The 133,688-nt window shown below is 54.3% G+C and overlaps 15 protein-coding genes across 19 annotated transcripts in view; 10 read left to right on the top strand and 5 right to left on the bottom strand.

Annotated features, from left to right (window-relative positions):
- Nucleotides 1-334: 334 nt before the first annotated feature.
- NEK8 (NIMA related kinase 8) lies at nt 335-10,564 on the bottom strand (the record flags this gene model as incomplete). The annotated part of the gene is made up of 15 exons (XM_080357122.1): nt 335-382; nt 1,995-2,153; nt 2,326-2,484; nt 2,711-2,874; nt 3,079-3,229; nt 3,517-3,634; nt 4,798-4,874; nt 5,898-6,048; nt 6,273-6,454; nt 6,896-6,975; nt 7,387-7,595; nt 7,785-7,916; nt 8,649-8,881; nt 9,910-10,115; nt 10,518-10,564. The coding sequence occupies 15 exons, from the start codon at nt 10,562-10,564 to the stop codon at nt 354-356; spliced, it is 2,097 nt and encodes a 698-aa protein (XP_080213248.1). The 3' UTR covers nt 335-353.
- Nucleotides 10,565-11,906: 1,342 nt separating this feature from the next.
- Nucleotides 11,907-13,957, top strand: TLCD1 (TLC domain containing 1). 2 transcript variants are annotated; one of them, XM_080357124.1, is made up of 5 exons: nt 11,907-12,136; nt 12,303-12,385; nt 12,711-12,793; nt 13,203-13,277; nt 13,404-13,957. In XM_080357124.1, exons 1-5 carry the CDS (start codon nt 11,940-11,942, stop codon nt 13,596-13,598), a joined length of 633 nt encoding a protein of 210 aa, XP_080213250.1. In that variant the 5' UTR covers nt 11,907-11,939; the 3' UTR covers nt 13,599-13,957. The 2 variants fall into 2 exon arrangements, with proteins under 2 accessions (XP_080213250.1, XP_080213249.1); XM_080357123.1 differs by having other exon boundaries at nt 13,203-13,957.
- A 2,781-nt stretch (nt 13,958-16,738) lies between these two features.
- On the bottom strand, nt 16,739-19,181 carry RPL23A (ribosomal protein L23a). The gene is made up of 5 exons (XM_080357125.1): nt 19,058-19,181; nt 18,406-18,586; nt 17,923-18,099; nt 17,485-17,554; nt 16,739-16,804 (listed from the first exon to the last, which is right to left on the bottom strand). The coding sequence occupies exons 1-5, from the start codon at nt 19,080-19,082 to the stop codon at nt 16,790-16,792; spliced, it is 468 nt and encodes a 155-aa protein (XP_080213251.1). The 5' UTR covers nt 19,083-19,181; the 3' UTR covers nt 16,739-16,789.
- Nucleotides 19,182-19,382: 201 nt separating this feature from the next.
- On the top strand, nt 19,383-22,549 carry RAB34 (RAB34, member RAS oncogene family). Of its 2 annotated transcripts, XM_080357172.1 has the most exons (11): nt 19,383-19,490; nt 20,389-20,458; nt 20,545-20,636; nt 21,004-21,069; nt 21,271-21,372; nt 21,438-21,502; nt 21,578-21,629; nt 21,802-21,883; nt 21,976-22,066; nt 22,152-22,259; nt 22,333-22,549. In XM_080357172.1, the coding sequence occupies exons 2-11, from the start codon at nt 20,405-20,407 to the stop codon at nt 22,398-22,400; spliced, it is 780 nt and encodes a 259-aa protein (XP_080213298.1). In that variant the 5' UTR covers nt 19,383-19,490; nt 20,389-20,404; the 3' UTR covers nt 22,401-22,549. The 2 variants fall into 2 exon arrangements, with proteins under 2 accessions (XP_080213298.1, XP_080213299.1); XM_080357173.1 differs by having other exon boundaries at nt 21,438-21,629.
- A 319-nt stretch (nt 22,550-22,868) lies between these two features.
- On the bottom strand, nt 22,869-23,888 carry LOC308048213 (adenine phosphoribosyltransferase-like; the record flags this gene model as incomplete). The annotated part of the gene is made up of 5 exons (XM_080357195.1): nt 22,869-22,996; nt 23,102-23,197; nt 23,285-23,431; nt 23,511-23,604; nt 23,766-23,888. 5 exons carry the CDS (start codon nt 23,886-23,888, stop codon nt 22,869-22,871), a joined length of 588 nt encoding a protein of 195 aa, XP_080213321.1.
- Nucleotides 23,889-25,273: 1,385 nt separating this feature from the next.
- PROCA1 (protein interacting with cyclin A1) lies at nt 25,274-27,144 on the top strand (the record flags this gene model as incomplete). The annotated part of the gene is made up of 4 exons (XM_080356838.1): nt 25,274-25,454; nt 26,183-26,315; nt 26,417-26,551; nt 26,625-27,144. The coding sequence occupies 4 exons, from the start codon at nt 25,274-25,276 to the stop codon at nt 27,142-27,144; spliced, it is 969 nt and encodes a 322-aa protein (XP_080212964.1).
- Nucleotides 27,145-28,272: 1,128 nt separating this feature from the next.
- SUPT6H (SPT6 homolog, histone chaperone and transcription elongation factor) lies at nt 28,273-54,433 on the bottom strand. The gene is made up of 37 exons (XM_080357237.1): nt 54,385-54,433; nt 49,840-49,980; nt 49,201-49,359; nt 48,970-49,040; nt 48,678-48,873; nt 48,122-48,206; nt 47,460-47,733; nt 46,943-47,044; nt 46,327-46,443; nt 45,740-45,829; nt 45,436-45,578; nt 45,019-45,170; nt 44,402-44,500; nt 44,138-44,267; nt 43,882-44,032; nt 43,343-43,497; nt 42,548-42,743; nt 42,080-42,219; nt 41,884-42,001; nt 41,178-41,254; nt 40,868-41,003; nt 40,316-40,453; nt 39,823-39,990; nt 39,164-39,291; nt 38,222-38,429; nt 37,861-38,008; nt 37,454-37,596; nt 36,546-36,686; nt 35,270-35,465; nt 34,899-35,137; nt 34,514-34,627; nt 33,901-34,025; nt 33,336-33,448; nt 32,930-33,007; nt 32,675-32,841; nt 31,150-31,325; nt 28,273-30,277 (listed from the first exon to the last, which is right to left on the bottom strand). Exons 2-37 carry the CDS (start codon nt 49,946-49,948, stop codon nt 30,091-30,093), a joined length of 5,169 nt encoding a protein of 1,722 aa, XP_080213363.1. The 5' UTR covers nt 49,949-49,980; nt 54,385-54,433; the 3' UTR covers nt 28,273-30,090.
- SDF2 (stromal cell derived factor 2) lies at nt 54,403-56,521 on the top strand (the record flags this gene model as incomplete). The annotated part of the gene is given in 5 exon segments (XM_080357238.1): nt 54,403-54,430; nt 54,433-54,473; nt 54,476-54,659; nt 54,738-54,934; nt 55,518-56,521. Coding segments are annotated over 5 exon segments (738 nt in total). The 3' UTR covers nt 55,806-56,521.
- A 256-nt stretch (nt 56,522-56,777) lies between these two features.
- BLTP2 (bridge-like lipid transfer protein family member 2) lies at nt 56,778-71,106 on the top strand. 2 transcript variants are annotated; one of them, XM_080356882.1, is made up of 39 exons: nt 56,778-56,890; nt 57,534-57,663; nt 57,934-57,980; nt 58,264-58,426; nt 58,504-58,622; nt 58,980-59,040; nt 59,204-59,396; nt 59,486-59,609; nt 59,971-60,095; nt 60,174-60,241; nt 60,344-60,492; nt 60,704-60,822; nt 60,969-61,132; nt 61,274-61,538; nt 61,660-61,865; nt 62,026-63,121; nt 63,801-63,992; nt 64,076-64,278; nt 64,357-64,475; nt 64,550-64,770; nt 64,882-65,072; nt 65,159-65,258; nt 65,333-65,535; nt 66,302-66,596; nt 66,693-66,850; nt 66,943-67,149; nt 67,251-67,350; nt 67,464-67,646; nt 67,941-68,062; nt 68,140-68,295; nt 68,378-68,499; nt 68,584-68,764; nt 68,844-68,930; nt 69,020-69,130; nt 69,217-69,352; nt 69,573-69,697; nt 70,041-70,142; nt 70,217-70,351; nt 70,556-71,106. In XM_080356882.1, the coding sequence occupies exons 1-39, from the start codon at nt 56,820-56,822 to the stop codon at nt 70,736-70,738; spliced, it is 6,732 nt and encodes a 2,243-aa protein (XP_080213008.1). In that variant the 5' UTR covers nt 56,778-56,819; the 3' UTR covers nt 70,739-71,106. The 2 variants fall into 2 exon arrangements, with proteins under 2 accessions (XP_080213008.1, XP_080213009.1); XM_080356883.1 differs by lacking the exons at nt 56,778-56,890; nt 57,534-57,663; nt 57,934-57,980; nt 58,264-58,426; nt 59,204-59,396 and having other exon boundaries at nt 58,614-58,622.
- Nucleotides 71,107-71,653: 547 nt separating this feature from the next.
- On the top strand, nt 71,654-75,135 carry RSKR (ribosomal protein S6 kinase related; the record flags this gene model as incomplete). Its single annotated transcript, XM_080356956.1, has 12 exons — nt 71,654-71,704; nt 71,810-72,007; nt 72,679-72,762; nt 72,839-72,907; nt 73,066-73,135; nt 73,860-73,967; nt 74,129-74,169; nt 74,266-74,293; nt 74,380-74,469; nt 74,540-74,628; nt 74,701-74,811; nt 74,914-75,135. 12 exons carry the CDS (start codon nt 71,654-71,656, stop codon nt 75,133-75,135), a joined length of 1,161 nt encoding a protein of 386 aa, XP_080213082.1.
- Nucleotides 75,136-75,735: 600 nt separating this feature from the next.
- SPAG5 (sperm associated antigen 5) lies at nt 75,736-85,630 on the top strand (the record flags this gene model as incomplete). The annotated part of the gene is made up of 26 exons (XM_080357009.1): nt 75,736-75,759; nt 75,991-76,092; nt 76,323-76,750; nt 76,874-77,600; nt 77,889-78,052; nt 78,133-78,325; nt 78,661-78,780; nt 78,912-79,004; nt 79,127-79,261; nt 79,561-79,680; nt 80,261-80,353; nt 80,541-80,675; nt 80,830-80,923; nt 81,457-81,550; nt 81,644-81,725; nt 82,524-82,657; nt 82,930-83,095; nt 83,261-83,444; nt 83,764-83,835; nt 83,972-84,095; nt 84,340-84,451; nt 84,678-84,758; nt 84,843-84,986; nt 85,160-85,234; nt 85,318-85,398; nt 85,490-85,630. The coding sequence occupies 26 exons, from the start codon at nt 75,736-75,738 to the stop codon at nt 85,601-85,603; spliced, it is 3,891 nt and encodes a 1,296-aa protein (XP_080213135.1). The 3' UTR covers nt 85,604-85,630.
- A 1,825-nt stretch (nt 85,631-87,455) lies between these two features.
- Nucleotides 87,456-91,335, top strand: ALDOC (aldolase, fructose-bisphosphate C). Its single transcript, XM_080357047.1, has 9 exons — nt 87,456-87,517; nt 88,330-88,452; nt 88,531-88,742; nt 88,834-88,888; nt 88,959-89,119; nt 89,609-89,692; nt 89,780-89,954; nt 90,035-90,234; nt 90,845-91,335. The coding sequence occupies exons 2-9, from the start codon at nt 88,341-88,343 to the stop codon at nt 90,938-90,940; spliced, it is 1,095 nt and encodes a 364-aa protein (XP_080213173.1). The 5' UTR covers nt 87,456-87,517; nt 88,330-88,340; the 3' UTR covers nt 90,941-91,335.
- Nucleotides 91,336-91,811: 476 nt separating this feature from the next.
- On the top strand, nt 91,812-95,924 carry PIGS (phosphatidylinositol glycan anchor biosynthesis class S). 2 transcript variants are annotated; one of them, XM_080357068.1, is made up of 12 exons: nt 91,812-91,873; nt 91,965-92,104; nt 92,178-92,289; nt 92,648-92,737; nt 92,900-92,991; nt 93,142-93,340; nt 93,699-93,841; nt 93,939-94,053; nt 94,236-94,381; nt 94,484-94,584; nt 94,932-95,142; nt 95,302-95,924. In XM_080357068.1, the coding sequence occupies exons 1-12, from the start codon at nt 91,837-91,839 to the stop codon at nt 95,575-95,577; spliced, it is 1,662 nt and encodes a 553-aa protein (XP_080213194.1). In that variant the 5' UTR covers nt 91,812-91,836; the 3' UTR covers nt 95,578-95,924. The 2 variants fall into 2 exon arrangements, with proteins under 2 accessions (XP_080213194.1, XP_080213193.1); XM_080357067.1 differs by having other exon boundaries at nt 91,842-92,104.
- A 565-nt stretch (nt 95,925-96,489) lies between these two features.
- Nucleotides 96,490-110,033, top strand: UNC119 (unc-119 lipid binding chaperone). Its single transcript, XM_080357126.1, has 5 exons — nt 96,490-96,625; nt 106,711-106,824; nt 107,739-107,841; nt 108,769-108,941; nt 109,805-110,033. Exons 1-5 carry the CDS (start codon nt 96,502-96,504, stop codon nt 109,915-109,917), a joined length of 627 nt encoding a protein of 208 aa, XP_080213252.1. The 5' UTR covers nt 96,490-96,501; the 3' UTR covers nt 109,918-110,033.
- Nucleotides 110,034-122,483: 12,450 nt separating this feature from the next.
- Nucleotides 122,484-133,688, bottom strand: part of FOXN1 (forkhead box N1) — a gene marked incomplete at both ends in the record, with an annotated part of 16,692 nt that continues 5,487 nt past the window's right edge. The window contains 5 exons of the mRNA XM_080356957.1: nt 122,484-122,752; nt 123,560-124,087; nt 124,452-124,659; nt 129,351-129,447; nt 130,228-130,355. Coding sequence (XP_080213083.1) covers nt 122,484-122,752; nt 123,560-124,087; nt 124,452-124,659; nt 129,351-129,447; nt 130,228-130,355 — 1,230 coding nt within the window. The remainder of the gene's footprint in view (nt 122,753-123,559; nt 124,088-124,451; nt 124,660-129,350; nt 129,448-130,227; nt 130,356-133,688) is intronic.

Below are 133,688 nucleotides of genomic sequence, written 5' to 3' on the forward strand. Positions count from 1 at the left end.
AACCAGAGACGGTTTCCACGGAGGAAAACAACCTCTGTGCTCCTCACCCTTCTACACACGCACCTCCAGCAGGGAGGGCCAGAGCCCCAGCACAACCCCCTGAACACAGCAGCGCAGCTCCGGGGATGTCCGCCCCACGGCAGGTCCAGGGCAGCAGCTTAAGGCACTGGAGGTTCGCAGCGTTGATTTGACAAGTGAGACCAGCTCCAGTTCCGTGGGAACCATCGTTCAGAGCTCCCTGTTTCCAGGTCGCTGCCTTCGGAGTGCAGCTGAGGAGCTCCCGAGCCTGGGGATGCAGGTCCAAGCCAGGCTGGAGCTCCATGAGGCTGAATACGGCCCCTCTCAACTCAAACTCACTGGGAAGGCGACTCTTCTGCGGCAGCTGAAACACAAAAGGCAAGGACCAAGGATAAGCTGTAAGTTGCCGTCGTGATGAAGCTACAGGGAGCAGTGCCCTGCCCCGCACAGGCCAGACACCCAACAGATGGGCACCATAATCTCTGTCCCACCGCACAAGGAAGCTGCTGCAAGACCTCAGAAGTGGCACAAGCAGTTGAAATGCAATCTCCTGGGGCTTGCACCCTCCTCTCCAGCACGCCCAGTTTCTCCCAGTTGTTCCTCTGTTTGCAGTGGGATTGAGAGAAGGGCGCAGCAGCGGCCTCGCGATAAAGCGGGCACAAGCCCAAGGCAGTTAAAAACAGCATTGAAAACAGCAGAATGATGCCGAACTGCTGCACCAAAGAGGGAACATCACTCCGCCTGTGCCAGCACCTTCTCCAGGCCAGATCACAGCCAGAGCTGACAGCAGCAATGACATCAAACATGTCACCAGTTCTCGTGCTCTCTCTGGAGAGGTTTCCAGGCAGACTGAACTGTGTGAAAGTCCAGAGTCAGAACTGAGCTTTTTCCAGAGCTCTCAGCACTTTTTGCATCCTGGTCACTGAGGGACACGGGAGCAGGCAACGCTGCTGCCCTGACACCGCTGCTGCTGAGTTTGTCCTTCCAGCACCAGGAAGGTGGGTCAAGGTTTTGGACGGGGCAGTGCAGGGGGACAGCAGTGGGGCTACGTGCTGAGCCCTCACTCTTACAGAGCTGCAGGTGGGAGCCCGCAAACCAGCTGCCGCAGGGCACAGGGTGACTCTGGCAGCGGAAAGGGCGAGCAGCCTGCAAAAACAAAACCCTTTTACTCCCATGACAAATGCTCTACTTGTTCCCAGGCCTGGGGACTCAGCCATTCCGCGTCCCTTTCACGTGGCAGCACACATCACGTGAGAGCTCGGCACTTGCAGGGAAAGAACGGGAAACAGGGTCTATTCTGCTGCGCTGGAGCAGTCAGCTGGGCCTCCTCCCCTCCGGGGTGTAATTAGCCTCATTGAAGTGGGCTGGGACTGGAATCCCTCAGCCCAGCACCGAGGCCATAATCAGGCTGGTAGAGGAGGAAGAGAGGGCCCTCCAGCAGTCTGGGACAGGCTCCCATCCTACATCCAGGCAACGGAAGGGCAGGTCACGCCATGGGCACGTTTTAACCACTCAACGATGCCGCTTTTGGCCCGAGCAGAGAAGAACCACAAAACCATCGCTATCTTTTCCAAACCACAATGGAAAGCCAGCAGCCATAATGACGCCTCAAATCTCAGCTTCTATTTCAGCAGCATCAATTAGAGAGCTGCTCTTTTTGGATACTCGGTGGACTGCCAGCACACCAGCTCCCCACCGGTCACAGCTTGGCCAGCCCACCTGTCTGGGAGTGCACGAGACCGTCTCTGCCATCCCTCTGCTCCCCCAGCCCTGTGGAAGCAGCAGGGTCACCGTGCTGCACAGGGCGGGGAATTTTTATGGGCTTTGAGTTATTTTCTATTCATCTACAGCTCTAGAAGGACTAGAATAACACAGAGCTTATGTGTCAGGGTTACTCAGTACAGCTTTGGTCACAAGGCATTGTTGTCTGACTGGGTCCTCAGGGCAGGAATCGCAGTAACGACGCCTCTACTCACGCTTTACTGCCAGCAGTGTGTTCCCGTGGCAGCAGGCTACAGAGGTCACCAGGTATGGATGTGTCTCCTCCAACTGCACCGGCCTTGGGGTTCCCGTTTCCTCGTCCTTCCTGCCCAGGCGTCCCCTGGCTCCTTTTCCCCACGTGCACACCTCACCATCTGGAGAAGCATAAACACATCTTGCTGCATACAGAGCTCACCAGCAAACGCCTCCGAGCCCCCCAGTGCCATTCTGGGCTGTCTCCAGGGTCTGCCTTGGCCACAGCATGGATTACAGGCAGAGGAAAGCCAGATCCTGCTGCAGCCCAGGACACAGGGGCTTCAGCCTTACCTGCTCCAATGGCCACGGTGAAGGCATCCCCACAAGCCACGACGGTGACCTTCATTGCCTGGAGCCCCACAACCAGGTGTGGCACACGGCTGTTGCGGCCTGAGTTGGTGCCCAGTTGCCCATGCTGGTTGCTCCCAAAGGTGTAACACTGGCCAGAAGCTGAGAACAGAGAGGAGAAAAACAACCGGGTTTCAACTGAGGATGCACTGAAGCCCCTGAAGGCCGTTGCTCTCTGACATGCTGAACATCCTGCTCCACAGAGCTCCAACATCAAGAGCATGATGCCTCTTGAGCATCTGTGAGGCCTCTGCCCATGGGAACCAGAGGCAGGAGAACAGTGAAAACGTAGGTGTCCCCCTCAGGGATTTGGGCACACACCCCTCACCTGTGACTGCAGCTGAGTGTGCTGTACCGATGTCAGCACACACGATCGGCTCCTGGTTCAAAGGGGACGACTGGGCACACACGAATGTGGTGGCTTCTTCCACCTGGTCCTCTGCGGAAGGCTCCTCTGCTGAGCTGATCCTATCTAGGCCCAGCTTGTTACACCTGCATGGGGAAAAGCACAGTTTAGAGCTGGCTGAATGCAGCCTGGTACAGACACCCCAGAGACAAATCCTGCCCCAGCAGCAGGATGCTGGGAAGTAGGATCACACAGAGATGTTTTCTAGAGCCTCCTGTTCGCTCTCCCTGGGCTGGACAGGCTCAGGAAGCTGCGGACAAGCTCTGGAGCACAGACCTTCACTCCCTTACCTGTTGCTCCCACAAGCGAGAATCTGGTTCTTCACTGTGAGGACCATGGAGGAATCGATGCCGCAGATGACCCTCTGAGCCTCGTGCTCTGGGGGGACTGTGACCTGCTGGGGGGAGTTGTGGCACTCCAGGGTTCCCAGCCCAAGCCGACCTGGCAAAAGGAGCAGAGCGGGACACAGCTGATGGCAACACACAACCTGAGCACACTCCCATGAACAACGGCATCGACATAGAGCCCAGCCTGGGACCCATCACCAGGAAAAGCAGCAAAACCCAAAGCGCGGGGGCCCTGGTATGCGGCGAAGCAGCTGAAACTCTTCCACACCCACCTAACCAGGCACATCTGGAGAGGACTGCGGGCAAGCGGGGCTGGCGAGGGGAGTGGGAACAGGCAATGGAAAGCACAAGCCCTGTTTTGCAAAGCAAGACATCTCTTACCATTATCCCCCCTGCCCCAGGCAAACACTTCCCGTTCGTTGGAAACCGCCAGAACGTGAGATGCGCCACAGGCCACCTGCACCATCTCATAGCCCAGCAGGGCCTCCACGATCTTGGGCTGGCAGGGGAAGAGCAGCAGCCGTCAGCCGAGACCTCCCAGCCTGCCCGGCTGCTCCCATCCCTCCCACCGGCGCCCCCAGCCTCAACACAAGCGCTGGCAGCATCCCAGTTTTCATCCAACACAAACACCAGAGAATTTGGCTTTTTTTTTTTTGTTCCAAACAGTCTTCAAAGGGTTTAGAGACTACGTGCACACAGCACAGAAGATAGCACAAACATCTCTGGGGCGGAAGAAAGCAGCCAGCGCAACGGTTTGGAGAGGGAATCAGCCAAAGGGTTGGGATTCGCCCCCCTGCTCACGCGGGGAGTGCCAGGGGCTGTTAACGCACACTCTGAGCAGGCAGGGGCTTGGTGCAGGGTACGCTGGCTGAAAAGCTCTTGTGCAGAGGAGCTGTGAGCTATCGGCTGCATATTCGTTAGGGTGGGGAGAGGCCAGGATCTCTACATTTTGCCCAAGCCCTGCTGTGACCTGCTGTTAGATCTGACACCTCGCCACAGCGAGCCTCATTCTCATTATCTTCTTCAAGTGAAAAGCACCATTTGTTGGGATCTGGCTGCTGCTCCCAACTGGTCTCCCCTCCCCAGCAATAAGCACTGAGCAGCTCAGCTCCGGATGGAGCAGGAACGAATGAGCCAGCTGACCACGGTGACAAATGGCACCAGTCCCTGGGCTCGGCTGGAAGCCATCGGCTGCTGCCACATCCGAGAGCAGGCGAGGAAGAAGCTGGAAGGGAGGAATGGGCCCTCAGCCCTGGTGTTCAAGCCAATCGGAAACACACAGCTCTTCTTTAAATACTGGCTCTTTTGAAAAATAACTTTTCTCAGTGAACCCTGGCAGCTGCAGGCCAAGAGTGAAGCAGGCAGGTGTGTGATTGGAGGCAGGCTCCAAGCTGGGAGCCTGCCAACAGCAACCACAAGGCAGCTCTTGACTTCCCCCACGCTCAAAGGGATCATTGTGTAGAGGAGGAGAAAAAAAGAAAGCGGCAGGTTGGGTGTTTTAAAACCCGCAGTGACAGGGAGAGGAGGGGGAGGAGGGTCAGATGCCAGAGCACGCCTGGGATGCACATCCTGGGAGCTGGGATGAGCCCGCTCACGTGCCACGAAAAGCACGATTCATCCTTTACCCTAGGGGGACAGCACGCCCACCACTCCACAACCAACCTGGCTTACGTCCGTGAAGTTTTCATGCCCCAAACAGCCATTGCTGCCGCTGCCGAAGGTCATGATTATCCCCCTATCTGAAAAAGCAGAAACAAGTCATGTTACAGGCACACGTGGGGCCCTGCAAGGCAGGCACAGCTTGTGGAGCTGGCCATGGCTCCCGGGACAGCTGCTCTGTTTGGACCCACTCTGACCCATAACTTGCTAGGGGAACCAGAGGCCTTCAGCGACCTTCCAGAGAGCAGCAGCCTTGATGTGCTGCGACAGCTCAGCAAACAAACAGCAGATGATAGGAGAGCGCTGAGATAACGTTATTGCAGCTGTGTACGCAGGAGCTGCTAACTCCACTGTCTGTCAAGGTGTTAAATACACAGAGGTGCTCACTGAGCAGCCGCCCAGCCAAAGAGTGGCAGGAAATGCCATGGAGAGGGAGGACAAACACATGCCTACCGAGTTTTCCGGGTGCATATCTGTCATTTGGTGCCATGATCCCCAGCAGAAGTGCAAACAGGGCTCCCACAGGACCATTGTGAGAGATTTGCTCCACAAACACGGCCTCGGACTGGTGTGTGCACTCCCCTCCCGCTTGGAATGCCTCCTGGCCCACTCTGAGATGGCTCCAGACCCTGCCTGCCTATGGCTGAGGACAACTGGCCATGCTCATGGTGACTTCTCTCCACAACACCAGTCACCGCTGGTCACTGCTTGTGTCTGTGTCACACTCAGAGTACATGACAGAAAAAAGGCTGAACTACCCTGATGCTCCTCACACTGCGGCCCTCACTGTACAGGCCAGTTCTGGCTGCAGGTGACACCAGCACAGCCAGGACAACAAACAGAGATTTGTGGCCCTCCCCAAACCAGACAGACCTTTGGGAACAAGTTGACCAGTATGGCATCATAGGAAGACCATGCCTGCCATTTCTGACCCCCACCTGATGCTACAGGTCACAAAGGCCTTCATGTCACCCCAGTCCAGTGCTCCTCTCAGGTTCCTCTCTGATCTGGCTCCCCAGGCCGTCACGCTGCGTTTGCAAAAGCAGCTGCCAACCCCGACGGGCTGGGACTCAGCCAGGAGAAGGCAGGAGGCAGCGGCTCACCTGTGAGGCAGGCTGTGAAGAGATCACCGCAGGACACGTGTTTGATGGTCACACCGGACTGTCCCTCCAGAAAGCGGGACACAAACTGAGGCTGGAGCTGCTCAGTGGCTCCTGGGAGAGAAGGGCCTCCCGCAGCACCCATGGGGGGAGCCTGGCGGAGAGAGGCCATGTCAGCTTCTGCACCTCTGCACAGCAAGAGCGGGGTTGGAGAACGCGGATGAGCCCCTTCCCACAGGCTCAGAAGTGTCACCTACACCCTGGACGGGACTGCGGTCCTGGGGCACACGGTGGTGTAAAGAGAAATGTCTCCTCCTCAGGAATCACACCCCCGAGGCTTCCACAACCACTGCCTGCCCCAGGCTCCCCGTCACTCACCTCCCACATGATGAGCCGCCCCGATTTGGTGACCCCGGCCTTCTGCGTCCGTCCAGCAGACACCTGCACAACCTCGGTGTTGAGCATGGGCAGGCGGAGCGGGGTGGTGATTCCGCTCCCCCAGGTGTAGATGGATGACAGTGGAGGAGGAATTCCTGTCCTGGCTGAACCGCCTCGAACACCTGCAGGTCAAAGAGAAATCATCAACATGGATCCCCGGTTCTCCTCAGGAAAAGAAACAACACCAGCCATCCAGGGGCTGCTGGGGAACTCCCAGCCAGGGCTGAGAGAAGCACATGGGGAAAGCTCCTTGTATTTTATCCCAGAAATGAGGGAAGCAGCAACACAACAGGTCTAGCTAATTGTTACCAGTGCCACTTGCATTGCCCTGTGCTGGGACATACCCCCTCAGCACCCCCAGAAACTTGATTCAAGGGTTGAAAACCCAGAGACCTGCTTGGTCCCCAGAATCACAGTGCCTGTGGGCTCCTCCAGGACTCAGGGAAGGTGATGTCTCTTAAATTCCTCTCTCCAGAAGCTCAAGTGCCTTCCTGACCCCTGACATCCAAGGAAAAGCATCCTTCCCAAAAGAGCTGTGTTGATCACACCATGCCAGGACTCACCCCTCGGCCTGGCGCTGCTCACTCGTCCCCCTGTCCGGCTGTGGGTCACTGTTGGCACTGGAGCCAAGGGTTTTTCAGGCCTGCCAAACCAAAATCCAGTCCTTAATATCAGCTCAGCCCCAAAGGTCCTGCAGAGTCCTGGATCACAGAAGGTCCGGGGAGAGCTACAGCATAAGCCACAGCTGAATAGCCCGAAGAATTACCTCAGTAGGTGCTTTGAACCACCTGAGAGAGGGGAGTTGGCATCAGTTTGCTTCCCCCTGAGCTCACAACTCTCTATTCACTGTTACTGCCACAACAAGCCCACACCTGCCGTGGCCCCGAGCCACAGGGCCACGCTCAGCCCGCAGCAGCTGCACGTTGGGTAACGCAGGAGCTGCACGGGGACAACACTCTTTTCAGAGCTCACAACGGAGACAGTGAGCCCGTCAGACATGTCGTGTGCTGTGGCAGCCCCTCTCAGGGGACATTAAGGTGGCAGTGTCACTTGCCTTCTCATTTTGACACTGCCCACGTCAGTGTAGAGGTTCAGAAGGGGCCGAATGCAGATGGCTTGAGCCATGATCTCATTCAGCTGGGGCCGCTTAGAAGGATCCAGGTTCAGCATGCTGAGGATGAGCTGGCGCAAGTCGGGGCTGTATCTATCCGATATTGGGGCAAACGTCCCGCTCATGATCTTCAATACTAAGGCAGGAAGATTCTGGAGAGAAAAACAAGAGAGATACATACAGTGGCTGGGTGGTCAGAGGCCAGGCCAAGGAGCAACAAGTTCTCAGCCTCTGTCTTCACACCTTCAGGCTCAGCGAGAAGAGGGATCCAAGCACACATTTTCACCTCTGTAAGAGGCCACAGCTCCCTGTGTTTAGTGTAAACCATACATCCCTCTTACCGCAGCTTCGAAAGCCCTCTTGAGGCTGGCGAGTTCGTACAGCACACAGCCCAAAGCCCAGATATCGCTCTTCTGGTTGTAAGGCTTCCCTTCGCAGAGCTCTGGGGAGATGTAACACGGAGTTCCCACAACCTAGCAGAGACAGAAATCCGCCGTGATGCTGTGAAACTGGGGCAGGGAGGTGGAAAGAGAAAGGTTCAGTTTAGAGCCCAGTGCGCAGCCTGGCTAGAGCACCACCAACCAAAGCTTAGTGGAGCTGGGCTTCTGTTCCTCGGTGTCAACGTCTGGCTGACAATCTCACTGAAAAACAGGAGGATTTGCCTTTCCAGAGACCTCCCTTGCACAGAGATTACCTCTAATTTTGATCCTATCCGCATGAGAGCATCAGAGCCCAGAGCAATGAGAGTGATATGAATGTCTAGTCAGATTAGACTAGGTGGGAAATGGTGCTGAAGTCTCAAGCAGAAAGAAGAGATTACAACAAAGCAGGACAGCAGAGCACAGGCAGGAATTCAGTTGCCAAATATGTGTCAGACAAGCCTGCAAATACCATCCATCCCCTCTGACAGCGGGAGGAACCTTGTCTACCCTTTACCAGTGGGCCTAGACACTCCATCCTCTCCCAGGCGTGGGCAGGCAGATCTTTCCTCACCTTTTTGCAGCACACAGAGCTGCAACAAACTTGGGCATGAAGACATCAGCCCATATAAACTCCAAGGAGCAAAGCAGCATGTGAAACATGGATGTGGCCTACTGCAAGTGGGCTACATCCAGCCTCGCTGCCTACAGCAGCTTCCAAGAGACTATCATGAGACAAGTCCAGAATTTTGGTCAGCAGTTCCCTTGCAAAGCCAGACCACTCACCGTGTAGGCTTTACTCTTGCTGCTCAAGATTTTCGAGATACCAAAGTCTCCGATCTTGACAATCATGCGATGTTTGTCCAAGAGGATGTTCTGAGTCTTCAGGTCACGGTGCAGGATCTGCTTGGTGTGCACGTGGTGAAGAGCCAGGAGGATCTGCACGAAGAAGTGCAGGATGGTGTCCTCGTCCAACAAGGAGTTACAGCGCTTATGAATAAACTCAGCTAATGTGCCCCCTGAAAAGAACAACAAAGGGGTGTCAGCAAGGGTGGCTGCACAGGGCAGTGCAAACCCGGCCTAAAAGCTGCGGAGAATTAGCCACAGATGTCTTAACAAGCCAAGTGCATGGGAAAAAACACAGCCTGGTGGGACACGCAGCACCATCCTCCAATGCTCCCGGGACCGTGCGGAGAACAATAGCTGCACAGTTGGTGGGACAAAGAAACAGCAAAAGAGAAGTTACTGTTGACATAGTGTCAAAGGCAGCAGGAAAAGAAACGCTAAAATTACAGCTCTTGGAGAAGGACATAAACCTCGATGGCAGAACAAGATAAGCCTGTTCTGCACAAGAGAATTCTTGCAGTCCGAGAGGCCACGTGGCACTGAGAGGCCCCTGTTGAGAAGGGGAGGTCCAGGTTCACGTCTCAGGCACAACTTTTAACGAACCCTCATGTAAATGTTGATTTCATCTTAAATTCCACAGCAAATCTCATTATAAATCACACCTTCCCACACAGAGCTGTGGGACCAGCAGCGTGGCCGAGAGCTGATCAAGAGAAATGTTTGTGAAATGTAAACCAAGGGCAGATAGCAGCACGCTTATCAGTGACAGAGGTGATAGGAATCTCTCTGCTTCTGACATGATTAGCAGGTGTAAAGCAGATTATCACAGAATCACACACCAGTTGAGGGTGGAAGGGACATTGGGATGTTCTCTGGTCCAGTCCCATGATCAAGCAGGGACACAAAGAGCTGGTTACAAGGACCATGACCTGTCTTTTGAATATCTCCAAGGATGGTGACTCCACATCTCTGGGCAACCTGTGCTAATGATCAATCACTTGACTCAAAATCAACTTGGTGCCCACCAGGACCCTCAGATCCTTTTCTACAACGTCTGTTGTTCCAGACACACGTTTGGACTCTTTGGTGGTCCAAGGTGTGGGATCTTTACCAAAATCACAACACAGGGCCACAGCAGCCTGACCCAAGGAGAGCTGATGGCTCGGCATCCCCTGGACCTGTTGAGGAGATCAGGGCACACCTGGGGCATATTCCATGGCGATCATGAGCGCTTTGTCCTCCAGGAAGTTCTCGTAGTACTCGATGACGTTGGGGTGGCTGAGCAGCTTGAGGACCTGGCACTCGTTCTGCGCCGCCAGCCGCTCGTCCTTGCTCATCTGCTCCACCGGGATCTGCTTCAGGATCACCAGCTTCTGGTCGGCCTTGCGCAGGCACAGGTGCACGATGCTGTGGGATGGGGACAAGGCCTCAGCAGTGGCGGGGGGACCACAGGGCCTGGCCACCACCCTGTAGTGACACACGGCGTCTGCACCCCCCCTCGCCATGGTATCAGGGCCTGCAATCCACACACCCCCCGGGTGTCACACACCCAGTGCCAGGCCACCCTATCGCCATGGAAACAACCAGGGCTTGGACCCCCCCCCCAGTCCAGGGTGCCACACGCCGGCTGACCTCCCCGTTGCCATGGCGACAGGGCCCGTGCGCCTTGTTGCCATGGTAATGGGGCTTGCGCTCTCCCACCCCGCGGTGCCACACAGCCGGCGCTCCCCACACACGCGTTGCCACGGTTAAAGGGCTTCGAGACCCCCCTCAGTTCCCCCACGCCCGGTGCCACGGGGCTGCCCTCACCCGAAGGCCCCTCTCCCCACCACCCGGATCCGCTCGTATTTCTCCATCACCGCCCCGGCCGGACCCGAGCTCCTCCTGTCTCCATGGAGACACTTCCGGGAGCCGCTACGGCGGCCGCGGGCAGACAAAACACGGCGGGCCGCGCTCGTCCCCAGCATCGTTCGTGTAGGGGCTGCGGGGGGATGGGGCTCGGCCGGGAGAGCGGATGATGCCAGCCCAAGGCATCCCCCAGTTTCATGGGGAGCCAGGTCCCCTTGGGCAGCACCTTGGGAGGGGGGTTTGGGGTGCCCTGGACCTGCCGTCCCCAGCCTTGGGGGTGCCAGCAGAACGCCCCGCACCCCCAAAGAGCGGCAGTGCCCGCAGCAGCCTCCTGCCCCACAGCCCCGAGCCTGGGGCGCACCCATCCCGGGGGGCTGTGCTACCGTAAGGCCAGGCACAAAGGGCCCAGGTCCCCTCCCTGCCCCCCCAACCCGCTTTAGACCCCCAGGACCACGATCACCCCTCGAGCCGGCCAAGGGGGCATCGATAGCGCGGAGGGGGCTCTGTGCCCTGCACACAGAGGTGGCTGCTCCTGTCCTGGAGCGGGGACAGCGGTGGCAGTGCCACCCCCAGGCCACGTGGCCATGCTGCCATCTAGCGACACCCAGCCCGGCCACCGCGGGGCGGGGGGGTCAGCCAGAGCCCGGTGCCCCGCACTGGGGGACAGCGATGGGGCAGGGCCCCCACATGGGAACCAGCCGTGCCCACAGAACCGGCCTCACCCCGCTGCCACGCTGATGTTCGGGGGCACCTGCTTTCCCCACCTCGCCCCGGCCCCCCCAAGTGTCCGTGCGGGCTGTGGAGCTCGCTGCGCACACCCAGGCGCTGCACTCCCAACCCATTTATTCACCATTTTTCCACGGCACGCTGGTTTCCCGGTATCCCCACCGTGCCAGGCGCCACCATCCCCCCGGGCAGCCCAGGACAGATGTGCGCGGCCCACGCCAGCTGTGCGGTACCGGCACAGATGTGCAGGGCACAGCACAGCTGCGCAAAGCGTTGTGTCCCCGCTCCTGTGCTGCTCGGTGCAGACGTGCAACGCCCTGCACGCGTGCAACACCGGGCACCCACGCGTGCAACGCCTCGCACACACACAGCGCTCAGCAGGAACAAGCGCCACACCCCGTGCAACACCTTCCAGAGACACGAGCAGCGCCTTGCACACGTACGTGCAAAGCCGCGCGCACACATACGCCCAGCACACCCCCCATCACGCCGCCTCCCGCGCAGGCGCGGTCAAACGGAGGAGGCGTGGCTAAGCATAGGAGGCGTGGTCACGCATGGGAGGCGTGGCCGAGCATGGGAGGCGTGGCCATCCCGGCCCCGCCCGCCGGCCCCGCCCGCCCCGCCGCCGCTTGTCCCGGCCCGGCGGAGCGAGGCGCGATGGGCCCGGGCTGGCGGGCGGCTTCGGTGGCGCTGGTGGGCGGCAGCGTGGCGATCTTCGCAGCGCTGCGGCGGGCGGCACTGGCCCTGCCCCAGCCCGCCGCCGTGCGGAGCCGCCCCGGCCGCGCCTGGCGCTGGTGGAACCTCCTGGTCTCTTTCGCACACTCCGTGTTGGCAGGGCTATGGGCCCTCTTCAGGTACCGCGGGTTGCGGGCAGGGGCATGGGGCACATCCTGACCGGGGCTTCGAGCCCCAGCGAGAGCACGACCCTGGGCGCTGCCCCCAGGGGAGGAGGCACGGGCCGGGGCGGTCAGGGTCCCCGCACTGATACCCAAGTGACCCCCCTTCCCTCCTCTCCCGCAGCCTCTGGCACTCCCCGGAGCTGCTCTCCAACATCGAGGACGGCTACAGCGTCTCAGGGCACCTGCTGGTCTGCTTCTCCTCAGGTAAGGGGCCAGGCAGGGCGATGGCCATGGCCATGGCCACTCCAGCGGGCTATGCCTTTTCAGCCTCACCCAGCCCACCCACCTGGGCTGAGCCCCCGGCTCAAGTGCCGAGCGAATCTCTGTGCCTCCTGCTTTAACCACAAACACAGAGCTCCCAGGCTGCCAGCCCTGCCCTGGCCGCTTCCCAGCACTCAGCCAGGGCAGAGGCGTTCCCCACACCTGGCACATGGTCATGCCACCTTCCCCCTCCTCACTACTCCCCCTTACCACAGCGGGTGACGATGCACAAGCCCGACCCCCTCGGTTCTTCTCCCTCATCCCACAGGCTACTTCATCCACGACAGCCTTGACATCATCTTCAGCCACCAGTCCCGCTCATCTTGGGAGTACCTGGTGCACCACGCCATGGTGAGTACGGCCCCCGGGGCTCAGCCCATGCAGGTTTTGAGCGCTACGGTGGGGCAAGCCGGAGCCCTTCCCTCCGCCTCGCCCTGGCTGTGCATCAAGGCGAGGGCGCCTGGCGGGGCAGGACGCCTGCCAGTGTTGGCTCCGAGTGCCCGGAGCCAGACAGGTTGCCGCACCGGGTGAGGGAAAGAGCTGGAGGCTGGTCCCAGCTCCCCAGCACAAGGAGGTGTAGCTGGTCCCAGGGGAATGGGCTCTCCAGACTGGTTTTCCCTTAGCCCAGGTGCCTGAGGGGGCTGGTGGGACCTCTGGGTGGCAGGGAGCAGCACTATGTATGCCAAAACCCCAGCAAGCACGGACTACCCCCCACAGCGGGGGAGAGCTGACCCTGCTTTGTCTTCCCCCACCCTCCCAGGCCATCTCTGCCTTCGTCTCGCTCATCATCACAGGCCGTTTCATGGTGGCGGCAGTGCTGCTGCTGCTGGTGGAGGTGAGCAACATCTTTCTCACCTTCCGCATGCTGCTGAAGATGAGCAACGTGCCTTCCCCGGCGCTCTACAGGGCCAACAAGTACGTCAACCTGGTGATGTACTTCATCTTCCGCCTGGCGCCCCAGGTTTACCTCACCTGGTACTTCGTCCGCTACGTGGAGATCCAGGGCCAGGGTGCCTTCCTCGCTGCCAACCTCCTGCTGCTCGATGCCATGATCCTCATGTACTTCTCTCGCCTCCTCCGCTCCGATTTTTGCCCCTCCCTACACAAGGGCTCTGCGGGGAGAGATGTGGATGGTGAGAAGTTTCTGATAGACTGAGGTGTGTGCGCTGAGGGGGACCCAGGCTCCGGCTCCTGGAAGTTTTGGGCTCTCCAAACCTGCTCTGATGTGCCTTAGGGCTCACTCCCTGGCCCCGGGCCCTGCCTTCACCCTCTCTGTAGCCTAAAAGCTCTTCCCTGCTGGACCAGCCCAACAGCCTCACCAAGCTGTGGGGATGCCGCTGAAGCCAGGGACATGGCCGATGGGAGAAGCAGCCCAAGCCGGCTCTGTGCAGGCAGCTGGGGTGCCAGGGGCAGCTGCATTTCGCAGCTGGTGGCCTGAGAAGGTTGCGAGGCAAAAGACAAATCCTTCCCATGGTGATGTTGGGTGTTATGTGCATTAAAATCGGTCTATTTACTGCTGCCACAGCACGCCTGGGCCAGCTTTTCTGTGTCAGGGGGAAGATGGGTGGGACAGGGCTACGGGAAAGGCTGTGCCTCTGTTCCCAGCAGAGGGCTGGCAGCCCCTGGGAAGGGGGGGGGGGCATGTTTCTGCCACTTGCTTTGTTCTAGGGACCTCCAGGGATGCACTCAAGCCTGCTGGGTCCTGCCAGCCCACCTGCACCCTGCTGAGCCGTGAACAGCAAGACCCCATCACTCCCACAGATGGGTCCCTCCACTCTTCCTCATCTGCTCTTCCAGAGAGCCAGGGCTGTGTGGGGAGCAGGGGAAGGGAGCCAGGAGAGGTACCAAGCCTTGCTGGGGTCCCCAGCCTGCCTAGCACCAGGCAGCCTGGCAGGGCTGTGTGACTCACCAGGCAGCCACGTGAAGTGGAGCTGGCAGGGGGAAGCCAAGTGAGGCCACTGGCTCTTCCTGGAAGATTGCTGCATGCTCACATCCCCCTGGAGCAACCTTCACCGGCACAGCACAGCTCCAGCCCCTGCGAGTGTGCTGGATCCCTCCAGCAGCACCCCCAGAGCAGCTGGGAGGTGAGAAGGGCTTCAGCTCCCTGGGGGAGCAGGGCCAGAACCGGCCCAGCCAGTCCTGCGGAGCACCAGAGCGGCAAATCCTGCTGACGTGACAGCACTGGGATCGCACCAGGCTAGCAGAAAGCAGTGGGGCTTAGAGGGACTCCTGCCCAGCCCCTGCTGCAGGGCAGGATCCATCCCAAAAACCCCACCAGCAGCTCAGGCAGAGCCAGGAGCTGTGGTTGAAATAAGCTGGTGATGAAGTGGAAGTGGTGGGGGAACCACGCTCCCTCCAGGGAGCTGGTAAACACCCCACAGGGCTGGGATCCTGCCCAGGCTCCAGATGGATCAGATATTCGGGATGCTGCGTGGGCAGGGACCAGCTTCAACCCCCCACTTTGACCCCTCCTCACTCAAAGCACAAGCAGGGCAGCACCTTCCCCTCAGCCGCACATCCCAACAGCTCAGCCTCCGCGCAGACTCCATCTGCAACCACCCCACACAACCAAGCCCAAATCTTCCCCCTCGTCTCTCCACACATATTGGACACAGCTCTGCAGACAGCAGCAGCCACGGGGCACAGGGCGAGGGCAGACTGCAAGTCACACTGATGTGAGATCCCTCCCTCCGTACCTGCAGGCTTTGCTACAAGAGGGGCACTTCTTCCCCATATCTTTCTGGGGGTGGCTACAGCTGGGGTGACACACAGGGCTCAGGTAGACCCACAGAGCCGCTGCTGCTGCTTGTCCCCTTCCCAGGCTGTACCCAGGCCATGGTTAGGCTGGTGCCCTGAACCACAAATCCAGAACATCAGGCTCAGGAGCGAGCAGGGTGTCCCAGGGCCTGGCACCACCATGCTTTCAGCAGCAGGGCCATGTCACAGACCTGTTGTCAGCCTCATGTGGCCCCACAAAACTGGCCAACAGCCCTCGCTTTCAGAGTCTCAAGTCCCTGAGACCTGGGTTGGGGTGAGCTCCAGGTTCCAGGCTGTGCCCAGGGTGCTTGCAGAGCTGGATCGGGGTCAGGGGAGGGACCGCTGTCCAGGGAAGCTGCAACTCTTCCCTCCAGGCAGTTTCTGAGCCCTTAGCTCAGGCAGGAGCATCCCCTCCCTCCCAGCCCAGCCAAGCACTGCACAGGACACAGGGAGAAAGGGGGTGCTTCCAGGCAGCCCCCATTGCCAATTCCAGCTGACAGTAGCCAAACTCTGCCTGCACAGATTTTGTGGTAAATCTTCACCCCAAGGTTCCCAGAGCAGCAGCAGTTGGGACAGATTCCCCTTTCCATCCACCACCCCGCCCAGGACTCTGCCACCCCCCCTGCAAAAGGCTCAAAGGAACTCTGTGTCCCCACTGCCCAAGAGCTCAATTACATCAATCAATATTTGCTCACAGCTTTCACCATCGCAGTCAAGTCCAACCACATACTTAGGATGAAATACTCCTGAAGGCTTGGCCGTGCTTCACCTACTCACCCAGCGCTCCAAATTCTTGTGACTCTCTGCTCTGAAAAGCTGGTTTCATCTAGAAACTTCAGGAAGCACAAGACTGCCGAGGCAGCAACAGCAGCTCGTTTTCAAACAGCCCTGATGAGGGCTGTGAACCGTGTGGGGTTACAGGCAACACAACGGGAACAGTACCAGGGAAATCAGGCTGCAATTTGCACACTGCAGTGCAAGGAAAAGGGATCATGCCAGAAAAACAAAAAAAAACATGCAAAGCCACAGTGATATTAGCTTGAGGGCTTCATCAAGTGAAGCCTGCAGCATAAGCAGATAGTTGATACACTCTGAAAATGGTGCAATGCTCCGCTTGTGCCCGATCTGAACCATGAATGTGTTTTTGCTGCAGCTACTACCTGCCTCCTGGGCACCCGTCAGCTCCACAAAGCTTTGCAGGACACTGATAATGCTGATCAAAAGCACGTGCTAATTACACAAGGCAACAAAATGCAGGAGGAAACCTGAGGTGTCAGGTAACTAAACAGAGATATTGAGATTTGGGGAGCATCACCTCTTGTCTACCCACAGCCCAGAGAACTCGTCAGCGATCCAGGAGACCCCAGGCACAAGACAGCACTGCCAGCCCATGCAATCTTGTCACTCTGCAGTGAGCTCTGCCCATGCAGTGCCAGCAAGAGAGGGAGGAACCCCCTTTACTGAAACAAAGCCCCAAAAGTTTGCGGTGCACTCTCTTTGGCACGGGCTATGCTGTCACAAAACACACGAGCCCCTCAGTGGTGTCACAGGGTTTATTATCCTGTCTGTACAGTCCTTGGTGGATGCAGTTTAGATTATTCCGATCTGCAAAGAAGGAAAGCACATTAAAACAGATGTTACGGTGGCGGAAAGGCAGAACCTCCACCACATCCATCGCTGCATCTCCCCAGGATTCCTGTCCTCCCAAGAAAGGCTTCTTCCTCCAAGACCTGCCCTAGTGCCTTACACAACCACTTTATGCATTTATTCTGCAGTGACCCTTGTGCTGAGCCACATTCCCCTGGTTTCTATCATGGCTGCCCCCACCACGAGGACTAAACTGTTGGCCACTTCCAGACACAGCCACCTGCCCAGTAAACCCCCCCTCCTTAGCCCCAGCCAGCAGCGCAGCGGTGCCGCTGGTGTCATTCCCCCCATTCTAATGAGCTGCCAACAGCGCTGGCCAAGAACACTGTGAGGACAAATGCTGTTTCAACCCAGAAGCTGCTGCGGTCCTGTGGAGCCCCTCCATGGAGGACTGGAGAACAGCAGCAATTCTCTCTCCGTAACTTTTCCCACCTAACCTCACCACTTTCCAGGCAGAACTGCGCTTTGCTAGAGCACGTGCTTTCGCTTCTGAACACTCAGATTCTGTCTAACTACAAGGACACTCCGCAGAAGTGCCACTGTGCTTGAAGCACTAGTACCTGTATGCCATGAGAACAATCAGGTGCAGAATATACAAGGCTGCTAACTGGAGCTGCAAAGCTTCAAAGATTTCTCACCTTGTTGGCTACATCTAGCGCATCGTAATCTGGAGCCAGTCGGACATAAGCCTTCTTCTCCCCATCAGGCCTAAGGAGGAAGAGGAGGCATCAGAGCAGAGGCACAACTCCCACCTCTCCCACCTTCCTGCTACAGCAGTGTGCATCAGTGGTTCCTTTGGAAACATCACTCTATTCAGTGGTAAAAAAACATTTACATCACTTGCACAAGACTTGCTGGGTGTTCGAAGAACTCCCTGATGTAGCCAACCCTCATGTCTACCAACATTTCCCACTTCCACTGAGATGTGTTCAGTTACAATTTGCATTTCTCAAAACTTTAACACTGAAAATGCTACAGAGCTTAATCCCACACTCAGTGCGAACACCCACAACTGCTCACGTTCACATTTTCTGCTAAAGGCACCCACCAATGACCTGCTCTCCCTCTTTTCTCACCTAATCAATGTGTTGACCTTGGCCACATCGATATCATACAGCTTCTTAACAGCCTGTTTGATCTGGTGCTTGTTTGCCTTGACATCAACGATGAAAACCAGAGTGTTGTTGTCCTCTATCTTCTTCATTGCAGACTCTGTGGTCAAAGGGAACTTGATAATGGCATAATGGTCCAGCCTGCAGGAGACAAACCCTGTGGTCAGCAGAAAGCTGGCAGAAGCCACCTCTGCACTTCAAGGGTTTTCAAATACCAGAGCTGCCACCTAAGAAAGTCTGGGGTGCATCAGCTGCCAAATAAAAGCTCTAATCACGAACTCTCAGGCTTTGGTCGCTTTAAATCATCACCTGCACCCCAAACGCCCACCACTCTGTCACCAACATGAAGCTCAGCTCCCAGGGTAGCATATTGGCCCTGGGACCTCCAGAAGGACACAGTTCCCCACCCTATAAAGCCCCGGGCAGGGCCCAACAGCCCACACATACTTGTTTCTCCGTGGGGCGCTTTTCCGGGGGTACTTGGGCTGCCGCCGCAGTCGCAGGGTCTTGGGCCTGCGGAAAGTGGGCGACGTGCGGATCTTCTTCTTCTTGTGACTGTGGACCCCCTTCAGGACGGCCTTCTTGGCCTTCAGCGCCTTCGCCTTTGCCTCTGTCTTCGGAGGCACAGCTGTGACAACAGCTCAGTCAGCACAACCAGGATTTGCACAAGGCACTCCCCTACCTGCCCCACCGGGCCATGGATTCCCCATCACACAGCCCAACGAACAGGCCCCTCCGAGCGGCCCACGCTCCCTCATCCAGCCAAGACCTCCCCAAAGCGCCCAAAGGGGATAAAATTTCCCCCTTCCCCCCGCAACAAACCAGGCTCCCACCTCACCAGCGGCCTCAGAAACTCATTCTCTCCCCCGTCTCCTCACACCTCATACACCCTGATGGTCCTTGGGGGCGCCCTCCTCCACACAAACCGGGCCGTGCCGCCGGTGCAGGCCCCTCCACGTGTTCGCGGCCCAGCATCGCGCCGCAACCCTCCATCACCCCCCGCCCCGCTCAGCCCGGCCTCCCCGCGAACACCCGCGCACCGGGGATCGCCCCTGCACGGCCTCCCGCCGCCGCGCAGCCCCGGGCCCGCAGCGCTCACCCTCCTTCTTGGCCTTGGGCGCCATGCTGGCCGGGCGGGAGCGGAAAGGGGCCGCCCGCCCCGCCGCGCACGGGCTTATAGCGCCAAATCTCGCGAGACTTCCCTTCGCCACAGCAACTCTCGCGGCGCCGCGGGACACGCCGGGAACGGTAGTGCTGGTCCGCTGCCTCCTGTGCGCATGCGCAAATGCGTTCCCGCGCCGCGGGGCCTCACGGGAGTTGTAGTCCTGCCGCCCCCCCCCGCTGCCGCCCCGCGGCGGGGCTGGGCGAGCCCCGGGGTGGCGGTCACCGGGGTCACATCGGTGGGCGACGGCGCGGCGGCCTGGCCCCCGAGGAACCGGGTTCCCGGCCCCGCCCCCGCGGGGGAGGAGCCGCAACGCCGGTCTGTCCGGGGCTGGGCGGGCGGCGCCGAGCACCGCTACCGGAGCCGGGAGGTTCGCTGCAACGGGACCCGCTGCGTGTCCCCCCGCCGAGGGCACCGGGGCGGGGCGGGGCGGGCTTGGCCGTGGACAGGGATGCGGCTGGGGGACGTGCTTGGGGATGGTGGGGACTGTGCGCGGGGGACACGGGGTGGGGGACCCGGGGACAGGCACACGCGGGGCTGTGGGGACATGGGGACACGCGGATGGGGGGACACGGGGACAGGCACACGTGGGGACGGGTGGAACAAGGAGACAGGCGTACAGGTGGGACACGGGGATGAACGGGACACGGGGACAGGCATGCGTGGGGACATGGGGACCAGCGGGGCACGGTGACTTGGGGATGGATGGGATGTTGGGAGAGTCACACTTGGGGACACCGGGACCAGTGTGACACAGGGATGGTTGTGCACTGGGATGCCACACTTGGGATGTGGGGACAGCGGGGACACAGGGACAGTGGTACCTTGGTGTGCGGGGATGGAGGGATGGCTGGGACATGGGGACAGCCGCATCTGGGGACATGGGGACAGCTGGGACGTGGGGACAGCCATACCCATGGATGGCACACTTGGGCTGTGGGGACAGTTGGGACGAGGGGAGAGCCATGCACAGGGATGGGGCGATGCACTGGGACATGGGGACAGCTGGGATGTGGGGACAGCCACGCTCAGAGATCTTTGGGTGGCTGTGACACAGGGACAGTCACGCCTGGGGATATGTGGACAGCCAGGACACAGGGATGTAGAGACAATTGGGATAGGGGGACACCCCTGATTGAGGGCACAGGAACAGTTATAATCAGGGACACTGTGCATGGGGACAGCTGGGATAGGGGACATCACCTCTCCCTCTGTCCCCAGGCCTCGCGGTGGCCTTTGGCCTGTCCCCTCTCCCCCCGGCCACCCAGGCGTCCCCGCGGGACAATGAACATGCTGGCTCCGGTCCGCAGGGACAGGGTCATCGCCGACCTGCCCCTGGTGAGCAGGGGGGGACAACAGTGACCCAGGGGTGGCCTCGCTGAGCCCCGTGCTCACCCCGGTGTCCCGCTTTGTCCCCCGGCCAGTGTTTTCGGAAGGAGGCCGCCCTGCACGCCCGCCCCGCCTTCCACCCCGGGGTGGCCAGCGCCTGCCAGGAGCAGCGGACGGGCACCGTGGGGTGAGTTCGGGGCGATTCGGGGGCCCCCACCCCGGGGCTGGATGGGGGAGCTGGTGACGAGGGGCCCACGGCCCCACCAGCCACGCGTGAGGGGTCCCTGACGCCGCGTGGCTGCCGGCGCTGCCTGTGTGCCGAGCCCTGCGTCACGGCGCAGGAATTTGGTGCGGAGGGGGGGAAAGAGGGTCCAAGCTGTGCCGCGGCTGGCGGCGGGGCGGGAGAGCCGGGCTGCAGGGCACTGCAGGACACGGGGGGCTGCGGGCGACACCCGTCCACCCCACGAACTCTTCTGTCCCCATGGCCGGCTGCGGGGGGGCAGGCGGGGACCCCCCCACCCCGCTGAGCAGCCACGTGTCCTCCTGCCCGGCAGGTTCAAGATCTCCAAGATCATTGTGGTGGGGGACCTCTCGGTGGGGAAGACCTGCCTGATCAACCGGTAACGGGACCCCCCTGGGGAGGGTCTGCGGGGGGGGCAGGGGAAGAGGCCCCCCCACAAAGGACAGCGGCACTTTGGTTTGAGCCTGTCTCTGGCTGGACCCTGGTGCTGGGCACCCTCAGGGCGGGGGCACTGAGTCCCCAAGGGTAGGTTGTGGAGGAGGGTGAACGGGGGGGCTGTTGACACCCTTCCCCCCCCCAGCTTTTGCAAGGACACCTTTGACAAGAACTACAAGGCGACCATCGGGGTGGATTTTGAGATGGAGCGGTTTGAGGTGCTGGGGGTGCCCTTCAGCCTGCAGCTGTGAGTAGGTGCCAACCCCCTCCCCGCGCACCCCACAGCCCCCCCTCACCTCCCGCACCCCCCAGGTGGGACACGGCCGGACAGGAGCGCTTCAAGTGCATCGCCTCCACCTACTACCGGGGAGCACAAGGTGAGGTCCCCACCACGTCCCACCCCCACCGGCTGCCCCCGTCCCCATCTCACCCCTCCTTTTACCCCCCTCCAGCCATCGTCATCGTCTTCGATGTCAACGACGTGGCGTCCCTGGAGCACACACGGTACGTGACGCATGGGCAAAGGGACCAGGTGGGACTGGGGTTGAGCGTTGGGGTGGTAGGGAGGGTTGGGGGGTAACAGCCGAGCAGGAGGGTGTGGGGCTGCCGGCGATGCTGCGGTGTGTGAGCGAGAGGGCAGTACTTGGCCACCGCCCGGTGACAGTGGCCCCCGCAGGCAGTGGCTGGCTGATGCCCTGAAGGAGAATGACCCATCCAACGTCATCCTCTTCTTGGTGGGCTCCAAGAAGGACCTGAGCGTGAGTGTGTCCCCCATCCCATGAGCTCCCTGTGCCCCGGCTCAGCGGGGCTGTCCCTGTCACCCACCCGCCATCCCGTCACCCGGCGGCAGACGCCGGCGCAGTACAGCCTGATGGAGAAGGATGCTCTGAAGGTGGCCCAGGAGATGCAGGCGGAGTACTGGGCTGTCTCCTCGCTCACCGGTGGGTCCCCGTCCAGGTGGGGGATGCAGACCCCGGGGTCCGGCCGGGCGAGGGAACACTCAGGGGGTCTCCTCCCATGGCGCAGGAGAGAACGTGCGGGATTTCTTCTTCCGCGTGGCAGCGCTGACCTTTGAGAGCAGCGTGCTGGCCGAGCTGGAGCGCAGCAGCGCCCGCAAGATCGGCGACACCGTGCGTGAGTACCCCGAGCTGTCCCCACACGGGTGTCCCCCCTTTATCCCACACCCACCCTCCCTGTGCCCCTCCAGGGATCAGCAGCAACGAGAGCGACCTGTACCTGTCAGCGCCCCGCAAGAAACCCAAGTGCTGCCAGTGAGGTGGCAGCCCCTGGCCCCCCCAGGTGCTTACACCTCTGGACCAAAGAGGGGTGGCCTCGGCTGGCCCCCAGGCGCCATCCCTGCCACTCCCGGCCCCCCGTCTGCCCGGGCACCCACAGCCGCGTGGGCAGGAGCACCCATGCGGCTCCCTCAGCTATGCAAACCCAGGCACTGCTCGCTGGGGCAGATGCTCCCGGGTTCTCATTTATCTTAATAAAACCTTTTTTACGCTTTTTAACAAAGGTGTGAGGCTGGGGGCCAAGGCCAACTGCGGCTGCCCCTGGGTTGACCCCCCAGTCTTGTGGGGAGTCAACCCACAAGTCAACTCGCCAGGGGAGGATGGCGGCCACCAAGCGGGGGTTACCATCTTATGTACGATGAAAGCTAAATGGGGTGGTAGATGCCCTGCCCCAAAGAACCAGCAGCCCTGCGCAACATGGGGCGACACGTGGGGTGCCAGCCCCTCATCATTCCCAGCCCAGCTGGTGGCGGTTGAAGCGGGGCTGCAGGCAGGGGGGGACACAGTGGGAGCACTTGTAGCGCTCCTGGATCCACCGCCCGCCCTCGCTGTCCTCAATGCAGATGGCGGCGACGCCTGCAAGACAAGGCGGGGATCAGCACCGGCCACCCCAGGGTGCAGGGCAGTGTTCCTGCTGCACCCATGGGTGCACCCCGGGGTACCCTGGCACCCCCCTCGTACCTGCCACAACCCCTCCCAGCCGCTCCACCAGCTGGATGGCCGCTCGCATGGTGCCCCCGGTTTCCACCCACTGGTCCACGAGGAGGATGCGCAGACCTGGGGAGGGGGCAGAGGCTGTGGCTGAGCGCCTGGTGCCCATGCCGGCCACCCCCCCTCCACAACGGCAGCGTCCCGCTCGCTCACCCGGAGAGATGGCGTCGGTGCGGACCTCCATCACCTTCTCCCGGCCCGAGTAGTCGCTGTAGGGCTGCTCCAGAGTCTGCACGCAGAGGTGCCCAGCTTTGCGGATGGCCAGGAAGCCTTTCCGCAGTGTGGTGGCAGCAGCAGCGCCTGGGGGAGGGACATGGCACCGTCAGACCATGTGAGGCTGAAGGACAGGGACCCTTGGCTCACCCGCATCCCTGCTCACCCAGGATGAAGCCCATGGCATCGATGCCGGCCACCATGTCGATGGGGTCTCCCTGGAAGGGCTGCAGCAGGTCGGCCACACAGTCCTGCAAGCCCTGAGGGGAGAGCGGAGGTGCTGGGTGCCTGCAGCCCATCATGGGCACCCACAGCCCATGTGCTGGTGCCCACGGGCACAGGCGGGTGCCCCAACAACCCTGCGGAGCTGCAGCCCACCCCAGCACCTCCACAGGTGCCCTCTGCCCCGAGTGTTGGGTACTTGCGGGTGGCAGTAGAGCCGGGAGGGGTCCAGCCAGGCGTAGTTTGGACCCTTGACATTGGGAGCCATCAGCGCCAGGTACCAGCCCTTCTCCCGGGTGGCGGGGACGTGGCACAGGTCCATGCGTGGGGACCTCAGGCACTGCAAGCACTGAGTGTACATCAGGGTTGAGACCCCCCCACCCACAATCCCCTCAGGGCTCCCTGTGGCTTGGTGCCCCCCACCCTCCCCATCCGCACCCTCACGTGGGCACCCCGGGGTCCCAGCGCGCCTGGGTCGGCTCCGTACCTGGGTGCTGGTGGCGGGGCTGAGTCGAGCAGGACCGTCACAGGGAGCGTCACAGACAGCGACAGCTGAGCGGGGACAGCCCCTGCGGCACCGGGCACCCGCCAGCACCCTTGGCCAGCTGGGCCCTGGGCGGGTGCCAGGCAGGAGCGCTGCCTGCGGGCCGGCAACGTCCCCAACTGGGCTCTGCTGTCCTGGGCAGGCTGTCGGGTGGTGGGAGCACCAGGGCAGGGGTGTTCACACCCTGCGTGAGTGTCTCCAGCACCCAGCACCAGGAACAGCACGGGCAGCACGATGCCCTTGGCACCCCATGGGTGCAAGGGTCAGCAAGCTGTGGTGATGCTCAGCATGCAGCCCCATGACCTCTGGGGTTTTGGGCAGCGCAGGGACTTTGAGAGGCTGCGCACGTCCTCGCTGGGGAGTCCAGGCACCATCCTGCCTCACCGAGCACTGGCTCCCTTGGCCACCCACTGTGCCAGCTCTGTGTCCGGATTGTCAATGGGCTCTGTGGTGGGGGAACCAGCCAAAGGGGGCGAGTCCTGGCGGCTGCGCTGGGATCCGCTGGGCGCGTGTGGCTGCCAGCCCTGCTGGGCATAGGGCACCGGCGCTGCCCCTGGGAAAGGCACTGTGGGGCAACCATGGGATGGGGACGTGGGGTAACAGGAACCATCTCTGGGATGAGGATGTGGAGTTATAGGGACCATCACTGGGATGGGGATGTGGGGCTGCAGTGACCATCCATAGGACAGGGACATGGACGTTAATGGAGCATCTGTGGGACAGGGATGGGGGAACACAGGATCACCTGTGGCTCGGGACATGGGGCTGCAGGAGCATCCGTGGATCGGGACACGGGGCCACAGGAACATGCTTCTCCCGTCGGGGGCCGCTCCGGGGCCGGGGGTCGTGCGGGGGCCGGTGCGTCACGGGGCGGGCGCGTTGTGGCCAGCGCGTTACCGGCCCCGGCACATCACCCCACCGGCTGCCACAGCAACGGGGTCCGGCCCCACCGGGAGGGGTAACCCCTTCCCCGCGGGCGGCGGGACCCGGAATGCGCCGCGGCTCCGGGCAGCGGCTCCAGCATCCCGGCTCTCCGGGCAGCGGCTCCAGCATCCCGGCTCTCCGGGCCGCGCCGCACGGAGCCGGGCCGGGCCGGGCCGCCCCGCGGGGGCGGGCTGCGGGGCTCTATAAGGCGGCTCCACGGCGACGGGCGGGTCGGTGCCATGTGCGACCCGGGGATGCTCTGTCGCCTCCTTCTCCTCCTCCTGCTGGCAGCCACCCCCGGAGCGGCCCCCGGCACCGGAGCGGCCCCGCCGGGACGGCCCCGCGCCCGCCGCGGGCTCACCTACCCCGGGACGCTGTGGTGCGGAGCGGGCAGCAACGCGGATACCTACGAGCAGCTGGGTAAGGGCGGCGGGGCCGCTGCTACCTGTCCCCACCCCATCCCACCCCACCCCACCCCACCCCACCCCACCCCATCCCATCCCACCCCATCCCATCCCATCCATGTCCAGTGCTGCTCCACCCCAGCCCAGCCCAAGTCCCCATCCCAGTGCTGGGTCAGTCCTCATCTATCTCAGTCCAGTCCCCATCCGTGCGCTAGTTCTGTCCCTATCTCTCCCAGCTCAGACCTCATCCCAGTGCTGCTCCAGTCCCAGTCCACCAGTTCGTCTCTGTCTAGTCCCTATCACAGGGCTGGTCCATCCTGGTCCCCATACATCATTGTCCCCAGCCTCCTGGTCCCTATCCCAGTGCTCATCCAGTCCTGGTCCACACAAGTCCAGTCCCCATCCCAGCACTGGTCCAACCTGGTCCACTCCCTGTTCCTTCCTGATCCCAGCCTAGTCTCTTTTTATCCTGGCTCAGTCCTGGTCCCCACTCTGATCTCAGCCTAGTCCCAGTCTCATCCCCACTGTGGTGCTGGTGCTGCCCCAGTCCCCATCCTGGTGTCAACCTTGTCCCCATCCAAGTGACAGTCCAGTCCCAGCACCTACCCATCCCAGTCTGATCCCAGTCCCCTCTTAGTCCGATCTAATTCTGATCCCAGTCCTAGCCCAGCTCAGCCCCAGTCCAGCCCTAATCCCAACCCCACTTAGCCCCAGCCCTACCTGCACCCCACACCTTCCCTGTAGGGGAACATCGGGACACAGACCGGTGCTGCCGGGACCATGACCACTGCCAGCACGTCATCCACCCCTTCACCGCCCGCTATGGGTACCGCAACCTGCGCTGGCACACCATCAGCCACTGCGACTGCGACCGCCGGTGAGCAGCCCCGCGCCCAACTGTGCCCCACAACGTCCCCCCATCCCTGGGGGGGTCCCAGCCCCTCTCGGCCCCCCTCACCCTGCTGTGCCCCACGGCAGGTTGAAGGAGTGCCTGCGGCAGGTGAACGACACGGCGTCGCGGGTGGTGGGCCAGGCCTTCTTCAATGTCATCCAGGTGCCCTGCTTCGAGTTCACCTATAAGGAGGAGTGCGTGGAGCCCTACCTCTACATCTGGTGAGTGCCCCCACTGCAGGGATCGGCCCCCCAAAGCCCTGCGGGGGCTCAGCTCACCTCGCGCTCTCCGCAGGTGCAAGGCGTACAACACGGTGGCCGTCGCGGTCCCCAGGGAGCCGGTGCTGTATGAATTTGGCGGGGAGCTGATCGACCGGGCAGCGAGGCCTGAGGGGGTCCCTCTGAGCCCCCCGTGGAGCAGTGTGGGTGGAGGAGCCATTCCAGCACCTGTCCGCCCGCTGATCCCCCCCAAGGCAGCCAAGAAAGCGAGGAAGGGGAAGAAGAAAGACAAAAAAAAGAAGGGGAAAGGTCTGAAAAAGAAAGGTCTTTCTGAAAACAGGGAGCTGAGCCGTCCTGCAGCCGCTGCCCCCACTGCGCAGGACCCACGGGTCCCACCGCCAGATTTGGAGGAAGCCAATGCTATCCTGAGCGATGCTCCGGCATGGGGGGAATTGGGCAGGGAACGAGCCCCAGCCCCTCCATCCCCGGTCCCCACTGCCAGCAGGAAGAGGAGGAGGAAGGAGAGAAACAGAAAGAAGAGGCTGAAAAGCAAAGCTGAGGCAGAGCCTGCGCAAGAGCCGGGGCTACGGACCTGACTCCCCCCTTGCCCCGCGCAGGTCTGGGCTGTGTAATAAAGCTGGTGGCTTGAGCAGATGGTGCGGTGCTGGGTCTGTGTCTGTGGGAGGGTCACCCTGGGGGGACCCAGGGGAATCCCGGGGCTGATCCCATTTATGGGACTGCGGGAGGGGAGCACCTGTGAGCCAGCACTCGGCTGGTCCCAGCGCACGGCTCCACAGGGCGCCAGAGCCAACCTGCGCCGGGGGAAAACCTCTGCGCAGAAAAGGGCAGTGAGTGGGTCTGAGCCGTCCCTCGCTGCTCCCGCCCGCACGTCACCTTCCTGGGCACCAGGGATGGCGAGCTGCCGCTCTGGTTGGGGGGACAGCTCCTGTCCAGAGTCCTGATTTTCGCCACCCTGCCACGGAGGGTTGAGTTCCAGCCCTCCAGGGGTGTATTTCTCTGGAGGACCAGTTAATGAATCATATCACCCCAGCTCTCTCCTCTGCTGAGCCTTTTCCCAGGCTGGGAGAAGCACCGTGCTCCCCCAGAAGCTTCTTCTCCAGCCCCCAGCAATGGCAGCGAGCAGCAGGGGCTTTGTCTCTGCCTGGAGGCTCCTCAAATGCCTTTGGAGAGGGACAATAGAAGCTTTTCCAGCCCTGGGACAAAGGCAGATGGTCCCTGTGTCCCCGCACGGCAGTCAGTGATCACAGCCTGACTCTCTGATAACCAGGTTCCTGCGCTGAAGGGTTTGGGGCAGCGGCCAGAGCTGGGGTGTTGCCACCAACTCCTGCAAAAGGCCTCTGAGCAAGAAGCGTGGCTTGGCACAGCGTCCCCTCTCCTACCCGCTGAGGCCGGTAGCGAGATCTGCACACCCCAGCATCAAATTCCAGAACTGGGAAAAAGCTGGAGCAACAGCTGTTCTGCCAACGCCAGCCTGGGGAGATCAGCGGCACCGAGACACAAGAGAGTGGAGCTGCCATGTGCAAACCCCACTGCTCCTGGAGGTGCAACCCCAAATCCCTGAAATAAACGGATCACGAGAGCCCAGGGGGGAAATAGCAAGGTTGTGGCCAGGCGTCGCACCCTCTCGAGCGCTGCTAATGGGTGCAAAGTCCTTGTGGCAACCACTGCGTCCCTGCAGGAAGCACAGACATAGGGCATGCGGGCAGCTTCCCAAAAAGTAGAATTTTTATTGATGGCAAGGGAAAACTAAAACCAAAGACAGCCAAAAAGGAGCCAACAACGCACAACTAACCCCCTCCCGTATGGGTCTGACACAGCCCTGGGTAAGGAGCTGCTCCAAATCAAATTCCCGTCATACAGAGTTTCATAAAATAAAAAAATAGCATAAAGTTAGTACACCTGCAACCTCTGGCAGCCGTGGGCCCCGGAAAGGCTCCTCCAGCCCGCGCGCTGTCAGGGGAGGAACACGGCTGTGTTACCCCTCAGTACTGCGGAGATGATGGCGTGGAAGCCGGGACCTGCGCTTCTCTGTGGGAACAGTTTTGCTTTGTCTCCCGGGTCGCCGCCATTCTTCAGGAGCATTTACATGCAAAAAAAAGATCTTTGTTTCTTAAGATCTGCTTGTTCGTGCTCATTTCCTAGCGAGAGGAGGCAAAGCAGGAGCCCTTGGAAGGAACAAAGACTCTGCTTCCATAGAAAATCCCTACTAACAAAGCGGGAGAGGCTAAAGTGTGTGCAGCAGGAACTTTCCAGTTCAGAAATGGCTCTCAGCACCGGCGGTCGCTCTGCAATGCTGCAGCGGCTGTTTCTGACACGATACAAGTTACCTCCATCCGCTGTCCCCTCCCAGGCCCCCCAGTACCTCTCCCAGCCAGTGAGAGACGTGAGGCTCCAGGAAGGTGCCCGGCTGGCAGGGCGCTGTCTCTATACGACACATTCCAAATGAAACATTATTCTTTGTCAGCTTTTCCGGAAAAGTTTCAGCACACAGAGGGCAACTCCAAGCAACAAAGGAAGAAGGAGCATCGACTTTCACCATTTAATGCTGCTTCCAAGCAAATCCATCGCTAAGAGGAGAGGGCAGGCAGCGCAGGGTGCAGGCAGAAAACCTCTCAACTAGCGTTCGGTAGAAACACTATTTATTCACCCCTCTGGTTACAACCGGGCAGGGTTCAGTGGGTATGGAGGAGGATGCCATGCACTCCCAGCTGCTTTCGCGTTCTCCACCACAGGAGCAGCTGCTCTTGCAGCATTTTAGCCCATGTGTCCGGCCTGTGCTCGGAAAAGCTGCCGTTGGCCGGCGTTTAGCTTCGCAGTCTGATTAAAAAAAATAAATCAAAACTAAATAAATATTGTTCCAAAAGAAGCCAGAGGAGAGAGCAAGCCTTTGGTATGACAGTGCGTTTCCCTCCGGCAAGATCCCAAGTCCCAGAGCCGCTGTGCTAGACCCGTCAACACAGCTGGGGGTTGGCACAGACTCTGCAGAGCCTGTAACGCAAGAAAACATGGAGCAAACAACAACAGAAACTTTTTGAGAACTTCAGTTTGCTCGTCATAACCCCCGTGACTTTGCTTTGTGCGCTCAGGACAAGGAGAGGTGACAGTCAGGGTTTGCAAGAATCCAAATGAACGGGCTCACTCCAGACCAACGGTCTGCGCTTTCAGCTACGTTTGCTTTCCAGTCTCTGTGGCGAAAGCAGAGTGCTGCGCACCTACAAGGACAGGCTCACTTGACCTCACTCTGCTGAGCTTCCAAAGCGGTGAACCAGGGCCCAAAAGGCAGAGGCCGCTGCAGTGTCCCTTCCTATGATATATTTATATATAGTATATATATTTAGACCAATCCTGCCAAGTTTATCTGTTCGCTCAGGTGTGCGTCACCACGAGTCATTTCCCACCATGTCACAAGGTATAAAACAGGAGTTATGTGGCTAAGGGAAGGGAAGTTGTTTGCCACTGGTTAGTCTCCATTCCCCTTCCTGGAGAAGAGCGCGGAGGCTCCAGGTCAGGTGCAGCACGACCTATCGATCCATCTCATCCAGCAGCGGTGTGGCATCCCCAGCGATGGACATGGGTGTGCTCTCGATCATGGGGCTGGGTGACGGGCGAGGAGTCAACCTCTGCTTCTGTTTCCTCCGTTCAGCCTCCTTCTCCTGGAGCCACTGCTCGGCCATCTTCCCCCAGTCGATCGCAGCGTGACTGTTGGTCCTGCAACGGCATGGGGAGGAGGTGAGACACACCAACAGGAGAGTTTTGTGGAGTCATAGAGCAGTTTGGGTTGAAGGGACCTTCCCAGCTCCCCCAGTGCCACCCCTGCCATGAGCAGGGACATCTTCACCAGCTCCGGTTGCTCAGAGCCCCATCCAGCGTGGCCTGGGATGTCTCCAGTGATGGTTCATCCATCATCTCTCTGGGCAACCTGGGCCAGGCTCTCGCCACTCTCAATGTTAAAAATTTCTTCCTCATGTCTGGCCTGAATCTCCTCTCCTTGAGTTTAACACCACCACCCCATGTCCTATAGCAACAGGCTCTGCTAAAAAGTCTGTCCCTATCTTTCTTATTGGCCCCTTTTAAGTATGGAAAGGCTGCAATAAGGTCTCCCCGGAGCTTCTTTTCTCCAGCTGAACCCCCCAACTCTCTCAGCCTGTCCTCTCAGCAGAGCTGTTCCATCCTCGAATCATTTCTGTGGGTCCTCTGGCCAACAGGTCCATGTGTGTCCTGTGCTGAGGAACCAGAGCTGGACCAGCACTACAGGGGCGTCTCACCACAGCAGAGCAGAGGGGCAGAATCCCCTCGCTTGACCTTCTGCCTACGCTCCTTTTGATGCAGTCCAAGATACAACTGGCCTTTTGGGCTGCAAGCGCACGTTGCTGGCTCATGTCCAACCATTCCTTCATGGTAACCCCCATGTCTTTCTCCGCAGGGCTGTTCTCAACCTCTTCATCCCCTGTCCCTCCTCCCCGAAGGTCCCATGCAGGAAGGTGCAAGGCAACCCCACCACAGCGGTTCCACAAAAATCAACAAAAGCACTCAAGATGGGACACAGATGGACACGTGCACCCGACACTAGAGCCACTCACTTTGGCTGCTGCCTCTGCCTGGAGCTGGATGATGGCTGCGACTGGGAGGACTGGGGCGTCGTGTTGGCCTGGAGCTGATACTGGGGCGTCGTAATCGGCTGGCTGGGGGTAGTGTAGGAGTAACTGGGGGTCATCAGAGGGGTGGCCACTGGTTGCTGTGCGGGAGTCGTGAAGACCTGCAGAGAGCAGAAGTTGTTAGGGGACAGAGGACAAACCCTGTTGGGCTGCAGGGTAGAGGGCTGGCACATTCTGCATGGCCCTGCCTGCGCAGGAGGCTGCTGCACATCCGTGCTACAGTCCCAGTCCTGCTGGAGCCCCACGTCTGGGCAAGGAGAGGCTCGTGGGGACCATTGCTCAGGAATAGAGGGCTGCACGGCAGGAAGAACAACACCGTGCTGAGCACAGGACCCCCTGAGAGCCTCCAATTGCCCAGCCAAGTGGGGCAGGAGGGCCAGCGCAGCCTGCCTTCCTTCTTCATCCCACACGGGCTGACAGGGGAGACGCTGAAGCCAAGAAAAGATAAGGACTGTAAGAGAGATGGGCACGCGAGACACTTGGGGCAAGCTGGCAGAAATTACGTCCTGCACTGGGCATGAGGAACAGATGATGACCCCCCAGTGGGCCACAGAAAGGGCACAGCACCTCCTGACACGGCTCCTTGTCACATCCCAAGCTGGCTGGTTCACTTTTTGCCCAATGGAGTGCTTGGTCTCTTTGCCTCCCAGTGTTCAACTCCCTTCTCCTTCAGATTGTCTTGATGATTAATACACTGGGTTATCCACAGATCCCGCCCATCCCCAGCTCGGCATTTACTGTGCCAAATTCCACGAAAGCCTCCCAAGGTGGTCTGAGGATCATTCCTCCATGCAAGCCTTGTCTTGCAGCACCTCTCCACTAGGTCTAACAACTGGGTGCATTTCTTGTACCCAGGCACCTCAGCCCTGCAGCTGGACTTGGCTGAGGGGTCAGCTGGGGAGCTGGAAGTGTGGAGTGGGAGGAGGTTGGCACCGGCACACGAGGAAAGGCTTCAGCGTGAGCCAAAACTGTCCAATTCCATCTTATTCCTTGCAAAGCCTCGGGGTGCTCAGTCAGGCTGAGGTGTTCGCCTGCCGGTGCCGCTCAGAGATTAGCACGCTGAGCTGAAAAGCCCTGCAAACTCAGCGCATAGTTTCACGGCTAATCTCTTCCACTGGCAGCTCACGTTGCCAATTCTGGGGCACAATCAGCAGGTTGTGCGCCCTCACCGCTGGATCCCACCTCTCCACCCTGCCACATTCCTTGAGGGCCAGACCGATTTGCTTCTTGCTTCAGCTCTGCCTAGAGCTGAGTTGAAACGTGCCTCGCTTCCTCAGCCACAGGAGGCAAGAAGAAACCTGGTTCAGGATTCAGGTACACAACTGGGACTGGATGATCCCAGGCAATGCGTAACCCCCAAAGGCTCCCTGCGGAGGCCACCCTGGGACAACTTCTAACAGTGGGGAGAAGCCACACAGAACGTCCTCTCAGAAACTTAAGCAACACCTACGTGATACGCGCTGCTGCCACCTCCGCTGCCTCCGTAGCCGTATTGGCTGGACGCCCACTGCGCAGGGGTGGCATTTGGGTTCTGTCCTTGGCCTGTCACAGCAGCAATGGCACTGAACATCTGGGAGGTCATGTTCTGCGGTAGAGCGTTCACTGCACGGGTCAGGTCTGCAAGAAAGACGCATCGTGTTAGACAAAGCCGAGTTTGGAGAAGGAGTTCAGATCCTGATTTCAAGCGGGAAAGGCCCGCACTGACCTGCCAGGTTAATGTTAGCTGGAGTAGCGTTAATGGAGGCTGGAGTCCTGGTCCGACTGCTACTGCTGGGGGTAATACCTGCGTAAAAGACAAACCAAGAGACATGGATAAGTTCTCACAGAAGAGCTGCTGTTGGCCTAAAGCTCACGATTTGAAAAAATGCAGACAGCACTTGCACTGGCAAGATGCTATTTCACCATCAAATGGTACGTGAGGGTTGTGTGGTGGGGAAGGCTACAGCAGAGGAATGGGACAAGCCTGGCCTTCACTGCATGGCCCACTTGACTAAAAGATTATCTCTCAGAAGAGCTCTCAACGGGTCCACAGAAGCCAAACACTTGAGGATTGCTCTGAAACTTCCCACATATAACAAATATCCGAAGCTCTCAGTTTTTGGGATGCTCACCTGGAACAGGGTCCTGATAATGATCCTTAAACCATCGGAACAGTCCATTCACGGTGGGGAAGACCTGGCCCCGATAGCGGAATCCTTCTGGTGTCACTGTCACGTACTCTATCCTGTGAGAATGCAGGAGAGCACAAGAGATGACAGGCTGCTTCAGAGACACACCTGCCACCATACAGCACCCTCACACTAACAGCTCAGAACAGATGAGACCTACAAACTCAGGCGATGGCTGTACTGATAACAAACAGATAGACCTGCTCAAGCCACTTGCATTTTGTTTTCAAAACCCAAATACCATGTCTTTCCATGCAAAATCTATCAATTACTGCCTACACCCCAGTGCCCGCCCTCCAAGGGCAGTACTGCTTGTTGCAGCCAGCTGGTTAGAAGCGTGGGGGTCTCCTGGTCGAGATTTACTGCTCGACATGGATCCTCTACCGTCAAGAGGCCAAACCCTGCGTAAGGGGAGGCGTGACTGACAGAGCTGGAAGAGAAACTGGCTGCAATAAGCTGAGGTGTGGCACTGGCAGTACTGCAGCTGCTGTGCTCGCCTCTCACTTACCTTGGTTTGCCTCGAGGCTGATATCCCAAGAGGAATTTGCCAGGTAGATCTTTACAGGCACTGATAAAGTAGGGAATAAATGTTGGCTTCTCTTTCTTGGTCTTTATCAGTAACTCTTCCAGCTTCTAATTAGAGAGAGAGGAATAGAAATGCTCAAGAAGAGCCTGCATTTTTAGCAACACACAGAGCCCACAGATATCTCTCTCCAAGCTGTGGCCAGCCCTTTTTTCCCCCATCCCTGAGGCCAGCAATCCAACAAGCTCCACACCAATGGCCTTGTTTCTGTGCAGCATTGGTGCACAAATGTCACCAGGTCACAGAAAGCCAATACTCTCAGTGATATTTGCTGCCAAGGCAATTTGCTGCTCTGGCACGCTGTAGCACACTACACTCCCATTGCAGTCCTAACTCCACTGTTCCCAGACAGAATTCGCCTAAAACCTACAGTTGGGAAGAGACTGCTAAGCCCCAAGCAATAAAAGGAAAATGAGAGAGCTCAGTCCAGCAGCAGTTCATGCCAGACTCAAACACTAAGAACTGTGCTGAGAAAAATAAATTCAGATAACACTCCTATATTTCACACACAAGCCACCACAGCCTGGGACGGGCTCACCTTCTTGTCTCCACCGTTGCAGTCCTGATAGTATTTGTGATTCAACAGGTCCCTGGCAAAAGAAGCCATTGGCTGGACATAGCGAGCAACAATTTCATCCAGGTCTTCAAACTCCTTTGAACAAACACATGTAAAGAGGTATTTAGGGTGCATGACAAGGAACTCTCATTCTAGTATGCAGCTCTCAGCCATATATTCTGCACAGAAAGGCTGGATGCTTTAAGAATAAAAGAGAGATGAGTGTATTGTCTAAGGATCTGGAGAACTGCAATAGGAATTACTCTCCAACAGCCTGAAAGCAGCTGCAAGGATGGAAAGGCTGTGCCAGTCTGTCCCTGCCAAATAGGTAATTCTCCTTCCCAAGCACATTCTGCGGGGCTCCTACCTCTGTGTTAATCCAAAGCGTGGAGCCCAGGCTGAAGGCATTCTCCTTGCCCTCTTCTCGGACATCCACGTGCTGGTAAATGCCATCGTTCACCTTCCAGGTGACAGTCAGGTGGTTTTCCCCTTTGCTACTTGGCCGAATAATCACATCCCCTTGGTCCATGGTCTCCATCATCTTCTCAGCTTGCTTGAAGCTAATGTTGTGGAATGATGGGTGAGCAATTACTCTCTTGATGTATGCTAGGGGACAAAGTGGAGTGTTTAGGCTTCCAAGAGGAACTGCTTTATTCCAAGTATATGCCTAATTGCGCTTATTCTCCTGAAGTGCCCTGGGAAGACTGGCATTACAAGAGAGAGAAAAATCAGACTCACTTGTCCGCTGCTGCTTTCTTTTCATGTCTTCTTCCTGTTTGTGATCTGCTGCCTCAGAGTCAAAATCGTAGTAGGTGTCTTTAGGCAGTTTCCACTCATTGTTCTTATCCATCAGGTCTGAGGTCCTGCAGGTCAGGTCTGCACTGAACTTCTCGATGTCAATCTTCATAATCCGGCAGTGAACGGTCATTCCCACCTACAGCAGAGGGGCAGGCAGAGCTGATCAGCAAGTCTGGCAGGTACACCGGCCTCCCTGTTCTGCAGAATGATCTGTGTGGGGTCACACTGCCAATCAGGAGGTACAAACCTCCCCCACATCAGACCAGTACAACCTTAAAAGTGACCCTTCCATACAAACTAAAAATCAAGTGATCCCCAAGATGACAAGAATCGAAAGAGATAAAAGAAAAATGGGCAGTTCTCCAGTATGTTTACTACCTATGCCCCATATGTCACAGAAAACTGCATGCCTAGAGGTAAAGGATGACTAAAGTTTACTATTTTAGGTATCTGTGCAACAAAACTAGACTTCATGATGTGCAAGAAAGCAGTTAAATCTGTTCAGAAACAGAGTGGAAGACACCCAAAGGAATTCTCTACTTAAATGGGAAAATACCACCACAAAGACTGCAATGTCTTAGTCCAGTTAACCGTGCTAAAGTTAATTAATAATGGCTCTTTAAAGAACTGCTAAGAGACCTCTGAGCTTACAGGATTATCCATCACCTGTACGGACTGTCAGGGGGATTCCAAAGGACAGCAGAGATGTTAAACCTCTATTTTATCATGTGATAAAAATATGTGATTCTGTTTCTTTCAGAACCCCCATCCCTGTCCTGAGCAAGACCAGTAACTGATGACCTCCATAAATGAATGGAGACAGCAGAAAAAGCTATGAGAGACAGAAAGTGACCCTTGCATATTTGACAGCACTTCTGTGAACTCTTTAGAAAGCCAGAAACAAAGGGCAGCACCGCATTAGAATGCCTTCTGGTCTCCTAAACCCAGACTTTAGCCAGACTATAATAAATCCTCCCGCAGTGCAACATGTTAACTGATTAACATGGTTCTCACCAGCTGTCAAGAGAGATTTGCACTGTGGGAGGAGGACACTAACCAGAACTTGAACTTGCTGCTGCTTTAAGGTCCTTAAATGAAAATAAGGTTTGAAAAGTCATTTAGGGAACAATGGTATCAATCAAACTCTGAATTTTTGGTATTGGCTCCGGGCTCTTCCAGTTCTTGCTGGATATGTGAAAATCCACTGCTTTCTTACCTTCACCCTTTCTTCTGGCCGCTTGACCACCTTATCACTGAGAAATTTTGTTGGAATGAAGCCAGCGACACCATTATCCAGACGTGTCTTCACTCCAATGGCCTGACCCGGGCAGGAACCGCTGTCAAAGTGGTTCCAAACCTTGAGCAAGACAAAAGTAAAAGTCATTCAGCATGGAAACACAATAGCCCCAGCAGTTCACACTCAAACAGGTCTAAAAACTGTCTTGGCAAAACTTTTTCAGCCAGCAGAGACCTGTGGAAGGGCAGGGGATAGAGAACCTCAGTGAATGCTGCCCAGGAACTCAGTCTTCCTACTTTGGTTCTGCTCAGCTTATGGGGCTTTGCAACCAGGAAGGTCAGAACATTTTCAGACCCTGAACACAATCTTGCAGCTCGGGCTGGTTTCTAATGAAATGCTATAGGGTTTTAAAGTCACGGATTATGAAGGCTGGAATTCAGTAATGTTTAGAAGAGACGTAAAGTACAGCTGCATTAAGCAGCAGGGAGTCCAGATAAGTTCTTAAAATTGAGAAGGTGGCAGAACAACCTTCTGTTCTCAGTGTCACAGGCAGTTTCTCTGTGTAAAACACAATCCTAGATCACAAACAAGCAAACAAGCCTGCTTTATGTATTTGCAACAAACTGGTTGGCTTAGCCCCAGGTCCATTGCACGCTTAGCCCAGTTTGCTCAAATCCACAATGTTGCCAAAAAAGGATCTGTCAAACCTATACTGAAGCAATTAGTCAAAGCTGGAACAGATTATATTGGCAGCCAAAGGCCACACATTCAGGTCAGCATCCTGGGTACTGCAGCCACAATCTTGACTCTGATACTTGTCTTCAAGAACCCTACAAATGCCCAAGCCTGCCGACAGCAGACTCCTGACAAAGAAGAAGCAGTCGCACCTCGCTGAGCTCTGGGAAGTTATCCTGCTGACAGAAAGGACACTGCCAAAGGCCAGTTTCATCGTTCCGTATCGCCTGGTCGTAGCTTTCTCCCTGTGGACGCCTGTGGGCTATCCCGGTCACATTGCAGATGATCATTTTACCTGCGACGTGATGGGAGAGGAGAAGGAAGGAATGAAAAACTGAAAGGCAACTGCAGGGCTGGGCAGCTCCCTCCATCTAAGGCAACTGTGCACGAAGGTGTTAGGAGATTACCCAGATACTTGAGAAGCTGCTTTGTGTAGATGCAACCACAGCACTGTCCCAATATCACCCTCACCAAGATCCTTCTGCTCGACCTCTACACATCCTAAGTCAACTTAGGATGACAGAAACCATCAGAGCTCTCTTGGTTAACAGGCATGTACCTATATAAAAAGTCTCCGGGGTTTCTTTGGTCAGCATGTTGAAGACCTCTTCTGTGTTTGGAGAACGGTATGGAGTTCTCAGGTCCTTGTACCTGCAGCTCAGTTCAGCTCGAATGTCATATAAAGTGATGTGCTTGTCACCATAGCCCTGTGTGGTATTCAAAGGTTATAAAACCATTAGCAGCAGGAAGGAGGTAAATAGGGAATCCAGTGTAAGTTATGAAAGAACTCAAGGAACTCATCTAACAGCAAATTTCAAAAAAGAGGAATGCACAGGGTACCATCAAACAGCTATAAAACTTAAGAAACAGGACAGCAGAGCTTTCCCTCTGTTGCTCAGCACCAGGAGCCCCCAGCACACCTGTCTTTCTAGTTCTTCAGCAAAGGCATCGAGATCCAGGTCTTTCAGCCGCTCAGGGTTTTCTAAGATCTCCTCTAGAGCTCCTGCAGGATTAGCGTCTTCTGCTGACTCGTCGTACTCTAAGGCATCCACTGCCATTTTTCTTGCCCATTCGTAGGTTTCAGGATGGACTCTAGACCCATCTAGGACTTCGATGTAGGAATCGGTACTGAAATAAAACCAAAGCAATGTTTAGATAAGAACTCTGCAGAGTTCCAGAGTCACCTCCTTCAGCTCAATAGCAAATCACACCGTTGAGCATCACTACAGGCTGTGTGGCTGCTTTGCCACTGCTGCCCTCAGTGGAACAAACTGCTCTGAAAAGGACACAACAAATCCTTCATTGCTAAATCAACAGGAGCCAAGGCAAGATAAGACAAATTCCAACCTGCAGCTCCTGTACTGCAAAGATACAACCGGGCATTTTGGGTGCTATCTAGATTTCATCACTGTGTGCTATAGCTGCTCTACAAACTTCCCAGTATTGCTACTAGTTTAAGAGGAAGCTAAATTGCCAAGTTATGCTTCAAGTTTGAAACTTCAGACAAATAAAACACTGATGACAGGACTAGGCAGAAACTAAAAGTGCATACAGTTTACTGACGGACATATATGGCGACAATGTTAGGGCACAACTGGTTTTAGTTTAGTTCCTCTTGACCACAAAGGGTCTTTCAAACCATAGCATGCTATATAATTAATGTTCAGCATCTCACACTGCTATGCGAGTTTAGCTGCCCTTAAGAATCGGATTAATAAGCAGCAATACCTGAACTTGGCCAGAGACCAGAGGGGCCACACAGAAATTCCTGGGAACATGGATTTCATGGAACAAGATTGCTTTAGCCTGTCGCTCACACTAATTCCATACCCCTTACAACATTGAATGCCCCGAATACCCACCTATCGCCCAGCGACGCCGTGTCGATTTTGATGAAGCCAGCACAGTTGATAAACACCTTGGGTCCCATGTGACACATCGTAACCAGCTGGGTCCTGTTCTCCAGACGTGTGTTGTTCTGTTTTAAGATCTGGAGAGAGATGTAATCGTATCAACTTTGCTATTCGAACAGAAGGGTTCTCTGGGAAAAGCAGAGGATTCACACCAGACACCACAGTGTTAAAACATCTGACATAATCAAGCCCATCACAGCTCAGAAATTGTTGCTCCCTGCCTGTGTCTCAACATTGTATGAAAGGGGGTGACTCCATTTGGAACAGCTCCAACTCTCAGGAAAAGTGTTGGCTTTCTGCCTTGTGTTTTCTACAGTATGGAGGCATCTTGATGCTGTAAGAGTGCATCCGTTCCCGTGGGTTCAGGAGCTCACTGGGATTGATGCATTTGCTGAGTTGCACGGGTCTATCAAGGACATAAGTCCAAGCAGAGCTTTGGGGTCAGGCGCAGCGAGGTAACACGTACTAAAACACACATCAATGGAGCTGTCAGCTGTATCTGGCACACGGGATCCTGACTCAGCCCGTAATAGCACTGTCACCAGGCCAACTCACACATTATTGGTGATGTTTTTTGGTTTTGTAGGCAGGGACAGAAGCTGCCTTACCTTTAGCAGGTGAGTGCCTTTGCGTGGTCCCAGGCCACACACGTACTGCAGCAAAGCCTGGCTGTGAGGGTGAGCAATTGCCCGATTAACATCCACTCCCACCTCGTTCACACGGTTTATGAATTCGCAGTAGAGGGCATTCAGCAGTTCCTCCTTCACCACGTGTTCCTGGCAGAAAGGAGAGGCTTTAGGCTTGCACAGAGACGCATGCGACGCTCTGCCATAAGCAAGCTAAGCCTAACACAACAGACTGGCTTTCAGGAGCTGTACTGCACCTCAGCCCCAAGAACAGCCTAAAGGCAGGAGGCAGATGAACCAAAGGAGGCGAAAAAAAAAGGTGCTGTATCCCAAATATGGCATAGAACAGGCAGAACTTGCACCAGTTCAATTTGGAATACTTTTACTTGACAACAAACTGTCCCAAGCCTTCTAGGCTACTTTCATTTGCAGAGAAATTTCTTCCTTGCCCAAGGATCTCACAAGGAAAAGTTACCTGCAGAGGGTGGAGTTTCAGGCAGAGAATATCCTCATCAGAGCTGCAGACCTGGGCAAACTCTATGAGGGGGTCCTGAATGCGGCGAGCAAGGGAGACGGCTTGACGCAGCAGTGGTGGGTAATCCCGGAATTCATTCTGCAACAGGCCAAAGAATCATGGAAAACCCTCGTTGGTGTTTTCACACTTTATAGCACAAGTAAGCAAAGACACATCAGATAGAGAATAGAACAAGAGAAGCATTTGGTGCTCAGAGTAAAGAAAGCTGAGGTCAAAGGCTCCCAGGAACTCTGCTGCAAACAGGAATAGAACAACTCCATCCACTCAGTTGAGCAAGATACATTTTAGACTACATTAATATTAAATTTGTACATCTGCTGGCACTGATCTCTGCAGGGAAGCCCAAGTAAAATGTTTTGCCTTGATCCAATGACCAGTACGTCACTGTCTAGATGGATCACATGAGGCAGCGAATGATACAAGGCAAATGGAGGATGAGACAGCACAAATGAGTGACAGACTAAGGGACAGGTGGAATAACAGAAGGTTCACCTCAGACTTCTTGCTGTTCATGTAGAGGATGGCCAGCTCATTGTCCACCAGCTCCACGCCAATAGAGGACAGCTGCTGCCCTTGATCCAGCTCGTGAACAATTCTCTTTACATCCTCCATCAGCATCTGAGCATCCCTAGGGAGAAACAGCCAAAGGGATTGAGGGGACAGCACAAAGCTGGGTCCTGGAATCACTCAGGGACATAACCCCAGTGAGTTACCTCACACCACGGACAGAAACAGTGAAATGTAGACAGGCAAGAGGAAAGGATGGCAAAGAAACTGGGAAGTGGAAGAAACACCAGCTGACCTGTTCTCGCCTGCAATTGTCACCACGTGAGGCTTCTTGTTCAGGAGGAATTTTTTCAAGGTTTCAATATCCTGGGCCTGGAAAGGAAAGTTCAGACAGGTCGTAATGGAAAAGCTAGAGAGTTTCTGTACTGAGCTAGCTACCAGTCCTCGGTTCCTATTTCACAGGGCAAATCCTCCCCCACTGCCACCATGACATGACCATGGCTAAATGCCTTTTCCACTGGCTGGCCTTGCAGCTCTGACCACTGTAAGGACAAACAGGAAAGCTCTGCAGAGGAAAGACTCATGGCATTACACTCTATTGTTACAGAAAATCAATGCAAGTAAGGAGTGGAAGTCAAAAGCCTGACCCAAGCCCCAGCAGATCCCACAGCTTCTCACTGTTACAATGTGATCATGGAAACGGGAGATTTCTGTAGCTGGGAACACAGAAGCCCACAAACTCCCAACCAGTAGAATCTGGGAATGACCAGGCTCTGCCACTCCCTGCAGAGGAGCAAAAGAGATTAATTGGAAGGCAACTGAAAGCAACTGTTCTACCAGAATAATCACAGGGTGGGGAAAAGGCAGTATTTTTGCAAGCAAGAGTGACAAGGCCTGAGCTGTCTTCAAACTGACTATTCTTCTCCAGCCCACAGTAGATCACATGGTACCAAAAGTGACATGCAGACATTCATCTTGACAACAGCCACACCAAGTCTCACCTTCTTTTCCCTCTCTTCCTCACGCCAGGCGTTCCTTCTCTTTGTGAAATGTGGCAGCCGGAGGAAGTCTGTAACCTCACCCTCTCCATTAACAAGGGCACAAAACACGGGGTGGTCCCTGCAAAACAGAGATCACTCAGACACGGAGGATTGATAAACCTGTACATGGATCCAGAGGAAACTCCTTTCCTCCTACCTGGCTGAAGAAAACGCAATGCCTAGTACTCGAATCCCCTTCCCTTGGTTTTCATCCATGAAATCATCATCTTCCTCCACTTGCTGATCGGGACGGTACGAAGCTACTTTGAGCCAGTTGTACAGTTTCCGACTGCAAGCCTGGTAGAACAGAGAAGGGGAGAGTGAGAAAATCCACTGCAGGTGCTTTGGCATGGCCCTTCTCCAGAAGGAAAGTCATGGACTGCTCAAAGCAGCAAGACAGTCTATTCTGCCAGGACTGGGACATTGGGACCAGCTCTTCTCCCTCCCACCAAGATATCTGCTTTTTTCTCCATCCTTGGGAAAGAATCAGACTCAGACCCCTGCTGCTTCCTCCTCCTTCCCAAGAGCCTGCGTACGGCCCGTCAGCAGCAATCTGCAGCACGCTGCAGGTCTGTTAGCATCTGTAACCCAACTCTGACTCAAACCCACCTGTCTCCCTTCTCACCTTGAGGACGTACTCCTTGGCCTCCACCAACAGCTTGTTCTTCAACTCTTTAGCCATCTGCACATAGAGGAACTGGTTGAGGGAGCGCTCAATGGCCATCGTACGCTGCCGGTTCCACTCTTGCACCTGGTGGCTGAACTCATCCCGATAATAGAACTGTTTGATTTCATCAAAGTACGTCTGGTCACTACCGTAACTGCAAGAAATGAGAGGTGGAGATACAGAAGGGCTCCAAACACCTGCATTGGCACCATCGCTGGTGATTCCTGCCCAGAGATGTAATAGCAGTACTGCAGATTCAGTGAGCTGCCTAGAAAATGTAGGGATGAGCCAATCCTCCCTTCAAACACTCCTTTAGCTGCCAAAGCTCTGCTGCTACAGAGATCACAGCTGAACGCCATGCTGGCAGCACAGAGAGGCCTGATCAGTGCAACATGGGGCAGTCCACAGCCAGGCCAGCGCACCCACACTGCACAGCATGGCTACTCGGGTGTGCAGGGAAGGACTCAAGGAGCCAAACAGTGAGGGTGGCTGGGAAACAAGCATCATCTTTCACAAAAATCCTAAAGTCTTCAGAGTTTGCCTTCAAATGAATAAGCCAGATATCTGCTAAAGTTTTCATTACATTGAAGAAAAGAGCAAGACTCTGAGAGACTGCTTGGCTATAAGGGGCAGGAAACCACAAGGCCATGATTTCCAGGAGCAGTCTGGGTTACAGAGGAGCTCTAGCAACACAGCAGCACTGAATGAACGAGCTCTGCCAATGCACGGATGGCACAGCCAGTGAGGACTCACCCCTCCACTCCTTTCATGTCAATGCTGATATCTATGGTCAGCAGTCCCTCGTCCTCTGCCAGGCTCATTTTCAGGAACTGGTCATCTCGCAGCTCCTTCACAGGCTTGTTCTTCAAGTATTTAAAGGAATAGGCATAGTGGGCTTCATCAACATCCTGGGAGAGAGGAGAGACAGTCACCATGCACGCAGGGCATTTGTGAAGAAAGACCCTTCTGTAGACTGTAGCAGACAATGGTTTTCATTCAATACCCCCTCACCCCTATGCCTGCCAGCCTGCATTTCCCTCCCCAGCAGGACACAGTGGAATTCGTTCCCAGTCCCAGAGAAAAAGAGTGTGTTCCAATAATTCAAAGCAACATCTCAAAACACAGCATGCTGCTGAGCTGGCCTCTACAACAGCCCAGCTCACATGCTGCTCTAAGATTTATTCAGAGTTGCCACTGACGTGGGAGAAGTTTTCAGATGCAAAAATGAGCATCTGTATGTTATTTAGATCCTTCCCTGAACTGACCCACAGAGTCAGAGCTCCCTTCCTTACCTTCTTCCCCTTTTTGGTTGGTGAAATGTTGATTTTAGCTCTTTCTTGGAAAGTCTGTCTCAGGACCTGTCTGACCAAAGGCTCCCTGGCTATTTGCAAAGCCACCATGTACCGGGCTCCTTCCAGCACTGCTTCAGGGCTTGGGAATTGACTAAAGCAAAAAGGCAATGTGAAGGTTTAGGACTTGAGAATGTCCCCAGATGCCCTCCTCTGTGTCACATCTACACAACATCAACGCAGTTCTCCCGCCACTGACCTACACACATAATCCTTGGCCAGCTCCAGGGGCTCTGCAGGGAACTGCTCTGTCTCATGACGCTGGTAACTGTCTCGGAGATTCTCTCCAAACTGCTCAGGTGTCAGACCAAATTTCTTAGCCAGGCCATCTAGGAAAACAAAACAAAACACAAAAATAATGAGGACAAGGGTACTGCAGCTTATACTAAGTGAAACTACCAGTTGTCCTTCTACAGGTGAGCTAGGCCATGGCAAGCTCAGCATGACAGAACACAGTCCCTACCCAGCCCAGCTGTCTGGCAGATGGTGTACATATCCCGACGGGACGCCTGCTTCAGCTCCGGCCCTTTCTGCTCATCATCTTCTGCATCCTCCCCTTCACCTACGGGAAGGATATGTTTAGCGAGGACTCTTTACAGAGGCATCCAGACAGCTGCAGGCTGTTAAGAGCACAGCGAAGGGATCAAACACAACCTACATCGTGCAAAAGAGCCCTTAAATTCCACAAACACACCTCAAAGGTCACAGTAGCCTTAAAACTATCCAGGGTTAGAAAAACACCCTGAAAATGTTATCTTCTCCTCAGTTTCATTCTTTTGCAGTTTTAATAGCAGTATCTCTGAGTTGCGCATTAAAGCACACATCAAGGTGGCTGATCCTTGCTTTGGCCTCTGCCATGAGGGATGGCATTCAGTCCATCAGAAAAGCAGCATCTTGTGTGACAAACTTCAAACATTTTCAGCAATGCCTGGAAGAGCTGAGACTAACTTGAGATAGAAGCAAACAGTAGAGATGCTCTCTGCAAACAAATGGGCTTTGCAACAAACTTCCTTACTACTCTTTTGAACCAGGATTTTCAAACAGCCCACAATTAGGAGTCTATAAAGTTTGGAGACAAACCTTCCTCCTCTTCGCCATCCTCTCGGATGCGCTTTTGCTTCTTTCGAGCAGCCTTGGCAGCATTCTGCATCTTGGGGATGTCTCGCCCATAGTACAGCAGAAAGTGATTATACACATCCTTCAGCTCGTCCGTGGACTGCACGTCCTTCAGCCTACGGCACGCAAAGCCAGCACGTTACACCCTGCCTGCAGCTCAACCACAGTCAGAGCACTTGGGGAACTGGCTCTGGTATAGACCAGGCAGAGGGAACGCTTGGGCTCATCTTCCAAAAGAGTTTTAAATATTTCTCATTAATGGCTTTGTAGGGAGGCTAAAGTCAATGGGCTGCAGCGGCCAGAGATTCTGTGCTATTTGGGCAAGTTAATGCACATTTTAAGTTGTTTTGGAATTAATATAAGAAAGCCATAGTGCCGTACCTCTCCATGTCAGTAGTATCAAGGGCCCTTATTCCATCGGCCAAGGGCTTGTCTGGGTCAGCAGAGATTTGTTCGTACTGATAGGCCTGCATCTTCTCAAACAGACGTGTCAAGTTCTGCTTGCGGATCTTCAGCTGGGTCCACTAATATGAGAACAAAGACTTCCCGTCACATGCACCATAGCGGTGTGTCACCTCGGTCTCCTCCCTTCCCAAACACAGGCTCCCAGGATCTTTGGATATTTGTCATATAAAAATAATTACCAAAATCTTCATCCACAGCCAAGCTTGGAAACATTCCTCACCTTCTCATCCCACTGCCAGACCCTCCACAGATCGTTGATGTGCAGCTCTGGCTCCACATACTCCTTTCTGTAGAAGGCGATGAATGGGACCTGGGTCAGAAATGAGACTCATCACCACCGTGAAGGAGACTGGGCTGTTCCTGGCAGCCAGGAGTTCAGAGAATGCTCCTGTTCCACGTGGGAGAACCAGCTGTCCCACCAAAGAATACACCACATACACCTAGAAGCTCCTGCAACATTCAGGTAACACCTCAGGGAATAGGCTGAATGGACCAAGCAAGGCTGAGGAGACTCTGAAATTCCTGCACCTCATTTAGCATCAATTTGTCGAGGACCAAGGGAAATACGACAATATCAGCCTCATCAAATGGATCTTAAAATACGTGCATTGCCACAGCTCACACAAGACAAGCTGCGCTTTCCAATGAAGCACCGTTTTGTCACAGGGGAGACAACCAGGTATGGTATCTCAGCCTCTTCTAGTTTGCTGCTCTAAGTGCTTCCAGCAGCCCCTCTGCTAATCCTGTCAGGATGGGGGAACAGAAACATAGGCCTTATCCTGGTAAAGAAGCCGAGTTGCGAATTACCTCAAAATGTTGGTTTCTCATGAAATTCAGAGCTTCTTTAATCTTCTGGATGGTGCTGGGCCCCTTGCGGCTGAAGCTGCTGCTGGCTTGTCCACGGTCAAGGTAGTCAGAACTTTCCTAAAAGAAGAAATACATCGTGTTGATCGTATTCCTGAGCTGGCCCCCAAAATACTAGCAAAGGCTGGAAAACAGTGGTGCTTTTGGTAGCTGGTAATGCAGGTTTAACTACACTCTCTGATTTTGGACCACAGAAAAGCATCGTAGGCCTGACCAGCTTAAAGGAAAATGGAGAACCATGATCTGGCCAATGTAACTGATGGTTAAAAGCAGATTGTGGCTAATACTAGTTTAGCCCTCAGTGCACAGTGGCTCAGAGATCTCTCAATCATTCTTTCAAGTTCTCTACATTCCTTTTTGTCCTGTTTTATGGATGCAAAACTGATTATATTTGCATGTCAACTGACGTGCTCAAAACCAGAAAACCAGAAAGTGGGCACACATTCCTGGAACAAGGAGGAGATTCCTGGAGCAGACTCCTGGAACAATGTCTACGGGCTGGAAACCTCCATCACTTTCAAGTCCTCTTAGGACAGAAGTCCCAGGTGTAGTCCTTTACCTGCAAGGAGATGGTGGGTGTCGCAAATGCGTTTCTGTAAATCCAGTCAGCTTCTTCCTCCAGCTCATCATCTTCAGCATTCTTCACTGGGATGGATCGCAGCTGTGAGAAGACAACAGGATGAGCAGAGGCATGTGCAACATCAGGCCCCGCTTCTGGAATAATTTCCAGAAGCATGGAAATTATCGTTTTGAGCTGCAGGTTGCCTATGAGGTCTCAGTACCTCCCACACCCACAGGAGAGCACAAGCCCTGCACCACTCCCAGGAGTGCAACACTGGCACCCAGTGGCCAAAGAGAAATTGTGACCAGTGCCAAAACCGGGCTTACACGGCTACAACAGCTCACAGTGTTATGTTTGCAGGTGGAGTTTCAGTCTATGCCTTTGAAAGGCGGGATTTTCCAAGAGGGAAAAGAAATGCCAAAATCCAGCCAGCTGGTCTGCAGCTCCCAGGCCTGTTGTGCTCGCTGGGAGCCAAAATGTTTTCTGCCTGCAGACTGGCACCCTCTTTCCTCACCTGGAACCTCTCAGGCATGTCCGTCATGCGGATCTCGTTGTCCTGGTCCGTTAGGTGACTGCTCTCCAGCTCACTGGGTTCGTACATCTCAAAGATGCTACGCCGACTGACGCGCTTCTTGGCAGTCTTTTTGGGTCGTACACGGGTCTCGCCTTCGGCTTCTTCATCCTCGTACTCATATTCCTCCTCCATCTCCTCATCGTACTCATTGTACTTCTCAAACTCATCATAGTCAAAGTCCACACCGAAGATTTCCTGGGCTTCCTGCAAAGCACTGCAAGGCAAAAACTATTGTTCAGCCCCATGGTGCCATCACAAAACATCTTTCTAGCCACAGAGAAGTGTCCAGAGCACCTATATCTCAGCTTTATTTTTCACCTAGGCTAAAAAATCATGGATAGGTACACAACTCTGAGCTTGACATGCAAATACTTCTCTTAAGGGACAGTTTTTGGTATCCCTGTGAAAAAAACAGGCGAGAATAGAAGGAGTCAGACATTTAAGAAATTCCACTAAAAGCTCCATGTTTAAATTTACCAGGTTCCTTTGGGGAAAGAGAGCTGTGGTATCCAACCACAAGCTGAATCACTCTACAGATGCAAGAATCAAGTCAGCTGAGCACTGGTTTTGAGGCTCCAGGCCAATTTCCAATCAATACTTACGCATCTGTGTATCCAGGGAGCTTCTTTCGCCATTTTGGCTTCTTCAGAGGTTGTCCATCATCATCCACAATGAAGTCATCGATGTCTGAACATTGAGAAGCAATTTAGTGGTCAGGACATTTGCATATTCAACAGGTAACTCTGACAAAGCTCAGCTGAGCCATTGCAGCTGTGATCCTCCACTACAGGCTTAGGCTGCCACTGGCTGTTGATCTGCCCAGCTGCCCACAGCATCTCCTACACCGACCTCAGACATTCCTAGGTACTAAACAGTGCTTTGAGTTCCTTCTTTTGAAGCATTTCCATTTTGGAGGCAGCTTAGAGGAGACGTTCAACACCTAAGCACGTCATGTGCTTTGGACAAAGCGGTTCAGACAGGCAAACTAAACCTGCCACCCAGAAACATTTAATTCTAAAGACTGTACTAATGAGACAAGAGCTTTGCCATTACATGGCTACAGCCTTTGGTTACTTCTAGCTCAGAGAAAGTCTTCACTTCATATCTGTGCTTTAATCCTTGGACAAACTTTGAATGTAATTGACAATCCATACTCACCCGATTCATCTTCCTCCTCCTCCTCTTCCTCTTCTGGTGGAGCAACAGGAGCTTCAACAGCTTCTCCTCCCTCCTCGCCTTCCCCATCCTGAAAGATTTCTTCAGCAATGGCTTCCTTCTCGTGTTCTTCCTTCCCATAGTCTTCCTCTTCATCATCCTCGTCATCGGACATTTTTCGCACACGTCTGAATTTTTGCTGCAAGTAAACAGGTTTGTTAGCGCACAGAATCCCTCAAACAGACACTCAGAACTGAAACTCCTCCCTGAGCAACAGCACAGGAACACAACTCACTCTTTTGACTTTAACGCCCAAGTTCTCTTCAATGAGGTCAAAATCATCATCCTCCAGGCGGTCATCAAAAGCTATGAGAAGAAAGTAACGATAAGTTACGCTCCCCCTTCACTAATCTGGGAATGGACCACTCAGTGTGACAGGTAAAGCTCCCCCATCCCACGCAGACACCCAGGGCAGTGTGAGAGCGTTATGCTGTGGCCTGTTCTGAACAATCACCATAAAACTTACTGCGCTTTCTCTTTTTGTGGCCAACATCATCCTCAGAGTCTCCAGAGTCACTGGCTTCTTCCTCTTCTTCCTCCTCCTCATCGTCATCATCGTTAATGAATCCTTTCAAGTTCCCCTGCTCATCTTGGTCATCGAGATTCAATTCCTCCTCTTCCTCATCTGGTGGAGAGCAGCCAGCATTAGACATGTACTCAATGGTTATCTGCTGAGACTCCTCAGCTCTGTGCAAACATCTTCCTTCACACTATTCAGGCAGAGTGTTTTCACTGAGCACTTTTACTGACACAGAACCCAGCCAGCTGTTCATGCCAGAATCCCACTTCTTGGCTCATGCTCCCTCTGCAGAGGGAACAGGTGGAGTGGTCACACTGGGAGAATTCCTCTGCTTTTACTGTTTACTGTCAAATTATGTGACTGCAGGTCCCAGGGGGGTGAAGCAGTGTATTTTCTATTGCCAAATATAAAAACCATGTAAGCACTTTGAGGAAGGGAAGCACTTAAACAGCTGAGATTATTGAGTACAGATGGCCATGCTATTATAGCACAGTTACTGTTCCATCTGCAGAGTCATGAGATGTAAAATAGAGCAGCGAGGCAAACAGAGAATTCAGCAAACTCAGGACAGACAGCCAGACTCACCGTCCTCATCTTCCTCCACAAACTTCTTGGTTACTCTGGGCACAACCTCCCCATCCTGGTTGTACTCCTCCTCTGACTCCTCCGCTTCGCTTTCTACGAAGTCAGACATGGCTGCAGCGTCTCACACACGGCTGCACAGAACTGGGGAAGAGGAGACATCCATCACATCAGCTGAGCGAGCAAAACACAAGCACATCCCCCTGCTGGGTTTTGGAGAGAACACAGCCAAGGAAAGAAGGTTTCAAATTATCTGTCAAGGCCATGAATTACCCAGTGTCCACCCTGCCTGGACATCCCTGTCACCAGAAATTAGGCAAGCGAAGGAGCAACCAAGTGCTGCCAGGTCCTGTCAGCCCATGTCTCGGTGAGTAGAATAGGGCCTGTCATAGCGTCGTTTGTTACATGGCTGAGCTCCCGGCTGCGGCTGAAATGGCGCACGCAGCCAAAGCCCTTCACCCCATCCACACTCTCCCACGAGGCCACGAAAGCAACCCCACGCTGCCACCGACACTGCACAGTGTTGGGCGCACAGTCCAGCCAATTAGGACCTAATATGATTAATCCTCACTCAGTTAATGAAGCCAGAATGACCCTGAAAAGGGCCTTGAGGGGGCTGCAGTCACAGGCTGTTAGTGAGGCTCTGCAGAGCCCGCGGAGCAGCCAGGGGAGAGGTGCTGGGGCTCCCCAATTCCATCACCCCATGCAGTCGGAGCCGCTGCCGGGGTGTTCCAGCCCAGAGGCCTCCGTACTGAGACTGGGAAGTAACAAGAGACAACAGAAATGGGATGGGTTTTTATATCCAGGACCTTTTATTGCATGTTTTTCCCCAACTGGGGTTTCTAGAAGCAGAATAAATGAAACTTCACACAATGGAAAGAGTGTGTCTGTAAAGACACGGCTCAAGTTCTGTTCCTCTGAACCTTCCGCTTCTTGTGGTTACAGAACTTGCTGTGATTTTTAAAATTTTCAAAGGATTTTTTTTTTTAAGTTCCTTTTTACAGACACAAACCCAACAGAAGCTTACAGAAGTCAGCTATAATAAAAAATAAACCAGTTCCACAAATGGCTGTGAAGATAAAAACGCCAGCGCAGGAGGAAGTACCAGCCTTTGAGAAGGTACAAAAAGCAGCTCAGAGGAGGTGTCAGATCTAAAGCCAAAACCTCCATATTAAATGTAAATGGTTATCTGCTGAGACTCCTTCTCAGCTGTGCACAAACAGCATCTTCCTTCACACTATCCACGCTCACAAATTACATCTGATGTAATTTAACATGAAAGAAAAAAAGAGAAAAAGGTAAGGAAACAATCCCATATGCCAGGGAACAGTACCTAAACAAACAGGCTTCAAAATGCTCCCGTAATCATTTCCCCATTGCAAACAAACAGCTGAAGGGAATCAATCCCATACGGAACAACCTGATCAAGGCTTTTCCACGACACTTCTCGTGTATGGAACTTCATGTTCTGCCCCAAGATCCACACATCTGGTGCACAAACACGACTTTGAGAAAACCAGGGACTTATTTCTCTGTTAAAGAGTCCCATTCTCGAGAGGACACTGTAAAAATTGCATACATTTCAGCATCCCTCTCAGAAATCACGCTTTGGAGAGCAGTACAGATGTTAGTTAAATATGTGTTCCTGAAGCAAATGCCACTGACGAACTCTGTAACTACATGCAGTAGGAACAGGAATTGTTATCTTTTCCAACCCGTGTATGAATATTATGTCAACTTCACACTTCCACACCAATTCTGCTCCATGTATCCATCAGGGTGCATTAACATACACAAAACTGCAGGCTAAGAGGCTATTCCTAGAGCATTTCCAAGTGTAATAACCTCATTTCTCTCCTGTCAATGATCAACACACTAATCCAGCAAGAATGAAAACCCCTTGTCATAGCACCATTTAAAATGTCACTATTCTCTGTCAGTGAAACATTTTGCTCGCAATTCCAACTTTCTTCCTCATCACTTGTTCTACCATTTACTGGCAACTTCACTTCACATCAAATCAAATTTGTCTGGACGCGGGGAACAGCTCGGACTTAGGAAAACCGTTCCATTTAATCATCTGGCTGAGCAGGTTCCACACAAGCCAACCACCCACAAAACCAGGTGATTTCCGCTCCAACAAAATGCACCTCGGGACAGTGGGGATGTCACTTTGCGTGGCAAAGGGATGCAAGGGCAGCTGTTACCAAGGAGATGCTGATTCAGGTGTGAACTACAGGTGCGTCTCCCACTCTTCACTCCAGAGAGGCCTTGATTTGAAATAAAACAGGACAGGGAGGCAGGTGGGGACTCCGGGCTGAGGAGCATTGGGCCAGCCCAGGTGTATCAAGCTCTGGGCCACATCCTTGCTCCTGTAATGCTCCCAGGAGAGGGTCAGAGATGCCACAGCACGGGAGCGAGCGCTAAATTGCACTAGAGCACCAAAAAGTCAAGTAGACCATGCCTAATCCTGCACACAAGCTCCTGTAGGTGATACATACATATAGCTTTACCTCACAGCCACCAGACATTGATCAAGATGGACAAAGACAGGAGTAAAGCTGCGAGCGAGGCAGCTCCAGCACGGCCCAGCCTGCTCGGCAGCGATGCCGGAGCAGCTCCAGGCTGAGCGATTACGTGACCTCAGCTCTCAACCAGGGGCAGCCACACTTTGCTCAGCTTAAGGCCACAACTGTCCAGAGTCCACATGCTCCTTTCAACTGGGATGACCCTGAGCAGAGCGCTCTTTGCATCAGCAACATATACTTTTGTATTCAGTTTGTATAGCTGTTTGACCAACTTCTGAAGTCAGGACCTAAACCAGACATTGCCACCCTCCTTGGTGGTGGGTGTGCAAAGGAACACAGAGCAAAACAACATCTGGAGACCAACAATGCTGCAACAGGGAAAGTCCAGGCAGCACAGCCACTGCAGCTCAGGAACTTCCCATACCTGCTTCATTAGTTTTAATGCTCCCTGTTGGTCCCACTGCCCCCAGAGCTTTCAGGCGGTAGAACATAACGTGGCAGAGTGTCACAGTTTAATAATATGTTGTGCGAAAAAGCACTTCCCCCTGCTTATTTTAGACCTGCTGCATCATAATTTCCTGTCAGAAACAGAAAATCGATGTTCCCTCCTCGCTTTCTCTGACCTGCCCGTGACTTCACACACCTGCACCGTGTCTCCTGTCAGCAAGCTGTGCCCCTAAGGTGAGGAAACAAATACTTTGCTTGTCTGGAAACCTGCTCATCTGCACCACCCCTGCCCCACACCTTTTCCAGTCCTGCTCTTTTGAGATGAGCAAACCAGAGCTGCCAATAACATCCAGACACAAACTGCCAACGATTTATGCAGCAGAGTAATGAATGTTTTCTGCTTTGTTCTCTGCTCCTTTAAAGTAATTCCAAAATATCCTTTTTAGGCTATGGCGGGGTGTTGAAGTGATGTTTTAAAAGAAACAATTGATGAGACATCAACAGCTCTTTCCTGAATAGTAAAAGCTGATGTAGAGTCAATTGCTGTGGTGTTTGTTACCTTCATTGCACCCGTTGTCACCGTATCTCATTTCCCACACTAACACTCAGACATTCAGTATTATCTGGTCTCTGCAACTTCCCACAGCGATCCTAAATAATTTAGGATTAAGCTTTCCTTCGCCACATCACCATATTCAGAAACGAACAAACAAAAAAAGGCAGCAGAGATGGCTGTGAAGCTCCACAATCACCTCACTCCACCGTGAGCACCGATCATTTGTCCCTACACTTTCTTCGACACCCTTCAGTCAGGTTATAATCCCCCAAAGGGCCTTCCCATGCTGCTGCCTCTCGGCTTTTCACGGAGAACCTTGTCAGCAGTTTGCAAAGCCAAACCAGGGCTCTGGGAATCGCACCTGCAGAACAAGCTGGACCACGGGCGCACCCGAGAAAGAGGTCAGACCCTTTCCCCCTCCCAGCAGCGCAGGCCGAGGCTCTCCGTGCCCTTCCCCTCGCGTCCACCGGCTTTTCCTGCCGTGTCACCGATGTCCCACAGCCCCGGGGCCGCCGCGGGCTCTGTCACGGCAGGGCCGGGCAGGCGGGGGCTTCGGGCCCCTCGTGTCCGCGGGGGGAGCCCCCCCACCCTCTGCCCCCCGCCCGGGCTCCCCCGGCGCCGGCCGGCCCGGCTCCCCCCGCAGGCCCCACCAGGTCCCCGTCCCGGGAGCTCCCGCCGCCGCCAGCCCCACCCGGGAGCGGACGAGCCGCCGCTGCCTTCACCCCCCACAACCGGGCCCCGCGGCCCAGCCCGACGCCAAGCACCGGGCCGTCCTTAACGCCCTCACCAGGGCCAGGCCCGCCGCAGCCAGCCAGCCAGCCAGCCAGCCCCGGAGGCCTCGGAGCCGCCCCGGGCCCCGCGCGTCCGCGCCGTTCCCCTGGCAGCGGCCCCGTGGTTCCCCTGGCAACGGGCCCCCCCAACCCGCAGGGGATGACACGAACCCTGCCGGCCCCCCCCCGCTACCGCTCGCCCTCTTCCGGCCCGGCGCAGCCCCGGTCCCGCCCGGCGCGGCCTTACCCGAGGCGCCGAGGGAAAATGGAGGCCTCCGCGGCGGCGGCGGCGAGCGAGGGGGGCGGAGCAGACGAGCGGCGACCTCCGGGCGGGCGTGAGCGGCGCCACTTCCGCTTCCGGCGGCGGAATGGTGCCGCCGGTGCTGCTGCCGGTGCTGGTGCTGGCGCTGGGCGCGGCGGTTCGCGGCGGCTCCGGGCCCGTCACCTGCGGCTCCGTGGTGAAGCTGCTCAACGTGCGGCACAATGTCCGCCTGCATTCGCACGACGTGCGCTACGGCTCCGGTAACGGGACGCACATCCCCCCCTTTTACCTCCATACCGGGTCAGGCCGGGGCTGAGCGCAGTTGTCCCTCTCCGCAGGCAGCGGGCAGCAGTCGGTGACCGGGGTGTCGGCGGCGGATGACGGGAACAGCTATTGGCGGGTGCGGGGCCGCACGGCGGCCGTGTGCGAGCGGGGCCGGCCGGTGCGGTGCGGGCAGCAGATCCGCCTGACCCACCTGGGCACCGGCCGCAACCTGCACAGCCACCGCTTCGCCTCCCCGCTCTCCGGGAACCAGGTACCCGCCGGGACCCCGGCCGCACCGGGGAGCCCCAACTTGTCCCCTGGGCCCAGCCCCTTTCTCCAGGAACAATCGGGCCGCCCTTGTCACCCAGATCCCCCTTGTCACCCTGGACCTGCTGGGTCCCCACTGGGTTTTTCTTGTCTCCGCCAGTCCTGACTGGGCCCCCTTGTCCCCTGTGTCCCTACCAGTTCTGCCTTGTTCCCTGGTCCCAACTGGGTCCCTACCAGTCTCACCTTCTTCCCTGGTCCCTACCACATTCTCCCTGTCCCTACCAGTCCCAGATGTGTCCCCTGTGTCCCTGCTAGCTCTGTCTTTTTCCCTAGTGCAAACTGGGTCCCCCATGTCCCTACCAGTCCCACCTTGTTCCTCCCTCCCTATCAGCTCCTCCTTGCCCCCATCAAGTCCCAAAGAGACTCTCCAAGTCCCAGCTGAGCCCCAGTCCCACCGAGGTCCCCCACTTTATCCCCAAGACCCAGCCCTTTCTTCTGCCCCCACCCCTCCTTGCCCTCTGGGTCCAGCTCAGTGGGGTCCCCCCTCTCTTCACCCCAGCCCCAAACAAGCTGTTTTTCACCCGCAGGAGGTGAGTGCGTTTGGAGAGGCCGGCGAGGGCGACTACCTGGATGACTGGACAGTGGTTTGCAGCGGGACGTACTGGGCGCGGGACGGCGAGGTGCGCTTCCAGCACGCCTCCACCGAGGTCTTCCTCTCGGTGACGGGCGAGCAGTATGGGCGGCCCATCCACGGGCAGAAGGAGGTGCATGGCATGGCCGCCTCCAGCCAGAACAACTACTGGAAGGTGATGGAGGGCATCTTCATGCAGCCCAGCGAGGTCTTCAAAGCGGAGCAGTACCATGCTGAGTTGTGACGGACAGACAGACAGACTGACGCTGAGCCCTGTGGCATTTGGGTTGGCTCAACCCGGAGGACAGACCCTGTACCCACCTGGGTCTGATACACACCAGGGTGCAGAGCCCCAAATCCGACACAAGGCAGATCCCAATGTCCAAACCTGACCAAAAGCAGCGCCCAGCGTCCAAGATCCAACATGAAGCAGGTCCCCAAGTCCTAAATCCAGCCCAAAGCAGATCCTAATGTCCAGACCTGACCCAAAGCAGAGCCCAGCATCTGAGATCCAGCACAAAGCAGGTTCCCACATTCCAAATCCGGTACAAAGCTGAGCCAAACACCGGACATGAACCAGGTCCTCGTGTCCTAAATCCAGCCCAAAGGGAATCCTAATGTCCAGATCTGATTGAAAGCAGAGCCCAATGTCCAAGATCCAATATGAAGCAGGTCCCCAAGTCCTAAATCCAGCCCCAAGGCAGATCCTAATGTCCAGACCTGACCCAAAGCCCAGCCCAAGATCCAATATGAACCAGGTCCCTGTGACATAAATCCAGCCCAAAGTGCATCCTAATGTCCAGACTTGACCCAAAGCCAAGCCCCACATCCAGACCTGACCCAGAGCAGATTCCTAAACTCCACAACCCTTCCCTTGCAGCTCCCTCCAGCCAAGACCCCCCCACAGGAGCTGCACCCCACACTGTACCCCAAACCTCTCCCTGTGCGCGGCGAGGACCCGGGACCATAAAAGAGCTGAATCCTCTGTCGTGTGGCTGTTTGTGCGGGGCGTGACGGCGTCGAACGGTGCCGGGGGGGGGGCGGGCGGATCCGGTAACCCCCAAATATCCCCCCCAAATATCCCCCTCCCGGCCCCGGCGCGGCGCTGCCGCTCACTCCGGGCAAGCACCGCTCGGCCCCGCCGCTCGGCCCCGCCCCGCCCCTCCCAGCGGCCACTCCGGGTGCGCGGGCGGTCGGCCCCGCGGCGGCGGTACCGGGGAACGGGGGCACACGGGCGCTCACACCGGCCGGGGCCGCCATGCCGCTGCCCGCCGCCCTGCTCGGCCTCGTCGTCGTGGCGCTGCTCACCGGGCTGGCGCTGCTGGCGCGGTCAGGGCCGGGGGAGCTCCGGGGAGGGCGGTAACGGGGCTGCGGGGGGACCCAGGGGGGTGGAGGGGGGACCGCAGGGGTTTGGGGGGTAGCGGGACTTGGGGGGGGTGGGCTGTTAGGGTCAAAAGGGCGGTGCATGGGGGTCCGCAGGGGTTTTGGGGGGATGTCAGGGGGCCACGGGGGCTGCCAGGGGTGTGGGGGGACCCCGGGCTGGGGGTGATGTTTTGGGAGTGCGAGGGGGCTCAGCGGGGGTTAAGGGAGACAATGAGGGTTTTGGGGGTGTGAGGAGTTTGAGGTGGCTCAGGGGGCTGGGGGAGAGGTGGTGTGGGGAGCCTGCGGGGGTTTGGGGGGTCCTGAGGCTGGGGGGGGGTTGTGCGGGGCATTATGGGGGGTTGGGAGGGGTGTCAGAGGCTTGGGGGCTCACAGGAGTCCTGGGGAGCCTGCAGGTGTTGGTGTGGGGTGTCAGGAGGTGTGGGGGTCCAAGGGGACCCTCAGGGCTGGGGGGTGACCCTGCAGGCTCTGTGCCCCAGACTGGGGCTCTGCCCAGGGAGCCCCATCCAGCTGCGGGTGCTGGAGCTCGAAGGGCAAAGCTGGTCCCTGCCCCAGCCAGGGGGGTGACCCCGGCCGTCCCCTGTCCCCGCAGGTGGCTGGCGTGTCGCCTGGCCGTCACCTGGTGCCAGCAGAAGCTCCATGCGGAGCTGAAGATCGGCTCCTTCGGCTTCTTCTGGGCCCAGAACATCAGCCTCAAGTTCCAGCGGGAGCAGCAGACTGTGGTGGGTACCGGGGCGAGGGGCTGTCACGGGCACACAAGGACAGGTGGGACACTGCGGTCCCTTCCAGACTGGCACAAAGTCACTGCAGCCAAGCTCCTGTCATGCAGCCCTGTAGCTGCTGCCAGGCCCTTCCTGCCATGGCCAAACTCGGGGTTTTTGGGTGCTCCCCAATTCTCCCTGCATGACGGGAGCACAGCAGGAAAGTCAGGATGAGCATCACAAGGCAGCACCAAGTTGTTTTCTCTCTGACCCGCCTGTGCATCCTTGCAGGAAATTGACAACGTTTGGATCTCCAGTAAACTGAGCCGGGAGCTGCCGTACGTACCCCCACCCCAGCTCCCTCCCTGCGCTCTTTGGGGGGTCTGGCTCATCCCTGGTCCCACTGACTGTGGTTCTGCTGCCTTTACACCTTTCTGCAGTGCCTGTGTCCCTGTGGTGTGCTCTGTGTGGGACTAAAGCACCCTTCTTCAGGGTGACACCGTCTTGTGGATGTTCTTGTGCTGGTCCTATGTCTCCTTGGACGGGGAGCAGCCCTGGTGATGGGGCTGGGTATGCCATGTACAGCCTCTTGTAAGAGCTGCCCATGCTGTTCTTCCACAGGCGCTACTTTGAGCTGTGTTTGGGTGAGGTGCGAATCCGCACAGATCTCCAGAAGGGCCCTGGGTTCCAGCCAGCCATCCCGGAGGCTCCCAGAGAAGCTGATGGGAATGAAAGCAGAGCAGACCTGACCCGTAAACCCTCCCTGCTGAGGCTCCTCAGCCAGGTGAGACGCTGGCTCGGTGCAAGGCTGTTGTGGGCTGTGCTGCTGTTGGATGTCCCTCATGGTACCTTCCCCCCCAGCTCTTTTCCATCCACATGGACTCCATCAACGTCATCGTTCTGCATGTGGCCACCTCGGAGTCTCTTTGGCACATCCAGGCCAGCAAGACCCGTCTCCTCCTGAATGGTGATGGGAAGAGGTAACGCTGTGCTCACATCCTGCTCTGTTCCCCCAGCCCTGGGTCCCAGGGGACAGGGAAGCTTCTCCAACCCCAGCCAGGCTCCCTTGTGTCTCACCTCAGCAGCATCCCATGTCACCTGTGATGTGACACATTAACCTTCTCCAGGGGTGGCTTGGTCTCTTTTCCCTTCACGGGAAGCTCGAGTTGTGTAAATTTTGAGTTGCTGCACTGTGCACGGAGTTAGGAAGTGCTCTGCTTTTGGGAGGACCTGAAGCAGGGACTTGGGGTCCTGGTGTCCCCCAGAGAAGGGGTGTCAGGGGCTTGGTTTGGTGACAGCAGGACCCGTAGGCTCTGTCTGTTCTCTTCCCTCCCCAGCCTGACCTGCGAGGTGAGCCTGACCAAGGTGAACAGCAAAGTGCTCCGGAGCAGCCAGCTGGTGAGTGCCGGGGAAGGGAGAAATTCAAAGACCCGTTCCAGCCTGTCCCCGAGGCTGGGCGATGCTGCAAGGTGCTGGGCTCTGCGCTGTGCCCAGCGCTTCACCTGCAGCACGCACCGTCAGGGAGTTGGGTGATTGCTGTGCACCCCGTGTCCCCGTGCAGGATGACACCTGCCTGGCAGAGCTGGCCCTGGCGCTGTCCCTCTCGCTGGAGTTCAGCAGCAAGTGGCGGCCGGTGGGCGTCAGGCTGCGTGTCCAGACGCTGCAGGCAGAGCTGCACGAAGGGCTCTTCTCCAGCCCGCTGCTGCACCGTGTCACTGCCCAGCGCAGCAGCGCGGGGGAACAGCCCAGCCCAGGTCAGGGAAGGGACAGGGACAAGGACAAGCCCTGAGCAGGGGCTGGCAGCCCCCACAGCCTTCGTGTGATGCTGTGTGTCTCTCTCCAGGCCCAGGGGAGCCCCTGAAGGCCCTGTCGCTGCTGAGCAGGGACATGCTGCAGCTCATTCCCAGGAGGGTGGAGGTGAAGCTGGAGAACACCAGCACGGTGCTGTCTATGAACAGCCAAAAGAGGTAAAGAGGCAGGTGGAGGTTTTCCTAGCCCAAACCAGCGCTGGGGACAGGGACTTGGGGACAATTATGCCATTCCCTGCTCTGCCAGACTGCAGAGAGTGAGTCCTGGAGCCCACCCCAGTGGGAAGGACAGAGCTTGGCCTGGGGCTGGGCTCCTGGGAAGCAGCAAGGGATGTGAGCTGGTTCTCTGGCAGGACAGCCCGATGGGATCCTGTGCTGATGGGACGAGAGCACTGGGCTGCAGCCAGGCACCAGCTGGTGTCTTTGTGCCAGCGTGCTAGTCAGCTGGGGACGAGAGACAGGAAGATGGGGGACGTGACAGTGTAGTTCCCTTCTGGCTGTGACTCCCCACTTCTTACAGACACCTCACCTGGAGCCTGAAGCTGCTGCAGTTTCTTTATCAGCGCGAAGAGGAGCAGATCCCGCTGCGCAACTTCACACCCACCTCAGACCTGGACCAAATGAGTGTAGAACTCCAGCTGGAGGGCAAGTAGCCAGGAGGGCACCCCTGGGACAGGGCTGCTGCCCCCACCACCCCTCACTTCTGCTCCTCTCTCTCTCCAGACGGCCTTCTCCTCTCCCAGAGCCGCCAGCGCATTGTGTGCCTCAACTCCCTGAAGACCAGTGTGCAGGTGAGTGAGTGCTGGACACACTCCTGGCCCCCAGAGCGGGTGGTTTGGTTCAGCTCCTGGCACGAGTTATTTTTTGCCACCTGGCCCCTCTCCCTGCTCTAGGTCACAGCCATTGACCTCTCAGCTGCTGTGCTGCTCAACACGTGCATCATCCACTACCGCCACCAAGAATTTTCACACTGGCTGGGCCTCTTGGCACAGGAATATGGGTGCCAGGCGGTGCCTGTTCCCAGCCAAAGCCACAAGGGAAGGTAAATTTGGCCTCAGCACAGCTGCTGCTATCTCAGCTTGTTTCCTTTTGCCTGTCGCGCTCTGGCAGGGTTCCTGGGCACCCAGCACCTTCTCTGCCCTGCTCACAGCCCGTGGGACGGGGAGGCTGATATGGAGCGTGGCAGGTGATCGAGGAACCCCTGTGACATGCAGTGTTCTCAGTAACAGCCTGTCCCTGCTTGTCCTGTGCAGGAGCTATCCCCAAATCATAGCGCCCATCATCCTGTCTGCCTCGCTGTCCAATGTCAATGTGTCGGTGCAGCTGGGGGACACGCCACCCTTCGCCTTGGGCTTCAACTCCATCTCTGCAGGTACAGGCTGGCATGTGCTTCCCAGTGTCTGTGTCAGGCCAGGGGCTGTGACCCTGGCCTGGCTGTGTCTGGGTTGTCCCTGTTTAGGGACGGCTGTGTGTGCAGCAGTGAGCTCTGCGGGCACTCACCCTCCTCTCTGCCCGCAGACTACCAGCACCTGCGACCGCAGAGTGTGCATCAGAGAGCCGTGCTGGCCGTGGACCACCTCTGCTGGCGTGTGGGCAATGACTCGCACATCCAGCGTGCCCCGCATCCCCCCAACATGCACGTGTGGGGAGAAGCCCTCATCCTCGACTCCTTCAACCTGCAGGTGAGGGGTGAGCCGAGGGGGCGAGGGGTGGCTCTCAGCGGGGAGCTACCTGTCTGCAACTCCACACAGGTGTCACAGGGACACGTGGTGGCATGGGGACATCCTGCAGCCTGAGAGTCATTGTCCTGTCTGTCCTTGTAGGGCAGTTACAACCAGCCCCTGGGCATGTCCAGCACCCAGTCGGACACACTTTTCCTGGACTGCACCATCCGGGGATTGCAAGTGGAGTCGTCAGACACCTGCACCGAGTGCCTGGCCAGGGTCCTGCCCCTGTTCTGCCCACAGCCCAGTGGAGCTGAGCTTGCCAAGAAGCCGCCTTCTGCCTCAAGCGAGCCCTGGGGGCTGCTCTGGAAGGTGGATCTGAAGGTGGAGGATGTGAACCTTTTCACACTCTCAGCCCTGGTGGGTAAGTAGCATCCAGGGTGACTGCACATGGCCATCCTGGCACAGCCTGTGCCCTCAGACGAACCTGGCACGTCACGATGTGTTTTCTCCGTGCCTCCAGCACTGACATGCCATCTCTTCAGGTGCCCTGGAGCTGCGGCTGGACACGCTCACCGTCCTGGGGAGCGCCGAGAGCTGTACCGTCAGTGTCCAGGGCATGGTGCTGGCCTTGGTGAAGAGCATCACAGAGAAAATGCAGCCATGCTGCAAAGCTCCCGCCATCCCCAACCCCATGGCCAACCTCCCCATGCTCTCTGTCACCTACCACAGCAGCATCCGCTCCTTGGAGGTTAGTGTGACCCTCGGCTTTCTGCTTTATCCTGTACTGGTGGGGCTGGGCTGGATGGGGCAGGAGTTGGACTGGTTGGCACTGAAAGGTGCTAGAGAGGAGAACGGGGCCGTGCTGGACCCGGCAGTGACCTGGTACCTCCTGGCTCTCTCCACTCTAGGTGCAGTGCGGCGAGGGGCTGGCGGTGCTGTGGAGCCCCCCCGACCACATGCACTTGTACCATCACACCCTGGCCACCCTGCAGTGCCACCAAGCCTTGCAAAGCGCACTTGGCCATGGGACACCTGCCTCCCTGTCCCCAGAGAGCCCAACATCCCACTCAGCTACCCCGACTGAGCCACCGGGGCCTCTCCAGCCAGATGGGACCCCCCCCAAAAGACTGCTGTCCCTGTCACTGGAGCTGAGCTCTGCCAAGCTCACAGCCTTTGTCTCTGAAGCCAACTACATCAGCCTGGCTGCTGAAAGGACCTCGGTGAGCTGGCACGGTGGTGCCCTGCACGGCTACTGCCCCGAGCTGGCCGCCGGCTTTGACGGACACAGCATCTTCAGCTTCAAGGAGGTGGAGGTGAAGCTGCTGCCGGAGCTGGAGGAGGTCATCCTGCACCGCTGCGCCTTCCCCACCCTCCGCACCCTCCGCAACCGCGGCTGGGCCTTCTCCTTTGCCAGCGTGACCATTGAGTTCCCCTACCAGTACGACTTCTCCCACACGCTGGATGCTGCCGTGGGGGTGCAGAAGTGGCTGAAAGGTCTGCACCGGCGCGGGCAGCCCACCAGCGCCGCGCTGCCCCCCGACCTCCTGCTCAAAGTGACGCATTTCTCCTGGGTCTTCCTGGATGACGTCTTCGAGGTGAAGTTACGAGACAACTACGAGCTGATGAAGGACGAGAGCAAGGAGAGCGCCAAGCGGTTGCAGCTGCTGGATGCCAAGGTGGCCGCGCTGCGCAAGCAGCACGGGGAGCTGCTGCCCGCCCGCAAGATCGAGGAGCTCTACGCCTCGCTGGAGAAGAAGAACATCGAGATCTACATCCAGCGCTCGCGGCGCCTCTATGCCAACACACCCATGCGGAGAGCCCTCCTCACCTGGACCCTCGCCCACTTGGAGCTGGTGGCCATGGCTGACGAGTCCTTCCATGGCACGGAGAGGGTTTTGGAGCAGATGAGGGACGTGGACAGCGTCAGCCCGTTCCCTCCCGAGGGTTTGGATATGGTCACTCAGTGGTGCCGCATGATGAAGGGCAGAGTTGGCAGCTTCTTTGGTGAGTTACTTCACATGAGAGTGCCTGTGGAGGGCAGCACGGTGCCTGCATGGCCTGGGCTCCCAGCTCTGGGTCCTCAGCACAGGACAGACATGGACCTGCTGGAGAGGGACCAGAGGACCCACGAAAATGATCCGAGGCTGGAACAGCTCTGCTGGGAGGACAGGCTGAGAGAGTGGGGGGGTTCAGCTGGAGAAGAGAAGCTCTGGGGAGACCTTATTGCGGCCTTTCCATACTTAAAAGGGGCCGATAAGAAAGATGGAGACAGACTTTTTAGCAGGGCCTTTTGTGATAGGACAAGGGTGATGGTTTTAAACTCAATAGGAGATTCAGGCTGGATGTGAGAAAGGAATTTTTTTTACACTGAAAGTGGTGAGAGCCTGGCCCAGGTTGGCCAGAGAGGTGGTGGATGCTCCATCCATGGAGACATCCCAGGCCAGGCTGGACGGGGCTCTGAGCAACCTGAGCTGGTGAAGATGTCCCTGCTCATGGCAGGGGGGGCACTGGATGAGCTTTGAAGGTCCCTTCCAACACAAACCATTCTGTGATTTTTGGATGTTCAAGGGAGTGGGAAGGGTGTAGAGATGTGACAGGACAGTGGCTCCTGCTATGGCCTAGAGTGGGGGAGCAGGGCAGTGTCCCTTTGCTGCCCGTCTCCCAGCGCCCCCTCTCCCCGCAGTGCGGATCCGGGACTACCCTCGCTACCTCTTTGAGATCCGGAACTGGCAGCTCTCGGGCCGGCTGATCGGAGCCGAGCAGTGTGGCCAGCCCTGCTCCCGCCGCCGACAGGTCCTGAAGCTGGGGCTGCCCTGGGGGGACGCGGTGGTGGAGAGGAACATGCCACCCTTGAAGTTCTACCACGATTTCCACTGTAAGAGCAGGAGGGCTCTGTGCCGGGGTGGGGATGGGGTTGCGTGGGTATCCAAAGGGCTGAGCCAACCTCTGTGTCCCCAGCGGAGATCTCCCAGTACACCATCGTGTGGGGACCTTGCTGGGACCCGGCCTGGACCCTGATCGGACAGTGCGTGGATCTCCTCACCAAGCCTTCAGAGGACCCTAGTGCCCCATTGCCCTGGTGGGACAAGAGCCGCCTTCTCTTTCATGGGGACTGGCACATGGACATTGAGCAAGCCAACCTGCACCAGCTGGCCACCGAGGTGGGTGCCGGGGGGTCTGGGAACTGAGTGCAATGTGAAGCCAACTCACACCTGCCTCCCCCATGCTTGTCCTTGCAGGACCCCTACAACACCACGGAGAACATGCACTGGGAATGGAGCCACCTCTCCTTCCACTGGAAACCCGGGCAGTTCGTCTTCAAGGGCAACCTGGACGTCAATGTCCGGACAGCCTCCAAGTGCGTGTGGGCCTGGGAGTGCGGGAGTTGCCACCAGAGCTGGGTAGGTGACCGGGGTCTTGTTCCCCATCCAGGTATGACGACTGCTGCTTCCTGCACCTGCCCGACCTGTGCATGACGCTGGACCTGCAGTGGCTGTGCCATGGGAACCCCCACGACCACCACGGCGTGGTGCTGCGCTCCCCCGAGTTCCTGCCCGAGGTGCCGCTGGGGCAGCAGTACGATTCCTACCGTGCCTTCCGCTCCGAGAACCTCAACCTCTCCATCCGGATGGACCTGACGCGGCCCAGCGAGGGTTGGTGACAGCACCCCGGGGACTCCCAGGGGGACGGGACAGGGCGTGCTCGTTTAGGGTTGGGTGCTGCCATGTCCCTGCAGTGCTGACTGATGGCTGGTGTCTTCTCAGAGCACTCCCAGCCCCGGATCCTGCTCTACAGCAGCACCCTCCGCTGGATGCAGAATTTTTGGGCCACGTGGACCAGCGTGACGCGCCCCATCTGCCGCGGGAAGCTCTTCAACAACATGAAACCCAGTAAGAAGAAGCTGGGGCAGCATTACAAGCAGTTGTCTTACACTGCGCTCTTCCCGCAGCTGCAGGCAAGTTCTGGGGGTGGGGGTCTGGTGTTACCCCCCCAGCTCTGCCTGCGCTGCGCTCTCAGCCCATGCTCTCTGCTCCCTTGCAGGTGCATTACTGGGCCTCCTTTGCCCAGCAGCGGGGGATCCAGGTGGAGTGCTGCCAGGGGCACATCTTCACTCGTGGCACCCAGCGGCTCATCCCACAAGGTGGGTGAGGGCCGCCCTGGCAGTGTTTCCAGGCAGGGCAGGGCCCCCGGCTGACCCCTGTCCCTGTCCCCCAGCCGGCACGGTGATGCGACGCCTGATTTCGGAGTGGAGCATCACCCAGATGGTGAGCGACCTGAGCCAGGTCACCGTGCACCTCATGGCCTCCACTTGTGATGAGAACGCCGACCACCGGCTCGACACCCTGGTGAAGAAAACCCATCTGCTGAGCCTCTCCTCCCTCACCTACCAGCGGCACAGCAACCGCACGGCTGAGGAGGTACTGCTGCAAACGCACGGGGCACAGCAGGTGTAACCCAGCCTGTGCTGGCCTGGTGGCATCTCCCTGTGACAAGGGGACCTTCGTCTTTGGGTGCAATGGAGGAGGGATTTGCCTGTAGAGGAGACAAACCTGCAGGGCCTCTCATCTCCCAAGTGCCTGGCCAAAGGGATATCTTGTTCCAGCCACAGTGTCCCTGGTGTGGGTCCTGGGTGAGGGCTCTGGGGTGGTTCCCCTGGCTCTTGTCCCCACACTCTGACTGTGGGGTCTGGAGTGAGTTCAGAGAAGGGAACGGAGCTGGGGAAGGGGCTGCATGGAGCACAAGTGTGATGGAGCGGCTGAAGGACCAGGGGGTTCAGCTGGAGAACAGGAGCTGAGGGGAGACCTTCTTGCTTTCTGCAACTGCCTGAAAGGAGCTTGGAGCATGGGGGGTGTTGGTCTCTTCTCCCAAGTAACAAGCAATAGGATGAGAGGAAACGGCCTCAAGTTGCACCAAGGGAGGTTCAGATTGGATATTATGAATAATTTCTTCATGGAAAGCGTTGTCAGGCATTGGAACAGGCTGCCCAGGGCAGTGGTGGAGTCTCCAGATGAAGTTCTTATGGTTTAGTGCTGGTGTTGGTTCAGTGGTTGGACTCTATGATCTTGAGGGTCTCTTCCAACCAAAATGATTCTGTGATTCAATGGCTCCCAGCTGTGTGTGAGGCCCGTGGGCAGGGGCTGGGGGTGACCTTGCCATGCTGAGCTTCTGACCCTCCATGCCCAGGAGCTGCCCCTGCGGGATGGGGACGATGGTTTCCACACACACCAGCTGCACTTGGTGGACCTGCGGGCGTCCTGGACCACCACCAACCGGGACATCGCCTTCGGCCTCTACGACGGCTACAAGAAAGCGGCTGTGCTCAAGCGCAACCTGTCCACTGAGGCTCTGAAGGGGCTGAAGATCGACACGCAGCTCCAAGCCAAGAAGCTGAAGCGGGGCCCGCTCTCTGCTCACTCTGTCCCTGCCAGAGTCACCGTTCCCATCACCAGCGGCCGTCCCGAGAGAGCCTCCTCGGGGGGTGAGCGAGGGGAAACCCAAAGCCGTGCCTGCCCTCACCTCGTCACCCTCAGCCAGTCCCCCCACCGCCTCACATTGACCTTTTCTCCTTCCCCAGGTGCCTACATGCTGCAGAAGCTCATTGAGGAGACAGACAAGTTCGTGGTCTTCACAGAGGAGGAATCGGGGGCGAGCGAGCAGCTGTGCGGCATCGCTGCCTGCCAAACCGACGACATCTACAACCGCAACTGCCTCATCGAGCTGGTCAACTGCCAGGTACCTGCCTGTCCCCACGGCCTCGCTGAGAGAGGGGCCGTTCCTGCCCCAGAAGGGCTTGTCTGCCCCCCAGGGTCTCTCTCTCCCCACAGATGGTTCTGCGCGGTGCAGAGACGGAGGGCTGCGTGATTGTGTCCGCTGCAAAAGCCCAGCTGCTGCAGTGCCAGCACCACCCTGCCTGGTACGGGGACACGCTGAAGCAGAAGACGTCCTGGACCTGCTTGCTGGACGGCATGCAGTATTTCGCCACGACAGAAAGCAGCCCCACTGAGAGGGAGCATGGGCAGCTCTGGCTGGAGGTGAGCAGCTGTGGGGGGCTCTGGGGGACAGGTAGTGCTGGCAGTGCCCTGGCCAGGGCAGGAGAGCAGGGACAGCCAGCTGTGCCTCCTTGCGTCCCCAGGTGAAAAATATTGAGGAGCATCGGCAACGGAGCCTGGACTCGGTGCAGGAGCTGATGGAGAGTGGGCAGGCGGTGGGGGGCATGGTCAGCACCACCACAGGTAATGCCAACCCCAAAACTACTCATGTGACCCTGGCCTGTTGCCCTGTGCCATGGGGTCCCCAACATGCCAGGATGTGGCATGCAGACCGTGGTCCCCCTGCCTGTTCCCAGACTGGAACCAACCCTCAGAAGCCCAGCAGACCCAGCAAGTGCAGAGGATCATCTCTCGCTGCAGCTGCCGCATGTACTACATCAGCTACAGCCACGACATCGACCCGGAGCTGGCCACGCAGATAAAGCCCCCCGAGACTCCCGTCAACCAGGAGAAGGAGGATCTGCTGAAGAAACAGGAGGGTGGGTACCTGCAGGCAGTATGTCTTGGAGGGTCAGAGCTCTGGGCTGACCTACTGGTGCTGGTTAAGTCCAGGGATGGTCTGTCCTGGCCCCGCTGAGGTCAGAGGGGTGCGTATAGGAGGGTTCCACAGCCCCATGGCCATTCACCAGATGATGCTGGACATGCTGTGGCTGCTGGAGCCGGTGTAACCACCTTGGCTTACTCCCAATCCCTCTCCATCTCTGACTGCCCCCGACATGCATCCCATTTCTGGCCACACTGAGGCCCCACTTGCCCTTTGCATGTCCGTGCAGGAGCTGTGGATACATTCACGCTGATCCACCATGACCTGGAGATCTCCACCAACCCTGCACAGTACGCCATGATCCTCGACATAGTCAACAACCTGCTGCTGCATGTGGAACCCAAACGCAAGGTACTCACCAGGCTTCTGGTGACCATGTCTCTCGCTGCACCCAGGGCAACCCTGACCTTCCCCGTCCCTCTGTCCAGGAGCACAGCGAGAAGAAACAACGGGTGCGCTTCCAGCTGGAAATCTCCAGCAACCCTGAGGAGCAGCGCAGCAGTATCCTGCACCTGCAAGAGGCCGTGAGGCAGCACGTCGCGCAGATCCGGCAGCTGGAGAAGCAGATGTACTCCAACGTGAAAGTGAGCCTACATCCCAGCAGGGCCTGGCTCTCCGGGGCTCCTGCTTTGGGACAGAGGGTGCTGAGGGTTGTCTGTCCTTCAGTCCTTGCAGGATGACAGCAAAAACGAGAGCTTGCTTGACCTCAACCACAGGCTGCAGCAGCAGCTGAGCCAGGAGAAAGCTGACCTGCAACTGGAGAGCGAGGAGCTGAACATCCTGATCAGGTAGGGGCCATCTTTGGTTTCCCCAGCGTTGTGTCGCACTTACTCCAGGGGTCCCGCATCTCAGTGCTCCCCTCTCTGCTGCAGGTGCTTCAAGGACTTCCAGCTCCAGCGAGCTAACAAGATGGAGCTGCGAAAGCAGCCGGAGGACGTGAGCGTGGCACGGAGGACTGAGTTCTACTTTGCCCAGGCACGCTGGCGCCTGACCGAGGAAGACGGGCAGCTGGGCATCGCCGAGCTGGAGCTCCAGCGCTTCCTCTACAGCAAGGTACTGGGGTGGCTGGTGGCGCCCGCAGCCCCCGAGCCAGGGACCAGGACGTGCGGGGCTGACGGGTCTGTGTGTGCAGGTCAACAAGTCTGACGACACGGCCGAGCATCTGCTGGAGCTGGGCTGGGTCACGATGAACAACCTCCTGCCCAACGCTGTGTACAAGGCAAGCGGCAGCCTTGTGGAGCAACCCCGCACCCTGGGGACCCAGGGGTGGCCTGTCCTCACCCGGGCCACCCATCCTCTTCCCTGCAGGTGGTGCTGCGTCCCCAGAGCTCCTGCCAGTCCGGCCGGCAGCTGGCACTGAGGATCTTCAGCAAAGTCCGGCCGCCTGTGGGAGGCATCTCCATCAAGGAGCACTTTGAGGTGCCATGGTCAGGCTGGGAGGTGACAGTGTCTCTATGGGACACGGGCAGCGTGTGCCCAGCTCTGACGTGCCTCTCTCCCCGCAGGTGAATGTGGTACCCCTCACCATCCAGCTCACCCACCAGTTCTTCCACAGGATGATGGGTTTCTTCTTCCCTGGCCGCAATGTGGAAGAGGAGGAGGTGGGGGATGAGGAAGACAAGTCCAAGTTGGTGACAACAGGTGAGTGGCTCATGCTCACCCTCCTCTTCGGATGTGATGTCCCTGGGCAGCTCTGGCTGCGTGGCCAGGATGTGTTTGGAGGCAGCTGCTGACGGGCCATGTGTTGGGGAACAGGGACGTGTGGTCTCCCTTGTGGGCAGGGAGCCGTTGCGGGGGGGTCGGGGTGACAGCTGTCCCCCAGCCGGACACCAGCCACCGCTCCCCACCCTGTTTGTCCCAGGGATCCCTGTGGTGAAGCCACGGCAGCTGATTGGGGCTGATGACTCGCTGGGTCCAGGGAAGGGAGTCGCTCAGGGACTGAATCGGACATCAGGGGTCAGAAGATCATTCCGAAAAACACCCGAGGTACCTGCTGCTGCCTTGAGGGGGGAAGGTGGGAGAGCCCGCCTGCGGGGCCAGGCTGTTCTCCCTCGGTGGCAGGGCTGGGCAGCCATGTCCTCCCCAGCGTGCCTGTCTGTTTTCTCCTGCTCCCTCCCACCATGAGGATTCACATCCCTTACAACCAAGCACCTGCACTCTTGATGTGATCCCTGCAGCATCTCATTTTCCTAACACTGTGCCAGAGCTGCTCTCACCTCTCCTTGGTGAAGCAATGCCATGGCCTAGTGCCCAGCTGTCCCTTCCCCGCTGGTTCCTGGCTGTGTCCCCTCTCCTCCCCTTCTGCTCACGGCTTCTGCTCTGTCCCCAGCATCCTGTGGATGACATCGACAAGATGAAGGAGCGTGCGGCTATGAACAACTCCTTCATCTACATCAAGATCCCACAGGTGCCGCTCTGCGTCAGCTACAAGGTGCGGGGCTGGCGGGACGGGACGTGCTGGGAGGGGAACATCATCCCACGCTGCCTGACACCCCTGTCACCCAGGGCGAGAAGAACAGCGTGGACTGGGGCGACCTGAACCTAGTGCTGCCGTGCCTGGAGTACCACAACAACACATGGACGTGGCTGGATTTTGCCATGGCGGTGAAGAGGGACAGCCGCAAAGCCTTGGTGGCACAGGTATGTGGGACCCCATCTCGCGGTCCCTTCTTCCTGCTCACGGGGGGTGCTGGAGCTGCTCTGCCCAGGACAGCGGTAACCCCATGGTTGCAGCACGTTCTCGAGCCGGAGGCAGCCAGGCTGGCTCGGCAGCTCAGACTCTCACCTGTGCCGAGGGGCCTGGGTGCAGCCGTGGAGTGCTGAGCCCCCTAAATCCTGGGACAGGTGATCAAAGAGAAGCTACGTCTCAAGCCGGCGGCAGGCGCAGAGGCCCGGGGGAAGCTGGAGAACAAATCGGACGGGACCATCCAGCAGCAGGAGGAGGATGAGAAGGCGCGTCTGCTCATCGGGCTGAGCGTGGGCGAGAAGAACCCCAGCAAGAAGTCGATCTTCGGCAGGCGCAAATGATAGCAGCACCCGGCTGGCCGGGAAGGGACTGGGGTGCCCCGTGCTCCCTGACTCTGGAGGGACACCCCTATGCCTGGGGGGCTGCCCTGCTCTGTGCGGTGATGCCCAAGGTGGGGGTTAGCCATGCGCAGGCCCTTGGCAGCCCTGTGGCTGTGGGGCAGGGGTGCAGCAGCATGGGTGTGTGCGGCACAGCGTGCTCTGGGCCGTTTTGTGGGGCACAGCCCCCCCTGTGCCAAGGGTTCCTGCGAGCTTCCCCCCTCCCTGCTGTGCGGGTGCTGGGCCTGGCCCTGGGGCCCCGTGAAGCAGCAGGATCGCTCCGGGCTGGGAGAAAGGGGACCGGGAGAGAGTTTAAATAAAGAGTTTTTAATTTGGAACAGTCTAGGGTCAGTGGTGCGTTACTCGCCTCCCCATTCACCGTCCCCTCCACCTGCTGTGGCTTCACCCCCTGCCCTTCCCTGGGGGGTTGCTATGGGCACCTGCTTTGGGGGCCTGGGGTTCTCTTGCAGCATCCACATAGCCTGGGGCTCAAGCCTTGGTGCTTGTCCCTCTCTGGTCTCCGTGAGCCCGGTGGTGGCCGGGGCTCAGCAGGGGCTGTGGGTGCCCCACCAGCTGCCCCGGGGCAGGAGTGCTGCGGCAAGTGGGGTGCACAAAGGGAGGAAAAGTGGCTGAAACGGGAACCCCAAATTGTGCAAGGGCTGTCCCAGAGGGTGTGCTCTGCCCAGAAGCACGGGGGGTCAGTCACGGGTGGGTGTCCCGGGATGGGCACCCGTTGCACGGGGGAGCCCCACTACAGGGTTGCCGCGGTGCCCGGCCCCGGGGCGGGGGGTGGTCGCGGCGGGCGGGGCGGGGCGGGGCGGCGGGGTTATGTAAGGCGGCGGATTACCGGGGCCCGGGGCGCGGCCGGGCGGCGCCGCGATGGGAGCAACGAGCAGCGGCCCCGGCCCAGCCCCAGTGCGGCCCCCCGAGGTGCGTGTGGGGCGGGGGGGTCTCCTCCGGTCCCGGGCACCCCCCATCCCGGAGTTCCCCCGGGGTCCCCCCGCCGCCCCGCTGACGCTCCCCCCTGTTCCGTAGGGCCGCGCCGTGGGGTCGTGGGTGCGGGCGCTGCTGGGCCGCGCCGGGCCGGTGCCGGTACCGGGGTCGGTGCGCGCCCTGGCCCCCCGGGGACCCGCCGAGGAGCCGCCGCTGCCCGGGTGGCCGCTGCCGCAGCTCGTTTCGCTTTTCCTGCCGGAGTTCCCCGTCCGCCCCTCCGCCCGCCAGCAGCAGCTCAAGGTGCCGTCCCGGGGCCCCCATCCTCCCACTGGGATCCCGGTGCATCCTAACGGGGACCCTCGACCGTCCTCCCGAGGAGTCTGCGGATCCCACCGTGGCAGCCCTGAGCACCCCAACGGGTCCCCTCGCACCCCGTGCCAAGGTCCCCTCACGTCCTCCCAGGGTCCCTGCACGTCCTCCTGGGTACCCTCACGTCCCCCCGGGGTCCCTGCACCTCCTACCGGGATCCCCCAGAGCCCCGAGCATCCTTTCGCTCCATCCGTGCATGCCGTGCCGCCAGCCCGGGGTTGCTGACCGTCTTACCGGCTCTCCTCGCCCGCCGTGCCGGGTCCCTGAGCATCCTACCTGTGTCCCTGGCTGTCCCCCCTAGTCCCCTTCTACCCCAGCTGGGTCCCTTTCTACCCCCACCGGGTCCCCGTGCTCTGTGTCGAGTCTCTGTGCATTCTATTGGGGTCCCTCTGCGCCCCAATGGGGTTCCCTGTCCCCATAGTATCCCCATATGGGGTCCCCACTCATCCCACTGGGGTCCCTGTTGGGTCCTCCTGGTCCCCATGTGTCCCCATCACCCGTCTGGGGTGCCCTCTGCCACCTCACCCCCCACAGGACCCCACACTCTACACCCCAAACCTATCTCCATGGGGTGCTCAGACCCTGCTGCCCCTCACCCCCAGATCCTAGGGTTTGTGGCCAAAGGCTCCTTCGGGACCATCCTCAAAGTGCTGGACTGTGGGCGGGAGAAGGTCTGCGCTGTGAAGGTGGGTGCTGCCCCCAGGGCCCATGGGTGCCCCTACCTGCCCTTGGTCCCCCCCTGACATCCCCTTGTCCCCCCAGGTCATGCCTAAAGTGGAGGTGCTGCGCCGTGATACCCTCAAACAATGCAAGGAAGAAGTCAGCATCCAGGTTAGGGGGGGCCCCAGCCCGTGGTGGGGTTTGGGGTAGCCATGGGGATGGCAGGAGGCCACTGAGGCTGCAGAGGAAAGGTGGCAGGAGCAGGGTCCCCAACCCCCTCTGGCCCCCCGTCCCGGGGGCCACTCACCCTCTCTGCTTTGTGTCCCCAGAGACAGGTCAGGCACCCGTTTGTTCACGGGCTGGGGGACAGCTGGCAGGGCCAGCGCCACCTCTTCATCAGTGAGTGACCATCTGCCCGCGGGCTCGCCCCAGCCCCCCCGCCCACGCACGTGTCCCCGCTGCCTGCACACGTGTCCCCGCACACGCGCACGCTCCCCCCGCGCTGCCCGCTGCCCTGCGGGGATCCAGGCGCTTGGCTGCTGGCGCCCACCCTGCACCCACCATGGGGACAGGGATGAGGACACAGGGATGGGGAAAAGCCACAGCAGGGCAGGGACCAGTGTGGGGGTGAAAGAGGCATCCTAGCCCCTGCATTGCCCTGGTGGCCCTGATGGCTGTGCCACCTCTGTGCTCACAAAGCTTGTGTGTTCCCTGGGGACCACGCCACATTGGTACCTGTGTGGCCATGGTGCCTGTGCCACCTTGGAGCTCATGTGGGCCCTGGTGCTTGCATGATCCTAGTGCCCACAAGGCTCTGGTGCCCATGTCACTGTGGTACGTGTCCCTGGTATTTGCATGCTGCAGTGTCACCTTAGTACATGGTCCTGGTGCCCATATTGATGCTTGTGCCCCCTTGGTGCCAGTGTGGTCCTGCTTGCTGCTCTTATGACTGTAGTGCTTCCTTCACCCTGGTGAGTGGCCACAGTGCCCATGTCACCTTGGTGCACAGCCCCAGCGACCCTCCCAGCCTCCCGTGCCCATGCCACCCTGGTGTCCATGCCCCTTGTGCCAGCCCGTCCCCATGGGGCAGCCTGTGAGTAAGGCACGTCACCCGTGCCCGCAGTGTGCACCTACTGCAGCACCGGAGACCTGCACGCGCTGTGGCGTGCCGCCGGGCGCTTTGCCGAGGCCACCGTCCGCCTGTTTGCCGCTGAGCTGGTGCTAGTGCTAGGTGAGTGATTTGCCATGCTGGGAACAGCCACCACCATCCCCACTGCTGGCGACATGAGGGCAGGGTCAGCCATCCTCAGGGGGTGCTGGTGCCATGGGGGTGGCAGTGGACACTGTGCCCAGAGGGGATCCTCTGCGCTGACAGCTCTGTCTTCTCCCCAGTGTACCTCCATGACCTGGGCATCATGCACAGAGATGTGAAGGTGGGTGGCAGCAGGGCCGGGGGGCTGGAGGATGGTGTGCGGGGTCTCTGAACCCGCTGACATAGAAAGGCCACTCCAGCTCCTGTCTCGTTTCAGATGGAGAACATCCTCCTGGATGAGAGAGGTAAGAGTCTGGTGGCACTGGCTTGGGGACACCCCATCCATGGGGACACCCCATCCATGGGTCCTCACGTGGTGCTCACCCCACAGGACACCTCAAGCTCACTGACTTTGGGCTGTCCCGGCACCTGCGGTGGGGTGAGCGAGCCCATACCATCTGCGGTACCCTGCAGTACATGGGTAAGGGGGCAGCAGGGGGCTGCGGTGGGGAGGCACGGCCCCCCACGTGCTCACCCGCTCATCCCCGCAGCCCCCGAGGTGCTGAGCGGGGGGCCCTACAGCCACGCAGCCGACTGGTGGTCCCTAGGAGTGCTGCTCTTCGCCCTGGCCAGCGGGGAGGTGAGGACTAGGGTGGGGATGGGGGACAGGGGCACCCCATGGAGCCCCTAAATGTGCTCCCTGCCCCCCCAGTTCCCTGTGGCACCAGCGGGGGACCACGTGGCCATGCTGGAGCGTGTCAAGCAGAGCAGCTACGAGAGCCCACCCGCGCTCAGCCCCGCGCTGGCCCGGCTGCTCGCTGAGGTAACCCTCCCAACCCTCCCACCTGGATGCTGAGGTCCCCACTGGGCCCCCCAGGCTGGATGCTGAGGTCCCCACCACTCACTGTCCTCAATCTGTCCCCAGCTGCTGTGCCACAACCCCTTGCGCCGTCTGCGCTACCTCTATCACTTCCAGGGTCACCCCTTCTTCCGCGGGGTGGCCTTCGACGCTGAGCTGCTGCAGAAGGACCCAGTGGCGGTGGCAGTGGCCCCACGCCCCCCCGAGCAGCCCCCGCCCGACCCCGCCACCTTCGCTGACTTCGACTGTGACCTTGCCGCCCCCCCGGGCCGGCCCTGGCCTGGCTGAGCCACCGCGACCAGGACCCCCGGCATCGCTCAGGGACTTTCCTCCCCACCCCAGCAGCGTGTTGGACCCCGCTGGGCTGGGTCCCTCCGTACCCCAACTCTGTACCTCGCACCGCGGGAGCAATAAACCCGAGAGCCGCGGGCACCGCTGCGGATGCTGCCCTGACTCCCACGGGACTCCCGGGAGGATGCGGGGGACTGGTCGCCCCTCTTCTAGAGAAGGGGTCGGGGAAGGTCTGGAGAGCCGTGCAGGGCTGATTCCCCCAGGGGAAGTTTGACCCGTTTTCCCCCAAAAAGGCTGCGCGCCCCCTGCGCGCCCCGTGCTTGGCGCTGCACGCGCCCCTACCGCGCGATGCCGCGAGGGGGCGGGGTCGTGACCTCGGCCACGCCCACTTCCCCGCCCACCACCGCTCATAGCCCCGCCTCTAACTGCCCTCTCCGTGAAGTGACGTGTACGCGGAGCAGCCAATCAGAGCGGCGCGTCGTTTTCAAACGGGCGGCGGCAGCAGCGCGCGGGGAGCGCCGGGACCGGACCGGGACCAGGACCCAGACCCAGACCCAGACCCAGACCGATACCGATACCGATACCGGGAGCGGGGCCATGCGGGCAGCCAAGACCCCCGCCGTGAGTGCGGGACTCGGCATGGGGCAGGCGAGGGGGCGTCCCCGTGGGGCGGTGGCGAGAGCTCCAGCGGTCGGGGCGGTCCCGGTGGGGCGGCTCGGCCGTGCGGGGCTGCCCGGAGGTGGCTGGGGGGCGGCGGGTCTGGTGCGGGCCGGAGCTCTCCCGGTACATGTGTGGGGGTTGTGCCGCCGGTGGTGCCGCTGGTGACCCCCGGTGCCCCCCGCTCCTCCCCAGGCGCAGCAGCGGCCCCCCCGTACCCCGCTGCAGGAGCTGCGGCTGCAGCCCGGCACCGAGCGCACCAACCTCACCCCGCTGCTCCGCCGCCTGCGGCTCAAGGTCGGTGCGGGGGCGGGAGGGGGAGCTGGGGGAGGGACGAGACTGGGGAGCTCGGCGTGCTGGGGTGTACTGGAACTGGGAGTGCTGGGATGGGGTACCAGGGCGGTGTGAGGACGGGTGTATCTACTGGAGTGGGGGAAATGGGGAGACTGGGGCAAATGTCTGTGGGGTGCTGGGGAGAAGGGCAGGGCAGCCCTGGCCCCTCTCCAACCACCCCAAATGTCCTGTAGGACCGTGACTGCACCACCCCAGTGTCCTGCACCCGGAGGCCCCTCAACAGTACCTCAAGACCCCCTAGAAATGCTCTCCTGCTCCCCCCCAGCAGCCCCACCCTAGTGCCTTGCCCCCCAGGGCCCCCCAGCAGCATCATCCCAGAGCCTCCTGGGACTCCCACCCTGGGGCCCAGCACCTTGGAGACCCTTGGGAGTCCCACCCGGGTGCCCAGTGCCACAGAGTCCCCCAGAAGCACCAGCTTGGAGCCCCCTGGCAGTTCCACTCCAGGGCTCTGCACCCAGGAGCCCCCCAGCATTACTGTGCCAGCCTCTGAGTGCATACCACTTTTGGGGCCCTGCACCCCAGAGCCCCCCAGCAGCGCTGTGCCAACCCATCTGTGCAGCCCCATCTCAGAGCCCCCCAGCAGCACTGTGCCAGCGCTGCTGTGCAGCCCCATCTCAGAGCCCCCCAGCAGCACTGTGCCAGCCCTGCTGTGCAGTCCCATCTCAGAGCCCCCCAGCAGCACTGCGCCAGCCCATCTGTGCAGCCCCATCTCAGAGCCCCTCAGCAGCACTGCGCCAGCCCATCTGTGCAGCCCCATCTCAGAGCCCCTCAGCAGCACTGTGCCAGCACTGCTGTGCAGCCCCGTCCCAGGGTCCTGCATCCCAGAGCTCCCCAGCAGCACCGTGCTGGCCCCTTTGTGCAGCCCAGTCTTGAGGCCTTGCACCCCAGAGCCCCCCAGCAGCACCATGCCAGCCCCCCCATGCAGCCCAGTCCCAGGGTTGTGTACCCTGGAGCCCCCCAGTAGCATCACCCCAGGGCCCCTTGGCATGAGCAGCTCTGTGCCTTACACCCCAAACTCCTTGGGCAGCACCACTTTAGCACCCGGCACTCCTGGCCCCCCCGGCACCAGCTCCACCCCACAGGCAGCTCCCTTCCAGGGCTGGCGGGTGGTGCCCGCTGACCTTTCCTGCAGCCCTGTGGCCCCCGAACTCCCAGCTGGAGAAGGGACTGTGGGTCTCTCACTTTACCAAGACACCCCCAAAGGAGCTGAGTCCTCAGACCCTGTCCCCCCAGAGCAGGGCCCCGCTCCCACCGAGGCAGGTAGGTCAGAGCACGCTGGGTCAGAGGCAACAGCCACCCCCTCACCCGAGGTGGCCGTGAGTGCGGTGTCCTGGACGTTGCCACTGGTGTGGCTGGAGAAGAGCCTCAACGCTTCATCCCTGCTGGACTCCCTGCGGCACAGCCTGCCCCTGTCTGTACCACGACGGGACACCGGCACCAGCGTCACCCCCGTGCCCACCGCGGTCGCCGGAACCAGCGTCATCCCCGTGCCCACCGCGGTCGTCGGCACCAGCACTACCCCCGTGCCCACCGCGGTCGTCGGCACCAGCACCACCCCCGTGCCCACCGCGGTCGTCGGCACCAGCACCACCCCCGTGCCCACCGCGGTCGTCGGCACCAGCACCACCCCCGTGCCCACCGCGGTCGTCGGCACCAGCACCACCCCCGTGCCCACCGCGGTCGTCGGCACCAGCACCACCCCCGTGCCCACCGCGGTCGTCGGCACCAGCACCACCCCCGTGCCCACCGCGGTCGCCGGCACCAGCATCACCCCTGTGCCTACCATGGTCACTGGCACCTTCATGACCCCCCGGGATCTGCAGGAGAGGAGCATGAACACATCCACAGGTGGCCCGCGCTGTGCCAAGGACAGCGCTGCCGAAACAGACTCCCTGCTCTGGCAGTAAGTGGGGACACATCCCCCCAGACAGGGCGGTGGCACCTGCGGGCTGTCCCTGCCCCAAGCCTACTCTCTATCCCCAGCTGTCCCCGGGAGCAGCTGAAGTCCCTGCCGCGGGCAGAGCTGGAGGGGCGGCTGGAGAGCACCCTCATCATCATCGAAGCGCTCTCGCTCCAGCTGCGCAGCTTGCAGGAGAGCCACTGGCCATTGCCCAGCGTGGGGCCGGCCGAGCAGAGAGATGCGCTCACGCAGACGGACGTCACCCACCCCAAAGGGGTAAGAATCCTCATGCAGGTGATGCTACCCTTTTTTTCCATGGCCTTGGTGCCATGATGGTGCCACCAACAGGACAGTGGCCCTGGCTGGACTGCAGCCTGGTGAAATGGAGGTGAAGCATGGCTGCTACAACACAACAGCACTCCAGCTGTGTTATCACACCTGGCTTGACCTGCTGAGTTTGCTGGATTTTAATTTTTTGTACCAGGAAACATCTCTGGCATGCATGGTGGGGGAGAGGGATGGGAGGTGTCACAGCCAAATGGCTCTTGCTGGACCCCGGGGTGGAGTGAGGCTGGTGTGAAACCCACTTTGCTCTGGTGGGGTGTCCTCAGGAGAAGGAGATCTACCACGACCTCTACCTCGAGCTGCGGAGGAAAATGGAGGCTCTGCAGCGGCAGCGGGGAGCGGAGCAGGACCTGCAGTGGGAGCTGGAGCTGGCCGCCACGGGGACGGTGCGTCTTGGCACGTGATAAGCGTGCCAGGTCTCAACTGGGCACGGGGTATGTGTGCTGGCACAGAGTATGTGTGCCTGGCACTGCTCTGGAGCACTGCCTGAGCACCGGTGTCCTTGTCCCTCCCCCAGAGCGCCTGGAGCAACCAGTTCCTCCTGTTTCGGGGCATTGCAGATGCTGCATTTCAGAGCTTGCAGGATGAGCAGGGAGCCCTTGCCCAGGAGGTGAGACCCTGTGCAGCCAGGCTGGGCCCCTTTCCCTCGGCTTTTGGGAGATGCTGGTGATGCTGGCACACCTGGCAACCACCAGCTATATCAGTGCCTCCTGATGCCATCTCCTCTTGCAGCGGGAGCAGGCGAGGGCCTTGGTGTCGCGGTGCTGGGCTGTGCTGCAGAGCGTGCCCGGCAAGCTGCGGGGCTGCCTGGAGGAGCGGGATGCCATGAGGCAGCGAGCGGATGAAGCTCTTCGAGCCAAGGAGGAGGTAGAGAGGCAGACAGGGGGGGATCAGGACAGGTGCTGTTGTACCCACGCCTTACATTGGGCATCTTGTGTTTCTGCCCATCTTGGTGGAGAGGAAGCTCTTTGGCATCTGGGGAAAAAATCCTGATGCACTGGAGGGCTTTGGCTCCCGGGGTAGCTGGAGCTCTGGGGGTGGGTTTTTGGCTTGGGCTGTGTCCTGCTGGAAGCAGGAGCCCTGGGCTGCAGCAGCATGTGGGGGCAGTTCCTGGGAGCTGCCTCTCGTGTGATGCCGTGTGTGGAGCAGCATCTTTCCCTCGGCAGGGCGACCGCTTCCTTGAGGCTTTCTGTGCCCATGCCAGCGCCCGGATCAGCGCCCGCGACCAGAGCCTGGCCTCCCAGCGAGAGCTGGGCACGCTGCTGGCAGATGCCATCGACCAGCAGGTACTGAGCGGGCACCTCCAGCTGCCTCCTCCCACGGGCTGGACAGGCATCCCATGTCCTGGGCTTGGGTGATGCTCTGCAATGGGCTGGAGTCTGCCAGAGGTTTCTTGGTGATGCTTCTGGGAAGCTGCTGCAGATCTGGCCATGGGGCTGGTGCTCACCTCCCTCCATGGCCATTGAATGTTTAGCTTGGAGAACAGGAGGCTGAGGGGAGACCTTGCTCTCTACAACTGCCTGAAAGGAGGTTGGAGCATGGAGGGGGTTGGTTTCTTCTCCCAAAGACCAAGCAATAGGATGAGAGGAAGTGGGCTCAGGTTGCACCAGGGGAGGTTTAGATTGGATATTGGAAACAATTTCTTAATAGAAAGGTTTGTCGGGCATTGGAACAGGCTGCCCAGGGCAGTGGTGGAGTCACCATCCCTGGAGGGGTTGAACAAACGTGGAGATGAGGCTCTCAGGGACATGGGTTAGTGCCAGTGTTGGGTTAATGGTTGCACTCAATGATCTTGAGGGTCTCTTCCAACCAAAACGATTCTGATTCTGTGATTCTTCTACTGTGGTGACACTGACCTGTCCACAGACATCCCTGGCTGCTGAGGCTCAGCCCTTCAGGGAGTTCATAGACATCACCTTTGCAAATCTGGAGGAGGAAAGGAGAGCCCTGGATGTGGAGGTGAGGGGGGACTGGTGGTGGGCTCAGCCTCTCACCTCCAGGCTGGTGCCACTTTGCTCTATCCCAGTGCACGTCGTGTCCTGGGTACCGTGAGCACTCTGGCTGGCAGACCCATCCCTGCTCACACAGCTGGGCAGAGCCGCTGGCGTGGCTGTGCCGAGCTCAGCTCTGTCCTGTCCCCTGGCAGCGGGAGCAGGCGAGGGCCCTGGTGTCGCGGTGCCGGGCTGTGCTGCAGAGCGTGCCCGGCAAGCTGCGGGGCTGCCTGGAGGAGCGGGATGCCATGAGGCAGCGAGAGGACGAAGCTCTTCAAGCCAAGGAGCAGGTAGGGGGGTGCCTGGTGCAGTGTGGTGTTTGGGGTGCTCCCATGCAGCCCGGCTGACCCCAAGCACAGGGTGACTTGGGGCACCCCTTAGTGTGGAACACCCCATGGGGAAGAGCAGCCCGAAGTGAGTCTGGATGTCACCGTGTTTCTGCAGGTGTCCTTCCAGCTGGAGGAGACCTCTGTGGCCCTGCAGGACGCGGTGGCTCAGCTGGAGCAGCTGACGGCGGCCAATTCACACCTTAATGCAGGTAGGGGTGGGTGACGTGACAGGAGGGAGTCCAGGCGAGGGCTGCAAAGATGCTGAGTGGTCTGGAGCATCTTCCTTATGAGGAAAGACTGAGAGAGCTGGGGCTATTCAGCCTGGAGAATGCTGATAAGGATTTTATCAATGCTTATAAATATCGCAAGGGTGGGTGTCAAGAGGATGGGACTCTTTTCAGTGTTGCCCAATGGCAGGATGAGGGGCCACAGGCATAGACTGAAACGTAGGAGGTTCCCCCCAAATACGAGGAGAAACTTCTTTACTTTGAGGAGAAATTTCTTCCTGGAAAGGATTGGCAGGCACTGAAACAGGCTGTCTATGGAGATACTCAAAACCCGCCCGAGCGCATTCCTGCATGATCTGCTCTGCTGACCCTGCTTTAGCAGGGCGGTTGGACTGGATGATCTCGATATGTCCCTTCCAACTCCAACTGCTCTGTGATTCTGTGATGCGGGGGCTGGAGCTGTCCCCATCCCCACTGCCCCGTCCCCCCTGTGCTGATGACTTTGCCCTTTGCAGACCTGAACTCCCTGAGGATGAATCTGGCCAACCTGGAGCAGACGCGGAATGCGCTGCAGCAGGAGAACAAGAAGCAGCAGGAGGAGATGGCCTGGTGGGTCTGAGCACTGTGCCCCTATCCCAGCCACCTCCTGCCACCCATTGTCCCCAAAGCGTGACACCCCCTGACTATGTTCTGTCCCCGCAGGCTGGTGCAGGAGAGGGACACCCTGCAGCAGGAGTGCAACGGGCTGCGCCATGACCTGCGGGAGATGACCGAGAGCCGGGAGGTAGGAGCTGCCTGACCCTGCCTGCGCTGTCATGCGCTGCCGGTCCCTGTCATGGCCTCGTGGGAGCACTGGCAGGCGGCCAGGAGCAGGATTAGCCCTCCCGCGGCGGGGATGAGCGCGGTTGACATCCCGCACGTAGCGCTGCTCTCTGTCCTGCCCGGCGGTGATCTCTGGGGAGGAAGGACAGCTCGCAGGGATAATTCCCCTGGCTGCAGGCATGGTGCTGTCCCGCAGCCTGTCCTATGTCCCTGGTAAACAACCAGCCTGCAGGGGCTGGTCTGCCGGGGTAAAGCTGCCACTGATTTAAGAGGCTGAGGGGAATGGGGCTGTTTAGTCTGGAGAAAAGGAGGCTGAGGGGAGACCTTCTCACTCTCTGCAACTGCTTGAAAGGAGGTTGGAGCATGGAGGGTGTTGGTCTCTTCTACCAAGTAGCAAGTGATAGGACAAGAGGAAATGGCCTCAAGTTGTGCCAGGGGAGGTGTAGATTGGATATCGGGAAAAATTTCTTAATGGAAAGGATTGTCAGGCATTGGAACAGGCTGCTCAGGAAAGTGGTGGAGTCACCATCCCTGGAGGGGCTGAACAGACGCATTGATAAGGTTTTTAGGGACAGGTTTTAGTGCCAGTGTTAACAGTTGGACTTGATGATCCTGAGAGTCTCTTCCAACCAAAATGATTCTCTGATTCCAACTGGAAACAGCACCCTGTGGTGTGGGAGGGACTGTACTGGGGGTCCCAGTGGGTGCCCTCAGGTCTGTCTGGACACTCACAGCCATATCCTGTCCCCCGCTTTTATAGTTCCTTGACCAGGAGAACCGCATGTCCTGCACGCAGCTGCTGGACGCGGAGGCCAAGCTGAAGTTCACCACGGCCGCCCTGCAGGAGCACAGCCTGCAGTACGAGGAGCTGATGGAGTCCCACCAGCGCCTGCGGTACCGACCCTGCTCAAACCCCTCTGTTTTGGGAAACTGAGCCCCTTCTGGGGGGGTTAGAGAGGACACGGCGACATGGCTCTGGTCACTGTTCTGCTGGTGGAAGGGGCTGTAGGGAAGCCCAGCAGACCCCATCTTGGGGGAAACTGCCTAAATCTGTATGGTTTGCACCCTGCTGGGTCATGTTGGGAGGCAGATGTGGGAAACATGCCCCTCCTACGCAGAGGAGGAGGAGGAACGCTACTCCTGCTGAGGCTGCTGCCATCCCGCAGGAATGAGCACGCTGCCCTGGGCCAGGAGCTGGAGAACACCAAGACTGAGCTCCTCGACTTGCAGCTCAAGAGGAACAAAGTTTCCTGGTGCTCTAAGGACATCGCTGAGAGCCAGGTGCGGCTGCAGGAGCTCGCTGACTGCCTCAGGGCTGCTCTGCAGGAGGAGGTAGGAGCTCTGCCCTGAGGACAAGGACAAGGTGGTGGCTGGAGGGGTGTCAGACCCTTGTGGCTCTCCATGGCCTGACTTTGAGACCCCCCCGCCACTTGCTGGGGTGATGCAGATCTGTCACAAGCTGCACTCCAGCAACTCTCTCCCTCCTCTCCAAAGGATGATGATGCCCCATCAAGAAGCAGGGCCTGGACCCCAGCTCCACGGACGCCGGGCTGGCGGACACCGGGCTGGCAGACCCCTCGCCGTGCCTGGACCCCCGCCTGCCGCACGCCGGCATCTCACACCCCCTACCACGGCGGGAGCTCCTTTGTGGGCAGCGTCCTGAAAGCTGTGTCGGGGAAAGGTGAGCTGGCACCCGCTGGCTGCATGCTGGGGTCCCCTTGCGGGGATGGGGATGTTTCCATCCCGTGCTGGGGATGTGCACTGGTGAGGACATCCCAGTGCCACCCCCTTGCCATTCCCTGTGGATTCCCTGGTTGTTCCCTTGTGGCAGACATGTGCTGGGTGATGGCCATACTTTGCACCCTGGCTGCTGTCCCTCCTGCAAGCAGCCAGGCTCTTCTCTGTGCTCCATGGGAAGGACAGGAGTGTGGGTGAGCTCTGATTGTGCTCCCTGCAGCACGCAGAACTGGGCACAGTGCGTCTGCCTTCTCCTCTTGCAGATGGCGATGAGGCCACCAGAGGTGGGAGTGCACTTACCAAGGACAAATCTGCCTCTACACCAAAGCCAATAGGTACTGGGGCTGTCACCCTGCCCTGGACCCTGCTCCAAAGCTGCAGGGCTGCCTGCACAGGGGGATGAGCAGGAATGCCCTTCTGCTCGGCTCCATGTCCCCTGGAGCTGATGTTCCCTCCATACCCTGCCCACAGAACCTGAGGAAGGTCTGCTGGAAAGTGTGAAGGAGCTGCGAGCCGTGGTCTCCAACCTCACCATGCTGAGCTGCCGCATCCAGGAGCTGGAGCAGAGCGAGTTCAAGGCGCTGCAGACAGAGATGTGAGTTTGGTGGTGTCTCGTGTCAAGGACCGGGCATGGCCACCACTATATTGGGCACAGTATCTCCTGCGGGCAGCTTGTTGGGGGCCTGCCACTTGTCCCAGCTCTGGATTAGACTTCTCCTGCCTTGGCTAGAAGGGCTTTTTGGGGCTGGCTGGTTGGCCTCTCCACCACAGGGCTGGTGGGATGCCCAGAAAGGAGTTTGGTGCTGGCCACCCTGCTCAGCCCCACTGTCCTCTCCCAGCTCTGACCTGCAGCTCCAGCTGGAGACAGTGACAGCGGAGAGCCAGGAGAAGATAGACGCTCAGGCTGCCACCATCGCCAAGCTGAATAAGACACTGAGGGGCAAGCTAGAGGTGAGCCGGTGCCAAAACTGGGCCAGCGCTCACCCCAGGGCAGAGCCAAAGTGGGACAGGCGCTGATCTAGGACACAGAGAAATCTGGGCGACTGGCTCTGGTGATGTCCCATGGGTGTTCCTGGCTCATCTGACCTTCTTAAACATGAGAAAACCCACTCCCAGCCGGGGTGCTGGGGGTGGCTGGTGCTGGACACTGCCTGACGCCACTTCTTTCCTGCCACAGAACGAGAAGGAGTTGCAGGATGTGGTGAAACAGCAGGAAGAGAAGATGTTGCAGCTCATCGACAAGAGTGGGGAAGTCACGGTGTGTGAGGGGGACCTGGCTGGGCTGTGTTTGTGGGTGGTGCCAGACATGGGACCCCTGTCAGCATCGCCTTTTCCTCTGCAGAGGCTGAAGGGAGAGATCTCCCAGCTGAAGCGCTCGCTCCAGCGTGCAGAGACGGAGGCCAAGGTGCTGTGGGAGGAGATGCGGGGGCAGGAGCACAAGGTGGACGCTGTCTATGTCCAGGAGCGGGTCCTGCTGCGGCAGGAGGTGAGGCTGGAGGGCTCCCAGGGCTGAGGGCTCTGTGTCACCATCATCTGTGGCCAGGGGACCTCTCCGGAGCTCGGTCATTGAGCCGGTGATTGGCGAGGTGGCAGGGGAGCCCCCCGCCCCATGGCTGTTCCTGACCATGAGCTCTCCATGGCACTCGCTCTTCTTTGCAGGTGGACAAACTGCGGCTGCTGCTCCTGGAGAAGGAGGATGAGAATCTGCTGCTCTCTAACAAGTACCTGGAACAGGTATGAGGAGCTCCGAGGGGGCTCTAGTCCCCTCTCCTTGCCCCCGTTTGGGGCAGGCTCCTGACAAACGTTTCCCGCCGCAGATCCGAGGGCTGGAGCTGAGGCTCCATCACACCCATAAAGTGCTGAAGACCCATGAGGAGATGCAGGAGAAGATGAAGGAGGTGAGGTTTGTGGTTCACTGCTCTTGCCCTTGCTGTGACTTACAGCAACGCCAACCCTCATCCCAAACGCTGCCACTAACACTGTCCCCAGGTCCTGTTGGCCGTCCCTGACGTGGCAACGGGCTGCCAGGAGTTCCACAGCCTGCTGCGGTACTTGGGCCTGAAACCAGCCAGTGTCAGCAAGGAAGCCACTGAGCCGCTGTAGCCTGTAGCATGAAAACTCCCTGCTGTCCTGCCTGTTCTTAATGCTGTAATTTATTTAATAAAGTTTTGTTGGCTTTCACCCTGTCTGGTACATGGATCCAGGAAGCTTCTGTTGCCCTAGGTGGGGACAATTCATCCAGCCTGCGCCGGCTGTGCCCGCTCCGTCACGAGGCCGTGAGCAGGGCTCTCTGCCACCCCAGGGCCTCTCTTCCTTGGCGGGGAACACGCACCCCCCCCACCGGCACTTGGTCTCAATAAGGTGCTGCGTTCCCCAGGCTCCCACCCCGTGGCCCCAGCAGCACTCGGGATGACCTACCTTCCCTCCCTGGGCCCCCGCTCCTCCTCCTGTCCTAGATTCCCTCTGCACCCCCCTCCCGCTTCCACTTTGGAGGGGATGGGAGGCTGAGTCTTGCACCCCCATCATGGGGCCATGGGCCACACGCCTGTTGTGTGGGGACGGTCCCCCCCTCCAGCACGCAGCATCCCCTGGGTTGCAGCTAGTGCTGGCTGCCAGGCACTGGGAGCTCTGCCAGCTCCTGCTCCCAGCCCCCCTTTGGCCCCTGCTGCTGCATGGAGGGGGCTCCCTCGGGGGCCCCCCAGCTCCCAGCACAGCTCAGCCTCATCTCCCTCCTTCCCTACTGGGGCATCTCCTGCGGGATCCACCTCCCAGTGTTCCTGACCCCAAGGATGCTCCTTGCTGCCATGGGGGCCAAGCGGCACCTCCCTCCCCCAGTGCAGCCCAAAATAGCAGTGTTCAAACAAGTGCTCTGGTTTTTAATGGCCTGTTTCTGCTGCCGGGGGGTGAATCACCTTCCCCTGCCCTCTATCGCAGCCTTGCCGCCCTGTGCCAAGCATGCTGGCACCTTTATTTACCCCCGCACCCACTAAATGGAGGTGTTTATGGTTGCACTTCTACTTACCGGGTGTGTGGGTGGCTCACAGGGAAGCAACACTTGCTGCTCCCTGGTATCACCTCCCGCCCCGCTGTGACCGTCACCTTGCTGGTGGGGGGTCAGATATGGCCCCCTGCGATATGGAGCCGACAGTGGGGTGCCCCAGGCTGTGCCCGGCTCTGGGATGCGGGGGATGATGCGCTCCTCTCCCTGGATTAGCGCCATGTGAGGCGGCTGAGCCCTCCTTTTACGGTGGGGATTCGGCGGAACCCGGCCCTGGCAGCCGGCCCCGTGGGGTGAGCGGGGACACTTCTGTTGTCCCTGCGTGGGTGGAGGGCGGCTTTTTCGGGAAGGACTGGGTTCCTGTAGGAGCCCACACCATGTCCTGGAGCTGATCCACGCTGGATCCAGGGCTGTGAGCTGATGGGACTCGGCCCCACGTAGCAGAGGTGACACAGTGGGGTCCCCAGCCTGGGGGTGTCACAGTGTGGTCCCTGGCTCAGGGGTGGTGAGGAGAAGGTCCCTGTCTGTAGCGGGTGGTGGCAATAGGGTGGCACAGCGGGGTCCGCAGCAGTGGCAAGGGGGTGGTAGGACGAGTCCCTACCCATAGGCAGGAATGACACGGCAGGGTCCGTGGCACAGAGGGGTCTCCAGCAGCACCAGGGGGTGGCACAGTGGGGTGCCTGGGTGGCATGGGGGTCCCTACCCATGCAGGGGGTGACTCAGCTGGGTCCCTGGCTGGGGGGGGACACATAGAGGGGTCCCCACCTGCAGCCGGGGAGTGCAAAGGCGGGGCACAGCGGGGTCTCCAGACCCGGGATTGTCGCCCTCGGGTTCCCACCAGCAACAGGAACCGTCGCCGGGAGGGATACGTGCGGCGGCGGGAGGGGCGGAGCCGGCTGGGGGGGCCGGTCCTGCCGGGTGCCGCCCCGCCGGTCACGTAGCTCTGCGGCACCGCAGCCCCATTTACCGCGGGGCCGGAGCGCGCAGCCCGCAGTCCGCTCAGCCGCCTGCCCTGCACGGTAAGGGAGAGCCGGGAACCGCGGGACTGGGAGGAGCAGCCGGGGGTGCAGCCCAGGGACCGCGGCGGTGGAAGCCGGCAGCCCCGCCGGCGCTCCGGGGTGTGTCCCTGTGGCGCCACCGGCATCCCGGGCGTCGGGCAGGGTTGGGGGGGCTCTGGGGCAGAGGGACCCCCGGACATGGGGGTGTTGAGGGGGTGGGGGGAACCCGGAGACACCCCCGGCACTGGCGCAGCCCGCGCCCAGGCGGTCGCCGCCGGGGGATCGAAGATCCGGGGAAAGAACCGGCTCGGTGGGGCATCCCCGGCCCCGCGGCAGCGCCGTCGCGGGGGTACCCACACCCCGTGGAACTCCAGCCCCGGGGAGTGCAGCCCCGGGACTCTCTCCCTCCCCAGGTAGCGCCATTCCCGGGGTATTTCCACTCCCCCCAGTATCCCCATCCCCGCGTATCGCCACCCCCCGCGTTCATCCCACCCCGGGTATCCCTGGCCCTGGGGTATCTCCATCCCCGGCCCCCCCGGGCTCTGCCCCGGCCCCCCGCGGAGCTGCGCTCCCGCAAGATGGCTGGGCTAGGGGCGGGCGAGCAGGCAGCAAAATGGCTGGGAGCTCCCCGGCATCCTCCACGAGGCCCTGCCCGTCCCGGGGCGAGGGCAGCTGCCTGCTCGCTGCCTGCTTATGCAACGCACCCCCCCCGCTGATGGGCAGGGCCGGGGGGCTCAGCCCCACGGGGGTCTCCGGTCCCCGCAGGATGGGGGTACGTGGCGGTTGGGGGGGGCACCCCGCCGGCGCGTGACTCAGCCCCCGTCCTCTCGCAGCCACCGCCACCATGACGCACCAATACCCTGCGCTGACGGCCGAGCAGAAGAAGGAGTTGTCGGACATCGCCCTGCGTATCGTGGCCCCGGGGAAGGGCATCCTGGCTGCCGATGAATCCGTAGGTCAGTGTTGGGGAGATGCGTCCCACCACCTCTTTTTACCCCACGCCTGAGGCTGATGAGGGTGCTGGGTGCCCGCAGGGAGCATGGCGAAGCGCCTCAACCAGATCGGGGTGGAGAACACAGAGGAGAACCGCCGGCTGTACCGCCAGATCCTCTTCAGTGCTGACAGTCGGGTGAAGAAATGCATCGGGGGAGTCATCTTCTTCCACGAGACTATGTACCAGAAGGCTGATGATGGCACCCCCTTCGTCCAGATGATCAAGGACAAGGGCATCGTCGTGGGCATCAAGGTGCGGGGGGTGTCTGGTGGGTCTGTGGGATGGTGAGGGTGTTTGGGGGGTGCTGATGGGGCTCAGCGCTGCCTTCCCCTTCCCTCTGCAGGTGGACAAGGGTGTTGTGCCACTGGCTGGGACAGATGGCGAGACCACCACGCAGGGTAGGTGGAGTGGGTAGGGGAGTGAGGGCCACAGGGTTCAGGGCTGTGGGGCTGACGTGCTGCCCCCCAGGTCTGGACGGGCTGTCGGAGCGCTGTGCCCAGTACAAGAAGGACGGGGCCGACTTTGCCAAGTGGCGCTGCGTGCTGAAGATCAGTGACAACACCCCCTCTGCCCTCGCCATCATGGAGAACGCCAACGTCCTGGCGCGCTACGCCAGCATCTGCCAGCAGGTCTGTGTCTGTGGCTTCGCATCACCCCATGGAGTGGGTGTTGAGTTAAGGGACCAGGTGTTGCCACACAGGGATGGGCATAGATCCACTGAGCATTTCCCCCTTGCCTGGGTATCACCCCATGGGGTTGGACATCGACCCATGAGCTGGGTAACACCTCATGTGGGTGGGCATTGACCCCCAGGACCAGGCATTGCCTCATGGGATGGGCATCACCTGTGGGGCCAGGTGTTGCTACATGGGGCTGGGCATCACCTCACAAACATGGGGCCAAGAATTGACCCTCCCAGGCTGGGCATCACCCCATGGGGCTGGGCATCACCTCGAGGGGCCAAATGTCACCCCATTGGGACTGGCATCACTGGCAATGGTGGACATTGAACCTCAGGGCTGAGCATCATGTCCGATCCAGGCGTTGGCCCACAATGCCATGGGGCCAGAGGGATGCACAGGGACATCCCTGTGATGGCATCTGCCTGGTGTTTGCAGAACGGTATTGTGCCCATTGTGGAGCCAGAGATCCTGCCTGACGGTGACCATGACCTCAAGCGGTGCCAGTACGTGACGGAGAAGGTGAGCGGTGGGGCGGGCAGCAGTGGGGCGGGCAGCAGGGCAGGCACCATGCCGTGCTGGGGACACCATTCTGCCTGTCCTGTCCAGGTGCTGGCAGCTGTCTACAAGGCACTGAGCGACCACCATGTCTACCTGGAGGGCACTCTGCTGAAGCCCAACATGGTGACCCCCGGGCACTCCTGCCCCACCAAGTACAGCCCCGAGGAGATCGCCATGGCCACTGTCACTGCCCTGCGCCGCACTGTGCCCCCAGCCGTGCCAGGTACCGGCGCTGGGACATGGCAGAGACCAGGAGGGGGATACCTTGTGATCCCTCTGGTTCCATAACCCTGCTCTCTGCAGGTGTCACCTTCCTGTCTGGGGGTCAGAGTGAGGAGGAGGCTTCCATCAACCTCAACGCCATCAACACGTGCCCACTGATGCGGCCATGGGCCCTCACCTTCTCCTACGGGCGGGCGCTGCAGGCGTCGGCGCTCAGTGCGTGGCGCGGGCAGCGGGACAATGCCACCGCCGCCACCGAGGAGTTCGTCAAGCGCGCAGAGGTGATGGGGGTGACCCTCGCAGGACAGGGGTGCTGAGGGCTGCATCCCAATGGGGTGGTGGGGACATAGGCTGTGTCCCCATGGGAGGGAGTGTAGCAGTGACTGTGCTCCTTGAGATGGGGGATGTTGAAGGCAATGTCCCACAGGGTGACAGGAGACACCAAGGGCCATGGCCCACAGGACACAGGATGTCAAGGACCGTGGTCCCCATGGGAGGGATGCTGAGGATTGTCTTTGTGTGGGATGGGGGACAGTGAGGACCACATCCCTCAAGGGGAATGGGGGATGTCAAGGGCCAGTTCCGTATGGGATGGGCTGTGCCCCCTAAGATGACATGGGACATCGAGGGCTCTGTCCCTATGGGAAGAGAGATGCCAAAAGCCACATCCCATAGGGTGATGGGGGACACCGAGGGTTGTGCCCTGTGAGATGTGGGATACTGAGGGCTCTGTCCCCTGGGGAGGGGGATGCCAAGGGCTGTGCTGTTGCAGAGGCACAGGGGATAACTGAGACCGTGTCCCCGTAAGTTGGGGGACCCTGAAGGCCCAGGCACTGGGGGACCCTGAGGGCCGTACCCCACAGGGGCCACTGACGTTTCCTTTCCCCACAGGTGAACGGGTTGGCGGCGCTTGGCAAGTATGAGGGCAGCGGGGACGACTCGGGGGCCGCCGGGCAGTCCCTCTACGTGGCCAACCATGCGTACTGAGCCCCGGCCGGGTGCCCCACCGGCCCCGGCCCCCGCCCCGGCCCCCTCCCCGCCACTGCTCACACCCGCTTCCACCCCAGCACCCAGGGGAGCTGCCACGTGGGGAGGGGAAGTGGAACGTGCCCTGTGAGTCAGTCCCCACGCAGCCATGTCTGCAGATGGAGTGGGGGGCCCGGGTTACTGGCCCCCAGAGGGAGCTGCCCTGGTGCCCCTTTGGCGGGGGGCTCTGGCCAGGCCTGGGGAGGGGGAGGCCTGGCCGTGTGGGGGGCAGGAGGAGAGGCCTGGGGGTGCCCCTGCCCTGCCGTAGCTTCGCAGTCCTGGTCGCTGCCGCCCTTGGGGCGCCTGTGTCGTGTTCGCCGTGTGCACCCCGTGTACCAAATAGCCTAACAACGAATAAACGGTAGAGACAGCGCTGTGTCGCCTCCTTCCTCACCGCAGGGCAGCTGGGAACTGCTTGCTGCAGCACCCGCAGCCTCTTGTGCCCACCTGTGCAATGAGTTGTGCCTTGTCTCAGCCCACCTATACCCATCATGGGGCGCTGGGAGGTGGGAGGAGTGGCTGGGCTCTCCCTGTGGGCCATGGAGCGGGTGAGGAGCCCCTGGGGATCCCCTGTTCTCCCCTTACACCCCCTTTCCACCTCCGTGTGTGCTCGGTGCTGCACACATGTGCAGCGCCCGCGGGGGCACCGTTTGTCCCTCCGCGGCACCCGTACACGCCATGCAGACAAAGCCCGCCTCCTCAGGGCGGGCACCGCGCTTCGATTGGTCCTTCTACCCGCCTGTCTGAACCGCCGCGCTCCGCCCTCCACTCCTATTGGCTGTCGTGAGGACTGGGCTCTCTGAATGGCTGGGCTGAGCGCGGGTCCCGCCCCCCCGCGGCCAGTCCGGGAAGTGAAGATGGCGGCGGCGGCGGTGACAGCGGCGGATGAAGCAGGTACCGGCGGCAGCCGCGGGCCCGCTCGCCGTCCCCCGCTCCCCGCCGCGGCCCCGGGGAGCCGGGCCGGTGCTGAGCGCTGTTCCCGCAGAGCGGGCGCGGGGCCGGCGGGCCGCCCTGTCCTTCGCGGCCATCGCCGTGGTGCTGGGGCTGCCGCTGTGGTGGAGAACGACCGAGACGTACCGCGCCGCGCTGCCCTACGCGGACATCGCGGGGCTGGGCCAGCTGCCGGTGAGCGCCGCGGGGGGCCCGGGGGCGGCGGGGACCGGTGAGCGGAGCCCGGGCTGACGCTGCTCCCGCTCAGGTGCAGCTGGCGGTGCCCGTCGCCGTGGTGTTCGCCCCGGGGTCGGTGCCCGCGGACCTGCCGGGGCCGCTGCCGTTCAGGGATGTGGAGGAGATGGAGATCTCTGTGAACGGTCAGAGCCCCCTTCTGCTGTCCTGTCTCTCTGGGGTGGTCTTGTCCTTGCCCGGGGAGGTCCCTTCTGTCCCTGGGAGGCTTGTACTGCTGTCAGCCCGGGGCTTCCCGCACCCCAGACCGTGTTCACAGCGTCATCGTGTCCTGAGCTGGCGGGACAGGGGAGCAGGGGGGACAGCAGGGGCCCCGGGTGCTGCAGGGAAGAGAACTGCCCCCCTCCCTGGTCACGGCAGCCCTTGGAAACTGGGACAAGCCTAGAGGACCTTGTGGCATGTGTCCCCCTGGGGCTGTCCCTTGTCCCTCTTAGTCCCTACGAAGTACCAGGACTTGCAGCATCACCCGCACTTTCTCCCCCACAGTGAGAACCAGTGTCACGTCCCGATACGAGATGGTCTATCGCGGCACCACGGCTCAGGAGGAGGCAGCACTGGATGCGGCTACTGCACGAGGTACCAGGATGAGGGACTGAGGTAGCCGGGGCAGCTCTGTGGGAGCAAAGGCTTCTCTTCGGAGGCTGGTTGAGCAGAGAGGACTTGGCTTTGCTGTGTCTCAGGTTGGGGTGGGGACTGGAGTGAAATTTTCAATCCTGCTAACACCTTCATCTTCCCCAGAGGCTGATGCTGCTCTGCACCCACTGCAGGACGCTTCTTTGGGCTCTGTGACCGTGTATGTGGTCCCAGAAACCTTCTCTCTCCTGCCTCAGGTAGGGAGCAGCACCCCGGGGTGCCAGTGTCTGCGAACTTTGCCCATCAGAGGTGCCCTGGGGGAGGCGTCCGTCACCAGGCTCTTCTCCAGCGTGTTGGCAGGACCCAGCCCTGCTCCCAGCCAGCCCTCATCCCTTCCCTTTCCGCAGGGCATCAGTGTCTACGTGGGGAAGCACCGCAGTGCCCTGGTGAAGGCTGGGGGTGGCCTGGCTGCCCTCCGCACGCGCCTCCGGCAGCTCACGCAGGTGATGTCCTTCACGGCCAGCTCCATTGCCGCTGTCCTCTCAGACCGTGTGCCCGATGGCCAGCTCGGCCCTGACACCCGGCGGCACTTGAAATCCAGCCTGGGTATGGACGTGCACCCCAGCCCTGTTTCTTGACCCGGGGGAGACCTGCTGGCTCTGGGGGAGCCACCGTTCCTGCTGTGCCTGTGACATCCAGGGATGCTTTATGGGGTAGCAGCCCCTGGGGTCTCCCCTCTGCCTGTGGCAGTTGCTCTGGGCCAGGATCCATGCTACCATTGCTGCATGTTGAGTCACTTCTGTATGATTCCACCTGGGGAGGGCCAAGGAGGAGCGGATCAGGGCCAGGGAGGAGGGGATTGGGTTCTGCCGCTCCTGGGAGCTGTGTCATGGCCACCAGCCCAGTCTCGGCATTGCCAGATGGTGGCCGTGCCAGCGCCTCACAGGCAGTGGGTCCTTGGCAGGGTACGAGATCACCTTCAGCCTGCTGAACCCCGACCCCAAGTCTCATGCCGTGCACTGGGACATCGAGGATGCCGTGAACCGCTACGTGCAGCCTGTCCTGGACAAGCTGAGCTTGGTGGCCAACTTCTCTGTTGACTCACAGGTGAGGGCTGGGGAGGCGATGGGGAGAGCCCAATTGTGGCCTTGCTGGATGCCCCAGGATATGCTTCTCTGCCGGCAATGTCTTTGTGTGCCTGCAGATCCTGTACTACGCTGTCCTAGGAGTGACGCCACGCTTTGACAAGGAGTCCTCCAGCTTCCTCCTGAGCGCCCACAGCCTCCCACACGTCATCAACCCAGTGGAAGCCCGACTGGGTGAGCTCTGCGCTCCTGACCTGGCTCTCGCAGGACTGGGATTTGCTGAGGGAGGGGGGACAGCTGTGCCTGGGGCCTGTATCCCTTTTGCCCACAGCACCGTGCCCTGTCAGCGCCAGATGGGAGCGAGGGTGACCGAGACTTGCTGTACTCGGGGGTTCTCTGACTCTGTCCCACTGCAGGCTCTAGTGCTGCCTCGCTCTACCCTGTGCTGAACTTCCTACTGTATGTGCCAGAGCGTTCCCACTCTCCCCTGTACATCCAGGACAAGGACGGAGCCCCAGTGAGCACCAACGCCTTCCACAGCCCCCGCTGGGGTGGCATCATGGTATGGAGCCGTGGGGGTGCTGGTGATGCCCAGACAATGCGGCAGCTCCGCATTCCCAGCCCCAGGGCTCTGGCTGTGCCTCGCTGACATGCTCTCCTGCAGGTTTACAATGTTGAAGCCTCTGCTTCTCCCCAAGCCTCCCTCCCGCTGCACGTGGACGTGGACATGGTGCGAGTGATGGAGGTTTTCCTGGCCCAGCTGCGGTGAGGATACGCTCACGCTTCCCTCCCTGGGCCTCTGTGTGGTCTCCTGGCACACGTGGAAATCGCCAGGGTCAGAGCAGGCTGTACCTCTGTGGGCTCTGGGAGGCTGAGGTGGCTTTTTGTGTCCTTGTTGGTGCTGACCACTGGCCAGCACTGCTCTCTAGCCAGGGGTGCTGGTGTATCTCCCATCTCCTGAGGTAGGAGGCTTCTCTTGGCCTTTCCCACACCCGGAGACCATTAGGTGTGGGTGAGACCTGCCAAGACGCACCAGGGCAGGGGGAGAGCAGGGAGCGTGTGTGGGACTGCAGACGTGCAATGTGGGCTGAGACCGTCCCTTCTGCTTCCAGGTTACTGTTTGGGTTATCTCGTGAGGAGCTGCCCCCCGAGTTCCTGCTGGAGAGCCCAGGGAACGAGGGCCTGGCCGACTGGGAGCTGGACCGCCTGCTCTGGGCCCACACCCTGGAGAACATCGCCACTGTGTCCACCACCCTGACCTCGCTGGCCCAGCTTCTGGACAAGATCGGGAACATTGTCATCAAAGATGATGTTGCCTCTGAGGTAGGGTGGGGGCACCCTGAGAGGGGGAGGGGGCCTGGGTGTCACTGTCCCTGTGCAGACCATGAGCTCTCACTGCTGTGGTGGTGCAAGCAAGGCTCCCACACTTGTTTTGTTGACCTCCGTGGCCAGAAACTGACCACTGGTGTTGTTCCCCAACAGGTGTACCAAGCAGTGGCCTCAGCCCAGACTGCTGTGGCCGAGTTGGCCATGGGCCACCTGCACTCAGCTTTCCAGGCCAGCAAGAAGGCGGTCACCTCCTCAGAGCGTGCGTTCTTTGACCCGTCGCTCCTCCATCTCCTCTACTTCCCTGATGACCAGAAATTTGCCATCTACATCCCGCTCTTCCTGCCCATGGCTGTCCCCATTCTCCTCTCCTTGGCCAAGATCGTCCGGGAGACCAGGCAACATAAGAAGGAGCCCACCAAGATGGACTGAGGCCACCAAGATGGACTGAGCCCAGTGTGCTGGTGCTGTCTTAGGGCTGGGGTTGTCCCCAGCTCATGGAGTGTGTTGTCATGGACCTGTGGCCCCAGAAGGTGTCTCAGAATGGTGGCAGGGCCAGGCCTGGCACCTCACCTTGGGTCAGCCATGGCCAAAATGCAGGAGGGAGAAGAGAGATTGCTTGGTGGGGTGAGGGAGACGCTCTTGATCTGGGTCCTGAGTCTTCCACCCAGAACTGCTGAGATCCAAGAGGAGTTTGGGGGGTCTCCTTGCGTGTCCCCCTGGCCCTGCACTGTGTTCAGAACAAGCTGCTGTATAAATAAATAAAAATATCTGGTGGTGTGGGGAGCTGGTGTGGAGCTGTGTGGCCTTCCTGCCCTGCCCTTAGCCCTCTGTGGCTGCCCAGTTGCCAGCCTCTGTACCCTCCAATTGTTTTTTGGGGTCTGGCTCCCGTCTTACGGCTATTTTAGCCCAAAGCACTTATGGGGTTGAGCCATTGGGACTGTCTCCTGTTGATGGGTAGTGCGGCAATTACACCTTAATGGGGTCCAGCTCCTCCAGTCAGTACATCAGCCTCAGGCTCTTGGAGGGTGGTTGTGCCCCTCCGTTATGGATGTGGGGCAGGCAGAGGGTCTGTTCTCCCCAACCCCCGCGGTTCGGGGGGGGCTGTTTCCCCGGGGTCTCCTGGGGACACCTCTGGGCTCTGCCCCCTATGACGAGGGTTTGGCGGGGGATGCTCAGACCCTCCCGCAGCAGCCGGGGGGGCCCGTACCCCCCTCCCGGTGCCGGGCGGCGCTGTGGCGGGCGGGGGGCGGGTCCCGGGGCGGGCGGGGCGGCGATGCCCCTCCCGGTGCGGCGGGGCCGGCGGCGGAGCGCAGCGGGGCCGGGGCCGCTCACACCGGCGGCGGCGGCGGGGCCATGAAGGTGAAGAAGAGCGGCGGGGCCGGGGCCGGGGCGGCGGCGGCGCGGACCGAGGAGGAGCTGGGCCGTAAGACGCTCATCGGGCCCGACGACGTGCTGGGGCTGCAGCGGGTCACCAGCGGTGCGTGCCCGGGATGGGGGATGCGGGACGGAGCGGTGAGAGGGGCTGAGCCGGGGGTGCAGGGGATAGGGACCGTGTCCCCTTTGTGGCTGGCGAGGGGTTCACCGGCGGGGGAAGCGGGCCAGGAGGAGCCGGTCCCCCCTCCCCAGGGGACAAGGAGCAGGGATGCGGTACCGCAGGGGACACCGTCCGGCTGGGGATGTGGCACCGCTGAGGTCTGGGGACCACCTAAGGACCAGGGACTGGCCCTTCCCCAGGGGATGCCCGGAGCCGGGGCTGGGGATGCAGCTCCCGCCGCCGCCCCGGGGATGCACAAGCAGTGGGCAGCCTGCGGTCCCCGGGATGGAAGGTCAGCGGTGGGCTGCTCCCTGGTGCTCTCCCCATCACCCCTCTCCTGTGTCTCTGTATCTTTGTTCAAGGCTGGGCCGAGCTGAGCCCCCAGCTTGTGCCCACTGCGGTGGGGCTGGGGGGATCAGGCTGAATCTATGGCTGCAGCACAGAGGGGCTTCACTGCAGCCCCATCCTGCAGCCCCCCAATTTCCCTCGTTCCCAATATAGCATTGCTTGTTGCCGGAGCATCCTCAGGGGACGCAGACATAGGGACGTGCTGGTGGAGGGTTTGTCGTGCTTGGCAGAAAACCGCTCGGTTGGGACCAGCGGTGCGGTGGCGGCTGCGTTGGACCTGTCAGGATTGCAGCACGCCGGGCTGGGAGAAGGCATGTGCTTCAGGCCAGCCTGGCCATAGCGGTGCCCAGCCTGCCCCGCTGACCCCCAAAAAAGGTCTTTTCGCATGTCCTGGGATCTTTGGGTCATCTCTGCAGGCAGCAGGTTGGGCAGGGGGAGAAGAGCGCTGGCAGGGAGGAGGGGGCTGCCCTGGGTGCCTGGCAGTGCTCCTCTTCGCCTTCGAGCGCTCTCAGATGTGGCGTTAGAGCAGGTTTGGTGTGGCAGGCCGGGGCTGTGCGGCGTGACGAGCCCTGGAGGGGAAGGCTGCGGCTGTGAGCGTTGGCGTGTGTGTGGTGAGCCGGGTGGAAGGGAGGGTGGGAGGAAAGCCCTGTGGGCACTCAGTGTTAGCCCTCAGGAAGGGGTTTTGGAGGCTCCTCTGAGAGACGGGCTACTGAGTGGTCCTTGAGTCCCCTTCTCTGACTCGAAATGCTCTGCTGAGCTGCAGCTGTGTGATTCACTGCCCAGGCCCAGCAATCCCCTGCCCGTAGCAGGCAGGGCTGTGCGGCAGGTGCTGGAGCGTGCTGCCGACATACTCAGAGGAACAGCAGTTAGATGGTGATTCCAAGCAATGGCCACGTCAAGTACTTTGCATGTTTGCTTTATGGTAGTCTGTGTGTCCCTGCCTTCGGCAGCCGTGGCTGGAGGGGCACATGGCCACCACACACCCTCGTACCTGGGGCGTGCAGACCCCACGTGGCATCTCTCCGGCCAGCGTGGATGATGCGTGTGTGTGGCTCTTGGTAAGGGAAGATGAGCTGGTCACTGGCTGGGAGCCTGCTGCTGCCAACCATGGGCTCGCACGCTCTGGAACACGAGGAAAATGGAATTAACATGGTATGAAAGTGGTTTGCTCCCCTCCTGGTATGAGGGTAGCACAAGGGGTGCAGATGTGTCATGCCAAACAAGAACTGTGAGAAGTGCTTGGCCGGGTACGTGGGAGCCAGCAAATGCTCTCTGCCCCTGAAATCCTCAGTGCGCATTTGGTGATACAGGTATTTAATATATCCACGTTGGGATTATTGTATCTTACCACCCAGCAATATTTTGCAGCACCCCTTCTCAAGCTCGGTTTTCCACCTGGTGTGTTTAACGCAGAGAGCAAAGGTACAAGAATATTTTTCTGATCCTTAACATGTAATGATTATTTGGGACATTCTGTGGCCTTTACTCATTTCTATGGGCCATAGAAAGCTCTTAAAAACAGATTGCCAGAAATACCAACATCAAACTGTTCCAGAGGGTGCTGCAGGGAGGAGGAAAGACCAGACTGTGGGACAGGAGTTCATGGCTACCCCGACCTCTCCCTTGGAGATGCTGAGTTGGAGCGAATATCATGTCCTATTTCAGCAATTCTGAGTTTGATGCCCAAAGTTGTGGTGCTCCAGACACTTCAAATTTGAAGAGGGAATTGGGGATGGGGTTGCAGCAGAAACGTCCTGGTGCCCTGGACATCTCCTGTGGTTCCACATGGGATATAATTAATCTTCATCCAAACTCGTGGGCCAGTTCCACAGTAGCTCACACTGTCGAGGGACTGCGGGCAAGCTGAGTGCTGCCCAGGGACCTGAGATGGTCTGGCCATGTTTTAACATCACTTCAGCAAACAAAGCCCAGGATAAACCATGTTAGATGAGGTCTTGGCACTGCAGGAACGTGTGGTTTAGAAATGTTTACACCACGAGTAGCCTGTGTGTTTCTGAAAGGCTCGTGTGGGGAGAGGCAGAATCCCAGCTACTGTGTGGAGCACAGGATGGGTCTGGTTACAAAAGGGACTCCATAGCATGGCTGGCTGTGGTTTTGCGCTCACACCTGGGAGGGCCTTTCCAGCCCTGCCCGCGCCTGGGGTGTGCTGGTCTCAAAGATGCTCTTTTGGAGCCAGGTTTTGCCATTTTGTGCTTGTTCTGCCAGCTGTGGGGCTCCTGGGTGCTTCCTGATACACCGGGCAAATCTGCTCGTCCTTCAGCCCTGGAAGAGCTGGGCCTCTGGGAAACCAAACTGCTGCTTGTGGTTGCTGCCTGTTGACCAGGCAGCGTGCAGGCAGCGTGCAGGCAGCGTGCAGGCAGCATGCAGGCAGGCCATTAGCCCTGCTTTGGGTCTAGGGAAAGCCTGGGTTTTCTGTCCTGAAGCACAGCTGTGCATTCCTCTTCCAACAGGTACAGCTGACAAATGACCCAATGGGAGATATCTCAGGTGGGGACAGTGGAGGTGCAGGATGTGGCTCTGTGGCCAAAATGTGTTTATTGCCAACCCTGAGGAACGCCGTCTGTAACCAGCCAGCAGAGCCAGCTGGGCGCTGCTCTTAATGTGCTTCTAATAAGCTTAAAGGGGAGTTGTGCAAACTGCCCTGCATATGCTACGTCCTTGCAATGTTAGATTGTCCAGCGGCTCTAGAGCCAGAGCGTTTCCAGGCACGCGGGAGTCCAGCCTGATGGATCTGGGCTGCTGCTGTGGAATATCTGGGCCTTTAGGCTGGGCTGGCTCTGGCACTGCTCCAGCTGGATTAGGTGTAAGGCGAATGAACCATTTTATTTGCAATTAGCAAGATTTGTTACTTGCTCACACAACCGCAGTTACAACAAGAGGAAAAACCTTATGACATGATAAATTTAGGATTAGCGAAGGAGCGAAGCAGAGCTCAGTTCAAATTGCAATTAATTACCAAAACAGCCGAGGATCAGAGGGGTCTGTCTGCAGTTTTGGGGATGTCGGTGTCTGTCAGCACAATGTCCTGCCCTGTGGAGCCAGCTGAGGAGCTGGGCCCTGTTGTCCCCAGCGCTGTCCCCTGTGTCTTTGACCATCCGGCATCTCGCAGCTTGGCTGGGTCACACTGTGCAAGGTTAATTCAAGCAGAGCTTTTAATTTCTTGCTCTATCTTTGGGGTTAGAGCCATCAGCAGAAAGAAGATATTACAGCCCCCTTGTGCCCGTGGGCAATAGTACCAGCCTTCAAACAGATACGTAACAAGGAGAGCTTCAGCCTCTGAGACTGCCCTGCTTATCACAGCCTCAGGTACCTGTACAGTTTGTCTGTCACGCTAGATTAAATCTTACACTTTAAGCTTTATTCTAAAGCTTATTTAATTTTAGCAAACCAAAGGGTTAAATAATTGATTACATACTTAGAAACAATTACAAAACAAAACCTAAAAATAAGAAACACAGACTTAATCATTTCTGAAACTAATCTCTTCCCCGAGCTGCCATTTAGGATTTCTCGGAGGCTGCTCTTAGCAGCTTTAGCTAAAGGCCGCTTGGCAGAGCGCTGCCCGGCGGGTGGCCCGGGGCAGACCCTTCACGGGTGACTTTCATACCAGTTTCCCTGTACCCTTAATGGGAAGCTGATGCATACGAATCAATTTTCAAAGCTGCTCCTGGACCATGACTTCTCCTTCCCTTCCCCTGTTAATTGGGAAAATTTATCGCATTGGGAGCTCTGATTAGCTGAGGGTGTTTGCGAGGAGGTTAATGAATCACTGTTCTGAGTTGTCCGGGGCTGTGATGTGTAAAAGCATTTTGATGTGCTGATCTCTCGTGGCAGAGCGATATCCCAGAGCTGTGTCAAGCTGCTCTCACCACGACTTCTTTCCTCAGCAACACCACATGTTATGAACCTTTTCAAGGCTTTGTGATAACGTGCAGCTCGAAGTGTTGTGTAGATGAAAGGGGTTTTTTTTAGCAGTCTGGCGGTACAATATGGACTGTTAGCTTTCCAGGGGCAGCACACATGGCGTGTGCGTAGCACAGGGTGCCGGGCTGGCAGCTGAGCGCGTTCCTCCTTCTGCCAGTGTTGTGGGTTTGGGCCATCCCTGGTGGAAACGGCGAAGAGAAGAGGAAAGCTGGGGGGTCACCCTGGCAGTTTGAGCCGGGCTTTGGCTTAGCCCTGTGTAAAAGCAAAGTGAACTGATTTGGTTAATGTTGTGCGCGTGGTTCCAGACTCTGCGATCAGCGTGAGCAAGGGGGAAGGAAAGTGTTTGGATGCCTTGGGGATGGAGGGGAAGAGCAGCTTCATCCTTCCTTAAGGAGACCTGGAGGGCTGTGATCAAATTAATTGTGAGAGGGTGAAGCCTGCAAAGCTCTATCTTAAAAAAAGAAAAGAAAAAAAGATGAGCAGAAAAAGCAAAGTCTGGGAGGCGTGTGAGCCATGCGGAAGGACTCGATGCTGCTGGTGGGTACATCACTGGAACAGGCTGCCCAAGGAGGTTGTGGAGTCTCCTTCTCTGGAGACATTCAAGACCCACCTGGACATGTTCCTATGCAACCTCACCTAGGCGTTCCTGCTCCAGCAGGGGGATTGGACTAGATGATCTTTTGAGGTCCCTTCCAATCCCAAACATACTGTGATACTGTGATCTGATGGGCAGTGGGGATCTTGGTAGATGCCTCAGCTCAGAGCCTGCAGGGCTGCTCCCCTCCGCATCCTCACATGGGCAGTAAAAGTGCTGCTGCAGAAAAACTCCTGTGGGATCCTCCTGGTGTGAGATTGTTCCTCTGGGGCATTCCTAGCAGTTTAATTGCAGAGCAGGGCAGGGGGCTGCAGGTGTGTCCCTCCCTGTCTTCACTTACCCAAACCCCATGGCTTTAGGAATGGATCCTGTCTGGTTTAGCTTCTCTGCCTCTCTCTTTACAAGACTTGAACTGCTGAGGCAGAGGGAAATGGTTATTTTTTTCTTTAACTGCACTCCAGTTGTCTAAGCAGGCATATCAATGCCGCTTGAAACTTGCCCTGCCTTCCCCTCGAGGTCTTGCCCTCTGTCCTGCGTCACCACTCTGCATCTTCACGGGGTTTGTGCTATTTTTTGCTTGCTTCCTCCCGAGACTCTTCAATCTGATAATCTCCTAATCTCCAGCTCCCAGCAATTCGTCTGCAGTTGTCTTTGCTTTATACCTGGTTTATGTCTTGGGAGTTGTCTTCAAAATAGCTCGTGACCTTGTTGACTAACGCATGTTAAGAAAGAGGCCTGCATAGCGACAGGAGCCTTTTCATTCCCCATATTCTTGTTGTTGTCTGTGTTGGGGAGAGACATGCTTATTACAAATCACTGCTGTTGCATCAGTTTCTTGTACAGCATCATCCTGATTTAGACCCATTTTCATGACCAGATTTTGAGTTCTTCCTTACCCCGGGTAGGCTCTGCTTTCCTTTGCGGGCTATTAAAGCCTTAAAATAGGAGCTGTCTTATCTGAGCTTAGACGCTCTGATGAGCACCACGGAAATATCTGCAATGTCTGTGAGGGGGACACGTGCTTCCTCCTGGGTGCAGAGGAGGAGAAGAGATCCTGAAAGGGGCATGACGAGTGCTGCTAACCCCATGGCCCATTAAATCCCCTTGGTAAAATGGGCCTGGTGCGGAGTGGTTGCAAAGGAAATCTGGAAATACAGGATCGACTTTTAGCTTTCTCTGACAAGGATCAAACACCTTAATCTCATCCACTGGATAACTGAAATAACAGGGAGAGGGCAGGAGGAGAAAGTGCTTTCATTATCTTTCTTCTTGTATTATCTGGCAATGTATTATCCCTCACCTTTTCTGCTCCTTTGTAACACCAGCTCCCTAAAATATATGGCTGGAAATATGTGCCAGGGTTCACAATGCATCGTTGCTCACAAGAGAATAGTGTCTCTCTCATTGTCTAGGCTGTTTTCCTGTTTTCTTTTGAAATCTGGGCTGTTTTGGGGAGGGGAGGGAGGTTTCTTGGGTGAGAACCCGCTCTTCTCTGGACAAGCAGAGCTACCACCTCAGAACTGCAAACAGGCAATGAGCATCCATGGTTTCTGATAACAAAGCTAGAGACCTCTTAATGAATGCCTTGCTACAGATTGCTGTTTGGGGATTTTTTGGAATCACTTTTTCAGACAAAAGGAATAGGAAAATTCATGAAGGAATCCATTGTGTCTGGCTCAGAAGTTCATCACCTTCCAGACTTAAAAGCCATGGTAGCTCTTAAGATTGAAAACATCTTCAATAGGGGAGAGTTGCAGATCTTTGGGCACAATACAGAGATTATGGGAAAGATGCTGCAGAGGCACTGGCAGGAATAGTGATGTGTGAGTGACAAGTAGCTGCTAATAGCAGGTCTGGGCAAGTTGTAAGAGTTTGCTCTTTAATCTGAGAACAAGTTCAATTCGGTTGGTGAATTCTTTCCAGACAAAGCTTGGGTGTGGGGGTCTGGGATAGGGCAATTCCCTGTGCTTTAGGAAAGAGTAGGAAATGCCCCTCTTTTCAACTACTTAATGGGAGTAATGCAGGACAAAAGCCAATCTCTTGGGTTTCCTAAAACAGTACTGATGTGTCCATCCCTTCATCCCATGTTGTGAGTGTGCTCATTGTCAATCAGATGAGGGCTTGTTCAGGGAGATACCGTGATTATTTGGTTACTAATGGGGAAACAACACAACCTGTGGGCAAGTGGAAGAAATGAGAACATATTATTTCCTGAGAGACCAAGCCCACCTTTCTTGTAACGATCCACTTCAGTCGATGGAGGTTTGAGCTGCCTTATGTCTAACTGAAATAGACAGGGATGCTTCCTCCCTGCCCCAAATTGTGGTGCTGGTAAATTAGGATAATGAAAGCAGATGATACATGTAAGTGCGTCACAGGAAGTGTGGGCAACTGGGCCCTACAGTAGTTTAAAAATAAGTATGTATGGGGTGAGATTAGCAAATTTGACAGTGCTCAGCTAAGCAGAAGTATCTGCCAATTCCGAGCAGCTCATTCCCAATAAGACCTGCCAGTGTAGCCGCGGGCTCCTGTTATATATGGGAAAAAAACCACCACGTGGCTACTTTGATTTTTTTTTTTTTTCTTTTTCTTTCGAACAGAAATTGCAAAAGCAAATTTAATAGAGGCTGAGAGGAATATACACCACCCCTTTTTTCTTGCTAGGAGACTGGGCACTGCCAGAGGAGGAAATAACCATTGATTGCAGTATGCTGGCAGCTGATCTTCCCAGATGTCATCCAGTTAGACTTAGATACCGGCACGTTGATTTAATTGAAAAAAAAAAAAGGTTTAAAATATTTTCAGTGCATAAAGAGTTGGAAAATGTAGTGCAGGGGTGCAGACATCAATGAGCAGGAGCCTGGTGGGGATCCTGCCCGGGGTTTACTCCTCTTTGGTGGCTCTGCTCGGCTCTCCGCTCCTCCAGATGAGTCATGGACACTGTTACTGCAGCAACGCTGCTGCCAATGAGGGGGATAAAGCTGTTGCCATGGTGCTGGATGGGCAGGAATTCTGCAGAAGGAAAAACACTTAATAATTAACTTGCAGACAAACGCGGCTTCAAACTTCGCCTGCGTGCTCTAGGGAAGGTGTCCCGGGCTCCCAGGCGACCGCCAGCCTGTTCGGGTACATCCCTCGCCTTCGTGGGGAGCAGCTGGTCCCAGTGGCCATGGGAGGGGAAGCTGGGGCTGCGGGAAGCTGTGCCGGCTCCCATCAGTTTGTGTTTTGCATGTGGCTGCTTGGAGCGGGGAAGTTGTGGGACGAGTTAAGGATTTGGGTCGGCTGATGTGTTAGAACCTAAAATGATTGTGTAATTGTGGGACATTTGCCTGAGGATTGTTGAGCGCTGGGGCTTAAGGCAAGGGGTTGAGCTAAATTTCTGTCTCATCTTCCTCGCTACTGTTAAAGACAGAAAATAAGATTTTGTGCAGTTCTTAGGCTGTTGTGTTTAACAATAGGCTTGCATTTTCTTGTAGTAAAGAAGTTGAGCTTTTATCTTGTTCTTTCCGGCACTGTGGTTACTGGTGTTAGGTTTCCTTTGTGTCATGTTGATAGGAAAGGGAAACCTCCCTGCCAAATGCCAGAGATGCTTTGAACACAGTCCTCGCTCTTAAAGCCCACGTCCTTGTAGCATTCGCCGTCTGGTGGTAGTGATGGAGAGCAGTAAAACCCTCCAGAGAGTACATTTAACACTTCTGTTCCTTGTGCCAGTGAGCACTCAGACAGTTCTCCAACTTAAGGAGATTTGCAAAGAATAAAAGGCTTCCAGGAAAGTCCGGGTGCTGGATGTGCAGTTCGTGCTCAGCAGCACCCAGGAGCAATTTTCCGTAGTGCTGACTGCAGCTTATCTTTGTCCCTTGCTACAGAGGGGCCGGATTTCTGTAATTACAGATCCCAGCGTGAGAGCCTTGCTGTCTGGTGGTTGCAATGCGTGGGTTTGAGGTGTTCTCTTACTACACCACAACAATCCTTTATTAACTCCATATCTATGGGGTGTGCTAACCACTGCCCAAGAACCATAACCCCCACCCGTAATGTGGGTACCTGATTTGTTACATCAGTGCTGAAGCAGGGGTTGTAATGGGCAGGTATGATCTCTTGAGTACACTGTAACTTGCTTTCATATATTTAATGAATAAGCCTTAGGTGAAGGGATGTATTTGAATTTTAGAAATAGAAAAGCAGACAGAAACAAGTGATTAACTCAGACTAACAGCAGGAATTAGTAGCTGAGAAAAAGCTTAGAATTAGAATGTTAAAGTGTTAGTTTCACCTTAGAACTTCCAAAACAAATCGTCTACAATGTGCAGGTACATGGTTGTTCAAAAGCTAACCTGGTTTGTATACATACAACATGTATTTAGATTTGTCAGGGTAAAGTAAGTTATTGGAGCTGCTTTCAGTCTGTGGTTATACATGCGGTGGAAAGGAAACACCACTGCTTTTTCCTTGAGAGGAGCTGATGCTCAGGCTGATGTGCAGCGAGGCTGAAGCCAGAAACAAGGACTTTCTTTCTCCCAAAAATACCGGCTTTGGTGGAAGCAGAGAAGGGCTCTGTTCCCAGACTTTTCCTAGGACAGGGAAAGGCTTCAGGACCGTTTTAAATGCTGAGGGGGAAAAAAAAGTCCTTGCATGGGATGAGCATGGGTGGAGAAAAGAGGCGTCCTTTGTCTGCAGAAGGCTGGGGACAGGGGAGGTGGCACAAGGGAGGACGCTCCTGTTCCAGTTAAGCACAGGCTTAGTGCTCACAAAGCTGCTTAGCACTTGCATTCTGCCAGAGGGCAGTTTTTAAAACAGGCAAAGCTTCTTACATGGAAAAGGCTTGGATTTGATGGAGGTGCTGACTGTTCTCAATACCCTGAGGGGGAATGGATACAGAAGATGCTGGCAGAGGGTTGGAAAAAGGTGATGACCTCCGAATGCTGGGGGAGAGAAGCCTTTTCCCTGTCCTGTCCAAGCAGGGCGGTGCAGGCGTTCAGAACAGGGACTGTCTTTGAGGATGTGAGATTTGGATTAAAAACAGGGCAGTAGTGGAGATGGCATTTGGGCTGCTCTCACTGCTTCCTGTGACCTCCAAGGAGTAGCCAGAAATACCTGGTAATTCTGGGCAGCCTTCATTTAAATTTGTTTTCCTCTGCAGACTATTTGTGCACTCCAGAGGAAAATGTTTACAAGATAGACTTCACCAGGTTCAAAATCCGGGACATGGAATCTGGCACGGTCTTGTTTGAAATCACCAAACCAGCAGCTTCAGGTGGGTGCACACAAAAAATGCTGTTTTCATAAACAAACAAATGCTGGTGTCTGCTTCCTTTTGCCCTTCCCCACTCGTTTTACTCAACATACTTCCTAAAAAGATGAGATGCTCTCAATTGCAAGAGAGTTGAGTCCCAGCCTAGAGCAGAAATACAGAAGTGTCCCTTTGCATCAACACAGTGAACAGAACTCGTTGCTGCCATATTCTTAGGGCTGCCATCTGTGATGAGAAAGGACAGATGGATGTTGTAAACAGAAGCAGAGGAGGAGAAGGAGGAGGTCACTGTGTGCTCCTTTCTTGGCTCTTCATCAGCTAGAGTGAGTCCCCCTGTACGTAGTTTGTTAGTCCAACATCTTTCACTCACGAGTCATGAAAATAGTATTTCTAAAAGGGAGAAACTTTGTTAATTGTGCAAATTAGACAGACTGAAAATTTGCTTGCCTTTTTTTTTCCCCCATAATTTTTTAGGCGTTACTTGTAACCATCGAATTGTTACCTGTTGCTGGTGGTAATAAAACCCTGGGGCAACTGTTCTTTTCCTGGTCAAGCAGTCTTTTCAATCTCACCCATCTCCCTGCAGGTGAGAGGAAGTTTTCTGTAGCTTAGAGGTAGCAAACCAGATGTGCTGAGGTGAAATGGCTTGTTCAGAGTCGTGCTGCAGTCCTGAATCAGAGATAGGAGCAGTAAGTCAAGTCAGAAGACAAGAAGTGTGTCAAACCAAAAGACCATTTCTCAATGCTATGTCTTGGAGTGACCAGTAGTGGATGCCTTAGAGAGGATAGGAAGAGGGTGAGCACATCATCAGCTTCCTCCGAGTAATTTGCTGGTTTAAATGACTCAGTAATTTATGGTTACAAGTATTTTCACGGGGTTTCTGTTTCTCAGATGATTGTGACTTTGTGCTTTTCCAGAACGTGAACACAATGACAAGAAGGACATTGACCCCAATGCTGGACGGTTTGTACGCTATCAGTTTACTCCAGCTTTTCTCAGACTTCGGCAAGTGGGAGCCACGTAAGTAATTGCTCCTGTGCTACTTTTTCTACTATAGGAAACAACCAAAATCTTATAAAAAGTGGCTCTTGCTTGTTGATCCTGTCAGGAAGTTGACATAATAGGGATCTTTTGTAATTATGAGGATCTCCAAACATCTTTGGATGCTTTGCTTTCTCCATCCCTTTATCTTGTTTATTTACTTCAGGAACAGGCACGATGCTGAAGAGATTAACGCTAAAAGGGGCAAAATAAGGTGGATGGAGTACTCTGACATTCCAGCTGTTTTCTGTGTGTTGCAGTTTGTTTGTCAGAGGCTCTGCCAGTTTTGGAAGGTGTGTCTGCAGCCTTCTGTGTTACATTCCTCCAAAAACCATTAATCTATAGATGCACCTGAAATGGTGAAGGAATGTTTGACACTTCAGGCACCAGAACGATTTCTGATCTGTGTGGTAGTGCTGCTTGTCTCCCTCAATAAACCACAGCAGAATGTGACACCTAAAGTAGCTTTCTGTAAAGCTTTGGGCCAATGTTATTGCTACACTAATGCTGGTGACAGTGTGTATTGTGTCTTTAGTAAAAGTTATTAGTGGTTACTACTAACTACGCTATCACTACTAACTTACTACTGACTCTACTACTCACTCTAGTGAGTGACCTAGTGAAGCTGGAGGGATCTTTTCTTCACTGAAGATGAGTTTAAGATTGTAAAATTGTCTTGCATGTCTTTTATTCCTTGAGTAAAAATAATCAAAATACAGTAACATCCATGATATGTCATGCCATGTTGTGTCCCTGTAGCATGCTGTAAGAAAAAGTGGAAATTATAATTTGGTTAGTAGCAGTACTTTATATTTTTGACTTTCTTTTATTTTAGAAGAGCTCTCTTCTGCCTGAAAAATCTTGTTCAGGAAGAAAGCTCATGTCAATTTTGTCCTTCTTTTTCAGGGTGGAGTTCACAGTAGGGGACAAACCCATTAACAACTTCCGCATGATTGAGAGGCACTATTTCCGGGATCAATTGCTTAAGAGTTTTGATTTTGAATTTGGGTTCTGCATCCCCAGCAGTAAAAACACTTGCGAGCACATCTATGAATTCCCGCAGCTCTCTGAGGACCTCAGTAAGCAATCCTTAATTACTGGGTTACCACGCAGTGACGTTAATCTCAGCTCTTTTGAGGAAACCCTTACTTAAGAGCTCTCTGTAGAAAGTGGGTAGGGTCAAACACTTCCAGGTAGTTTTATATCTGTGTTGATACAGATTTTGTTTTCTAGTAGCACTTGTCTTGTTACCTGCCAGACATAAATTCATAAAAAAGAAGTTTCGGTGTCAGGGAGAAAAATGATAATTGTACTATAAAAAAACCAAAAACCTAGGATTAAAAAGACATCCAATACATGGGTGACTTAAATGTTATGTTCTGTTTTAATGTTTGATGTGCTATATTGATAGCTTGGGAGGTTTGAGTTTTAGTACAAACATAACTTTTATTTTCTCTCCTCTCTCCCAAAGCACAATAGCATCAGTACTAAATCTGTGTGATTTTATATTCTTTACAACCCCTAATCACGTATGTCAGCACTAATATTTCAGTCTGTGGAAAATACAATGATGCACTGCTGCTTAGTTATTGACATAACAGAATAAATTTGAGTTTGCCATTTTATCACTTTTTTTTTTTTTTTTTAAACAAAACAAAATAAAAATCCACGCAAACTCTAGTATGATATTGATTTGAGCTTAGGTAGAACACTTACACTTTGGGTGCTGCCTTAAAATACTTAGTTTATGTTAGAGTTCTTTAAAAGACACTATCAACGGATGGTTTGGGTAGGTTCCTGGTTTAGTTTTGTTTTTTTCACTTGATGAGTTTGCTGCTATTAAATGTAACTGAAATCCAGTGCAGAGCATTCCCTCAGCAGGGCTTCTGTGTAACATGATTGATTTTATTGTCTTTTTTTTTTCTCCCTTCCCCCCCTGCAGTTCAAGAGATGATCCTTCATCCCTATGAGACACAGTCGGACAGTTTCTACTTTGTAGACAACAAGCTCGTGATGCACAACAAGGCAGATTATTCGTACAGTGGAGGACCTTGAGCACGGGACGGACAGCTGGCCTGCACTGGCCTGCCCTTTCCCAGCAAAGCTGTCAGGGATTCCAACACCTTCCGTGCAGTTGTCCACAGCATCAACTGGACAAGGATCCGCAAACCACGGACTCTCTTGCCACAGTAGGAGTTTCATGACTAAATTTGCCAGTCTTGTCTTTTGGGAGCTTTGATGCAGACCCAGTTCTTCAGAACTTTAAGTGGTTCTACAAGGCTAAATGATCTTTGGATGCCACCTCCCTAAATTCTTGAAGCGTCTGCTTTGCAAATGGCCTTCTGGGACCTGGGGGATTTTGCCCTAATTCTGTGGATCTGTGTTTTTGCCCTCAAGTATCTTTTAGGATGCGATCGCTTTCTCAGAGAATGTGATCCGAAAAACCACCTGAGTGGACGGCTGCAAATACAGAGTTTTGTTTGTTTGTTTCTCTTTGTGAATGCTTCAAAGACACAGCCAATTTTACTTGTACATCCAGCTGAAAATGTTGAGTGTAACATCTTGCAAAAGCAAGTTTCACCTTTAGATTAGTTCTTTGAATAACTATCTCATCCTTTAGTTTTGTTCCTTCTATGTCATATTCTGTTTAATCTTTGAAACACTGAACCTCGCAAGGAAGACCAGTGATTCACTGGCAGAGCTATTTTTAATTGGGTACAATCCTGTTAAATTTCAGGTGAAGGCAAAATAGCCCTGAGGGTCTTTGAACCTCCTATTTTCCATTAATTTCATTTTTTGCAAACTGACTGCAGAATAATCAGGAAACGTTGAAGGATTTTAGGTTTATTTAAAATTTTTACATAGCTAACATCCAGCCTATTCATGCTGTATGTTTTGTGTGTCTATTTTCGTTCATATCTGTTCAATACTAAGATAAGGGCTTCAGCACTGCTTCTTAGAGCAACACTTTCATTTGTCCAGGGCAGCTGGGGAGTGTGGAATTTCCAATTTTCCATTTGTATCTGAATTTGAAGAATGTTATGCCAGTGTTTTCCCTTTTTTAACAAAGTTTTGCATTGGCTATTAATACAGGTGAAAGAGTAATTCTGATAACACAGGACTTCAAGGCACAGCAAAAAATTTAGCACAAGTTCTCTTTTCAGATTCTGTAAGAAGTTTAAGGGCAATTTTGCCCAAGTTTTTCAGCATGCACTTCTTAGAAAGACAGAAGTGCAAAGAGGTAGCTACGTCAAACAAGTAAACTACTGTATGCAAAACAAAACCTGTGAAGGCTTGGGGGGTAGCCTGTTGTCATGAAACCCTTACTCCAAACGTCAGTTCACTGATATACTTAAAAAAAATAAAAGGCAGTTGCAGTTTGTAGATATTTCTATAAATACTTGATGTCTCCATGTCTAATTCTGTGAGTTTAAGTGGAACATTATATGTTAGCCTCAGATAGGTGTGATTGTAACAATTTTTATAAAATACTGTTTCCAGTTGCAATTAACATCTTTGTAGTCACAGCCTAAGTCAAACAGAACTACAAATGGTTCCAAATGTAGCCATCCGCCTAAGAACAGGGAGGTGTTTGTGCTCTCCTTGGGGTTGTGGTACTATTCAGTGTGTCACCATTTGTATTTGGCTTGGCTTTCTTTACTTCTGAGAGAGGATTCAGTTTGCTAAAGAAAATGCAGTGAGTTAGGTTACAGCACAGAATGTTTTAAGATCGATAGCTAAGGAAGTGAAACATTGCAGGCTACCGAGTTCCAAATTCCTCCATTTTGAGCAAATGGACTATTGAAGTATATTGAGAATAGTGCTACATGTTGACCCACGAACACTAGATTCCAGTCTTCATGACAAAAATTAAAGAGAACTCTTATTCATGCAAAGATTATTCAGGGGCTATTTAAGGTAAGAAAATGCTAATATTCAACTTTTGTACTAAGTATTACATAAATTTTCTATTAATTATTCATAACCTGAAAAAATATTGTTAACAGCCCAATTTTAATTAGATCTGGTTAGGAGTGAAACTATAGATATTGTTGCTATCCCCTGGGTGTGGAAAGCAACTAGAATTGTATGTGTCGTACAAAAGCTAGGCAGGTTTTACATGGATTGACTCCAGTGGTAAAAGTTATCTTTGGGAAAAAATGAGAGAGAGGAACAAGAACAGGAAAATAGTTAATTTCAGCTAATTGGAATCAAGAGCTTTAAGGCCATGGTAAGTGTAAATGCTTTTTCTTTAGAGTTTGAGATAGCTGGTAGCTTCTGTTAGCAGTTCTTTTCAGTACCCCCAAGCACAAGCACTACCTATGTTGATACAAATGTTTCAATATTAACCAGATGTTAAATCTTATTGACAGTTCATATCATTTTCTAAACATGGAAATATATTTGAAGAGTGTGATATTCCAGGCCTCAAGTGCAGCTCAGTTGTTTTCTAAATCACAGGACAGTCTGATTAAGCGAGTGAAGCTGTGTGTTTGTGTATCTGTTCACACGCTGTAGTTCACTGCCTCCCTAGAATCACTGTGCTAACGCCTGCTGTGATGTCTGCTCGTCTCTTAATGCTACACTGAGAAAACCTGTTTGAATGTGACATTGACTTTTTTGCATAGTCTCAGAACTGTCTGTATTAAAATGTATTTATAAAAAATATATATTTTTTGTGGAAGGAAAGTAGGATTCTAGTTAATATACCATTGGGAAAATGTTAGAAACATTTTTACCAGGTTCAGTTATAATTCTTTGTATCTTGTTAGTTACCTGATTTGTTTCCTCTCAGAACATCCACTGTGGCCCATTTAGTGGCAATGCAATGCACTGTCATGCAGAAAATCTGGTTTTCAGAAAACTGGGAGTCTTTTGTTTCCTTTTGGGACAGTAGGAAACTGGGTAGGCTGCCAGGAGAAAAAGGAACCTTGGCACCGAATCCACTTCTGTGGCTTTGGCTTCAGTAACTCGTCCGTTTGACTTGTTTGCAGATAGATAAGTAGCGAGAGCAAAGATTGAGACTTCAGAATAAAGAAAATTAGATGCTACAAATTTAGTCTTCCTGTAGGAGAAGGAGAGTACTAAAATTAATTTATGCAAGGATTAAATAGGGAGTACACTTGCTTAAAATTATTTAATATTGGCAGCTTAGTCATAAATGTGCATACTAGCGAATATGCTCAACTTTTTCCATTATCTCGGAAAATGGTTAAAAACCATGTCACTTTCATTAGCAAGTGTTTCTTCTCCTGTAACAAATGACAAAATGTAAAAAATAAAACTAAATAAATTATTGATCCTCGAAATGGAGGTGATTGTCTATTTTATTTCAATGTTTATATAAGTGCATGAAAAACATTTACATTTTCATTGAGGTGTCTTCCGTCGATATTTGAACTCCAGGTTTGTGCAAATTTATGTAACTAGCTTCACTTTTTGATGTTTATAAACTAAACAATGCACATGTGAGAACACTTCGGTGGTTTGCATAGTTACGTGAGTAAAATGAATTAAAACTGTTTAAATAGGAATCAGCTTTCTGATTGGTGAAAATATCTTGGGGTATAATTAAAATAATGTTCAAAGTATATGAACGGAACTTAGTTATTTCACAGATCAGTTATGCACCAGGTTTTGCTTTCGAAAAATCTGCTGGCTGCACTATGGAGAATCAATTTTTGAAATTAATATGACACCCGCAATTGTTGTCTCTGCCATATTGACTAAAACAGAAATATCTACTCAAACAGAAGTGAGTTGTACTGGGGTAATTCTGTCCTGATTTTTTTTTTTTTGACATTTTAGTCAAAAATTCCCAGGAATATCTCTGCATTTCTTTCTGTGAAGCAGAACAACTTGCCTACTCTCAGAGGGAAAAAAAAAAAAAGGACAATGTTTTTGTTTGAAAATATCTCCTGTAACTCTTTTGATTCCTCATCAGAATTAAGGCAATGCCTTAGTGACACAGTACCCATCAGAACAATTATTGTATACTGGATCTTGCAGGGGAAATTTATTAATAGAAGGCTTTAACTTTTGGGCTATTACTTGGAGCTGCATGAAATACCTGCGCTGAATTCTGCAATGAGGTGATGACCTGAGCACAGGTTTGTAACATGGCTTGTTTGGCTGTTACTCATCTGAAATCTGCAATGAAGATATACCCAGGCTTTGACATCAGTTCTCTTACAGGTTCTCCTGAATCGGAGGATGGTTTCTGAGTTTCTGGTTTTGCCTGTACAGGTTCTCTGTGGTTAGATGCTCTCTCCTGATTAAACTTACACTCAGAATTACCCGAACAACTAGAAGTTTCTGACCTATTTTCTTAGAATTCTTGAAAGGACCAGATGCTAATTTCACTGAATACCTGAACAGAAGAGATAGCAAAATCAGTACTAATAACCGTAATAAGGCAGCTTAAACAGTCTCTCTGATTTTCATGCTTAAGTGTAATTACCTGGACTGGTTTAAAAATCTCTGAGGTTGAAGAGAAGCTTTAAAAAACCCCAAACAAACAAACAAACAAACAAAACCCACCTCCAAATTCAAAAGAAAATTTCCCTGTGCTAAATGTCTGCCAAAATTAATGAATTAGTGTTCCTTATTCTTATTACCAATACTTTTTTTTTCTTAGCTAGCATGTCAGTCTTATTTATTAATAAATATGCCTAATAATCCTGGAGATAATTTAGGCTGGATATTAGAAATTCTTTACAGAGAGAGTGGTCAGGCATTGGAATGGCTGCCCAGGGAGGTGCTGGACACCGTCCCTGGAGGTTTTTAAACTGAGATCAGACATGGCACTTAGTGCCATGATCTAGTCGATGGACTGGAGTTGGACCAAGGGTTGCACTTGATGATCTCTGAGGTCTTTTCCAACCCAGTTGATTCTGTGATCTTAGGTGTTTGCACCATGCTTTTAATTCTTGTGTCATTGTTTCTACCTGTGACTTTCATTCCCTTAACATTTCTTAACTGTGGTAAGAACGTTTCTCAGTGATACACTATTCCAAGTTTCCCAATGTATAGCTTTAATACCATATACCTTATTTTTACAGAAAATTTTAGAGATTACTAAAGTCTGTCATTGCATGCTAGGATAAAACAAAAGTATTTATTCTAACTATTTAAGTCCACAAAAAGGAGTAACTGCTTTACAGAGATTTTTTTTTTCCTTAAACAGTGCTGTACAAGAACTTTAAATAGGAGGTGAAATCATGCTGGATAAGGTATTTTAATTAAAACTACAAAGAGAATTTAGGTAGGTAGAGTATAATTGCAGTTGGATGATTCCTGCCCATTATTTTGAAAACTGACATAGGATCTTAAATAACAAAGGCCTGTTTTATTTAATAATAATTTCATTATTCTAGTAGAGGGTGTAAAACATGTTAATGAATCTTACATATGAAAGTAATTTGTAGCAAGAAATAAAAACAGGCAGGAAAGTCAGAAACAGCAATATGGAAAACACATAATGAAATTTACTTTATGAAAGGAAGTTAACACATACGGAATTGTTGTAAACACTTCCAGTTTTTCCTACTATGAATCAGAAGAGGGGAATAGCAAGCAACCTGGACACTTTATAATCCTTACAGTTTAGATGGGTGTACAAAGCATCCTTTGAACATGAGTACAGAGACCCTGTTTCAGCTATAAAAGGTGTGCTTCACTACATGCTAGAAATATCTAGAACCTCTTTAACTAAAAAACAAAACAAAAAAACCACCCCACACTAAAACCAAAACTCAAACCCAAACTATTTTCTTTATGAATGATGTTGCGAAAGGCATAGCAGACCAGTTATGCGAATGTTGCTCTGTTCACTGGCATTCACCTGGTTTTGAAAATCATGTTTTTATTTCCCAAATGCATACATTACCACCCTTCTATATAATTAAGTGTCTAATTAAACCTGATGGCTGCTTTGATGTCTGTACAGTTTCATAAGTTGGGAGAACAGAGGGCACTCTATGTCCACTAAAATTAAAGTGTACATGGAGACCTGGTTACAAATTCAGAGGAAACAAAACTTTCTGCCCCAGACGTGCCAAGTCTCCTTAGCACCAACATATCCTGTTCCCCCACTGGAGTTCATCAGCTGGCACTTGCCATAAACTAAATTTGAAATAACAGTTCAGAAGTGGTTTTTTTGCAGCTGACAAATATATCCATACGCTTCCTGTAGCTCTCTGGCAAGAGGCACTTGCAGGAAACACAAATGTTACCACTTAGATCACGTTAAAGACTATTATTTCAGCTAACATTTGAATTTCTTTAAGAGAAGTTAAAATGAGAAAGGTAATTTCCAGCCCAAGCAAAACCTTGCACTAAAAGCATTGTGGTTTATCTCTTTAGATTAACTAGATATTTGGTACAAAATATTTCTCTGTACTTTTGTTTGTTTGTTTGCTTTTTTTTTTTTGATGTTCTAAAGTCACGGAGTTACAGGTAAGCATAATGAATGCCTTAAGTAATCATTTAAGTCTGGTGCCTCAGACAAGCACAAACATGCTGGGCTTATTCATGTGGTTGAAATTAAGCTATTCAGTAGATGCCTCATGAGCGAGACCTTAAAAGTCTTTGTTCATCCAAATCGTGTAAATTCCCTTCTCTTGGTGCATTTTGTTACTGACTTGCAGAGAACTCGGTGCGTGGCCACTTGCAGGCACTTTAACAGCACAAATCTTCTGGGCAGCCACTTCCCTGGAGAGGAAAGCAAAGCCTGTAGGAAATGCTGAGCCACACCTGCCTCGGGTTTAGCTCATTACTCATCCCCGCCCGCTGCCAGGCCTTTCACCTTCACTTAACGCGCCTGTTCCCGGCACCACAAGTCGCGGCCCCTCCTGGCCCGGGGCTGTGGTGGCGCCGTGAGGCGGCGAGCGCCCCGCGCGCGCCCAACGGCCCTTCCCGCCTTCTCCTTCAAAACCCCAGCGGCGGCCAATCAGCGGGCGGCTCTGGGCGCCCTCCGTCCGCGATCACGCGCTGTGTGAACCGAGGGCCCCTCACAGCCGGTCGCTGTCGCCGGGCCCCGAGACGGTCGCTGTCGTAAGGGAGGCGGCTCCCGGGAGTTTTAGGGCCGCAGGAAGGGGGCGGCTCCGCGGGCACGGCGCCCGGCCGAGCGGCGGGGAGGCGCTGCCGGCGAGGTGGGTGTCGGTAAATCACCTCAGGGGCGCACTTGGAAGGCTGCCGTCCACCGCACCGGGGCCTGCTGCTCGTTAGTTGACGTAATTAATTTTCCGTTGACGGTCATGTGAGTGAAAAAAATCAGTAATGCGGCCAATGGCGGTCTTTGGTGTGCAGCTAGGCCTAGTCGGTGTTCTCAGGAGTTCAATGGCTTTACTCACCTCCCCTGTGCCCGGGTCAAAAATCAATAGATCCAGAATAGGAAGCCTTCAGCTAAAATGGCTGAATTAGGGAGGTTTAGTAGCAACTGCAGTCTGTTTATTGGTATTTGTTGGGTTTGAGGCCTGTAGAACACTTTCTAGTCGTAAAAAATGATTTGTGGCAAAGTTGGTGTGAACTCGTTAGACCTTGGAAACTAATTCCAGGGCTTGTTGGTATCTTTTGGCCTTTGTTGGTTTGGAGAGATTAATCCTAGAAAAGGCAGCTGGGCTGGCTGGCTTTCTCCTGTGTATGTGCCCCTCACTTTGTTTAGCCCAAACTTAGAAATCTGTAAGTAAAGGCTACTAGAAAGGTGCCCAGTGTTGATGTGGAGATAAGATTAAAAAGTTATTACTACAGTGTGCTGAACAGCACTGACTACCAGCTTCCCACCACTGCGGAGGGCCCTTATTTGGTGAAGATTTCACATTGATGGTCATTTGCTGAGACCTGACAGTTCATCATCCATTCAGTATTTGTTATGTTGATATCTAGTATCTGAGATTTTTGGTCAATGTGCCCGCTGACTGAGAAGCAGCCAGGGGAAATAAATGCTGTACACAGTAATGGTGTTTATTTTCAGTGTAAACAAGTATTGTTTGTGTGTCTTTGTTTCTTTGTATGTACAACAAAAAATTTGCCCTTTTGTACTTCTCGGAAGAACTGGATTTAAATTTTATTTTATGAACTAACTCCATTATTTTAGTGAAGAACAAAGCAGTAGTTCTCAATTTTTTTGCTATGGCTACATGTGGGAAACACTAATTTAAAGCTTCCATTTACATTATTGCAGTGAGAGGATGCATGGTGAACCATATAGTTCTTCTTCAGATAGTGGTTTGTGGTGGGTTTTTTTTTGGTGTTAGACTAGAAATGGATTAAGAGGTCAGAAAAAGCTTATGTAGAAGTTTTTACCATTTTTGAGATTTAGTAGTCTGAACATGAACATTTCCACATGGATCTGGAAGTCTGATTGAAGTATAAAAATGGAGCATCAGCACTGATAAACTGAATTCTGGAATCCAAGCATTTGTCTCAGCTGATAGTTTAAATTTATTTGAAAGTGCCACTAAGTCAGCTGCACTCTTCAGGCTTTGTGTACAAAATGAGAAACATAAAGTAATACTGACGTGCTATTTAATACTTCTATTCCGTAAGACTTATTAATCACCCTTGGTTTTAAGTAGCTTACTGCTGTGTCAGGGTTTTGAAAGATTGTGCAAAGATATGAATGTATCTACATAGAACAGTATAAAGAAAAGCAAATGAATCTTCAGGGGCAATGGTTTTATAACAAGAATAGGAAAACATACGGGAGGCAGCCTACTTTAGCCAAAAGTCTTGTGACAGTAAATTTGAGCTTAACTCAAGAAGAGAGAGTTTGACAACATAGTTCCAATATGAATTGCTACTATTTGAATTTTCCGAGGTCTAAACAAAATATACAATTAAAAAAGAAGGTTAAACTAATAAATCCTAAAGTTTAGCATGCACATTTTTCCTAATCATATGTTGGAGAGGGCAACAATGAACACTTTCTTCTGTTCAGTAATATGAAATTTTTATGGTAATTGCACTAAGTGTGTTCGGTTTTGTGTTTGGTTTTGGGTTTTTTTTTTCCATAGACAGAAATAGCTGCTTGCATAATGTGTTTGGTTTAGGCTGATTAAGCAAACATTGCTAGCCTTGGACTAGGAAAACTTCATTCTTTTCCTCCTTTCTCCTCCTGTTTTCAGAGTACCACTAAAATGGTCTTTAATGCAAATAAATCTTCAGTAGATTTGTAAAGTGTGCAAAATTCTTATGGCAGGAACAAAGTAAGGTGTCACCAGCTCTACAAGTTCTAAGAAAATGTTTACTGTGCTATCAGTGACTGTGTCAAAAATTATTTTAAAAGTACTTGCACAAGATAAGGAATATGCTTCTGTATAAACTTAAATAGAAGCAGTTAAATACAGAATCACAGAATGTTAGGGATTGGAAGGGACCTCGAAAGCTCATCCAGTCCAATCCCCCCGCCGGAGCAGGAACACCCAGATAAGGTTACACAGGAAGGTGTACAGGCGGGTTGGAATGTCTGCAGAGGAGACTCCACAACCCCCCTGGGCAGCCTGTTCCAGTGTCTGTCACCCTCACTGAGAAGAAGTTTCTTCTCAAATTTAAGTGGAACCTTTTGTGTTCCAATTTGAACCCATTACCCCTTGTCCTATCACTGGTTGTCACCGAGAAGAGCCTGGCTCCATCCTCCTGATACTCACCCTTTAGATATCTGCAAACATTAATGAGGTCACCCTTCAGTCTCCTCTTGGCAAAGATGATGGAGAGCAGTTTTTAATTTTTTAAAGATAGTTGTTTCGGAATTGTAATTTATGGTACGACTTTTGTCTCGTGCATCCTTATTTCAATGTATTTTTTTTGGTGTGTACTAGAATCACTAATGCTAAACTGAAGATAGATGTAAAAGCCTAAAGGGAGGGGGTGGGGTGGGGGAGGCCTAGACAACTTATAGTAGTTAATAACTTGCAGTCTTTTTTTTTTTTCTTTTTTTAATATACGAAATATAAAGTAATGACTTTTAAGTTATATGAAATGTCCAACCATGTTAAATATGGAATATATTGGAGAAAATACTTTAAGATGCTTAGAATAAATAACTTTATAATTATACAGGGAGGACAAGTCTCTTGTGTAGGTATAGTATGTCAAGAATGGCAAGGAAAACACAAGAAAAAACATGTTGAAGTGTTCTTTTCCCTTTTGTTCTTCATGTCTGTTTGTTCTTCAAAGACTCATTACCAGGAAAAATACAGAATACACTATGACACTTTGATTTTTGTTTCTTCCTCCTGCTCCACCTCGTGATCACATGTGTGGTCACAAGCATGGGATATGTTGTTGCATCGGAGAGAATTTCCTGGCCTGTTAAACACAGATCTCAGAGTATATGAATGACACATATGAATTTACAAATAGTGAATTAATTGTATATGCCCATAAATTATAAGTCTTTAACACAGAAAGAGCAGCTTAGCTTTTCTTGATTTAAAATTTGTGAATCTGACGTTTCTGTAGCAGATATGTAGGTTATCTTGGTGAAATGTTGTCCAGAATCATATAGTCAATTTTAACAGATTTTTCATGTGCCATGGATTTGCTTTAATCACAAATATTTTATTACAGATCTGCTGTAAAGAGTCTCATATTTGTCAGTCATCTTATTACCCAATATTATTATTATTTTTCACTTAAGAATGGTGTTGATATACTTCAAGGAGTAATAGTTGCTGTGTGCTGCAGAGTCAGCAGGGACACTAAAACGTGCTGCTGGAGTGCAGAGCAAGGGGTGGGTTGGTTTTGCTTTTCCTCAGTGCATGGTTATATGAGGATATATATTTGTTTGATTATTTTTTCAAAAAAGGCATCTGGGATATATATTATTGCTTTTAAATTTTGTACTTGCTAGGTATTTATTTGTACCTTGGTAACTCTTTAAATTATCTTGAATATAATGTCTAGCAGCTTTTTACTTACTATATGCTTTAGGTTTATAATTCAATATGCACATTTCTAATGATGCAGCATACTTAATTTTTTCATTATTTCTTTATCTAAATGTTAGAATGGTCAAGAATTGATTCACCTCACTCTAGGATGTTTGCATAACTCTCTGCTGTTTTTTTATTTGTGTATGTTGTTGTGTTTGTTTTTTGCATAGAACAGCTTGGCAAACTTGACTGCATTTCTCGCTCTGCATATTCTGTTTGCAGGAATGGAGAGGAAGAGGGGCTCAAGTGAAGTGAGCATTTCTTGATAGCTGCTTAAAGGGATTACAGAGTTGCATCACATGTGTTCTTCCTAAATCTTCTCTGTCTGCCCCTAATCTGATTTTGGTTTAAGCCTGGGCTAGTAGGCATGGTTGAGGCTGTAGACTGGAACCTGCATTTGGCTTCAGCCTTAACTGGCAGTGCTCCCACCTTGCTGTGACAGAGCAGGCTCTTCAAACCTGCGTGCATTTATTTTAGTACTATCTCACTCTTCTACCTGGTCTGTTCTGTTCTTTGGAATTCCTTGCTGCTTTTTCATAGTGTAAGTGACCCAGTCTGACTCAAATGTAACCTCATTAGTTTCTTCTGAATTTCCATAATATGTGAATAGAGAGATCATTTCAGACATTTTGGGTCTGTAGACTACTTTTCTTAGTGTTGTTAAAAGTTCCCGCCCTAAACGGCTTGTTTTAGATTGCTTCACTTGAAATAAAACACTGTTCTGTCATGTCACAGCAGCAACTTTGTGGTAAATCAGAGAGAAAAGCGTGTTCCTGAGAAACTGGCTCCTGAAATGCCTTACTTCAGTTCATGTTAGGAGCCAGACACTATCCTCATGCAAGGGCTAGTATAGCATTATACTAAACCCTATTGGATGTGTCAGATGTTAAAACAGAGATGGTCTTTGCATTTGACTGACTGCAACAATGTTGTTCTCTTTTTTAGTTAGAATTCTTCAAATTCTTGATTTAATGGTTGAATAGGTCATCTTACTGTTCAGCTTATGTGGACAAAAATAGAGGAATGAATGTGAATAATTTCCAGCCAAGTAAAAATTCTACTAAATTGTTTTGTTCTTTTTTATTAAAAAGCAGAGTCTTAAATTTATTTTTAAACACAGTAAAGTATATTTGTTGCTTTGATTTAGTCTGCCAGCAGCTAGTCCTCTGTCTTCTAATACTTGCGGATTTTTTAGTTTATGTTCTTGTTTCTCAAGACACAGAACTTTCAAGGCGACCATAAATGTTTTAATATGCAGATTCTTTTTTTTGAGTTTTCTATGGCAGATGTTATTGGCATCATTTGATCGAGGAAATAAGTTACATTATTGTTTGCTTTGACTTCTATGTTCATTTGCAAGCAGCTTTCATTAAAAAAAAAAGTCAATGGTTTATTTTCCTCCTATAGTAATTTGTTTCTGGAAGATGCAGAAGATGAGTGGCTTGATTAAAATGATGTTGACCAGCCCAGATGTTAACAATATACTCTTTAAATAGTTAAAAACCTTTTTGGTACAGATCTGTAGAAAATTATCATAGTAAAGTTACATATCCTGTGGGCGAGTTCTGGAAAAAGATTATTCCGGTGGACACAGTTTCAGCTGGCATAAATCAGATGGGTAAGTGTGTGTGATGGTTAGGACTGGATTTAGACAAAATAATACTAATTATTATGTTGGTGCGTGGTTCACATTAGTGCTATAGGTTTGGATCCGGAATTATTTAGGTAGGCGGGAGACACTGTATCCACTTCCATGAAGGCAGAGTAAAGAGTAGTGAGCTGCAGGTCAGGGACGTTGCTGTGTACGGTTCCATTCTGCATGCTGGCGTTGGTGCTGCTGCTGTTCTCCATCTGGCAGTGGGAAGGAAAACACTGGGAAGACGTTGGAGATGAGGAGATGAGAACTAGAGGATCCACAGCTAGGCTGTCATCTTTCAGCTCCTCCCAAAGATTGCCTATAATGAAACAAAGTGGATTAATTCAACTTCCTTTATATATGCTTTTTGAAACATTGTTTTATGGGAGAAATCATAGCTATACAGTTATATGTGCTGTGTGTGTAGGTACACTTGAACATTTGTAATTGAGAAAGGAAAAAGATCATTTAGATAGTTATTATTTGTATCTATAATAAATTTAAATCTGGGAGAAAACAGCATTAATTTAAGAAAATTATGTCACATGATAATTGGTGAGATTCTGTTGCAAATGTATCTTTACGAAGCATAACTTCTATTTGAAAAAAAAAAAACCAAAACAACACACTAATTTTGAAAGGGGAAATTGCCTCCATAAGATACAGAAGAGCTAATTGCATTTTATGGAACAAATCTGCAAATAATATTACTGCATGACTGAACTCCTTGTATTCTTATGGTGTTGTGTTCTGTGAATTGCAAACTAAATTGCTGGATATGCAGTTGACCTGATAAGTCACAAGAAATGAAAATTCAATCAAAATTATCTCCCTTTGTGCTCCTCACATGACAGTTCTCTTGATATGCACCAAATAATTGTGCTTGAGTAGTTTTCAGTGGAAAAGATATCTGAATTTAAAAAGCTACATTCTAAATACTGTATTGCAGTATTTAATATCAGCATAGTTAGGCGTAAGCAGGGGATTTTTTTAAGCTCTGAGTTTAAATTTTTAGCTTTTTTTGGGAAACTTTTTAAAGACATAATGCAAAATTCCATGTAGTGCAAAATGTAACTTAGTTATAAAACAAGCATGACTTCCAAATAGAAATGCCTTGGATACCTACCTTGGAGATCAAAATCAGTCAGGGATGGATTAAGAGCATCGATGTCGTTGCTGAGATCCCCCTCTTGCATGAGTGTGTCCTGCACCGTCCTGGCCGTGGGGGGCTCGGGCAGCAGCTTCCCCCCGCAGCTGGGGGGGCTCTGCGCCGGCACTGGCGAATCTTGCGTGATGCTGGGCTGAGTTCTGAGTTCACTTTGAGCCTCCCCAGAAGGAAAAAGGGTCTGAGGGTCGGGTGACTGTTGCATTAATGTACTTGAGATTTGAGGAAAACCCTGTGGTGATGTATAGCACGCAGTTTGCTGCCCACCGAGCAGATTTGGTAATGGGTTCTTGACATGTAGAGCTCCTTGTGCGTGGATGCTCTGTAGGGGCTGTGGGACACCGGAGGAAAGAGAGGGCTGGCACAAGGAGTGGGGCTGGACTGCCATCTGTCTGGAAAGGGATGCATTTGCAACACCGGTCGGGCTGCAGGACACGACTGAAGATCTCAGCTTTTCACTTTTGTCGCCTATCAGTGTGTCAAGTTCTTCTACAAAACAAGAAAAAATTGATGATGGATCAATACTTATCAGTTAATTTCGGATTTTGTTCTATAGTACCTATTCACTGTTGACTGAAGATTAACGAGATGTCAAGAGAGATTGTTTTCTTGGTGGGGCATCTTTGTGCCTATTTGCAAGCACTCCTGCAAAAACACGGCTTATTTAATTCTGCCTTTAAAAAAAAAAAAAATTAAAAAATTACTTCGCCAATTGCTTTATAACCAGGAAAAAAAAAATCTCAAATGCTTTCCTAAACAATGTATAAATTGTCTTATACAGCTTAGAGGCTATTGGAAAAAAAAGTTCAGGGAACCACAGTTTGAGAACTCAAGACACTAATAAATTACTGACCTGGCTTTGCCATACTCTTCCTCACAGCAACTGGGTCTTTCCTCTTCCATTTCTGAAGCTCCTCTTGCATCTTATCAATTTTGGCTGGATTTAGAGCCCACAAACAGCCTTTCCGAGAAGAATTGCCTGACTTGTTTTCAACTTTCTCAAAGCATTTGTTCAAGGATAAGTTGTGGCGTACAGAGTTCTTCCAGCCGTCGGGAGCTGTCTGCAAAAACAAATCCAATCTAAGAATGGAACTTCCAGAAAAAAAAAAAAAATAAATCCCCAAATATTTCTCTGTTTTGATTGATAAGGTTATAAGAAAAGCTGTTTAGTTTATACTTTCTACAATATGGAACTTGTACGTTAGAAGGAAGCCACAAAAATGTTACTGTCATGTTGTGTGGGAAGGGAGGAATCAGATAAAATAGTAACTGATCTCCTAAACAAGAAGGTTGGCCTTGTCAGAGCGGCTGCTGGATTTTTAAGGGTGAATTTGCAAATTGTAATAATTGACTGTGTAAAGAATTAGATTCTAGAACTGTGAGCTAACAGAAATCTACCTTCTTAGTCTATTTTGGAACACCTAGAAAAAATTAACTTCATGGAATGACTACATGTTACTTGGACTCAAATTAAGTGTCTGGGCAGACTTCAAAATAATTTTAGCGCGTTTCTGTAGGTGTAGCTTTATAAGCCGGCTAATTCTATTATATAACCAAATTGTTTAATCACAAGCCCCACGGATGAGATGCAGGTTTCTACATCTGATCACTGCAACTTTTTGCTTTGTGTTTATTTTTAACTCAGTAGTAGAAGCTGGACTTATATGTATTGTTCAGGTTACAGAAAAGCTTCATTAAAATGATTATTTTATTTTTATTTAGGTGGTTACTGATCAATGAGAGAAACAAAATTCCCTCCTTTCCTTGAGGACAGTTTTGCATTCTACTGCAAGAATGGAAAGAAAAGAGAACCTGGTGGAAAAAAAGAAGAATCTTCCCTCTGTTTATACAATATAAGTTTTACAAGCATTTTTCCCCCCCTGATTGCATGTAAAATAACTTTGAAAATGAGTATTGCTGTAAGGGATAAAGGGGGAAATACCCAGCACAACGGTCATGTTCAGATTCTGATGGGAAATGCCTGTTTGCTTGCTAGTCTGAAATACTGATCTTGAAGAAATGACACTGTATCCTTTTTTTGCACATAAGTTTGTCTGGTGTTTGTTTATTTGATTTCACTCATTTCTGCTTACTTAGTCATGCAGCCAGACAATACTGTGCATCATGTTAAGGCTTTGCTAATGGGTATGCTTGTTCAGATCAGAAGATTCCTATAGTAAATTCCTGATGTGTCACTTCCTTGCTTTTCATTTGGTAGGTACCGTACAATGCTATTTGTTGCATATCTGAGTAGAACTGTCTTAGCTCATTGTCACTGCAATTTAATCTTTAAAAAAAGAAAAAGAAAAAAAAAACCAAGGGAGCAGGGCTGCGTGGTTAAACAGGGAACTGCTGGGTATGCTCAAGTGGAAGAGGAGAGTTTATAGATCATGGAAGGAGGGGCTGGCCACTTGGGGAGAATATAAGGCTGTTGTCAGAGGGTTTAAGGAGGCAACTAGGAAAGCTAAGGCCTCCTTAGAATTAAACCTGGTGAGAGGGGTCAAGGACAACAGGAAGAGCTTTTTCCAATATGTGGCAGATAAAACTGAGGAGTGGAGCATCTGCATTATGAGGAAAGGCTGAGGGAGCTGGATCTCTTGAGCTTGGAGGAGACTGAGGGGTGACCTCATTAATGTTCACAGATATATGAAGGGTGAGTGTCAGGAGGATGGAGGCAGGCTCTTCTTGGTGACAACCAATGACAGGACAAGGGGTAATGGGTTCAAACTAGAACACAAAAGGTTCCACTTAAATTTGAGAAGAAACTTCTTCTCAGTAAGGGTGACAGACACTGGCCCAGGCTGCCCAGGGAGGTTGTGGAGTCTCCTACTCTGGAGATATTCAAAACTCGCCTGGAAGCCTTCCTGTGTAACCTCATCTGGGTGTTCCTGCTCCGAGAGGGGGATTGGACTAGGTGATCTTTTAAGATCCCTTCCAATCCCTAACATTCTGTGATTCTGTGAAAAATGACTTGCTACATAGTGGTAGGAATCAATCTGAGAAACCAAAATTTATTGTAATAGATGCAACTGCTAGTCCAGCTCAACTTACTATGTCATGGTAAGACCAATTTAAAAAAGTACTGTAGCTTTACCTGTGTCAGTCAAATTATATTCTTTCCAAAACATCTGCATTTGGAGAGATGAGAGAAGAAATACTGTAACAGATTTCCCCTAAGATCATATTTTATAAATGGACTTGTGTCTGTTTTTGCTTTCACATGATACACCGTGAATATTTGAACATACTTGGACAGAAATTCCACTGTTACCACAAATGTAAAGTCAATTATTTCCTAGCTTGTCTTGAAGCACTGTCTTGTGGGTTAGTGTTAATAGCCTAACTGAATAATTTGAGGGTCAAATTTAATACTTGCTTTCTTAATTTAAAAAAGAATTGGTTGTGGAAGTCAAATACATGTTATTCAGTGAAAAAGAAATTATTTTCCCTTCATAGCAGCACAGTTTCTACCCTTTTGGCCCACCTGATGTCAGCATTTCACTGTTCTGCTAGCCAGTCCTATAGGTGAGACAACAAAAAAGAAAGCAAACAAAAAAACCCCAACCAAACAAAAAAACCCAACAAATCCTTTAAAACTCTTTTTTGCCGTAGGGTAATACTAAAGGTGATGAATCAGATGTTTTTTCACTTGCAGTTGCTTTCTGGCAGTTCTAAAAGTAAATAAAACCACTCCTGCTAGGTAAGATATGTACTCAGCTACTGAATGAGCCAACCTGAAAGAATATTCATGTTTCTTGCCCTGCACATGAGGCTGCATATGCCTCTGTGTGTATCTAGACAGGATAATTAGTGTTTCTGCTAGGCACCAGAGCAGATGGGAGTGGCATGTGTTTCTCAGAGGTTTTCAGAATGTGTGGGGGTGTAAACTGGGAGATAGTTTTAAAAACGTAAGAGCAAGAAGTACACGGATTTATTCTGGAGACTACTGCCAAGAGTTGAACAGGTTCTTGCGTTAAACTCGGTATTGCTGAGCACTGAAAAATAGTCGTTTACCCAGTCAGGCCCGGGAGGAACACTCCAGCAGTGTGTTCATGTTACAACTCACCAGTTCATCTCACCAGTTTAAGTTAATATTTGATTGTCTGTTTATGAACTGAGCTTTGGTTACTGAAGTTGCTCTTGTAGAGTTGGAATCTCCTTGCTCTGGCTCACTCCTGTGGTTTCTGCATTCAACGTACTGTGGACAAAGCTGTGTGGAATTGGACACTGCAAGAGAATACTTGCTGCTCTAAGTTCCATCAGACCACAGACCTTTCTAACCTCTTGGACCACTAGTAATAACTCCAATTAACAAGATTAAAGCTTTCTGTTAGACTTGCTAATCACTACCAAAAAAAAAAAAAAGGATGACAAGCAAAGAATATTATTGTGCAGACCCATTGATCCTGACCACCTCTTGAAGTTTAAAGAGTTTGGTGATCTTGCAAAACTCTTTCTCTTTAAATCTAGGTCTCAAGAGAAGGGAGAGGTACATCAAAGAGTAATTCAGCTTTAGCTGTGTAGATTTTTTTTATTTTTTTTTTTAAGGACGTAGGAGTTGGGTTGCTCTGTTTCAACTAGAAATGAGATTGTTGCATCATAGAAACTGAATTTGCTGTGGCAGCGAATACAAGTTAATTTGACTAGGCTTGTATCATCTAATGTCTTCCAGCAAGGTTCTGTGTACACTTGTACTCTTTCTCTCCAACTTAAATTGCTTCCCCTCCCCTGTTGTATCCTGCTCTTTAGTGAGTTCTAGTAGTAATAACAAAATGTTCTTTGTTGACTTTTATATGACCTTATCTTGCTGAAGTCTCTTCAAAAAGGTAGGTTAGAGGATATTAGCTTTTACCATGTGTTGATAATTCTGTGGGCTGCTGTAAAGACCAGAGGTAGACAGTGCTTAGTGCCCATAAGCATAATATTTTCATTTTTGGGCCTTGCTAACACTTGTGGGTCACCTGATCTGGACGTCTAGTGAGATATTTTTGAAGAATCAGCAGTAATTAAGCTCTGTTTTGAGCTGCAGTCGATTATTCTATTATAGCGCTTTAAACAAAATCTTAACTGTGACGCCTCTGCTCTTGGATCAGGTGCTGACTAATCTTTTTCCACTTGTGTTCCATGTGCACCAAACCATTCTCTTACAGCATGGATCTGAATTTCAATAATATCTGCTGCAAACAGTACACCCTTGCCTTCACCACCATTACTCTGTAATTATGAGCTTAGTACCATTTATCACATATTATACTTTTCTTTGTACAGTGCATGCAAGTGATGAAGTTGCCCAAGACGGATGTCCCAGCTCCAAAACAGAGCAAGATAACCTTGAACCTCTGCTTCCACATGAGTCTGGAGGTGCTGTTGATGGCAGAGGAAGCCACAAGACCAGTTCTGCCTGTATTTGAGATCTGAGAGGAAAGAATGGATGTGTTTTTAAAAATATTTATCCTTTCTATGAGTTTTTACTGAAGAATGGCTGCTTGTTATCTACACAAACTCTAAGTCAGAACAGTTCTTAATATCATTTTGTGTTAAACAGAACCACATTTCACGTCAATATTTCTGCCTAGGCCTAAAATGCTGGGTAGTTTGTGATCATGAAGGTGTGTAGTGTATAACTGATTTTATATTAATCTACTAAGAAAGTATCCCTTTTCATAGACTGAATCCTCTCCCGTGTTCCCTCTGCTGCCAGGTAAGCTTAGAGTGTGATTTTAATTTTTTCCACCCTCCCCATGGAACTCACCTTAAAGTAAGGAAAGTGTTCCGTCATGAAATTGTAAATCTCACTGACAGGCAAGCTCCCTGTCTTGCTGTTTTTGAGTGCCATGAAGATCAGGATGCTTTAGGGAGAAAAAGAAAAGTATTTTAGCCTGTTCTGCATGCTTCCTCAAAAGCAGAAAAAAAAAGAAGGCTATTTTTCATAATAAGCCAGAGCAACTACTCTGGCTTTCACTGTCATAATGTGGATACAGGTGGTACTTAAGGTTTTCACTCAGTTGTTTATAAGCAATCTCCTCAAAGTGCGTGTAGAAAGTCCAGCCTGGGTTTAACATAAAGTAATAGAAAGTGTAATCAAGACTACAGCCCTCAAATCCTGCTAGTGTGTATTTATTTGAGGTTGTGTTTGAATGCTTAAACTGGTAAAGGCCACAAAGAGAATATCAATAGTGACAGAAGGTATAATTAAAATTTAATTGTCTGATTTACTTCGTTAGACTGCTGTTTGGGGCTAAACCTGTGTGCTGACTTGCATATTTGATATGTTTTCTAGGCATTTTCTTGCTCTAGTGAAAAAAAATATTTTAAACACAGGTCCTGTAAAAGACAGCTAAGTGTGATTGGTGTTGTCTGATGAAATTTGCAACACCTAAGATTTTGTATTAGAGAAACGTCTAGCTTTTGTGGGGGTGATCAAGACTGTTCACATGCTTTAACACATTTCACTCCCTCTGCATTGGCCCCAGAGTCTGGAACGTCTCGTGATTCACGCAAACAGGACGGAGCACACCGGGAGCACGACAAATAAGAGTAAGCACATTATTGCAAATTATGCTGGAAATAGGCCATGGGTAAACAGTGTATTTCCTGCAACATCATAGGTTGAAAAAATATATTGTTACCTGTAGGAGTAGATGGGTTTGGGAAATAGAGGCTGCTGGGATTCTTGACTGCTTTGAGGAGCGATTCTTTGATAAGGGTAGTGCGAAGAAGTAATGTAAGTCAGAGGATAGCTGCCTCCTGAGGGATACTGATGGCACAATAAAAAAGATGTTACTTGGCTTAGCAACAAGCTCTAAGAAATATTTCTTAGTAACAGTGTTAAACTATTTAGTTCTTAGGGTATTGTCCTCTGCCTACATTTATTAGCCATCATGCCAATTCAGACCTAAATTCATTCTAGCACAGTATTGCAAAACAATAATATTACTAGTTGATGCTGAAGAAGTAGGAGAAGTGGGGCATGTATGAAGAAGAGCTCACTGGTATGTTGGCAGCTACCAGAATCTGTTGCAATGTGTTTCAAATTGAAGTATGTAAAAAAAACCAAAACAAAACAGTACTTTCTTTTATTATTGCGTGTTATGCTACTGAGTTCTTGTGAAAAATTGGAGTAACTGTGTGCTATTAATTGTCTCCAGATAATTAATTATTTTATAGATCTAAAGCATATCTTCCTTTAGCCATCTCTTTTCCAGTTGAAGGATCTTAGCCTGCTCTGCCTCCCACTGAACATTGTCCCATGCAGACAAATAAATCAATGGTATAATTTTCTATACATAAATTAAAAGACCAAACCAGAATAAAGTACTTTAAACAGCGTGTGGCATTGGAAAATAAGCTTATTAAGTAACACCACTAAAAATATAGGAAGGAACAGGAAAGTTTTGATGGAGCCTTCTTTGGTTTTCTGTGCATTTTTTTGTTGTTGTTGTGTTTTTAGGTGGAGAGGGATACAACAAGGCAAAAATTCAACGTGTGGAAAATTAATTCCCAAGAGAATTAGCATCTCAACACATCCATTCTATTTGCTGTTATTGAGCAAGGCAATAAAAAACCCAAACAACAAAAGCTGTAGTGAACCAATGGCAGCAGAATATATATTAAGGTGGATGTGCTATGGAGTAAGTTAGTGATGGTGGGTCTAGAGAGGGGCATAGGAGAGATTTCTTCCTTCGGCAGCCCAGATGGATTTTCCTATTGCCTGACTTGTGCTGTGAGGCTTCAGTGTCAATGGTTCCCTCGTAGTCAATGACAACAAACAGGTCTCTCCAAAAGGCCAGGAGCTTAAATGCTGTTACCCACTACCTCAAGCAGCTTCTTTTTCTCCATTTTCTATACCAAAAAGCTGAAAAGAATAGCTGAGACACCTAAAATCAGATAGCATTTGTGCTACCTTCAGCCCACCCCTTGGGACAAGCAGCAGAACCTGAGACTGAAATGCTCAGTTACCTCTTCAAGGGACTAAAGAGACAGAAATATGCTAATGCCAAAAAATACGTGAAAGGGGGGAGAAAATATATAGATAGCGTTGACTGCATCAGAGTTTCTGTAGGTTTGCTGTCAATTTTTTAACACAGCAGTTGGTCACATATTTTTCTCTTCCAAATTACAGTTTAAACCTGCCAGCAAGCAACTTTCAAGAACGAAGAAATGCTACCCTACTAAGGTGAGATACCATCAGTTGGCTCTCTGTGAGGCAAAGGCTCCCACTGAGTTCAGAGCTCAGTGCAAGACAAATTTCTGCCTCCTACAGATAAATCTTTCCAGATACCAGGGCTAGGGCATGGCCAAAATTAGGAGTCGTGTCATATGCTATTAAAAAAAATCTACCTGCATGCCTTCCCTAGTACTCAAAGATTGCTGAGCTCTGTTCTGGTGTTTTACTGCTTACCTCTAGAAGTCCTGCCTGGGTCATGAGGTTTTTATGATTCTTCTGAAAGATTTATAATGTAGCTTTCCAGACTTGTTGGAAAAATTTTCTAGGCAATTAGTTTATGTATCACCTTAGTTTCTTACTGTTGTTCCTATTTTTGGAACAATAGTTTCTGTTGCTCTTGATCTTTGTCCCCTTAAAATGCTTGCGAAGAGTTATCATGTGCTTGCAAAATATTCACAGTTTATTTATTCTGAATAATTTATTTCGGTTTCTCCATAATTTTAATGTTGTTGCTTGAGTTTTTGCCTGTTTGCTTTTATCTTTCTAACATTAAACTGCCTGAAATGGAACATGGAAAAACATACCGAATACACTCATTTGTTTGCTACAGTAAGCAGGATGAAAGAAATGAGATGTACATAATTAATCATGTCCTGCCTTGTTAAATAACAGGCAAAACTGCAGTCTCCAGAACAGCTGTGAGCTAATTTCCATGTGTGGTTCTGTGCCGCCTGTTTTGTTGCATTTGTGCAGATTTTCCACCAGAGTAGAAAACTGGTCAGTTCATACAATAGTTTCGATTTTATTGGTTTCAGTGGCTCTTTGAAAGGAAGCGATGCTAAGGTTGGACTGGTCGTGATGCCATCACCAAAGGCAAGAGCTGGGCGTTTGAAGGATTATTTCTGTTTTATTGGTTTCATTAGTCCTTTTTGAGGGAACAGAGGCCAGGGAATGGTCTGGTATGACAGGCTTGAGCTGGTTTTACAGTCGCACAACTGGCATAAAAGGTGTCCGTGTTTTACAGTGGGTGGGTAGGTGACTTCAGTAAGTGTCTGCTATTTCTTTTAGGTCAATAAGAAGTAATTTTTCTTGTGAGTCATCATTTGCCTTGTGTCCAGCAAAGGGGAAGGTGAGGCCATTTTATCATTTGGACAAAATTAATGAAGGTGTTGATCGCTCTCATCCCTCTAATGAAACATGAGGTGTAGTTTGAACATCCTTCACTTCATTCTCTGGAGTGTAACTTCCTAGTGATTTAAATTTCTCTGCTCCATTCAAATTTGAAATGTAAATCACAGAATCACAGAATGTCAGGGATTGGAAGGGACCTTGAAAGATCATCCAGTCCAATCCCTCCGCTGGAGCAGGAACATCCAGATGAGGTTACAGAGGAAGGTGTCCAGGTGGGTTTTGAATGTCTCCGGAGTAGGAGACTCCACAACCTCCCTTACTGAGAAGAAGTTTCTTCTCAAATTTAAGTGGAACCTTTTGTGTTCCAGTTTGAACGCATTACCCCTTGTCCTGTCATTGGCTGTCACCGAGAAGAGCCTGGCTCCATCCTCCTGACATTCACCCTTCATATATTTGTAAACATCAATAAGGTCACCCCTCAGTGTCCTCTTGTCCAGCTCCAGAGCCCCAGCTCCCTCAGCCTTTCCTCATAAGGGAGATGCTCCATTCTCTTCATCATCTTTGTTGCCCTGCGCTGGACTCTCTCCAGCAGTTCCCTGTCCTGCTGGAACTGAGGGGCCCAGAACTGGACACAATATTCCAGGTGTGGTCTCCCCAGGGCAGAGTAGAGGGGCAGGAGAACCTCTCTGGACCTACTGACCACCCCCCTTCTAATCCACCCCAGGATGCCATTGGCCTTCCTGGCCACAAGGGCCCAGTGCTGGCTCATGGTCATCCTGCTGTCCACCGGGA

Source organism: Nesoenas mayeri (genome assembly GCF_963082525.1).
Source record: "Nesoenas mayeri genome assembly, chromosome: 20".
In the NCBI taxonomy this organism is placed as follows: Eukaryota; Metazoa; Chordata; class Aves; order Columbiformes; family Columbidae; genus Nesoenas; species Nesoenas mayeri.

Coding starts and splice junctions, on each gene's coding strand:
- TLCD1 (XM_080357123.1), top strand. CDS start 11,940: ATGGGCCCGGGCTGGCGGGCGGCTTCGGTGGCGCTGGTGGGCGGCAGC. Junction 12,137..12,302: donor GGGCTATGGGCCCTCTTCAG/GTACCGCGGGTT, acceptor CCTCTCCCGCAG/CCTCTGGCACTCCCCGGAGC. Junction 12,386..12,710: donor GCTGGTCTGCTTCTCCTCAG/GTAAGGGGCCAG, acceptor CTCATCCCACAG/GCTACTTCATCCACGACAGC.
- RPL23A (XM_080357125.1), bottom strand. CDS start 19,082: ATGGCGCCCAAGGCCAAGAAGGAGG. Junction 18,587..19,057: donor GCCCAAGGCCAAGAAGGAGG/GTGAGCGCTGCG, acceptor CTGTTGTCACAG/CTGTGCCTCCGAAGACAGAG. Junction 18,100..18,405: donor AGCGCCCCACGGAGAAACAA/GTATGTGTGGGC, acceptor TGTCTCCTGCAG/GCTGGACCATTATGCCATTA.
- RAB34 (XM_080357173.1), top strand. CDS start 20,405: ATGAACATGCTGGCTCCGGTCCGCAGGGACAGGGTCATCGCCGACCTG. Junction 20,637..21,003: donor CAGCGGACGGGCACCGTGGG/GTGAGTTCGGGG, acceptor CCTGCCCGGCAG/GTTCAAGATCTCCAAGATCA. Junction 22,067..22,151: donor GGCTGTCTCCTCGCTCACCG/GTGGGTCCCCGT, acceptor CCCATGGCGCAG/GAGAGAACGTGCGGGATTTC.
- SUPT6H (XM_080357237.1), bottom strand. CDS start 49,948: ATGTCTGACTTCGTAGAAAGCGAAGCGGAGGAGTCAGAGGAGGAGTAC. Junction 47,734..48,121: donor CTCCCTGGATACACAGATGC/GTAAGTATTGAT, acceptor TTTGCCTTGCAG/TGCTTTGCAGGAAGCCCAGG. Junction 33,449..33,900: donor CAGCCTCGAGGCAAACCAAG/GTAAGTGAGAGG, acceptor GCATTCTCACAG/GATAGAGTACGTGACAGTGA.
- BLTP2 (XM_080356882.1), top strand. CDS start 56,820: ATGCCGCTGCCCGCCGCCCTGCTCGGCCTCGTCGTCGTGGCGCTGCTC. Junction 60,096..60,173: donor TGTAGAACTCCAGCTGGAGG/GCAAGTAGCCAG, acceptor CTCTCTCTCCAG/ACGGCCTTCTCCTCTCCCAG. Junction 63,993..64,075: donor GTTCTACCACGATTTCCACT/GTAAGAGCAGGA, acceptor CTGTGTCCCCAG/CGGAGATCTCCCAGTACACC.
- ALDOC (XM_080357047.1), top strand. CDS start 88,341: ATGACGCACCAATACCCTGCGCTGACGGCCGAGCAGAAGAAGGAGTTG. Junction 88,889..88,958: donor TGGCGAGACCACCACGCAGG/GTAGGTGGAGTG, acceptor GCTGCCCCCCAG/GTCTGGACGGGCTGTCGGAG. Junction 89,955..90,034: donor TGTGCCCCCAGCCGTGCCAG/GTACCGGCGCTG, acceptor TGCTCTCTGCAG/GTGTCACCTTCCTGTCTGGG.
- PIGS (XM_080357067.1), top strand. CDS start 91,865: ATGAAGCAGGTACCGGCGGCAGCCGCGGGCCCGCTCGCCGTCCCCCGC. Junction 92,105..92,177: donor CGGGGCTGGGCCAGCTGCCG/GTGAGCGCCGCG, acceptor GCTCCCGCTCAG/GTGCAGCTGGCGGTGCCCGT. Junction 92,738..92,899: donor GGATGCGGCTACTGCACGAG/GTACCAGGATGA, acceptor CATCTTCCCCAG/AGGCTGATGCTGCTCTGCAC.
- UNC119 (XM_080357126.1), top strand. CDS start 96,502: ATGAAGGTGAAGAAGAGCGGCGGGGCCGGGGCCGGGGCGGCGGCGGCG. Junction 96,626..106,710: donor GCTGCAGCGGGTCACCAGCG/GTGCGTGCCCGG, acceptor TTTCCTCTGCAG/ACTATTTGTGCACTCCAGAG. Junction 106,825..107,738: donor CACCAAACCAGCAGCTTCAG/GTGGGTGCACAC, acceptor GTGCTTTTCCAG/AACGTGAACACAATGACAAG.